Raw genomic sequence first — 120,943 nt, forward strand, 5'->3', positions numbered from 1 at the left:
ATGTAAATTAATGTAAATTTGATAGGTCAAAATTGGAAAAATACAGCTGGCATTTGGAATTTTGGATCTTACTCTAATTAAGATGAAAACCGATATCTGAGGATCCGAGCGGCCCTTCATTATGATTCTGAAGTCATATTTGGTAAAAGATCTCGATCAGAGCCAAAATGCAGATATCCAAGATGGCGGGCGTTTATAAGTGCGTTTGACGTCATATTCATTATAAAAAGGTCCTCTCGGATCCTCAGATATCGATTTTCATCTTAATCAGAGCAACCATGCAGAAATTCGTATTGAACACGTCGTCATAGCTATGAACAGTTTGTATGGGAATAGTACATTACTATAGAGGACGGGAAACGAAAGGTTTCAGGCCAAGTAGATATAGACGGCCGAGCGTAGCGGGCGTAGACGATTCGTATTTACTATAACAAATTTAAATTATTAAAATAACAACCTGATCAAAATAAAAATGAAAGTTTCTTTATATCAATGGTTGTTTAATATGCATAACATCATCCCCATATAAAGCCTGTTGTGATCAAGAGAAATCAAAATAATATGATCCTAGCTAAACTATACGTGAAAAGTAATCCCATATTTTTTCCAGTGTTTTTTGGAACGACTAGCACATCATTTATCCGCACAATAAGGCATATTTCTTTCGTTAAAGATATAATTTGAATACTTCTTACTATGACTGTCACAACGGGCCGCCATTTGCGAACTAAATAGCTCCGCGGCACAAAATTGACGCCCCGCCCGCTTCTTCTTCACATGTATCCTTAAAACGTGTCTTGGACCAAGCCATGTAAAACAAATTAGAAATTTCATGATTAAAGTCTTCTTCACTAACAAGAAAGATGCCAACAACTTTCTTCTAAATACCCAGATGTTAGAGTCACATAATTGGCAAGCCAAAATCCCTTATGATCACCTGGAATGCTTAGGGATAGTTAAAGTGCCTATTGAAATTACGGAAGAACTTTTGAAGGACCTGAAGTCTACTGGTGAGATCATTGGAGTTAAGCGATTTACAAGAAAAAATGCAGCTGATACCTCAACTTTACCAACACCTACTGTTTTGGTTAGATTTTTAGGCTCGTTACGACCTGATCATATCACTTATGACTACATCTGGTTTGATGTTAAAGAATATGTGAAGCCAATTCGTCAATGCTATGTATGTTATAAGCAGAGATCGGACAAATTTGCGTCATTGCTCGCAATAATGTGGACATGACTCCAAAATTAATCAAATATGTAATCATTTAATTAATTTCTTAATTGACTTAAATTTTAATTCCTAGTCTATAAATACAAAACTTTGTTAAAGTATAGATTTATTAAAGAAAATAATCAGTATTTTTTCCAAATTTTCTGCAGTCAGTCTATTTCTTTTAACATCAAAAATATACTTAAGTGCTGAAAAACTCCGCTCGCACTCCACTGATGTTAATGGGGCAAACTTAAGTAGTTTTATTTATTGAGATACTTTGTCTATATATACCTCCCCCTCCTAATGGTAGATTTAATTCGGATATGTTACTCAATTCCTTTTCTAAAATTACCAGTAGGAACTACTTGCTCATAGGCGATTTTAATGCTCATAATTCAGCATGGGGATGCCGTCGTAATAACAGTAACAGGCAATGTTATTAGTTCTTTGGTAGACAAATATAACCTAGGTTTTTCGCCCCGTTTGGCCAACAAGGTAATATTCTTGATTTAGTGTTTGCTTCGCCGGCAGTTCTAGCTGTTCGTTTTCTGTCCACGATGATCTTTTAAGTTGTAACCATTTCCGAATTCTAATTAAAGTTTTTTTTATGATGTAGACCGCTCTTCTTCACAACATCTGGATTTCGATTCTTCTACCGTTACTCCTCCTTCCGTATCAAATGTAAACTTCAATAAAATAAACTGGAAAACCTTTTCTAAACTTTGCACCGAACAATTTGTGTCTTTTGTTCTAGCACCTAATCCGTTGGATAGTTTTTTTTTGTTAGAATGGCTTTTGCTGCCAGGGCACTTTGCCAACGTCAAGTTTATTAGGGACAAACTTAGGAGTGCACCTATGATTTAGCCCAGAATTTTGAATTTAGAGAATTATATACATAACATGAAAGATTAAACAATATAACATTTATTTTTATCAAGGAACTACGCCAACAGTTTTAATACATTGGGTTCAGAACTAGCTAGAAGAGACTTTACATTACAGGGGAGAGATACTTTGAATTTGAGCAAGAGATCGTAGAAGAAAAGACGGTTCAACGGACATTCGAAAAATATATGGTCAATTGTACCTACGCCATAACCACATTGGCATTCCGGGCTACCTTTTACCTTTATCCTGAATAGAAATTCCGGAGAACACACATGACCCAGCCTTAGGCGAATCATGTTGGAGTTTACAACAATGATGATAGCATGTGCTTTTGTATGTAAAGTACAAGCATGGAGTTTGTTTATGTACCAGTATAAACTCTGGTTGTATAGAATTTTAATATGGTATTTTATTGAGTAGCCCACGGATTTCCATCATGGTAGCAGATCGTAGAGTAAATTTGCTACTCTGATTACCATTTTCCAAAAGTGTGCGCGTGTGTTTCGTCAAATTATTTTCAAATTTATTCGCAAGGGAACAAAAGATGGCAACTGCCAAACAGAATGTTTTTATTGAAAAATTATCCGGAATTCAGAATTATTCTTCTTGGAAATTCATGATGCGAATGGTGCTCATCCACGACGATCTTTGGGATTGTGTGGGCACAACTGATAATAAAAATGAAGACGCGAAGAAGCAGGAGAAGGCGCTCGCGAAAATCGCCTTGAACGTGCAGCCTTGTGTATTTCCACAAATTAGAAATGCCAAGACGGCTCGCGAAGCGTGGAACAACCTGCAGAAGGCATACGAGGACCGAGGCTTGTCACGACGACTCGGATTGCTTCGCACATTGTTCGCCACCAAATTAAGCGAATGTGCGAGTATGGAGGCATACGTGAATAAGAATGGATACATCGCAACAACTGAGCGACATCGGAGCGGCTTTGGAAGATGACTTCGTGGCCGTGATTTTACTCAGCGGTTTGACCAGCGAGTACGACCCGTTAATTATGGCTCTAGAAAATTCGAACACGTCACTGTCAAGCGAAAATGTCAAAGCGAAGTTGCTTCTAGAAAACTCGAGACGCAACGAGAAAAGCGAAGATGTTACGGCTTTAGCAGCTCGAAAAGCATGTAAACCAATTAAGTGCTTCAGATGCAAAAAGAGTGGGCATATCAAGGCGGATTGTCTTGAGAACTCTGACGGCAAGAAGAGTGGCCGGAAAAGCCAGGCGCATCTCACAGCGTTGGCCGCAGGAGTCAAGCGTGACGTTTGGTACGTCGACAGCTGTGCGGCGCAACACTTTTGCAATGATCGGAGTTTTTTATCAGATTTTACAACTGAAAAACCAAAGAAGGTCTATATTGCCAATGGTGAAGCATTACCGACAGCTGGGAAAGGAACTGCTCAAACTGTGTTAAAGGACAATAGTGTGAGATCTATAAGTAATGTGTACTTAGTTCCTAAATTGTCTGTTAATTTGTTATCTGTTAGTGCTATGGATAGAAAAGGTTACGAAATTGTGTTTCGTTCTGGCGTGTGTACAGTCTTTGACAATGGGGAGGTTTTGGCTACAGGCACACTAAGGGATGGTATTTATGAACTTGATGCCATTGAAACTGTTTCTGCCTTGTGTAGCGAGCCATCCTCGCAGGCCATGTCTTTGTCTGTAGGTACAGGTGACAGTGAAGCGATGCCGGCACGTCAACTGAAGGATGACAGTCGTCCTGTTGCCGGGAACGTCAAGCAAGCGCCCCAGTCCCCTGCAACTGGAAGCCAGCCAACTCTAGACCAGTCAAGCTATATTAAGAAGGTGCTAGAACGATTTCACATGTCAGATTGAAAACCTGCGCGACCACCTATGGAAACAGGTCTGAAGCTCGTGAAATCGAGTAAAAAGGATTGTACGCACGACTACAGAGGCCTGATAGGATGTCTGATGTACATAGCGGTATGTACGCGACCGGATATTGCGCACGCTGTCAGCTCACTCAGCCAGTTTAACGACGCGTACGACGAGACTCACTGGAAGGCGGCGAAACGCGTTCTTCGCTATCTGAAAGGTACGCTTAATAATTATTTAACTTTTCAGACGTCAGGGTTGGATATCGTCGCATATGCTGACGCCGATTTTGCGTCAAATGAGGTCGATCGCCGATCTTATACCGGTTATGTCTTTAAGATTGGAAATTCTACCATCTCTTGGGAGAGTAGAAAACAAAAGACAGTCGCTCTTTCAAGCACAGAGGCCGAATATATGTGTCTGTCAGATGCTTGTAAAGAGGCTCTTTTTCTACGCAAGTTTCTGTTCGAAATTTACGGGGTACAGTATAGGATTACTTTGTTTAATGACAATCAGTCTGCGCTGAAGTTGTGCACCAATTCTATGTACCACGCCATAACGAAACACATTGACGTAAGACATCATTTCATCAGGGATATTGTTGAGGACGGTACAGTATTTTTAAAATACTTGTCTACTGAAGAAATGGTGGCCGATGTTTTAACGAAACCATTGGCAAAGGAAAAACATGATAAGTTTGTATGTCGTTTATTTTTATCTTTGAATAAATGACATGATGGTTCTAAGCAGTAGGTATACTTGCGGAAGTATAGTTTGTTTTAGATCCGTTACATATATGTTTTGATTATATACAGTTTATATGCGACGGATACTTTGATAAATTTATACTTTTGCTATGTTTTTGCTGTTGTAATGTTTTATTGTTTTTAGACAGCAGATGTGTCTTGCTTAGATTATTTATTTATTGTGTTTAATGTGTGTAATGTGATTTACATGAGTTTATATTGGTTCAAGGGCCAGTGTTGGAGTTTACAACAATGATGATGGCATGTGCTTTTGTATATAAAGTACAAGCATGGAGTTTGTTTATGTACCAGTATAAACTCTAGTTGTATAGAATTTAAGTTTTCTAGACAGATGTCACATTTGTAAATAAGTCACTCTCTCGTAATCGTTTGCCTGTGCGGATGCACAATACATTTTGGAATCTTTAATATGGTATTTTATTGAGTAGCCCACGGATTTCCATCAAATTAGACTACTCGTTAATTTTATTTAAAACTTAAATTTGAAAAACCAAGGCTTAGAATAAATTTTTTGTTGAATTTGAAAGAACTGTAATTTATTATTGGTAACCCAAAGATCTGACCAATCAGAATGTAGCTTTTCCGAGGAAACTACATCCAAGTCCTTACTGAAACATCGAAAGAAGGACCTATTACCGTTTGTAGCCGCCCCTTTTGCAGCTTCATCCGCTTTTTCATTGCCATGAATGCCTTTGTGGCTTGGAATCCTTGATAATTGAACTAAATTTAGCAAATGGCAAGCGAAAAGAGCTTCTTTAATTAGGCAAATTATGGGGGATTTTGAGCAATTTTTAATAGAGCTACAGGTAATGGCCTGAATCGAGCTGAGACTATCAGAGAAAATTACCGATTTAGGCAATTTGTGTTCTATTATATATTTAACAGCTTTCAAAATGGCTACGTATTCTCCGGTGAAAATAGAGCAGACCGAGGGAAGTTGGAATTTGTGGGTTGACTTCAAATTGTCATGAATGAAAGCACATCCAACTAGACTATTATTTGATTTTGAAGCATCAAAGAAGAGTAAATCCCATCCCTGCCATTTAGCTCTTACTGTAGACAAGAATCTGTCATTGACGTCAGTCGAACTACGGTTGACTCCAATGTTCACTGATTTTTGCTGGAACATAAGGGCCTCGAAAGGCACTGTATAAATGGGAATCTTAGGGAATTGGGTTAATCTAACTAGACTAGTAACAAGTTTTGGTTTTGGTCTTCTAAGCCATAACCGATTCACAAGAACATGAGATTGTAATAGTTGACGCTTTGGGAAGATCGGGTGATTTTCTAATTGAGCAACACGGAATAAATATCTATCAGCTAAATACTGGCGACGAATCTTTAAGGGGGGATCAGCGCATTCTAATCCTATCTAGTTTTTAAGATCTTTTTTACGGCATGGATCAATTATAATGGAACCAAAATCAAGAATAGACCTAACTAAAGCGTTATATAATAATTTCTGAGAATATGGGTGGGCTCCCCACCATGAGCCTGATAGGGCTCGAATGATATTCAAATTTTTTTCACACTTTCCAATTTTACTATTAATATGTTCAATCCATAATAGTTTGGAATCAAAGGTCACACCTAGAAATTTTACATTCCTATGGACCGGGATGGCTTAAGAACGAAATGACACGTTAATAAGAGGACAATTTCTGCCTCTGAAAAAGACTAGAGCAGAGCTCTTAGAAGGTGACAAGTCTAAACCATGGGCATCTAGCCAAAGACCCAGAGAAGCAAGAGAATTGTTTATGTGATGGGTCGCATCAACGACGTTCCCATGGGCCGAATATATTGCAATGTCATCCGCATACTGGAGGACATTGTAATGCTGGTTGATGGACTGATCTAAGTCAGAAGTATATATACTGTACAGTAATGGACTTAAAACCGAGCCCTGTGGTAGACCTTCCCAAACAATTTTTGGATTATCATGCATATTAAGCACTCTTAATGTAATTTTGTGCCCGATAACAGATTATTAATGAAAAGCACAACCTTCTCCGGAATTCTTATGGAGCGCAATTTCCTGCAGAGAACTGGGAGGAGAACATTGTCATAGGCAGCTGATATGTCTAGGAAAGCTGCAACAACAGATTGTTTTTGTGAAAAGGCTATTCTGATATCTGTCGATAATAGAGCATGGCTATCAGTAACACTTCTTCCTTTTCTGAAGCCAAATTGGCACTCTGAGAGAAATCCCGATTTCTCAACATACCATTCCAATCTGTTTTTAAGCATATGCTCAACTATCTTGCATAGTACCGAAGAGAGAGCAATGGGGCGATAAGAGTTGAAATGCTCGGGATCTTTTCGCGGTTTCAGAATAGGAAGAATGATTATGGTACTTCCACGATTCAGGGATATCACCCGACGCAAAAGTTTTATTAATTAGATCTAAAAAGAAATCATGGCATGTTGGGCCAGCTTTTTTCAAAAAGGAGTACACAATACCATCAGACCCTGGGGATGAGTCAGTTACTGCAGCAAGAGCCGTTTTGAGTTCATCTAAACTAAAATACTTATCCACTAGATTGTCCGATCTGTTAAAAGAGTAAGTAACTGGAATATCAAACTCATTAGGAGCAATAGGAGGGGCTAGTTTATTTAAAAAATCATTAGTCCAGTTGAAAGACGATCCAGAGGCTGACACAGGAACAATGCCTCTACGAAATCTCCGTATATTCCTCCATACTAGCGTAGAGGGAGTCGAGGGGGAAATAGATTCACAAAAAGAGTTCCAACCGTCAGATTTCTTCATTGAGAGAATTTTACGACATTTCGCTCTTATTTTTTTGAACTTGAAGGATTATTGGGAGGTCCTTGGAGATCTACTAAAATGATGAGAAGGAACTTTTAAGTGGGTGATAGACGGGCGAGTAAGTTTGCGAACTTATGGCTTGACGACTTTTTTTGCTTGTAAAGTACACGTACTTAGGCTGACACACGAGCGAAAAAGGTCGTCGAGCCGTAAGTTCGCGAACTTACTCGAACGTCTATCCGGGACTTTAGAATATCACAACATTCTTTTATTGTTTACTTGACACCGTTACATAATATTTACATGACTTCCATTAGACAGTTGGACGAAGAGTGAATGCTCAGATTTTGAATTCATAGATATTCAAAATCTTTCCATATTTAAAATTAAAAGTCAAGCTCGAGTCGATTGCCAATCAAACCTCTTTACACTAACACACCCCCTCAATCGACTCTGCTTGAAGCATCAATTTACATCAGAATTCTTTTCAGTCAAAATAATATTTCCAAAACATAAAATCATTCCTCACATAGCCAAAGACATAATCTAGTCAGATAAACTCCACTCTACAAGATAGGTACTCAAATATTTCTCCTTCATTACTAAAATACAAATAAATGCAGCTTTCCCCTTTATTCTCCCACTCGACTCATCAACTCTAATCATATAAAATAAACTACTTACTATCCCCTTTATTCTCCCACTCGACACATCAACTCTAATTATATATATATTAAAAATAACTATCCACTTTATATTATAAATTATAAAAAATATTTAAATACAGACTTAGAAATAAAAACTCAAGGATATATTCAACTTGCATCCGTGCCGCCCGCCACCCGTTGCCCGCCATGCTCCACGCGTCACAGTCGTCGCACGCGCTTTATGTCCATTGATTTTAAACTTGTACTCTCTTGCGGGTTTTGTCTCGGCGCTAATTTTAAACTACCGGCGGCGGCGGCGGCGCGCTGACTCCTTATGGCGGCGGCGCGCACGTCTAAATTCCCAATTGGAGAGGGGCCCTAGGTTTCCTGGTGATAGCAATGGTTTTTTTGTAAGATGATTCAGCAACTTCGGCGTAGGATCGTTTTGATGAGGGGAAGAGATGGGAGGCTTGAGGCTTCACTAAATGATATAGCCTCCTCCGACATAGCAGCTTTAAATTTTAAGTTGCCGATTGTATTCCGGGCATTTCTTGCAATCGGCTGGATGAGCACCAGAGCAGAAAAGGCATACTAAATCATTAAATGAAGTACACTGCGTGGGACTGGCTGCATTTTGAGCAGCGAGGCTGTGATCGGCAGTGTGCCATAACATGGCCGTACCTGCAGCATTGCCGGCATTGAATTACCGGCAAATTGTACTTATCAGTTAGAAAAGAGTTGTGAAATAGGAACACTCTCTGGGGTATTTTTTGCCCATCGATAGTTAAAGGCACTGTCTCCGTGGGAATCCATTCATGACCTTCACCTACCTTCTTTTTTGCATTGAGGCGTCTCGCCTTAATAATCTTACCAAATCCTTCAGGCGTTACCGTACCCGCTGCTACTTCTTCATTGGACAGATCCTTGGGAAGATTTCGAATAATAAACATTCTTGCCACGTTGAAAGTCGGGATAAACGCAAGGTAACGAGAGTTCTCTTTATTGACTGTTTCTAGGAACCTGTTAGCAGAAAGACCGTTAGCAAAGTCAAGGCTTAACCGATTCCTGCCTATCTTACGGACTCCCTCCTCGAGCAGACCTTTAACATTATTAGAGCAAAAATATTGCCCAAATTTCACGGGGTGTAGTGTAACGTCATATGCATTATCAGGAGATGAATCTGACTTCATCTGCATGTGAATCACATATGGACCAACGTCCGATTGGGTGTAGCACTGCCTACCAATGGGGGGCGATGCTGACGCTTGAGTTTTCATCGACTGACTTATTTTTGTTTTTTTTTGGAATGTCAGTCGAGGTCTCCTTTAAATTAATCGCGGGTCTTTTAAGGGATGACGATTTAGCCAAAACGTACTAGTCTTCCATATCAGGAGAGATTGATGCTTGGCGTTCTACCGCCGGAGGACTTAAAGGGGAGTTTGACTCCATCGTAAGATTATCGGCCGGCCTGGGTGATGGGCTAGAAGAACCCATCACTCTGCCGGCCATATGTAAACGAACTGAACCCAACAAAATGAAATATATATACAATAATTGAACAAATAAATAAATAAAATAATATTTGCATAAAATTCGCCCCTAGATTGAATAAAATAAAAATTGAGCCGAGAAGATTATAAACGTCACAACCCGTCCCGCACTCCGATCCAAGCAATTATCTTTTTATCGTTGGATAGTAATAGTAATTTCATCCAATGTCTGTGTGACGTTTTGCTGACATTTCCCATTTTTTTTAATTCTTGACCATGGATACAAGTCCTTCAGTCGTATCCATAAACATTACATAACAACCATCAAAATACACAATATTGTTAGAGCAAAGAGGATTGGACATTTGTTGACAGATTGGCTGGTTTGAATCTTGAGGGATGTTTGAATGGAATGTGACGGTTCTCTGTCGAGCAAAAATTATAATTGTCAGCGGAGGCTGATTTCTGTATTGAGGTTTATTTATTGTGTTATGTAATAATAATTAAAGTGTTTAACTATATATAGTGTTTTCCTGAGATTAGTCTACAGGTGAGCGAAGTTCTCACAGGTTATGGGAAGTACGATTTCCAAAAATCTGATCGACCTAATCATGAACGAGGTACAACACTAGTGTCAGAACCGGTTTATTTTTTAATCCCAAAATAGCCCCTTAGCCCAATATTTTTAATTAATTTATACTCTTTACGTAGGACTGGATCATGTGTTTAGGCAACAACTTCGCATTATTAGATAGTCCCATTAAAAATGAAATAATAAACCAAAGAACGAAAAAGAACGTAAACCGTAAACCGGTTCCGAGCCTTGACTACTAGTGTAAAACACAGAGAATTAATATTTTATATTGGATCTAGAGGAGCACGGCGGTAATAACTACCAAACATCCTACTAGCTCGAGTAACATAACACAATGAGTACCACCATGTCAAATGCGGGACCGGGACTCCCGAGGTCCCTAGCATAGAGAAATTGCAAGGTAACAATAACTGGAATACCTGGAAGTTTGACATGGAGTGCGTATTGATGCACGATGATTTGTGGCAGTATATAGAGAAAGTTGCTGACACAACAGATGCTACTAGGACATAATAAGGCATTAAAAATATAGTACATTTCAAAAAATATAGTACTTTTAGATAAAATGCTTAACATAAGTGTAATATACGTTTAATCATACTTACTAGCACTCTATTAAGATTAGTTATGGTACCGATTTTAGAGCAAAAATGTAAAATTGATTGATTTAGTCGTTGAAGTTGTACTCCTTTTGTTACGTAATATCTAAATAACAAGTATTGGTTTCTATTAGCACGTCTTCTCATCTTGCCTTTTAATAATGAGGTCCCAAGCATGCGTCACCGGTAATATGTGACGAGAAGGGACAGTTTTTAAAAATTCATCAAAAAACTATGGTAGTAAATTATACAAAATGATGTATAAGAACAGTTTTAGCAAATGTTGTAGATTGTTTAAGTATCAAAATTACGTTGAAATTAAGTCGATTTTCAGAGAAATTGTCACTTGTATTGAAGTTAGTTCTGGAGAAAATTGATTACGTCTAACTTTCATTCAAATAACTAAATTCAAATTTATAATAACAAAAATGTAGTTTATTAAAGTTGAAGTACAGGATATGTGTAATAAAAAATTACCATTTTTAGCAGTCCAAACTTTACGAAATTTACAAATAAGATCAACAAAATCAGTGCTTTACGCGCGTTTACCTAAACGTCCATCAGAAAAACAATCATCACTAATTAAATGAGTCTATTTAAAAAAAATGAAAGATAACAAGACGCGCTAATAGAAACGAGTACTTGTTATTTCTAATAGTTAACAGAAGTTGTACAATTTCATCGACTAAATCTATGAATTTGACATTTACCTCTTAACTATACCTTTTGTGTAGACCACTCTCTGTTGTCAATATCATCCTATTCCTAGACTCCTGGGGGCCTACCGCGAAATCCGAAATTCGCGAATTGCGGGGATCTTTCTCTTTTACTCTCACTAAAACGTAATTAGAGTGACATATCATGCCATCAGTTATAGACCTAACATCCTGTATACTATCTTTTATTTGGGAGTTTTCAGAAAATAGTGTACAGTCAGCGTCAAATACTTCGTAGCAGTCAAAGTGGCCAAATAGTTCGGTACACCATACTAAATATATGGTGTACCGAACTATTTGGCTACTTTGGATGCTACAAAGTATTTGACGCTGACTGTACCTACCCAATAAGCGCGAGTGGATAAGAAAAGATAATCTCTGTCCCTTTTGTGACGACAGTTAAGCATTAAATCTTTATGAGAATACATTTTTTACATTGTAATATCGCTTATAGTTTATGAAATTAACACCAAAACCAAGTTTTTATTGAAAAATATATAAATAAAACACATTTCTTATAGATTGTATTTATTTTATTTTATTAAATGACTTCACCCGTTCGTGAAAGAAATAATATGATTGGATGTCTGTTACCTGGTACTGGTAAAGCGAAGTAAGAGGAAATGTCTAAACATATATTAATTTATTTGTCTTCTTCTTTATCCTTGGATTCTTTCGATTTAGGCTTGAGACTTCTTTCTCTGTCCCGGGACCTGTCTCTGTCCCGCGACCGGTCTCGTTCGCGGTCGCGTGAGCGCTCGCACTCGCGCTCGCGTTCGCGCGATCGCTCTCGCAGCCGCGGCGAGCGGGAGCGTGACTTGTGCCGTCGGGATCGTGACCGTGACCGTTCGCGTCTATACGATCTGGAGAAAAAAAAGCAAGGTAAATATTTTTTCACCACACCAACTGGTAAAGGCCCTCTTGATTGTTCAAATACGAATGAGAAGTTGCATTTTATCCACATGCGGGGCAAAGTAATCAGATGCAAATTTTGAGTCGTTTCCTTATGTTAGCTGGTAGAATTGACTTTCAAATGATGATTTTGGATGATCAATATTTAATTACGTCCATTTGGATTTGATTTGTTTGTTTTTTTGCTATTTCATAGTTATTATTTTCCTCGCGTTGGTGTGGTGAAAAATGTTGTGTTTCACTCGGAGGCCAAGTTTGTTTAACCCTCGTGCCTTGAAACCCTCGCAACGATCAAGATTCCACTTCTCGAACCACTCGCTACGCTCGTGGTTCAATTTTGGAATCTTTCGCTTGCTCGGGTATCAATATTAGCACGAGCGGTTAAACAACAACTTTGCCCCCTTGTAAAACAAATAACTATTTTCTACTTCTCTACTGTTATCTGTCAGCGATTTCGTGATGCCAGGGAGATAAGTCCGAATCTCTTCGACACCAGTTGGGTCAATAACTATGTATAACCAAAATAATTATTATCGTTCACGAAGAACGGGTATAAACGAACCGATTGTCTAGACATTCTTTTTAATATTATTCCTTGCGTATCCAGCAGCACTTACCACGCTTTGGTGATTCCAGCAGTCAGGATTTCGCGTTCAGTTTTATTAAATGTCCTAGAATTGTACAGTCAGCGTCAAATACTTTGTAGCAGTCAAAGTGGCCAAATAGTTCGGTACACCATACTAAATATATGGTGTACCGAACTATTTGGCTACTTTGGTTGCTACAAAGTATTTGACGCTGACTGTACCTCTGGCAACATTAATATGGAAGCTCTCGGAAGGAAGGTTAGTCTTCCGCCATTTCGACTCGTAAGGACGGGCCGGGCGCGTCCTGGGCCCTCTGACACATTTGTTCATACGAAAACCCCAGCAAGATGATTTTCCTCCGATAGCCCGTACCAGTCGACCTGTACACCTGGCACCGTCCGAGGCGGACCTCCGGCCAGGCGGTTGAGAGAGTCGTCGACTGCCGCTACTGAGAGCCTTTAACCTTTAACCCTTTTCCAGGCATAGTACGATTTATCGACCACATACACGCCATTAGAATTTCAACTTTAGCATTCCGATTTAAGGTTAAAATTAGATTACACTTTCAGGAAATGTTACTTGTCTTCAAATGAATCATCAAAGCTGGATTAATTGGAATATATTTGGATTTTTTGGGAAAACCTTGTAGATTGGTGAGGCCTGGAAAAGGGTTATCTAAACAAACCTTTTAGTTTTTACCTCTTATTGAATAAATTTACCATAGCGCAATCGAAGAAGTGTCACCAAAATTTGAATAGCTATTGAGGATAGTTTAATTTTAATCATCCCGACCAATAAATTGTCTATCCACTATTTGTTTGTTTCGTTTCCTTCAAATACCTATAGTTAAAAAAAATAGTATGTCACAATCTAACAGAATCAATATTAATACAGTTTCAAACTAAGTATATTGCCGTCATCTTACAAAATATTCATTAGGTTTTATAGCAGAAACAATTGCTTCATAAGTCAGAAACGCTCATGTGACACCCCTATTATAGCAACATCCATAGACTAAGAAGAATGCTTAGCGTGTTAGTCTCCATAGGCTACTGTGACTAAAATAGAGAAAAAAAATGTCCAAAAAATGAATTTAGCAAGGAGAAAGTACCACGGCCCATGAGTTACGGAGGAGGTGAAATGAGAAGGTGTCGCTACCCAGCCGGGCCGGGCGGCTCGTTTCTTAGCTGTATACTTCTGGTTTGTTTACCTGTATGATTCTACTAGTTTAATAGACTCTCGGACAAATAATACGGGTCAGGGACAAAAACCCTTATAATTTGCAAATGAATAGCGGTGTGTGCAGGAAACTGTGTATTATAGATAAATTAATATCGAATTGAATTGAACATTCAATGTTCTACAAGAAATCTGGAAAAAGTTTTATTTAGAAAAAAAAAGTCGAATTTGGTACTAAATGCAAATTGAGCTTATTTCACTTTTGCTTATTTTCTCACTTTTGTTTTCAATCTGTCAAAGCAAAATGATAAAAGGCAGTTATTGTTGTCTTTGAAGGTTATTATTGAATTACTATCATGTCGCTAACACAAGATGAATGTACACGTATCATCAATGTTACCAAAAGGCAGAAGTCAGAGATATACAGCAAGAAGAACAGGCGTGTCACTATCTACGGTGCAGAGTCCTCCAACGTTTCCTAGAAACTGACAGGAACCTTCGAAGACCAGGAACAGGCAGGGCGAGATGTACTACGGCTAGAGAAGATCGATTTATTGTTACAAGCATGCTTAGAAATCGGCATCTCACTGCAGTTGAAGTCAAAAACCAACTTCGGGAGACCCGAAGAGATGACATCAGCGAGTGGACTGTTAGGCGGCGGCTTCGTGGAGCTAATTTCACCCCACATAGACCGGCAAATGGCCCAAAACTTGACAGAGGACATCAGGAGAACACAGGCGATGGGGTGACGAAGAATGGGCAAGAATTATGTTTTCTGACGAATTCAGATTTATGCTCTATATACATGACGGGCGGCGAAGAGGTTACAGATGGCCAGGTGAACGTTTTATTCCAGCACGTTTTGAAGAGCGTTCGGCGGTGGGTCTGTTTTGGTTTGGAGTGGAATCTCTTCAGAGAGTCGCACGGAATTAGTTTTGATAGAAAATGGAACGTTAACTAGTGCCAGATATGTGGACGAGATTCTTAATGAGCATGTCGGCCTATATTTAATTAATATGGGTGAAAACTCCATGTTCATGCATGACAACGCCAGGCCGCACACAGCTCAGATTGTAGAAGATTATTTTGAGGAGGTTGGCATCAACACTATGAACTAGCCCTCGAGAAGCCCGGACCTAAATCCGATTGAGCACGTATGAGACGAGCTCGGGAGGCGTGTAAGAAATCGAAACCCCGCCCCAGCTACACTTAAGAGACCTGAAACAGGCGTTAGTAGAATAATGGGCTAATATCCCGCAAGAACGCATAAGAAACTTAATAAACACTATGCCCAATTGTTTAGAAGCTGTAAGAAGAGCCCGAAGAGGCAACACGAAGTATTAATGTTTTTTTTTGTTTTGTGTGTGAGGTTGAGAGTGTTGATATCGTGTTTACTATGTAATTTAAATAAACAAGTAAATATAATTTCTAACTTTTGATGATGTTTTATTAACTATGAATTTATCTATAACATACAATTTAATAGGGTTGTTTCCAATTTTTTGAAACGCTTGTATTACGTTCTATATTAACTAAAAGTTGCCCTAAAATTCAACTTTTATACTAAAAACGGCTTTAAATATGTTAAATTAACAAAATATATTTTGAAATAATATTTCGCGCCCAAAACGCTCTTTGAAAATTGTGTGACGTCACAGTTTACGGTTAACTACATATACACGTAGAAGATACAAACTGTCAACTGACATTTGTCATTTGTTGTTTATTGCCTAACTGTCAACAGTGTCAATCTGAGAGTTGTGACGTCATCAGAATTTTCAATGACGTTTCGAGTTTGGTCACGAGACGTGTGCCAAAAGATATTTTAAATTCAATATTTACAAAAATATGGTCATTACAGGTCCCCTAAAAGTAGTTTAACATGTTCTTATAATCCAAAAGAATTTATTGGGATACAATTCTGCCCTATTTGTAGATGGAAACAACCCTATTCATGCTCCTAGCTTTATTATTTTAAGAGATATTCTAGTTTTTCATACTGACCCGTATTATTTGCCCGCGAGTGTAGTATTTTATCTCAACACATATCACAAACCCTCTATGATGCCTTCAAAATCCGCAAATAATGGCCAACATTACGATAAACTGTTTTGTTATAACAAATTTCTTATGTGTGATAATGTTGTAATAGGGAGTATTACGGCAATGTTCTGCCGCCAGAGTAAAGCACTAGCACCTTAGTAGACCATAGAGTAACGTATACATACTGTGCCTTAAACTGTCTTATGACAAAATTCACAGATAATAAAACATGACATTGATGCATCAAAGCAGTTTGTATACAAAGGGCCTATCGGGAAACACGAAAACCTAAATTTAGTTATCTGCGTCTTTTTTGCTCGAAGATTTTGATGGATTGTGGTAGTGGCGCCCCCTACGCAGAGGTTGGCGTAATATTCCTTATTGCTTCATAACTACAGCAATATCGATATGGTAGATTCAAATTGCACATATACATGCATGCATGGTATGGTGTACATTCAAATTTGGAACAACGCTGAAAAAAAGCAATTCGATTTGACCTCTATTCTTATATCAGTCGAGATACCGTTTTGTTCGAAATGAAATGTCAATTGCATATAATTATGAAAAATCTAGCATGTTAGTTTGTATCGAATGATACGGATATAGGCCACCGACTCTAGTTTGTCTCTGAATCGAATGCGTGAAAAAAGTTTTCATTTACCGCCATTTGACGTACAGTTTATCTTTTAATTTGTTTTAAGTATAAAATGGATTTGTTTTGTTGTTTTTAAAGTAACTATATCATTTATTGCATAATTATAGGTGTACAGATTATAATAGATATTTTGGTAGTATCGCTATTGTTATGTATGTATATTGGTGGTGGGTAGGGTTAAGTCTACCCGCGCGCCCTCTGGCGCCGGCATTTTTGTAACCGTCCCTTAGTCCGGTAATAAACCTATGTACTAACGCACGGTCTCCTAATTTACGCCTCCTAGAACCCTCCCTATCAGCCCTTAGGGCTTATATATAGCAATTGGCGACGGGATTCTTCGAACTTCACGCGAGCAGTGTTGGCAGTGGCTCGGGAACGCGTTAGTTTTCGCAGTAGTGAAGATAAAAATAATAGTGAGTGAGTAACAGCAAGATGGCGGTGGGCAAGGTGGAGCCGTTTGATATTCACAAAGGCAGCTGGGAAGCGTACAAGGACCGAGTGGAACAATATTTTGTGGTGAACGATGTCAAGGAAGACAGGAAAGTTCCAATGTTGATCACGCTAATGGGGGCCGAAGCGTACGAGATGCTAGTGACTTTGTGTACACCGGCGAAACCGTCGACATTAAAATACGACCAAATTCAGCAACTGTTAGCAGATCATTTACAGCCTACGCCCAGTGTTTTGGCCGAAAGGTACAAGTTTCGCCAGCGTAAACAAACAAAAAGTGAATCAGTAGCAGATTACTTAGCAGATTTGAAGAAATTAAGTAGATTTTGTGACTTCGGAACTTGGTTGGACGAAAGTGTAAGAGACCAGTTTGTGTGCGGTTTACATAGTGAGAGCATTCGTTTAAGGTTATTCACGGAAAAGGACCTTAAATTAAAAACGGCTACGGACTTAGCGGTTGCAATGGAGGCGGCAGAATTTAATGCAGCGGAGGTAGCTCGTAAAAATAATCCGGGTGGCGAGCGTGAGACCGCAGGTTGCTATGCTATTAGCGAAGCAACGGGTGCGAGCGATATGTTATGGGCTAGAGCGAGAGGCAACACACGGGCAGCGGCAAGCCGCGCCGAAGGCACGCGAGGCGGCGCGACGACAAGCGGGAGCGGGCGAGCATGGCCGAGCGGCCCGAACGGACAGCGTAGATATGGCGGCGCTGGAGTGACATTGACAGCTGCTCCTCGATCAAAAGTAGGTCACGGTCAACTTTGTTCCGTGTGTGGCCGGGATCATTCCAGTGAAACGTGCAAATTCAAATTGTATTCATGTCGTGTGTGCAATCAGGAGGGACACTTAAAGAAAATGTGCCCGCGATTGTCGCGTTCCGTGGGACACCATTATGTTATTACGGAAACGGGAAACCATGGAAACCAATCGATCCCCGAAGATGATTTAGAGGTAAATCTTTCTTTTGTTAGACAAAACAAGTGTGATTCTAAATATCCGCCGTATAAAATGATGATAAATGTAAACAACAGGGACCTATTCATGGAAATTGATACTGGCAGCAGAATTTCATGTATTAGTACGCAATTTTATAAAACTCATTTTAGTGATTGTGTGTTAGATGCCAGCAATTTGGGGTTATGTTATCTTACAGGAGAAAGTGTGCCTACATTAGGAATAATAAAATCTGTTGTACGTTTGGGCAAATTGAGCAAAGTTTTGGACTTGTACGTAGTAGATAATGGCAAAGAGAATTTGTTAGGAAGAGAGTGGTTAATTGAGTTGGGTATTATTAAGAGGGTTGAGCAACAGTTAGAGTTAATGCACTTTGTAAAAACGAATGAAGTTTTTGATTTGACGGAATTTAGTTCCAGATTTAAAGACGTATTCTCGGAGGGGCTGGGTCGGTACAATGGCGGGCTGGTCACGCTGCGGGTGAGAGACGGCGCCAGGCCGGTATACCTGCGCGCGCGGCCGCTGGCGTACGCCCTTCGTGAACCGGTGGAGCGGGAGCTCGAGCGACTGCAGCGTGAAGGTGTCATCACACCAGTAGAAACAGCGGACTGGGCAACTCCGATTGTTCCCGTGGTCAAGTCAGATGGATCTCTCCGGATTTGTGGCGATTACAAGATAAGTTTGAACAAGTATTTAGAAGTAGATCGTTTCCCCTTGCCAAGAGTGGAGGATTTGTTTGCCAAATTACATGGTGGTAAAAAGTTTAGTAAGATTTGACCTGTCACAGGCATATGCACAGCTAGTTCTGGATGATACCTCCAAGTATACCGTCATAAACACACACAAGGGGCTGTTTAAATATAATCGTCTTATATATGGCCTATCCTCAAGCCCGGGAATTTTTCAGAGGATTTTGGAGCAAATGTTTGTAGACATACCTCGAGTTGGTGTGTTTTTAGATGATGTGGTAATTACAGGATTAGACGATCAAGAACATTTAAAGAATTTAACTGCCGTTTTTGAACGACTACAAAAATATGGTTTAAAAATTAAAAAAGAAAAATGCTCTTTCATGTCGGAATCTATTACATACTTAGGTTATGTGGTAAATAGTGAAGGTATTCATACTTGCCCTAAGAAGGAATATTGAATGCAACTACGCCAAGCAGTGTAGCTGAGCTGAGATCTTTTATAGGCATGACAATGTACTATGCTAAATTTGTACAAAATATTAGTACAATAACTCAAGGGAACGAATGATAACTACCATCTCCGTAGCAATGCGCATAAAAACAGACTGATCGCTGATCCGCACAGACTCGCTAAGTCCCAGCGATCTGTATACTGCGCTGGACCATCTGTTTACAACCGCTTACCCGATAGTATCAGAAACACAGCTACCGCCGCGGTCTTTAAGTGTAAATTAAAAATGTGGCTCATGAGCGAAGTGTTCTACGATTACGCAGAATACTTTAACCTACCTATTATAATTTAAAGTAAATAATATTATTGTTTCTGATTATATAAATAATATTGTTGTTACTATTATAATTTGAACTTTTATACATTGATTTTATAATGAATAATTAATTAATTCAACACTGTGTTTTCATAATCGTAATTACAAGGTATAAAGTACAGAATGTACTCACTATCAAGAAATGACTTGTAACTTTTTGTTATTAATAAATATTTGTATTTGTATTTTGTATTTGGCCCCATTATATGCACTATTAAGGAAGGAAATTAAGTTTAATTGGACAGCTGAGTGTGATAAGGCCTTTAATAAAATAAAGCAATTATTGTCTTCCAGCAAGGTGTTGGTGCACTATTCGCCAGAGCTGCCGCTGATTCTGACTACTGATGCCAGCAGCCATGGAGTGGCCGGCGTAATATCCCACACTATGCCTGATGGTACAGAGCGAGCTATAGCATATGCTTCACGAGTTTTGAATAAAGCAGAGCGAGCATACTCACAGATTGACAAAGAAGCGTTGGGAATCATATACTCTGTAAAAAAAAAACCATCAATACCTGTATGGTCGTCGGTTTATTTTAAGAACAGATCACAAACCATTAGTGACTATTTTTGGGGACAAAGCCGGTATTCCAGTAATGGGTGCTAGGCGCTTGCAAAGATGGGCAGTGATCCTAGGTGGCTATCAATATGACATTGAATAAAGCATAGTTCATATAGAATTGGTACGCACTAGAAGATTGTTATTTTTTTAAGTTAATTAAATAAGAAAGTTATGAATGGTGAATTTTAAATAGTAATGTATTTAGCTTTCAAATATGTATAAATTAAAAAAAAAATCTCTGTTATGTTAATAATTACGAACTGTTTTCATAATGGACCCCCGTCATTTTCTGCACAACACTTTTGTCGACATTTTTGGCGTGTTGATTTCTTGTAGATCGCAATGAATTGATACCCTGGACAATTTGACTAGTCTTATTTAATTTTATTTCATGATTGCCCAATAGTATTTGATAGATTGAAATTGGGGACAATTCGAAGGATTCATCTCGCGGGGTATGTATTTGGCCTGATTATTAGCATACCATGCCAAAACTTTTTTTGAGTAGTGGCAGCTGGCTAAATCTGGCCAACATTTCACAGGACCGTTATGGGATCTAATAAATGCCAATACTCATTTCTCTAAGCACTTTTTAATATAAAGGTCCGACTTCATTGTTGACTATGTTATAAAGCTTTTCGTCTTACAGCCGCAATTATAAATTCCTTGCCATATCATATGTTTTTTTGCGAACTTGTCAAGTTTCACGAACTTATATTTTTCGGGTAAATGACCTCTATTATTGGCCATATAAAACTTCGAACCGAGTAGTTGATTAAAATCGAGTTTTACATACGTCTTGTCGTCCAACTACAAGCAACCTTCGAATTCTGTCAATACTGGGTCGTACAATAGTCGAGCTAGTGTTTTAGCTTGTCGGATCTGTTTAACAGTCCGATTTGGCTGTTTTATTGCTCGATAGCTCTTATAGCCACCTCTGAGGTGAATCATCTTTATCTTTCTAGAAGTTTCTTTGATTTTTTGGGATAAATCGTAATTAGACCGTTCTGAATTTTGTTTGAGTGACCTTAGGTCTTTTTTCCCAAAATCTTGTTATTTGTCCCAGACCTCCGATTAGTTTGTGTTTTCCTGTCAGCTGATAGAGTCTCCTTGTAACGTTTTATGACTCCACAAATACTAGCTTTTAACATCTTAAGCGACTTAGCTGTCTTTGTCGATCTGGGATCGATAAGAATTTTCGAAGTATTTGTGCACAATCAATCTCCTGTTCTCAATTTTCATGGTCGAAAACTTTAAAATGCAAAAAGCTAGGAAAAAAATATTTTGACAATTAATACTTTGAAGGTTGGTGATTGAACTGTAATTGTCAATTTTTTTCCCGCCATGGAATTATTATTTTTTAAACATTGCTAATTATGTGCCAATTCTATATGAACTATGCTTTACATTCCTACAGCTAAGAATGCAGCGGATGCATTATCAAGATTACCATCAACTAGTCAGGATGTCAAGGACTATACAGAGGTAACATATATAAACTTTGTGCAAGATTTCCTGCCTATAACGAGCCAAAAGGTGAGGAAGGAGACAGAAAAAGATGAAACATTAAGGAAAGTAAACCAATTTTTAAGCAGGGGTTGGCCAAGTCATTGTTCAGAAGAAGAAATTAAACCATATTTTGCACGAAGACAAGAACTATATACTGATTCAGGCTGCGTTATGTGGGGGTACCGGATGGTGATACCCGCAGCACTGCGTCCTAGTATTATGAAGGAATTACATAGCAGCCACCAGGGTATGGTGAAGATGAAGGGCATAGCCCGCAGTTTCGTTTGGTGGCCGGGTATTGATAAGGAAATTGAACAAATTTGCAAGCTTTGTGCAATCTGTGCGGCAGACGCAGCAGCACCTACGAAGTCAGCACCTCAACCCTGGCCATATCATGAGCAAGCATGGAGTAGACTGCACATGGACTTTTTAGGTCCCTTTGAAGGAAGAACGTTCTTTGTCATTGTAGATTCAACAACAAAATGGATTGAAGCTTTTGTGATGCAGAGGACTACAGGGACCGCTGTGATTAAGGTTTTAATGGAGATATTTGCTCGCTTCGGGTTACCAAAGGAAGTGGTTTCAGACAATGGGCCACCCTTTACGAGTCAGGAAGTGGATCAATTCATGACCCGGAATGGAATTAAACACACTTACAGTGCACCATATCATCCAGCTTCTAATGGAGCCGCGGAAGGTGCTGTCAAGCTATGCAAACGGGCTCTGCGGAAAGCCACCAAGGTAGACTTGGATGTGGCATTACAAACATTTTTATTCAACTATAGGAATTGTCCACACAGTACAACAGGTGAGTCCCCAGCCACGATGTTACAGAAACGAGCTCTTCGCTGAAGTTCGCTGTAGGCTAGACTTACTTCAACCAAGTGCCACAGTGGATCAACGAGTCAGGCAAGCCCAAAACAAGCAGGTGGAAAGGATCACTAACCAACCAGCACATCAAATGGAGCAAGGAGATCCAGTATGGTTGCAGGAATACAGCGGTCTTGATAAATGGGTGGCGGGAACAATATCAGAGGTAAAAGGGAACCGCAACTACGTTGTGACAAGGGAAAACGGTACCACCAGTCATAGGCACACGGATCAACTAAAGAAAAGATTCAAATATTGTGTACCGCCCGGAACCCAATTTGGAAACGTGGAGGGTATAGGTAAAGAGGTAACACAGCCGGTCGAGCTTCCGATCCAAACCGCTCAGGACGCGCACACGGCGTCCGCGCAGCCCGGCACCAGTACCGACCCGCCCGCTCAGGTCAGAACTTATGAGAGTAAAAGATTTAGGCGCCCACCCGTCAGATTTGGCTTTGAGATAGATTAAGTTATGTTAAACTTATGTTTTCGTCAATTGTTTTTATAATTAAGGCAAATGTCCTAGTGCCTGACAGACGTTTTTTATAATTCTGGTGCATCATGGATCACCTTGGTTAACTTAAAAAGATAACCTAATGTCACGAGGTCAAGCCCTGGAACACTTGAGATAATTTAGATGTTAATCCGTACTGTTTAAGAAAAGGGGTGTTATGTATGTATATTGGTGGTGGGTAGGGTTAAGTCTACCCGCGCGCCCTCTGGCGCCGGCATTTTTGTAACCGTCCCTTAGTCCGGTAATAAACCTATGTACTAACGCACGGTGTCCTAATTTACGCCTCCTAGAACCCTTAGGGCTTATATATAGCAGCTATAATTTGCCTGTCAGGCGTACAATATAATATTACTTAATTCTAGATGAACTGTTAACAATGTTTGTATTTGCCATATTTTTTTCTTTTCAGCTATGTTTTACATAACAAGAAAACTTAAGGCAAGTGCTTAACATATTACTAAGCTGTAGAGAAATAAATACACGAAAACTACGAAATATCACAACGAATAACTTATTTACTACAAAATTAAAAACGCTATTAATTCAGAAAGCCTACTGTTCTGTTGCAGCGTTCCTGGAGGATAAGTACCTATAATGGAAGAATTGTTATTACCCCATTGCATTTGTTTTAAGAACTAGCTTTAAGAATTATTTTTAAGAATATACTTGCTATACCCTGTCAGGGTCCATGTGATACTTTAATCTTTGTAACAACATATGTACCATGGTTTGCATAAAGGAAATATGAGAAATCTATATTGAAAAAAGTCATTTTATATTGTAAGGCATTTTTCAGAACTTGTATTATAGTATTTTATGCAACAGTTGTATAAGAAGGGTCAAAAAAGGCGAGTGGCGTGAGTTACAATGTGAGCCGGAGCCGAAGGCGTAGGCGAACATTGTAAAGGAATACGCCACGAGAATTTTTTGACCTACTTATACAACGTTGCATACAATATTTTTCCTACGAGTCAACAAAAATAAATCTTAATTTAGGTAAACAAATTACAGCAAAAGTATATAGCCAAGACGCGCGAGCATACCTTGTTACGCGCCCGACCCACCCCGGGCCGCGGCCGGCCGGTCGGCGACACCTCCTCGTAACTCATGAGGCCCTGGTACTTGCTACTTGCTAAATTAATTTTTTGGACAGTTTTTTCTCAATTTTGGCCACCGTAGCCTACGGAGACTAACAAGCAACGCTAAGCGGTCTTCGTAGTCTATGGGTGTTGTTATATTACGGGTGTCACATGCGTGTTTCTGACTTATGAAGTAATTATTTTTACTATGCAACCAAATGAATATTTTGTAAGTTGGCATCAATGCACTTAGTTTAAAACTGTATTCGTTTTGGTTTTGTTAGGTTGGTATAGCCATTAATCGCAGTAACATTATAGCTTATAAAAGCACAAGAGCTTTTATGAGGAATAGACAATATAGACTTTTCTTGAAATCTTTTATGTATGTTCTTATATTCGTGTTAATGAATGCATAAATGACAGATAACAGTAGAGGAGTAGGAAAAAGATTTTTTAAACGCCTTTACATCCTGATCTTTAATTGATTTTCTTACTTAACTCATTTGACTACCTATAAGGTTGTCTGAATCTGCAGATTTTTTTGGTAACTTGTCATTATTGAGCACACAGCTGCGATTTTAGATTGGGAAGTCGCTGTTGAAAGTCTTCCTTCTGGATGATCATCCGCAAGATAACACGAAAACAACTAAATTTATAAAATCTACCGCAGACAATCGCATAAGAACTGGGCTTCATTATAAGATAATATTCGAAGGCTGGTATAAAGTTGTTGTCGACTCAGGGCACATTGAAAGTCGCAAACAATTCTGGCACGAAAAAATTATCGAGATTAAATTATAAAAACGCTCAAAAATATTGCGTTGTTTATCAAAACAAAAATGTCATAAAAAGAAGTGAAATCCCACCAAAATATTTTCATGTAAAATGTTGCCAAGACGAGGCCATATGGTTCGCACTGTCAAAAAGTTAACAGATCTTATTTAGAGCCAAGTTTCTAACTCTACAAGCCCTAACTTCACCTCTACACCGTAGTAAAAATATGCGGCTTGGCAGTTTCGTTACTACAAAAGTATTATTATATATTTGTAGTGACCATAGCGCCATATTTCTCATAAACATACATATATGAACCATCTTTTTGAAAAGTGGACATTCTGACATGAGACATTGTGACCTGACTATTCTAGCAGTCGGGCATTACACCAGTTTGACTTACTCACAAAATTACTCTATGACTGCCATGTAGACTTTCTGGGATTAGGACAATAATTTGGACTTATTGCCAGTAGGACATTGTAACTCTGGACATTCTGGCACTCGGGCATATATGCCCCTAAAAGGCAAAAAGTTCATAATGGTAACCGGACCAGCACCGGTATCATGGTCGCATTTTTATCACCTGTCAAGTCCTGCCATCTTAACCATCATCAAAAAAAAGCATCTTAAGTAGGGCTAAGATGGTCGGCTCTTTATCATTTGTCACCATGCCTGTCACGTTCTAACAAGTATGTAAGTGCGAAAATGACGGGCATAGTGACAAGTGATAAAACTGGAACCATACTGCCAACGCTGAGCTATGTTCCCACAAAGGAACAGGCTTAATATAACTATCCATATACTTACTTTTCTCGTATCCTGTCCGGTTTTATAGAACGCGACCGCTCACGTTCCCGTTCCCTATCCTCCTAAAAACAACAATAAAAACATATTAATAGTAATCTTCATTACTTATTATCAAATCGTGATTACAGTACCCGGCGACAAATAATGCACATTGATCATTGAAAAGAAACACAGCTAAATTAGCCGGCTTCGTAGAGCGTTGTCATATAATACCTATATGACGTTGTCTTAAGATGTCATTGTTAAAGTTCAAATGTCATCGCTTTGACGTAAACTAATAAAGTACATTATTTATTTAACATGTAACGTCACTTATAAAATTAGAGTTGGTATGAACTGAAGTCTTGTAAATCTCGAGTCGAGTCCTTTACTGAGTTTTTTAAGTGGAACTTAAAAGGGCGTTACGAGTCTTCGAATAAATTCTTGGTCAAAATGTTTTTCATCTCTCCTGTTCGGAAAGTGTGATTTTCATAAGCAGATAGCCGGGTGGAAAATAGCTTTTCCCACCCTAGGGTGGAAAGTAAATTTTATTTTTAAGTTATGCTGAGCAAGCTTATGCTATATAAAATAGACCCAGTGTCTGTACCTCCATTCATTTAAGGCGGTACAGAGTGTACAGACACCTATTGCTATCTCTTGAAAAAAGCTATTCAAATCATTCTACTATTCCACTCATTCATGGTGGTACAGACACCTATTGCTTTATCTTTCTGGCTCTTAAAAATAGGTATTAAAATGTCTGAAACCATAGACAATCTAGCAATTGAATGAATGAAATTATTGAATAATGGGTTTAATAGACTGAATTCGTACCCCATTTATCGGGATTGTATCAAAAATCGTTTGCGATTTGTTGCATGTGTTTTGTTTGTTGTCTATAGAGTAGAGCCCATTACAATGAAACTTTAACGGATAAAACAATACAATTGTTCAGTTCTGAATAGAAATGGATTTATCGTGCGATTCCAGCGACGAAGAAATTAATTCAACTCCCGAATCGATAAAAGTAGAGGCGAAAACGACGATCGATAGTTTGTTACCGGAATGTTCTACGGAGAGATACATGAAGGCATACGACCACTTTATAAACTGGGGAAGCGCTAAGAAAGTAAAGTCGCTGTCGGAAACCGCAGCGGCGTAGCGTATGTGTTTGCCGCCCGGGGCCGATCAGAAATTTTCCGCCCCAATTTACGACCAACATCACTTAGACAAGTCATAAGTTCAGTCACAAAGATTTTTACTGATAAAAAAGTTATAGGTACAGTTTTTACAGATTATTATATTTAATTTTCGAAGAAAATGGTATTAAATTTATTATTTTACTTTATTAGGTACACTAAACAGATATCGTACAATATCATGAAAAACATACAATTGCATATGATGGCTTAAAAATTAGCACGAGATTCAAAACAAGTGTACACAGCATGCTTTACAAGTAAGCGCAAATGTATAAAAAATCATGAAAAAAATACGCGGCCTCTTTAAGGTGATTTTGATCCCTATTTATTTATTTTTTCTGTTTTACATGGTTGAATCGTACATAAAACAAATGTTGGGTCTTTTATCTTTCATTAGATACTTAAATCATGTGTATTGGACTGGCAAAATTGCAACAGTACATGTTTTACCAAACCTACTCGTTGAATGGCAGTCAAAAATAAGCATGTTACTGAAAAGTACCCTAAGTATGAAGGTATTAGCTGAAGTATAAACTTGTCGAAGAACTAAATGCTGGTGATAAAATAGCGTTATAATAAAGTAGGTTCATATAAATAAACAATTGTACCTATTTTATTTATGTGACACTGATTTTTACTCCCTTTTGTGAATTATATTTTTTCACAATCCAGCCGCGTATTCGCGTCTAACGACAATCCCAAAGTAAACAAGTAGTAAATAAAGTCGCGATCTAAATTTTAAAACAATTATAATACGTTTTGATTATATAAAACAAGCTTTCAAATCATGGCTAACTTTTTTTATCAAAAACTTTGTATTACATATTATCAGTCAAAACCTTTGTGACATAACTTATGACCTGACTAGACAAAGTTGGGTATAAGTGGTAAAATACAAAAATATGTTCAAAAACCAAAACTCGACTACTGAAAATCTGGCTCATAAAAGCATGAAAAAAGAAAAAAATCTCATCTGAAGTAATCACGGAGAAAATATTGCATATTTACATCTTTTAAATAAAGAAATACAATATCTGCGCCCAGATTGCGCGCAGAGGGCACCGTGTTCAACTACGCCTCTGCATCACACGAATTGATCAGTAAAATGGAACACAAGAAGTAACGGAAAGAAATAATCCATGCTGAATAAAATTCATCATTACTTGGTTATGTAATCATACACCAATAAAACCTATATATTTGGAAAGCTAAAAAATGTTTTTTATTATGGGAACTCAATTACCGACATGGCTAAATTAGCTCAGGATGATCTTAACATTCTGTACAAGTGGTTTCAATACAATCTGCTTACAATCAACACTTCTAAAACCTCATACATCATATTCAAATCTAAAAATAAAACAATACCTAGTCACACTCCTTTATCAATCAACAATGTCACAATCAACCAATCATCACAGGCAAAGTACCTCGGCTTGATATTGGATAGTGGTCTGACGTGGAAGGCACACATAGATAAAATAAAATCAAAATTGTCTAGCATCATGGGTTCAATAAAAAACATAGTTAAATTCATTCCGCCTACTGTTAAATTTAATATATGCAACTCACTAGTTAAATCGCATCTAAATTACCTGATTGAAATATGGGGCAGTGCCGCGAAAACAAATCTTACGTATCTCCAAATTGCTCAAAATAAAATAATAAAACTATTGTTTAATTACGACTACCTAACACCGACTAATACAGTTTATTCTAAATCTAAACTAATGATCCTAAAACAACTATATACTTATAATACAATAATACTTATTAAAAAAATCCTCAATAAAACCATGCACTGTCAAACCACATTCAGAACAAATAAGGAAAGCGGCAAGAGAAACCTTCGTAGTGCAAATAAGTTATCCCTACCTTTTATACGAACAAAAAATTTTGGCACAAATAATATAACATATCAGGGTGCGCGAATGTACAATAATTTACCAGCAAATATTAAGAATGCACCAACCTTCAACATTTTCAAATACAAACTAAAAACATATGTTTTAGATAATATTTCAGCCACCTAAATCCGGCCCTGGCAAACGGCAACACGTTATCGCCTCGAACCTTGGTAACAAAGGAAACTATGCTTACCCGCCACATGTTTTAGAATCGCGCACTTTGGAATAAAAACATCGCAAGAAATTATTACCTGTTAAGTAGTTTATGTCAGCGGTGATATTGTATTCATTTTGTTATTACTATTCCCTACTAGAAATAAAAACAATATGTAATTTACATCACTATTAACGCTCCCTATATATATTTTTTGTATGTATCAACTTATCTCATTAAGTGAAATGTAATATTTCTTTTGAGATAAATAAAATATCTTTAACCCGAACCCGATTTAGACCCGTCCCCTCCTCCATTAACTAAAACCGGTCAATTTGTATTCAGGAGATAACGAGGATCCATACCAGTTACTTGTGGTTATTTTGACCATAGTATATAAATGCGATGTAGGTTAGTTTTAATGTTTGATAACATTGTATTATGTGTTGTTTAATTTTTCAATTAATTTTATTGGATTAAATGTCTTGATCTCATTTTCCGACAATGTGGTATCCTAAGACTTAGTCAAACTTTAACTAAAATTATTAGTTAGTAACTGATGAAGAGAATCGTTTCTTCTATCCAATTTGATAGTTTTTAGAGACATAATAATATTTATAGTAGATATAATGTCGCTTTTCTTACAAAAAAAACTGTTCAAAGCATTAAACTTCGAAGATACTTTTTTAATACAACAATGCATTACAGTCCAAGATCCAAGATCATATTTTCTCATGAATAAAATGTATCGGATAATATAGTGTTAGTATGTGCTTTTTCATCACACTTGTTCGAAAAAGATCTTATTTCAAGCAGGTGTACTGAAGGACAAAGACCTGTATTGTTCCCGCGGGAGTTATGGATTGTAAAAAAAAAGCTTCAACTACTTAGGGAATTTTAAAACAAAATATGTCACGAATTCATAGAAACCACGTAGTGTAAATGAGTTTTTCTCAAACTTGTAATGAAATGTTGACATGACTTCAAATTAGGTCCGGAAATACTACATATCAGGTGCGATGAGTGAAGATGATATGTAAAGGAATTTCATACAGCCTTATACACCTAGGCCTGTAAGGCAACCTTCTTTTGTTTTTAAACGTCAAATTATGGCACGTCTAGGCATTCAACCATAAAAAACATATAAGCAAAATTCTGCCATTGTGTTTTTTTTTTCTTTTTTTGTCCTTTTTTTTCTTTTTGTGTTTGTTGGGTTAAATAATGTGATTGCAAAAACAGATTTTAGGTCTTAAATATGGTTCAAATAATAGTGACAGTCATCAAATTTCACACCTACAATTTCTGGGATCCCGGTATGCGTGTCTTAAAATTTGAGTTTCGGGGACCATGGGGATAAGACAGTATAGAAAAAAGTATGCGACTTGTTTTTTCTTTTTTTGCAATCACATTATTTAGCCCTAAAAAGTTTTCCTCCGCTAATTTTAGTAACTTTGTATTGCATAGCACTCGTGTACTAATTATGGATCTACTGATGTCTATTTCATTGAAATCCGCTAAACAGTTTAGGCGCTAGAAGAAAAAATATGATTTAATATTCCGAGCCCTCTCAAGGCGGTTGGTTTAATTTTTCTGTAATAAAACAAGTGTAAACAAGTTGTGAAGGGTAAGTGGAATCTACCGATACGTCATTTTAAAAAATCCGTCCAGTATCCCAAGCTACAGTATGTACTGAATCATCAGTACTTAAACCCATAACCCTACTTTCTGGTTAAGTCGTAGTCCAGTAAAATGTTAATATTGGGTAGATCACGTACAAATGTATAGTTAAAAGTGGAATTCATATTCCTCCGAGTTTTCTATTAAGAGAATGTCCCCTGGAAGTGTATAAGCGCTTAATCTGGGTTCAACAACTGATTTTTAAAGCAAGATTTATTTTTTTCGCAATAAGGTCTAGGACTATTTTGTGTAGAATTTAATAAGCTTGAATGTTGCCTCACTCCCCATTTTCGTGAGAAACGTAGATGTTGAGTAAAACGCTAATTTCTCCTGGATGGTACACATTTTCCAAGATGGCTGCGATTCCTCGAGATTCCTAAATGTCAAATGGTGTGGGCATGAAAAAGGGCCTTTAATTTATCCTTTAAGGATCCTTTAATTTAATTTATCGTATGTGCATCCAGAAGTATTGCAAGGGAAAAAATATAGTACAGGCTAGACAAGACGTCTTAATTGGCAGAGATTGGCTGAGGGGTTTTATGAATCGGCACAAGAGAATCCGTAAAAGAAAAACCCAAAACTTGAATCCAGCTAGAGCTCAAAAACTTAACAAAGCTGTGGTTTCAGACTATTTTACGAAATTGATAAAGCTGCTGGAAGATAACGAGCTGGTGCATAGACCAGAAAGAATTTATAACATAGATGAGAAGGGTTGTTACTAGATGTTTTTGTTCGGAATTGATTTTATTGTTCCTTTATTTGATTAAACAAGTTGTTGCAATATATTCATTTTATTTATAGCACTAAATTCCATTACAAATAGAAATGACCTCCGTGTCCAGTTCATACCGTTAATACGGCCATCATCTGGCCATATTCACATACACTGTCGGTAATATGGCCATTCGGTTTAAAGAATCTTTATTGTCTAAGAATTGCCATTTTCCCAACTTAAAAAAAAAGCGGCCAAGTGAGAGTCGGACTCGCCCATGAAGGGTTCCGTACCATTTATGACGTATTAAAAAAAAACTACTTACTAGATCTGGTTCAAACCAATTTTCGGTGGAAGTTTGCATGGTAATGTATATCATATATTTTTTTTAGATTTTTCATTCTGTTATTTTAGAAGTTACAGGGGGGGGGGGGGGGGGGGTTGGCACACATTTTTTCACTTTGGAAGTGTCTCTCGCGCAAACTATTCAGTTTAGAAAAAAAATGATATTAGAAACCTAAATATCATTTTTGAAGACCTATCCCTAGAAGTCCTAGAACCCCACACGTTTGATGAAAAAAATTTTTTTTTTAAATTTTTATGACGTATTAAAAAAAACTACTTACTAGATCTCGTTCAAACCAATTTTCGGTATAAGTTTGCATGGGAATGTATATCATATATTTTTTTTAGATTTTTCATTCTGTTATTTTAGAAGTTACGGGGAGGACACACATTTTTTCACTTTGGAAGTGTCTCTCGCGCAAAGTATTCTGTGTAGAAAAAAATGATATTAGAAACCTCAATATCATTTTTAAAGACCTATCCATAGATACCCCACACGTATGGGTTTGATGAAAAAAGATTTTTTGAGTTTCAGTTCTAAGTATGGGGAACCCCCAAAATTTATTGTTTTTTTTTTCTATTTTTGTGTAAACATCATAATGCGGTTCATAGAATACATCTACTTACCAACTTTGAACAGTATAGTTTTTATAGTTTCGGAAAAAAGTGGCTGTGACAGAATCGGACAGACAGACGGACATGAAGAATCCATAAGGGTTCCGTTTTTTGCCATTTGGCTACGGAACCCTAAAAATGACTGCATCGATTCTTCTATTCCATTTATTATGCACCTCCCTGAAAGTAATCCTGGTGGCGCCCATGGCCCTGAATCTCAAGCCTACCCGGCCACGGCAGTACCCGTCCGAATTTCTTGAGAGGTCACTTCGTTCATTTCATAAACCCAATCTCGTATTTTACGCCTTTCACTATGTAGCAGTCGCATAAACTAGTATCAAAGAGAATTTGAAATAGAGGCGGATTGTCAAAAAAAACTTTGTAGCCACAGTAAATTTACTGCCATCTTTCGACACATGATTAAAACTTTTAGAACGCCATTTGACTTTGATACTTATTCTTTCACTGATATGTGGTAAATTTGTTAAATATCAAAAAGTGGCGCCATCTAATAGATCAAAGGTCAAAGGTATGGTGGCGTCGTTTCGAGCGATAGCGCCGCAACCTTTAGCCGATGCCCAATAAGAAGTTTGTAAGTTCTAAAAGTTTTATTCATGTGTCGAAAGATGGCAGTAAATTTACTGTGGCTACAATATTTTCTTTTACAATCCACCTCTACTTCAAATTATCTTTGCTAGTATTTATTATGTTTATTGCGAGCATAATCATTCATTACAATAATAGACCCAATGAATATTGAGAACAGATAAGTAGGTGACCTATTTATACGCATACAATGTTGTCGTCTTAGATAAGGGAGACGAAGACAGCAATTACTCTTAATGAAAGTAATGGAACCCTATCAAAGGTCACAAACAGTACTGTGACCAAGTGACAAGGACTTTTAGGTAGCCCTACGTCTAGTCTAAAACCAGTGCTTTATAGTAATGTTGTTATAATAGGTACTTAATAAGGTTTTCTCTTTTCATGCTCGCAAAATTTGCGTTTAAGTCGCGTGTAAGCGGCATAAAATTGCTTATTATGTTCTAGAGCATAAAGTAAATCATCTATTACGACCCTTATTAACTTTTTTTTAATACTACGTCGGTGGCAAACAAGCATACGGCCTGCCTGATGGTAAGCAGTCTCCGTAGCCTATGTACACCTGCAACTCCAGAGGAGTTACATGCGCGTTGCCGACCCTAACCCCACCCTTCGTCCTTAAACTACGTCCAAAAGAGAGGTATGGGCAATGTGAATGTCATCTCGCCTTGTGTGGTAGGGCACAGCACAGCAGATGTCATTCCAGATCTAGAGCAGAGCCCAACTGGGGAAGTACCTCCACCTTACAGAAAACCGCAGCCAAATAACACTTGACCCTACTCATAGTGTTGTGTTCCTGCCGGTGAGTAAGGTTGCCTTATTAACTTAAATATAAAGTCCAAAATCTGCCATACCCCCGCGCGCGCGCCCCCGACCGGCGCGCTCAAGACAGGCGCGCCCCGACCGACCTGAGTACGATTTTCTTTAGTCTTGAAAAAATATGGCAAAATAACCTGGATATTTTTGTATAATTTCCTCGCTATCGAAGTGAAAAGCAGAGTGTATATATAACTCAGTCATAAATGTATATTTTTATCCGAGGCAATTTATTGGTCCGAGCGTTATGCCCTTGTTGTACGATTTACTATTTAATTTAAAAACTCATTTGTATTAGTGCAATTTTTTTTCCAGAGAGCGAAGAAAAAAGTTTATATTCAATGACCCCGTCGAATAATGTAATCACTGGCAGACTACACAGAAACCACATTGTAAAAAGCGGCCAAGTGCGAGTCGGACTCGCCCATGAAGTGTTCCGTTATGACGTATTAGAAAAACTACTTACTAGATCTGGTTCAAACCAATTTTCGTTGGAAGTTTGCATGGTAATGTATATCATATATTTTTTTTAGATTTTTCATTCCGTTATTTTAGAAGTTACAGGGGGGGGGGGACACTTTTTTTCACTTTGGAAGTATCTCTCGCGCAAACTATTCAGTTTAGAAAAAAATGATATTAGAAACCTAAATATCATTTTTGAAGACCTATCCCTAGATACCCCACACGTATGGGTCTGATGAAAAAAAAAAAATTTTTTTTAATTTTATGACGTATTAAAAAAAACTACTTACGATCTCATTCAAACCAATTTTCGGTGGAAGTTTGCATGGCAATGTATATCATATATTTTTTTTAGATTTTTCATTCTGTTATTTTAGAAGTTACGGGGGGAGGGACACACATTTTTCCATTTTGGAAGTGTCTCTCGCGCAAACTATTCAGTTTAGAAAAAAATGATATTAGAAACCTCCATCCTATCCATAGATACCCTAAAAATTAACACCAATTCAAATTTATCCGTGCCTAGGTTTTTTCGTGCCTGCGATAAATTACGTAAATAAATATACGTTCAAATATATCAGGACATGTAACTCCTACTGTTATACAGTGCGATAAACACGGTGAGCCTTAATAACCCGAAAGATTTAAACCACGTATTTTTGACGACAGTAAGAGTAAATAATGTTATATCAACATGGGTCCAATTATGTGTCATAATTAAACTACTATTTCAGTACAATTTAAATCATATTAATTGATAGTTTCTTTGTAAACAAACCTTTACTTCAGAGAGTGAGCGAGTTTAATTAATCTCAATTGAGAAACAAGGAGCGAGCATGACACTTCACGAATCACTCCGATATCATACGATGCACGTCGAATGCAGTGACTTGTGTTCCATGACAAGAAGTGTCACGTCTAGCATGATGTTTACGTTGATAGTACTTATTTAAATTTATTGGCACCACAAATAAACACAAATTGTATATATAGGTTTTCAAAGTGTGAACCACCGTTTTCAGCACAAATTCTTATTAATAATTCTTCTCCAGTGTTCACGGGTGTTGCGTTGCGTACACCTTATCTTTCAGAGTTCTCCATAGAAAGAAATCCAACGGGGTTAAGTCGGGTGACCGGGTAGGCCAGGTTGGACGTTGCTTCAACGACCAATCCACCTGTCAGGGTATTGTTCGTTTAGCCAATTACGAACTGCTAGGCTAAAGTGGGCTGAAGTCTTTCCAAGCCCTTTTTCCCGAAACTGCCTGTGGATATCCGCAAAAGTCGAATGGTGAGGTATACGACGTTCTAGGTATCTTCTTTGGTATTCGGCGAGTGACTGGAGCGAGTTGCCATTGTAAAATCCGTACACAAAGTGAATATCCGCTAAATGAGCCGGTGAATAATGCGGCATGGTGAATATTATTTATTAAAGTAAATTAAATTTCCAACGTGATTTTATCTTGCGTGACAATCAGTAATGACGTATGTCATGTAACATACATTTCAAACTATCAGCCAGATATCATAAAAAGGTAAATAGTTTGCACTCTCGCGATTGAGAAGAGAACAGTACCCCTAGTGTAAATATTTTCGACAGCGAAACGTGACGTACGCGTTTGCGTTAAGTGTCATTTTGTATGAGATTTTTGACTTTCCAAAACGTCCCGCTTGGCGCGCTGTTCAAAAACCCATACAAAATGAGACTAAACGCAAACGCGTACGTCACGTTTCAAAATCGAATTTAGTTACACTAGGGGTACAGTACTAAAGCCTAGTCTTACCGATAAGAGAAACGAGGAAAGCTACTTGTGACTAAAGTGTGTAAGAAAAAGATAATTATCATAATTATTTAAAGCACTACGCTGTTTTAGTTGCAAGTCACATCCTTTTATCTCGAACCAAAATTTCCGGTAGTGAAACCTTTTTACGTAGGATAGATACCAAACTTAATTAAGTAATACCAGGGGGGTGTCACTACGCAGTTTAGGTATATTTGGCCGGCGCGCCTCCCGGGCAGGCGTATAGCAGCGGGCTGCCGCTCGGCTCGCACGATCACGATAGTCGTGTCACGTGGCGCTCGCGCAAATTTGAAAATACACAATGGATTCGAAACCTCAATCTCGATCTAATCCGTATAAAAGATATTGTTCTGTTAACTGATGTCTGAATAAACAAGGAAACAGATATAACATTTTTTTAAATTCTGGACGATATTGAAAGTTAAGTCATTTTGATGAATTTAAACTTTAAACCATAACATCTCATTAATCAAATAACGATAACATTTTGATTCGTTTTGTTTGCATAAAACTAAAGCGCTTTAGACTAAATTAAAATGAATTATGCATTCCTAAGCTTAGACTAGGTAAATACCTACTTCTAAGAATTTTTCAATAGCCTGGGTAAGGTCTATTAAGCACCTACTAAACAGCGAACGAAAAAAACATAGAAGACTAATCACAAACAAAATATCAGCGTAAAAGTGGCCCCACTATTAAAACACGCAGTACTCATAACGGACCAATTGCAACTCGTCGATGTTGAGGTCTTGTTTTCTTCGACGAAACTGCCTTTGACCGTGATTAGTCAATTTAAACCACCCAAACTACGATTGGTGTATTATAAAATAAGGCGTTGTGATTGGCTGTAGCAATTGACACTTGAAAATACATGTCAATGGAAACCAACTTCACGTAGACGGTTTCATGCGATATAGAACGTTTTAAATGCTATATTTTTGTATGATAATTTGTTATTTTATTTTAAAGAGTAATAATATATAGGCTTATTATTTGTTCGTTTGTCGCACGTGTTTAAAGGCAATTAAGCCTCCGAACCAATTAATACATTGTATCGTTCATGCAGAAATTCGTATTGAACACGTCGTCGTAGGAACAGTTTGTATGGGAATGGGAAAATATCATTATTGTTATTACTATTTTCTTTGTGTGGCGTACTCCACATCAAAGTACACAAACAAAACAGAGTCACAAAACCTTTTTCGTGTGGACCCACTCACGACAGCCGACAACATGACGGCGCGCGGGCTGGCAACCGTTGCTAGACCGCCGCTCGCGCCGGTAACGCGTGCGCCGCGCCGCCCGCATCTGTCATCAGTGTTACCTACGTCACGGGATCGATCGCTCGCGCATCGTCAGCGCCAGTTAAATCCTATCCGCGTACTTGACTAGTAGCTTATCTTGATACTAACCTATGGATTCTGGATGGACTAATATAAATGGTATGGTGCATGAACCTAACTAGTGTTTCGGTGAACTGTGTGTGCCAGTGCTAACCGCTTGTGTTTAATACTAACTTAACTGTATTTCGAACTAGTGATGGGTAGGACATCAATTTAAAATGAGTACCTCATTCATTCTCTAAAATGAGGTGTTACAATGTCTTACTTCAAATGAGGAGAGGTACTAGCAGTTTTGCAGCATCGACTATTCCATCAACTCCAACAGCAGCAAACCATGTTTAATGTAAATAAATATTTAGGCATTGCTAAACTTCCTTTTAAATATTTAATTGGAGTGCAATTCTGGAGGTTTACAGAACTTTAACAACAGAAGACATACATTTAAGAATCAAACTAAGGAGTTAAAGTACATACATCCTATTGCAACTTAATTTGATGCTTTTATGAAACTTGTTCTAATTTAGCAGTTTATTATTTTTATTGTTAGATTGTTCAGTATCAATCCTTGCTACTTGATAGGTATCATTTTAAGTTTACCATTCATATATTGAAATAAATACTAACCATAAACTACCAAACAAACAATTAACAAACTAAGGAGAACAAATCCAATATTTTTTGTACCATTATTATATAGAAATTACTAACTTACCACTTCATAATTTATCAGTAATAATATCATTGTAATATGATAACAAACGAAAGCCTCAATAACGTTCGCGCGGTAATGCCACCGGCGTGTAATATACACTTGATTTTTGTATGCAAAAGACACAAAGAAAGACCCACAGGTATATTTTATCGCGAAAACAATGTTAATTTATTGTTATTTTGGCATAATTATAAGAATGGTCACTGATCACTATTTATAAAACACAACTAAAGATTACGAACAACTTTTTCGAGTTTCTCGTACTATAAATATGTCAAAATCATAAATGATCGAAATACTATACGAAACACGTTAACAAAAAGTATTCCAAATTCAAATCGTTGTACATGTTTATTTCACCTATACAAATTATATTTACTTTTTTATTAATAAACTAATGTAAAATATCATATTTTGTGTACGCCACTATATTATATTTCAATAATTTAAATAATATTTTGGTCTCTTAAACGATACCTAATATTCTAAGCAAGCTTCGTAAATGCCCAGTGAGACTTGGTTGGCATTAGGGAATGCTAACCGGTTAACCGGTTACCCGGTAATTTGACCAATATTACAGTCGGTAAAATACCGGTAATTTCCAGCCGTAACCGGGAATTTACCGAACGTTGTATAGGCAAATAAAAATGTAAAAACCTGTTGAATTAGCCCATCTATGTCTTCGTACTTACAAAAAAAACAATTACAGTAGAATCCGTTTATTATGACTCCGCCTATATTGACCAACCGGTTATTATGACGTAATTACACCACGAAGTTTGGTTTTCATATAAAATTCTTTATAAAAAAGTCGGATATAATGACTTCCCTTACAGTGACATGTCGCTTATTATGACCCATTTTTAATAAATTATGTCCGGTTATAATGACCGACATGATTCTTTACACCTCCGGTAATGTTCGTTGATTCCCGACGACGTTCGGCACGTGGCTCGTTTTTGTTTTGAATCTCAGTGAGTAATTGACGCTTGAAGGTTTAATGAAAAATTACAGATTTCTTACAGTAAAAAATACACTTGTATGTGTTATAATGTGCTGATTATGTACAATTTTGATTTTGATTTAATATGTATGTAGACATATGTATTTACTGTGTTTCTGTATTAAAATACTTAAGTACATACATATTTACATAAAAAAGGTTTTTCATTTCACAAAACGTTTTGTATGACGTCCGCTTATTATGACGTGTTTGTCAATTCCTTTCGATGTCATAATAAACGGATTCTACTGTACTACGGTTTAAGATTACGAAGAGACACTTAAAATACTTACTTTTCTGCATCTTATGATCTCGTCGGAGTAGGAACTATTTAGGAAGCAATGTTTTGTGACAAATGAGTGGTCGCTAATCCCTCGCCCTTTCCCTTCTCGCCACCCCTACCCGACCCGCCTTACTATGTTCAGTCTCCTTTGTTTTAGTCTGTAGTGTCCGACAAGTGTAGAATGCGAAAGAACATTTTCTACCGCTGGTTACTTGTGTTCAAGATATCGTTCACGAATGTCTAAGCAACGTTCTAATTAATCGCCTAGATCAGGGGTTCCCAAAGTGTGCGCCGCGGCGCCCTGGTGCGCCGTAGAAAGTAAAGAGGGGCGCCGTGAGTTCTATCATTATCCGAAACCACAAATATTCGCGGGTACCTATTTGAGCGCTCGCATCGGTAAATAATATAGCGCCGTGTCACTCTTTTTCGACCGTGATTTTAAATTTACAAGGGCGCCGTTGCAAAATACTAAACTTGTAACTGCGCCGCATGTTGAAAAAGATTGGGAACCCCTGGCCTAGATATTTAACAAACGCAATTATTTTATATATAATTAACAGAATGATCTGATGATGACATGTTCCTGATTCTAACTCCTATCTTAAGAGCCCGGTTACGATTTTAGAGCAAAAAATTTAAATTGATAGATTTAGTCGTTGGAATTGTACACCTTTTGTTACGTAATATCTAAATAACAAGTATTGGTTTCTATTAGCACGTTTTTTCATCTTGCCTTTTAATAATGAGGTCGCAAGCGTGCGTCCCCGGTAATAGGTGACGAGAAGGGATAGTTTTTAAAAATTCATATAAATTATGGTAGTAAATTATACAAAATGATGTATAAGAACAGTTTCAGCAAATGTTGTAGATTGTTTAAGTATCAAAATTACGTTGAAATTAAGTCAATTTTCAGAGAAATTGTCACTTGTTTTGAAGTAATTTCTGGAGAAAATTGATTTCGTCTAACTTTCATTTACACTACTTCAAATTTATAGTAACAAAAATGTAGTTTATTAAAGTTGAAGTACAGGATATGTGTAATACAAAATTACCATTTTTAAGCAGTCCAAACTTAACGAAATTTACAAATAAGATCGACAAATTCACTGCTTTTCGCGCGTTTACCTAAACGTTCATCAGAAAAAAAACATTACTAATTAAAAAAAATATATTTATTATAATGAAAGATAACAAGACGTGCTAAAAGAAACCAGTACTTGTCATTTTTAATAGTTAACAAAAGGTGTACAATTTCATGCGCTTAATCTATCAATTTGACATTTTTGTGACTAAAATCGATAACGGCCTCTTAAAGTGCAATTTTAAAGTAACTAGTGTTAAAATGATATGAAACTAATCTGGCTGTTAAATTTTTTTTTCTTATATTTACTAGATTTTAATGAATGTTGATTACGGCTTTAGTTACTTTAATAACAATATTATATTGATAGATGTGTAAATGCAAACTTGTATGACATTTAAATGACGACTGTCACTCTTTAGTTATAATTTTTGTTACCCTTTGATTACTGCGATTTTTAAAGAATTAAAAAAGTTTGATGTTGCTTATTTAATGTACAAGTTCATTTCGCTTTGAAATGATACATCTTTGATTTTTTATTTAATATGATTAGTAAATATATCTTGTTTAATGTTTATGGTTTATTTTCATTATTTTGTTTTCTCGATGTTTCTATAACGTGCTGTTGATTACTTTTAAAGGTTACTGACGAAAATAATGCAAAATCAATGTTTTTTATTTCATAAACGTATAACCGGTAAGGTCACTGTGGGCAAGACCGTCTACAAGGCAAGTCCGTCAACACATTATAACTCTTGAATTAGAAAGCGTTTGCCGCTTTGGCGTCGAGTTTATAAGTCAGTTTTTCGCGCTAGTTCCCTCACTCTAAAACAGATGGCGCTGTGACAACGAACTTCAGAGCAATCCGCGTAAACAAGTCATTACGTGTATGGAACTCGAAGTGATAGTGCGACAGTCTTTGCAAATAAAATTGTTAAAAATAGTTTGTGACAAGATTTTGCACCAGAACTCGACTACGTAAGTAATATAAGACCCGGCAATCTTTATTATGTGTTTAAATTATAAGATATTGGCTTAGTTTTATAATTATACGTTCCATCATTCATCACATTAAAATTTTGCTAAGTTGGAAAGTCCGTCTACTATGCACAAGGCAAGTCCGTCATATGCCGGACTTTCCTTGAATCAGAGGTTACCAACTGTTAAATGGCTTCAATATTATTTATTACGATTTTATAAGGTTACTACAGATACGCATCTTTACGACATTGCGCATGATGTTTGTGTTTTGTATTTATTAACAATTTTAATCTCGAAACTAGTAAAGAAATGTGTTCTTTATCCTCAGCACTATGTAACCGAAAATACAAATAAGAAAATACCTATTAAGTAAATAAATGAATAAATATTGGCCGCAAGCTAATCATAGCTTAGCTTTTACTATTGATGCTAGGCGACGACATATAGAAACTCATATAGATAAATATATAAAAAACAAACATGACTGAAGGAACAAATATCTGTGTAGGTTATACAAGCAAATGCCCCTACCGGTATTCGAACCCATGACCATCGCCTTCATATGTTATATTATTATACCTATGACACATATTATTACCCTTTTTACTCCTCTTGAATTTTAGAATACGGTTGTACAGTCATATTTTCTTGATAGTTTTGAAGATTAAAATCACTGCAGCCATACGAGTCCATACGTATTTTTTATTTCGGAACATTTATTGTATTTATCGTGATTTAGGCGATTTGCCTACACCGTGATACAAGGTTACGCGCCACGCCAACGCTGTACCGCGTGTGCCACGCCGCTATGTGACGTGGGTTCTTCGCCTTACTTATCCTGAAAATTTACGTATATAGGGTACCTACTTGTGTTATGGATTTGATTTGCCAATCACTATTTGATTTAAACTCGCTACTACTATGAGCTTATTTATGTAACCCTCTTTGATCTCCGTAAATTTAAAACAACGAGTAAATTTAAAATGACTATTGGTATTTTATTTGAGAAGAAAAAAAAAAGTACGTATAATTATTTTCCAAAAAATGTTTACCACCCCATTTACGTAGTATATGGGGTGGTATATGGGGCTACCTCCCATACATTTTGTATGGGAGGTAGCCGGACTTACCTTTTAATAAGAAAAATTGTGTTTATTTCGAATCTAAACCCTATATTAACAAGTTTAGAGTACACTTTTCATTGTCTGGTTTCATTCTTTGTAAGGATTCTAATACGAACACATAAGCACCCATAGTATGGCTGATAACGTTACTAGACGGACTTACCTTCAACTACACGGGAAGTCCGTCTACTCGCCGAATTTTTAAAAATACTATTGTTTTTGCTTAATTAATGATTAAAATGATCTGTCACTATAGCTTAATTATTAAATATGAAATTCTTCATCGTATGTGATTACAAGCGGTCACGTAAGTGAATAATTAACGGAGCTAGAATACTCCAATGTAAAAAATAAATAAAGTATGCCGGTCTTGCCCACAGTCACCTTAATTTACCGGTTAACCGGTTAGTGGGACCTCGCGTCGGTAAATTACCGGTAATGAAAAACGCCCGGTTATTGCATTCCCTAGTTGGCATTTCAATTGCTTATCAAGTAACCATTTCAGTGTCCAGTCTAATTGATTCAGATTATACATGACACCAGCAATATGAGTCTTGAGGTCAGGTTATACTGGTATGCGCGTTAGTACAATAATAGCTAACAAATATGGAGGCCTACCGCGAACCACGAAGTTTTGCTTTGCTGTCGCACTTACGTATGAAATTACAAGTGCGACAGAGAGAAAAAACTTTCTTCGGTAGGTTCTTTGATGACTTAGATTTTTCGCTTTTGACAAGTAACTTAGCAATGCTAGGATCAAAATGGCGTAATATGTATGTAAGCTTGCGGACGCTTACGCTTGTTTTCTTTCGTGTTTCATTTTTAACGTATTTTCGATGAGGTGTTATTGAAGCACGGCGCGTGTCTGTCTCACTCCCTCTTTCGGTAAATCTAATTCATTGTTTCATTTTGAAAGGATTTTTGAGGGGATGTCACAGTGAGGCGAGTGAATGGTACAAACACAACGCATTTCTCGGTGGACCTTTTGTCCTTGCAATAAGGTTTGTAGTTGGGCAGTTGATAGTGTGAGCGATGAATACGATGACGTCAATGACTCATTTCTTCATTTGAATGTCGGCGAGCACCGAGCGCCTCGCGACTCTCTTGCGAGTTGTGAGGAACGCGAGTGACTTTGAAAGGCTGAGAGTTTTTTTAAATTTGAAGTGTTTGAATGGTTTGAGTGGTAAGAGCTGTGTGTGATGCGCGCGAGTAAATGAGTAAAATTAATTGAGGAGTGATGTATGACATTTATGCGGTGTGAAGTTCTGCGACAAGTTAACAAAATGAGTGGTTCAAATGAGGTGCCTCACGAGTGAGCAACTCAACACTATTTCGAACATTACATATTGTTTATTAAGTGCGTGCATTATTATTTATGATCCACGTAGGTTTAACACCCACACTTGCATTCTTTCCATATTTTTTCACCGTTCAAACCGTCCCTGGATCTAGAAATATTGCAATACCAAAATTAGCCAAATCAGTCCAGCCATCCGCGAATTTAACGAAAAGTTATAAATAGCAGCGAGATCTTTACTTAGTAAAAATGTACCTACACATAAAAAAGCGCCACCTACAACGACGATTCGTATTTACTATCACGAATTTAAATTATCAAAATAACAACCTGAACAAATTTAAAATGAAAGTTTCTTGATATTAACGATTGTTTAAAATGCATAACATCATCCCCATATGAAACCTGTTTTGATCAAGAGAAATCAAAATAATATGATCCTAGCTAAACTATACGTGAAAAGTAATCCCATATTGTTTCCAGTGTTTGTTGGAACGACTAGCACATCGTTTATCCGCACAAGAAGGCATATTTCTTTTATTAAAGATATAATTTTAATACTTCTTACTACGACTGTGACAACGGGCCGCCATTTGCGAACTAAATAGCTCCGCGGCACAAAGTTGACGCCCCGCCCGCTTCGGCACAATATGTGTGGGGTTATTTTGCAGAGCTAGTTCGTCATCTATGTTTATTATCAATCGCTGCTACTAAATTATTCCTTATGAATAACTAATAGGTACACACATATATCAACAACAATGTATCACAAAATGTTAAACAAGAAGGTACCTATAATTATCAAGTAGGTTGATGATTGATATAGTCTAAGAGCTAGTGACCTTTTCTCGAATCGTATTTTCTTTTCAACAATTTCCACATTCACACAACAAAACATATTTTTTACCACACCCGCTCGTAAAGGCTGATTTTACCCTTTAAAAACAGTGAGTAAAGTTGCATTTTATCCTCTAGAGAGTTAAAGTAATAGTTTGATTTGTTGTTCACGCGTTAATTAGCTTGTTGGATAGACTAATAATACTTAAACGATTATTTTGAATTATAAATATTACATATAATTAATATTTATTACATGTAATAAGAATTGTTGCAATGAAAACAGATTGTAGTTTTCTCGCATAGGTGTGGTTAAACAGTTATTTATTATACAAGAGGACAAAGTTGTTGTTTTACTTCTTGTGATTATATTGAGACCCAAGGCAGCGAAAGATTTCAAAATTGATCCACGAGCGTAGCGAGTGGTTCAAATAGTGGAATTTTGCCGCCGAGTGCCTTCTCAGGAAATAAATGAGTACTTTAAAAAATTAGGGATTGCATTTACACACAATTTTAAGCACTATTTACACGGAAATCCTCGAAGTGGAATATTTCAATTACTGCAAGAGATTCATTTACGTAGGTAATTGCCATGTTCGTGTTACCCTGCGGACTATTTATTAAAATTGTATATTTTCGACTCTGAGATTTAATAATCGAACTTTTAAATTGGGGATAAATCAATTAAATAATACTTAAAAGTAAAACAATTAAAAGATAATTTTGTAATAAACACATTTCATTTTTGTACCTATTTGTATTTTATTTCGTTACAAATACCCAGTTAAACGCCCATCGGTCCAATAAACTAACTTAACAATTAACATAATTAAGTTGCCAGCTCTTAGACTATGATTATGGCGCGTCGTCTTGGAAGCAAGCGTAAAGGCGGCGGCGCCCGATCGGTTCGCATTTCTTTAATTTCATTACACATATACTTCCGTGAGAATCAGATATACTATCTCCGGATAAAACTTTTATGTTTACAGAATCAACGTTTGTAATTCCTAGGTACATAATTATTTACCTTAAAAATAATCAGTAGGTATAGGTACAAAAACTTGTCAAGTGACAACCCTGTGCCGGCACTCACAGCTGGGTCATAAAACTGCGGCGCGCAAAGAAGATTCACGGTTCGTGCGCGGTTATAAGTTTCAATTTTGCTTGCAGGCGGCGAGTATAGGTATAATTTTATACCTAAATCTGACTTTTGTGAAGGAGTGAATTTTCTGTACGGTAGTACTATTAGTTATTCTGTGGTAATACAGCTGAACAACCATGCGGTTAGTGCGTCTGCGTGTAAAAGTAGTAGGTGGCTCCGTCACGCCCTTAGGGTGTGTTACGATTGAGATTTTCTTACTTGTGGTTTGTTTTAAATAATTAATATCTCTTAAATTTTTGGGTTTTTGGACTATACGTTATATAACTTTATATACTCTAATTAGGCTCTAAAATCGTTGGTTTAAATCTTTCGGGTTATTAAAGATCACGTGTATACAGGGCGTCCCACGGCTTTGCCACATGGAGGGGAAGTACCTTAAATACTGCAGATAGGAAAGTTTACTGAAAGAAGACTTCATTTTTATATTTAAAATAATACGAACTGCATTCAAAGAATTTTATAAAAATTGCCTGTCTGAACCGGGAATCGAACCCGCTAAACGTGGGAACAAAAAACCATAATTTTTCTGTACTGATCGAAACCCTCAATCGTAGGAATTTATGTCTTCTAAATAACATAGCATCTTAAATTAAAAAAAGACTAGAAATTTTCACAATTAACTTAAAAAAATCCTACGAATAATGAACAATGCATTTTCTCTAACTATGTCGTGCTTCTACAACAACTTTATAATTTAAAAGTATAACTAAACAATGCACAGTTGAGAAATTTTAATTTCTCTATCATAAGTGTATGATAAATTAATAATGATAGAAATTAAATTGTAGTACCTATCCATTAATAACTTTGTGTGTACTTGCAAAAATTACAATGCGGCTGGCTGATAATAAAAAAAGTGTTCCATTTTGAACTGTCGCTTCTTTTGTTTTCGTAACTCTTTTTTGGTTTCTTGCAGTTGTTGTGTAAATTTACTTACCATAGCGATGGCTCATCAAAATAATATTGACTAAATGGAAGCATACTTTCTAAATCACAAAAACATAGCATTATCTTTGCAGTGGTACCACGAAAAATATCCAGATAGAGTAGCACTATCTCGATTTGTTTTAAAGAGATTGGTTAACAATTTGATAAATTTAGGACGTTTCGATCGTAACTTACCTAAACCGCAGCGTCAATTCATTGGCATTGATGATGATGAACTAGACATTTTGATTTATTTTGAGGCGAATTCAAAAAGCTCAGTGAGGGAAGCTGAAAAAGACATTGGATTTTCAAAAAGCACTACAAAACAAAAAAAAAAATTTTTTGTATTAAAAATACAAATTCAAGACTTATGTTGAAGGGCGTTTAGTCCAAAAACTTCGCACGGGTGATGCCGATAGAATACTTATTTTCTGCCTCGAAATAGAGAGGTTAATCGAAGAGGATGAAAATTTTCTGGGTAGAATTATTTGGTCAGATGAATAAAATTTCAGTAACAACGGTATGTACAACCGGAATAATAATCGTTTTTGGTACAGAAAGAATCCCTTACGAATCAGTGAGACTAACGATCAAGTGTGTTTATCATTTAGCTGTTGATGTGGAATATTGAAAAATCGGGTTCTCGTGGTACATTTTTACCAAGGGCATCTGAACACAGAAAGATACTTAGAAATACTGGAGATTATAAAAAACGAGACTACTACTCCCGATGCAGAGCGACGAAATCTCATTTTTCAACAAGACGGGGCTCCGGCCCATAATAGTCGAATCACAAGGGAATTTCTTGATGCAAATTTTCCTTTCTGGATCGGTACTCATGGACAAATCAGATGGCCTCCAAGATCGCCAGATCTAACCCCGTTAGATTTTTTTATTATTATTTTGTATTGTTTTATATGTTAGTTTCAATTTTAATTTTTATATATTTTATTGTGAATAATGATAATTTTAATTAAGAGCAATTTTAAATGATTATTTTTATATATTTTTGTACAATATTTTACAGAAATTTATACGATTTAGAATTAAGACATGTTAAAATAGAATATGACATCATAGGTTTATCAGAAATACGACGCCTCGGTAACGAAATTTCAGAATACGATCACTTCATTCTGTGTCACACGGGTCAAACGCCAGGAAAATATGGAGCCGGTTTTTTAATAAATAAACACCAAAAAAATATATATCGAGAGTTATGTTGAAATCTCTGAACGAGTCGCACTTTTTAACATCAAAATTTCAAATAAACCGTTCACCATAATACAGGTCTACGCACCCACAGTTGATATTTTCTACGAAGAAATCTACGAAGCTATAAGTATGGCATATGAAATAATAGGTATTTTACACGTGAAATTAATTCTGTCTGTCTCTTACCTTTCTCGTACCTTTTCACGGCTAAACATCTGAATTGATTTAGGTGAAATTTGACATGAGTCGGTCTTTGAATTGTTTTATATTTTGAACTGAAGTTCTCTGGATTAAGGGACTGAACAATACATGTCAACAATAATCAGCTTTATTTCTACACACATTACAACTGTAGTAATAGGTAACTGTGACCTGTCTAAAGCGTTCGACGTAGCGGACCATGACGTTTTGGAAGACAAACTGCGCCACTATGGCTTTGCTAATCGAGCTCTCGAGCTCATGATGGACATGCTGCGCGACAGGTCTCAGGTGGTGGTGGCAGACAGCGGCCGCGTGCAGTCGGACGCGGTGCATACCAGCATGGGCGTAGCGCAGGGATCAGTTTCTAATATCTTGTTCTCCCTTTTGCTTAACGACCTACCCGACGCTATATATACCGGCGAGATTTTCATGTATGCGGATGACGTTGCGGTGGTTGTGTGCGCACCGACCTGTGATGCCCTAGATGCGCAACTAAATGTGACTGCCGCATGCCTATCAGATTGGTTCCGAAGTAACGGTCTCATTTTGAATATAAAAAAAACTCACTTCATTCACTTCGATCTCTCGGGTAGGCAGATGGAGTCACTGTCAGTAAACGCGAACGGAATTAATATAGATCAAGTCACAAATACGACCTTCTTGGGCTTTGAATTGGATAGAGGACTGACTTGGGCGGCCCATATCGATAAGGTGTGTGGTAAACTCTCAGCGTCCTGTTTCGCCCTAAAAAGGCTGGCTCGGATCCTCCCCCGCGACATGGTGCGAAATTGTTATTTCGCATCAGTGCACGCACATCTGCAATACGGAGTAGATCTGTGGGCTAGTGCTGCAGATTGGGAAAGGGTGTTTCGTCTCCAAAAACGTGCCGTACGAGCCATAGTTCGCATCTCACAAACGGAGTCTACGAAGCCTCACTTTAAGTCTCTGGGCATATTAACACTGCCATCGCTGCTGATACTCCAAGCAGCAGTGCACGCGCGAGAACAGTTGGAAAATACAGTTTTGAGCAAAAGTAACGAAACGTCTCGCCGTTATGCGGTACGTGCTAGCCGTGTCGCACAAGCTGGCCAAGTCAGCCAAACTCGTGCACGTTATGGGTCCGAAGGTATATAATCATCTACCCAATGAAATAGTTAACACACACAGCAACACAATCTTCAAAACAAAACTGAAGAGTTGGCTAATCGAGCAGGCTTTCTATGACCATAAAGAATTCTACAGCCGTGATCTTACAAAATCAAATATGTAAATAATATAACGTACTCTGCATGTATTAGTACAGTTATCAGCCATAATCTTATGTGTTAATTTAATGTTTTATATTTTCCTATAGATATAGGCAATTACTGTGACCTGTAATTTTTATTACTAATAAATTGATTATGATTATGATATCTCCTTGGATTTCACGGGCCTATAAATCCCGGTCTTTTGATAGGCTTGCGTGGGGATATAGATCCAACACGTAGAGGCCTCTTGGAGAGCTTTAATGTCATGTAGAACGCCTGCTGGAACCCGTTCACGGGCGCAACAATAGACACCCATGAACCGGTCGCAACAGGCATTGGGACTATTGTAGTAAAGTGAACAGTATAACGGTCTATGGATTGAAGTTTGGGAGGACAATGAGACTGGGTTATTGCAAAAACGTCCGGACACCTGCCATAACAATAAAAATAAATAAAAATAAAATATGTCAGTCTCAATTCCCCACTTGCGTGCTATGGACAGTTCGAAAATTAGTAAATATAGGTCTTTACAAATTACGACGGTAAATAAACCGACAAACATGGGATGGACTGCACTAAGAAGGTTCGACCGTGTGTTCTTAGGAAACTTACCTACCAAGTATGCAAACATTAAAAGTACATACTAATAACACTACATTATCCCATACATTTCATGAGAAAATAAGTAAGGTCTGGCGGCTCTGGGATATTACTCTATTATTTTGTATTGTTTTTACCACTTATAGGTTAATTGTATGCATAAACTAACGTATAATGCTTGCTGACAACTAATCAGTAATCACCATGATTTTATGTAAGATTTATAAGAATGATGTTGTTTTTTTTAAGTTTCCTTTACATTATAGCTTTTTCATGATTTTTATAATCATCCATACATTACACATAGTGTCTCTACTCTCTGGGCATTGACCGAGATCCCGAGTAGAGTTCCTTCTCTGGAATGACCTACATTCGTTTTCCCTCCATAAAACATTATATGGTGGGTATTTTTAAAAACAAGTTGTCACAAAAATTAAGTCATCGGTATATGCTCATCGTCTACAATTTACTACATAATAGATATCTGTTTTTGTCTACGAGTAAATCATATTTCCGTTTTTGAGAAAAATGTTGCCTCGTTTGATGGTACTGTATACGACAGACAATACAAAACATTTTTTTTTACTGATCATCACAAACATTTTTCCATAACTTAAAATTAACGATACGGTGAATAGCCCAAAGGAATGTATACATACGTCGTCTCGCCTGTCACGGTCTCGACGGTCGCGATCATCGCGCTCGCGGTCCCGGTCCCGTTCGCGATCGCGGTCGCGCGCTCGCTCCAGCACGTGCGGCGGGTGCTGTCGGTACGGCGACACGTACGGCGCGGCCATGAGGTGCGGCAGCGGGGCGCCCACGCCCGGCGGGCCTATGCCGGGCGGCGGGCCCATGGCCGGCGGACCCATCGGACCCGGTGTCAGCTCCTTAATGTCACTTGGCGCCCACCCGCTCTGTTCCGGGTGGCCTGAAATGACACACAACTTTATATTTTGATAACAATTATCCCCCTAAATGTATCGTATGAGCCCAAATTCTGTACGATTGCGTTTTATCAGACTACACTATCCACTTTTCGACTGTACCTAATAGCAGAGAACAAAAAAATATTTACATTGGGTGATTTTAATGTCAATATTCTCGACAAAACAAACAACATTGAGCTTTTACTCAACCAGTTTCGATCTTATATGTTACATCCAACAGCAACAGAACCTACTAAAACAGAACATTTCCAAACATGCATAATAGACAATATTTTTACGAATGCATAGCAGATTAAGGTACAAGTATTAGACCTCAGTATATCTGATTAAGTGATCATACTTATCAAAATATTTCCACCTCATCTCACTTAGGTTTCAAAGAACAATATTGATATGTGTACGTTTCACGTTTCATCTGGTCAGTTCAAATAACTCAGAAAATCATATATAATGTCTTAAAAGGGGCCAGACGCCATGTCAAAGAATTCCTTCTAAAAATACCATGTATGTTCGTTTTTCATTGATTATTGGCATAGATTTATAATTAGCATAGATGCCTAGTCTGTACATCCCTTGTGAAGCCATTTCGAGTACGACATTATGTCGCACTCGTGTCATCGTATCCGAACGGCCCTCGCAGTACTCAAGGTCGAGTTGGTTTGTGTACACCTCCCGGTTATAAATTCAAAAATACAAGAAAGATGAATGTTTGTGCGGTGAAAGGGTGTGACAACACATAAGTGAATAAAAACAAACCGCGTGATATAACATTTCACGCGTAAGTATCGTGTTTAATGTGATATTTTTACGTAATTGTAAATACAAAAATCCAAATTTTCGTCGGCTGCCATTACTTATAAATGTTGCCAGGTGATATGAATCTTTTTTCCTTCAAATGAGGCATGACGATTACATTGATAAAATTAATATGCTTAGTTTAAGTTCCTTGTATGACTATAGAAAATTATATACTTTTTAGTTTTTCATTCTTTTATTACTAATTATGTTTTGTCTTTTATAAAATTACAGTTTCAATTCATATTTTTATTTTATGTAATATACGTTTCAGATTTCCGACTTATCCGCTTCTATCTGCGAGATGGACGGAAAGTTTCAGCTACAGTTTCAGGGCTATTGATATGTTGCTAACAGAATTTTAACGTCACTCTTTGTAAATAGGCTCAGAATATTATAGCTTCGAGTAGACCAATGCCTCGTAAGAAAAGTATATGGGATGTTAGAGATTTATGTACTTATTTGGAGACTAACGAACCTTTACAAACCAATTTATTTGAGGTGTCTAAGAGATGTGCGAATTTGTTATTGCTTTGTTCAGGGCGCGCTGAATACTGTGTTTGTTTACATAATAAAACGTCGCCAACTGTCTACCTACAGTGGCTATTTTGCCACCTGTCTATCTACAGTGGCCCTACCGTCCATCGTCATATTAGACTGTAGGTCAAGATAATCAAATTGAGAGTCCAATGGTCTGAGCATTGGCGCGCAGCCTGCCAGCTGGATTCGAAAAAACCCGTTATAAAAGCCGGTATTGCGCCTGACGTCGTTGGAACTGTGGTGTTGCCAGTATGAAACGAATGTCGCCATCTCAATTTGAAGGCTTAGAACAAGGTAATTATACTTCCTATCCAAATCCAAGACAACAAATATAATTTACTATACACGTTATCGTGCCGTCCAAGTCACACATTTTAGAGATATAATATTTAAAAAACAAGTTCGCGCTGTCCCTCTCACTCGCTACGCTGCGTTCCTGCTCCAACATCGCTCCTCCAGTACCCGTCATTACATGTTTTTGTGTTAGTCCGAATCACACGTATTTTCGCCAAAATAGTTTTCCTCTAAATATCTGTACTAGCGAACGAAAAAAACATAGAAGACTAACGTCAAACTAAATATCAGCGTAAAAGTGGCCCCACTATTAAAACACGCAATAATAATAACGGACCAATTGCAACTCGTCAAAGTTCTTGTTTTCTTCGACGAAACTTCATTTGACCATGATTAGCCAATTTAAACCACTCGAACTACGATTGGTCTATTATAAAATGAGGCGCTGTGATTGGCTGTAGCGCAGCTCTAGGTAGACGGTTTCATGCAATATATGTAGACTAGTTTTAAATGCAATATTTTTGTATGATAATTTATTATTTTATTTTAAAGGCTTATTATTTGTTCGTTTATTGCACGTGTTTAAAGGCAATTAAGTCTTCGAACCAATTAATACATTGTGTCGTTCATCTTATAGGGCACCTGCGACGTTTAGTTAGGTGGCACAGAAATATGTCAGATGTAAATGAATGTAATTTGGAATTTTGGATTTTACTCTGATCAAGATGAAAACCCCGTTTCTCGCCGAGATTTGTAGTGCATTTCTCAAACTTGCAATGAAATAATTAAAAAAAATAGGATGATGATGATGATTGTTATTATTACTTTCGGGTTATTTCAAGGGGATCGAAAATTTGATTATTTTTACGCTACGACGCACGGTTTAGGAGATACAGCCCTATTTAGGGTTTAGGAGATTTCTGCATGACTGGAAAAAAAACTTTATGGGGCTGTATCTCCTAAACCGTACGTTGTAGCGCAAAAATAATGAAATTTTTATTCCCCTTTGAATTTCCGAAACAATATTTAACAAACACAAAAAAGAAAAAAAAAACACGAAAAAGAAAAAAAAACTGAATGGCAGAATTTTGCTTATAGGTTTTTTTTGGTTGAATGCCATAATTTGACGTTTAAAAACAAAAGAAGGTTGCCTTACAGGCCTAGGTGTGTAAGGCTGTATGAAATTCCTTTACATATCATCTTCACTCATCGCACCTGATTTCCGGACCTAATTTGAAGTAAGCCATGTCAACATTTCATTAAAAGTTTGAGAAAAATAGCATTATTGTTTTTACTATTTTCCTCGTATGCTTTCCATAATTTTTCACCGTTCAAACCTTCCTTGGACCTAGAAATATTCCAATACCAAAATTAGCCAAATCGGTCCAGCCGTCCGCGAACTTAACGAAAAGTTATAAATAGCAGCCAGATACCGGGGCTTAGTAAAAAAGTACACATAAAAAACCTCCACCTACAACGGCGACTCGTATTTACAATCACAATTTTATAGTATTTTATGCAACAGTTGTATAAGAAGGGTCAAAAAAGGCGAGTGGCGTGAGTTACAATGTGAGCCGGAGCCGAAGGCGTAGGCGAACATTGTAAAGGAATACGCCACGAGCATTTTTTGACCTACTTATACAACGTTGTATACAATATTTTTCCTACGAGTCAACAAAAATAAATCTTAATTTAGGTAAACAAATTACAGCAAAAGTACATAGTCAAGACGCGCGAGCATACCTTGTTACGCGCCCAGCCCGCCCCGGGCCGCGGCCGGCCGGTCAGCGACACCTCGTAACTCATGAGGCCCTGGTACTTGCTACTTGCACAATTAAATTTTTGGACAGTTTTTTCTCAATTTTGGCCACCGTAGCCTACGGAGACTAACAAGCAACGCTAAGCGGTCTTCGTAGTCTATGGGTGTTGGAAAATAATTTTTCCTACTCCTCTACTGTTATCTGCCATTTATGCATTCATTAACACGAATATAAGAACATACATAAAAGGTTTCAAGAAAAGTCTATATTGTCTATTCCTCATAAAAGCTCTTGTGCTTTTAATCGCTATAACGTTACTGCGATTAATGGCTACCAACCTAACAAAACCAAAACAAATACAGTTTTAAACTAAGTGCATTGCTGCCAACTTACAAAATATTCATTTGGTTGCATAGTAAAAATCATTACTTCATAAGTCAGAAACACGCATGTGACACCCGTAATATAGCAACACCCATAGACTACGAAGACCGCTTTGCGTTGCTTGTTAGTCTCCGTAGGTACGGTGGCAAAAATTGAGAAAAAACTGTCCAAAAAATTAATTTAGCAAGTAGCAAGTACCAGGGCCTCATGAGTTACGAGGAGGTGTCGCCGACCGGCCGGCCGCGGCCCGGGGCGGGCCGGGCGCGTAACAAGGTATGCTCGCGCGTCTTGGCTATATACTTTTGCTGTAATTTGTTTACCTAAATTAAGATTTATATTTGTTGACTCGTAGGAAAAATATTGTATGCAACGTTGTATAAGTAGGTCAAAAAATTCTCGTGGCGTATTCCTTTACAATGTTCGCCTACGCCTTCGCCTACGCCTTCGGCTCCGGCTCACATTGTAAGTCACGCCACTCGCCTTTTTTGACCCTTCTTATACAACTGTTTCATAAAATACTATAAAATTGTGATTGTAAATACGAGTCGCCGTTGTAGGTGGAGGTTTTTTATGTGTACTTTTTTACTAAGCCCCGGTATCTGGCTGCTATTTATAACTTTTCGTTAAGTTCGCGGACGGCTGGACCGATTTGGCTAATTTTGGTATTGGAATATTTCTAGGTCTAGGTAACAACCTCAACAAATTAAAAATGAAAGCTTCTTAATATCAATGGTTGTTTAAAATGCATAACATCATCCCCATATAAAGCCTGTTGTGATCAAGAGAAATCAAATTAATATGATCCTAGCTCAACTATACGTGAGAAGTAATCCCATATTTTTCCACTGTTTGTTGGAACGACTAGCACATCATTAAATTTAACCGCACAATAAGGCATAATTCTTTCGTTAAAGATATAATTTGAATACTTTTTACTATGACTGTCACAACGGGCCGCCATTTGCAAACTAAATAGCTCCGCGGCACAAAATTGACGCCCCGCCCGCTTCGGCACAATGTGTGTGGGGTCATTTTTCTGAGCTAGTTCGACATCTATGTTTATTATCAATCGCTGATCTGTACCTATGTGTGTTTCGATTAATGTTTATTGTGCGCTGAATAAGAAGTATAGAATCAAAACATTATTTGAACCGCCGTACCCTCGAACGAAAAATTGATGTTTATTCAGCACGGCAAGTCTAGTCTCGTTTGCCATACAAAGTACACACAAAATTACATAATATGTACCCTGCAAGGGCGCAGCGGTCTTATAACTAAATAACAATCAAGTACAAAGATTTAGAGACAATTATTTGAGATCACAGGCAGTACTTAAGAGCTAAGTTACCTACTCATAGCATAGGTATTAATTTAACGTTCCATTGCTTTATTGAATAATTTTGAATTTTCTATTTCTTTTATTGACTGCGGAAGTTTAGTAAAGATTTTTATGCACATCATGTGTGGTCCGGAGTGAAATATTTTTAAGGTAGAAGTGGGCAAGGAAAGGAAGTTATTTTGGCGGAGATTTAATGGTTTTGCATGACGGTCTTTTGCTTGTAGGAAGAAAGAGCTGTGTAATTTGACAAAAGTGCAAACTTCAAAAATATATAAGGAGGTAAGTGTTAATATTTTCAGGTTTTTAAAATGTGGCCGACAACTTTCCCTTGGTTTTATGTTCGCTAAAATTCGGATGCATTTTTTTTTGTAGAATAAATAAGTTATTGGCATTCGTACTATTACCCCAGAGGAGTATGCCATAGCGGAGTATGGAATGGGCGTAGGCATAATAGGCGGAAGTGGCAGTTTTTAAGTCTGTTGTTTTTTTTTTTAATTCTAATAAGGCATATGAAAATCTGGATAGTTTATTGCTTACTTTCTGTATGTGGTCTTTCCAATTAATGTTTGTGTCGATGGTTAATCCTAACAAGGGAAATGTATCGGTTTGTTCCAGTTTAATGTTGTTGTATGAGAAATCTATATTTAACGGTTGTCTTTGGTGTGGTCTGAATTGCATTAATTTTAATTTACTGAAATTCAATTGTGGGTTATGTTCGGTTAGCCAAGAATCTATTTCAGTCAGGATATGGGTGAGGCTAGAATTAAGATTATTATTATTTATGCACGGAAATACTACTGAGATATCATCTGCAAATAAAATACTAGGTGTATTGATGGAGTAGGGCAAATCGTTGATGTATATAAGGAACAGTAAGCAACCTAATACACTACCTTGTGGAATGGACTGAGTAACATTTACTCTATTTGAATGTATGCGTGAAATTATTCCTGTGTGGTTGTTATGGTGCTCTATTTCTACAAATTGCACTCGATTTTTGAGGTAAGAGTCAAACCATTTATGTACAAACCCTCTTACCCCAATACCGTACAATTTCTTCAACAGAACATCATATGATACCCTATCGTAGGCCTTACTCATATCACTAACATGGTAGTTAAACTTTCTATTTGAAATTGTAGGTATATTCATTTAGCGTAATAAACTTATTACCTAAGAAATCAAGTAAGTAATTTTTACGTTCATACGAAATCACTTATTATTACAACTACCTTCTTTTTTGAATAAATGAATTACGGAAAAAATAAGTATGGGGCTACAAATAGATTACAATTTGAACTTTAAATAATTGTAATACGTATAGTAGTATTTACTAATATAATATTATTTAGATTTCATTTTATGATTGCATAAAATGCAATGCTCGCTCACTATTTTTTTTTACGAGATGCTTTCGCGTACACATTTAAATATACAAACCATCTCTGAATAAAGTTAATATATACTAGGTAATCGTTTCACGAAAGCGGCTTTTACCATGTCCGATCTACCCTACCATATAATCAAATAGATAACAATGTTAATCCTTGCCGATTGGTAATAAGTGCCTATGAATGATAACAAAACGCGTCTTTATGCAAATGTACATACACAGTACCAACAAATTTAATGAGCGTCTTATGAGGATACCTATAGGTATAAATGTACAGGAGTAATTTCTTTCAATACACAATCTATAAGACATTGGAAGACTATTTAGTCTGACTTGTTTAATGCCATTAACCGACGTATACAAACGGGACGTGCTATGCGTGCGTGAATCTATCGTATGGATCATGACGGATTAGGTAGTAGGCTTTAATCGGACATCGCGGTATCGTCGAGTCTTGGGTCCAATCGATGTGGTCGCCTCCCAAATTTGATCATCAGTTAGTTACCCGCTTTGTTATTATAAGACAGCTTTGATTAACATAATACAATATAATTTTAAAATGAAATATATAATGGAAAGATATACTTGATTTGTGTAATATTGTGGACTCCGTCTAATAATAATACTCCTTTCCGTGAGTACTTAGAAGCTTAGGTTTACTGTGCAACAAGATATTCATCAAACAGAAAATCGGTATTAACCGTGTTGATTAAGGTTTCAAAATTAAAGCCAATACTGAAGGGAAATTTTATAATGCACATTAATTAATAGGTCAAAATTAAAACACATATCAAATAAATATTTTCTTATAAATGAGATGTTGACATTGTACTATATTCACAGCGTCGAGGCTATATTTGCCCCATTTTAATAGTGAAGAGGCTATCATTACTCCAAATCATTGTGTCGAGGGCTCCGCTTTCACAGCGTCGAAGCTATATTTGCCCCACTTTAATAGTGAAGAGGCTGTCATTACTCCACAATATTGTGTCGAGGGCTCCGCTTTCACGGCGTCAAAGCTATATTTGCCCCACTTTAATAGTGAAGAGGCTATCATTACTCCACAATATTGTGTCGAGGGCTCCGCTTTCACAGCGTCGAAGTATATTTGCCCCACTTTAATAGTGAAGAGGCTATCATTACTCCACAATCATTGCGTCGAGGGCTCCGCTTTCACAGCGTCGAAGCTTTATTTGCCCCACTTTAATAGTGAAGAGGCTATCATTACTCCACAATATTGTGTCGAGGGCTCCGCTTTCACAGCGTCGAGGTATATTTGCCCCACTTTAATAGTGATGAGGCTATCATTACTCTACAATCGTTGTGTTGAGGGCTCCGCTTTCACAGCGTCGAAGCTATATTTGCCCCACTTTAAAAGTGAAGAGGCTATCACTAATCCACAATCATTGTGTCGAGGGCTCCGCTTTCACAGCGTCGAAGCTATTATTGCCCCACTTTAATAGTGATGAGGCTATCATTACTCCACAATCATTGTGTCGAGGGCTCCGCTTTCACAGCGTCGAAGCTATATTTGCCCCACTTTAATAGTGAAGAGGCTATCATTATCTCACAGTCATTGTGTCGAGGGCTCCGCTTTCACAGCGTGGAAGCTATATTTGCCCCACTTTAATAGTGAAAAGGCTATCATTACTCCACAATATTGTGTCGAGGGCTCCGCTTTCACAGCGTCGAGGCTATATGTAACCCACTTAAATAGTGAGGAGGCTATCATTACTCCACAATAATTGTGTCGAGGGCTCTGCTGTCGCAGTGTTCAGGCTAAATTTGCCCCACGTCATAGTGAGGATGCTATCATTACTTCACAATAATTGTGTCAAGGGGTCCGCTGTCGCAGTGACGAAGATATATGCTGCACTTGCCAATGTAATGATTGAAGACTTTAATAGTGTTGGAAGTAGCTTTACGTATGTAAATAGGTTGAGCTAAAGTTTACAGGACTTGTAAAAATAATGAAATATAAAGGAGATTCTTGTGAGGTAATTTAATTGATGTTAATGCGGCCTAAAATACCTTAAACAAAATGTACGCAATGTCATTGGCCTTACAGGCAAAGAAATGCTGTATGTAAACAACATATAGGAAAAAATATATCTATAAACCCTTTAACCCAAATTTATGATTCGTACTCATATCACGCTGTTATACAGTGTGTCGCTGATCTTGGGGCTTTAAATGTAAGGCTAGATTCTACTCACCAAACTAAGCCACTTTTGTTTTACAATTTCTTAAAAAAATGCTATTTGTTAATTTAATTATTTTCATACAAAGTAAATGTGATTTTCAATGTACGTAATCCGATGTTAACTTGACATCGTAACTAATACATGTTTATCTTTAAGAGACGTCAAATGTCAAATGAATGTCATGTCAAGTTCATTAGAATCTAACAATTAAATGATTATCTAATTTACTCTTATTATTGTTTTGAAGGCAATTTTTAGGAAAAGAAAAGTAAAAGCAATATTTTTGGGAGTGACTTAATTTATTGTTAGAAGTAAGTACAATAAAAATCTAACACTAAAACGAACAGCTCCTATTTATCAGGTAAACGCTGAGACTCACTCTTGGTTTCTTCTTGAAATTTCAACATGCCTGCCCTCTCGTCGCATGCAAGTTGCATATCGTCTTAAGATTGTTCTGTGAACAGATCGTAAACTAGCCAAACGAATCTTACGAAAACTGGCAATGATCTTTTCTTGTACTTGAGAGAGGATGGTCAGTAAAATAATTTAAAACTGTCGTGGAATCGTAATGGCAAAGGGTTGTTGCCCACTGCTTCCAGCGTATTTCCGGTAATCGGTAGGCCATCTCTTATTCGTTGAACAGCATTCACTATTACACGAGAGTTATGTGGATGCCTACGATTGGGAAACTGTTCTCGATAAAATCTGAGAGCTCCGGCTCCATTTCCTCGTGTTTCCCCGTACAACAACACCATATCAGTTAATTTTGCCGCAGTAAACGGTTGATTCGGCACTTTGTATTTATTGAATAAAATAATTTGACAGAAATACGTCAACGGTATTTTTTATTGCCAATGTCAACTTTCTGTTTTTAACAGGTTTTTAAGCAAGTTGTAAGGCTACAAGAAGGCCAAACACAACGATAGTCCTCTTTATTCCATGTTAGAAAGAAAAGTTTGTAAGCGGAATTGAAAATTATCAATGAAAGGCCCCCGTACCAAGGTATTAAGGTAATCTCACCCTCGTACAACGAAATGACGATATTATCGCAAAATCCAATACACTGACTTAACCATTAAACTTTGAGGACTAATAAAGTATCTAATTTTCATTTATTTTTAAATGCCCCAAAACAAAATTAGATCGATTTGACGAGTAGAATCTAGCCTTACATTTAAAGCCCCAAGATCGGCGACACACTGTATATTCCTAATAACTTCAAACGTCAGCTTTGATATGCTGTCAAGAATATACCATCTCAACGAGCCTAATGTAATAAATGCAGTACAATTTACTTACGGATTCTCAGCTCTAAACTTCAGAGGATCATCGCCGCAACAAACAAGAGCTGAACCGCCGTTGATGCACTATCCCGCGACGCGAAATAAGTGCTGGAAATTGTGCAACCATGCAACCAGAGTTATGCTGCCACGTGTTGCATGAGTCGCTTGCGCTAACTAGCTAGATTAATAATCGCAATAAAGGGTTGAAATCCTTTAACAATAACATTATTATTGTCTGAAATGTAAATGCTCGGGTTGTGATATTGTCTTGCTGTAAAAGAAAGCTTAAATAGTTATCATTTTTCGTCGCAATGCACTCTGTACAGTTTTATTGTAGGTAACGTTATAAAATGTTACTCCTTAACATGAAGTACAAGTTACAAGTCATGCCAGATATTTTGTTCATAAATATATCATAACTCAACACATAATCTACCTAAGTTCCTTGCCACTTGTTAGCGTAGTAGCCATCATCGTTCAGATACGCATAAGCAGATGAGATTAGCTATTTAGTTATAAATAATATCATATTACTATTTCTTGATCTGTGGTAATAACTGGGTAATAACTAAAATTAGTCCGTCTATAATTTCAAAGTGATAAGTTTCAAATAATACCTACAGGATACTCTACTAGTTATTGTCCAGACTTAGTTTTAAAGTACTAGTAGTAGATATTTATGGTAGTTTTACAATGAAGAAAATTCTCCTTTACCTACCTCACTCAAAGGCTATTTACCGAGGAAAGTATTGATTGCTGTATTCAAAATTAACTTTAAAGTGTCGTTACATAAAATTAGATTATATTTTAGGGTCAGTAACGCGCATGTAATACCTCTGCAGTTGCAGGCATTCATAGGCTACGGTGATTGCTTACCATCAGGCGGGCCGTATGCTTGCTTGCCATCGTCGTAATTACATCCAGAGAATGGTTGGTAAATTCTAAATTATACAAAATGGTTTGTTTATATCGTTACAGACAGAAAATGCCCATCTAAAACTTATTGAGAGCCAACTAAAGCTTGAAAACACATTGACACTTAATGGCGTCCTAGCTTATAAATTACATAAAAACAGTTGTACCTTGTGAATATTAAGATATATATAACTTTATCAATGTACTACAGCGATATCAAAGAAAGTTTTATACTTTTTTTTAATATTAATTAACGAAATAAAATACTAAGAACAATTTCACTCCTTAATGCATGACGCTTATCATTATAATATTTTATTATGCTATACATACATTTTACATTTATACTATGTAGATACATAAATAATTATTTAAATTGGATATAAATTAATAACTTCTAGGTGGTACGTTGTTCTCTTTAGTCAAAATCAATAATATCAGTATGTTCGTAACATACTGATTTGATATCGATATTTTATTTTATTTTCGCATTCAGGATTTGAATTTAAATACAAAGCTCTGAACATCTGCTAGTAAATTATATTTGTTGTCTTGGATTTGGATAGGAAGTGTAATTAATAATCAAACGAACTTACCTGTGAAGTTTGATTACAATTATACGAGTATCCAAATCCAAGACAACAAATATAATTTACTAACAGTAGTACACCGGTAAAATTTGTCTAATTTGGAAAACATATTTTAGCCAGCCATTCAGTCAGTCTAATTTTGAAGCTTTGGACGGATGTTGGATTTCTTACTGTGCCTGGCAACAGATTGTATACGGACGGTCCCAGGTGGTATACGGATCTGTCTGTGTTAGCAAGAATAGTGCTGTAATCCAGTGTATTCCCACCTGTCCCCGCCCCAAGTAACATGGGCGGGCATAGAGGGCTCATCTAGTAGATAAATAAGGCGGCGTACAACAGCAAAAGTACTAACCCCAGGGTTCATCATAGGGCTGATGCGCGTGCGGCGGCGCGAAATAGTGGTCGGGCGGAGGCGCGAAGTAGTCCGGCAGTGGCGCGTCGCGATGCGCGCGCCCGTACTCGCGCCGCTCCGCCGTCATCACCTGCCGACAACACTACCTCACTCAACACGCCGCGCCGGGGACGTTAGAGCCCGGGCAGACAGAGCGCACTATGGAGTTCCACGTTCAGTAAGACTTCTGCGTTTTTAGAATTCCATACCAAAAAGGTACAAAAGGAACCCTTATAGTGCGACTCTGTCCGTCCGTCCGTCTGTCTGTCTGTCCCGTCGTTAAAAATCTAGAGAATCACTTTAGCTATCAATTTGAAATTTGGAATAGTTATGAACAACGCTAACCCAGATCCATTGAAAGTACTATATTTTTTTTTATTAAGAGGGAGCTATTCTAGCTTTGAGATCCAAGCGAAATAACGGTACTTTTTCTATGAAATTCCATTTCGGGAGAAAACGTTTACCACTAACTAAATCTTAATAAATTACTTTGATTTTGATGTCCATCTCTTCAGCATAATATATTCTAGGTTTCACTTTAATTTTCTTTTTTTGAGAATGGAAAATATTTAGAAGAGTGTTTTCTCTTTTTGTATGGGCGATCACGTGGAAAATGCCCAATTTGAAGAGGGGGCAAAATTTCTGAGTATATGACTAGGTTAAGTAAGGTATCATTTGAAAGAGCTCAAATTGTACATTTCAAAACATTTATTTCTGTAGTATATGTAAGTAGGTTATATACGGAATCTCTATTATTACTGGCCACCTATGTTGTATGTAGAACTAAATAATAAATGATAATCAGTCAGCTGTCAACCGGCCTTTGATTCACTGCAATTTCTTTGTTTTTCATAGTAAAAAAAAAATATTTATGAAGAATAATGTGAAAAAAAGATAACATTAGAGACACCTTTTTTTTAAATAAAAGAACAATTTTTGAAATCGTTTCACATGATAGAAAATTATCCTCGAAAAACCAACATATCTGCTTTACATCGCGCAAATTAGTTAGAAAATTTGCCGATAGATGGCGCTGTACACTATGCTGGTACTACTGATGCAAAGAGAATTTGTGTCGAAAAATGGCAGTAAATTTACTTTGACAATCCACCTCTATTTCAAATTCTCTTTGTTCTGATCCAAAGTCTTTCGCCTTTATTATTATTTCCTTTATTTATTCATTATTATTATTTGTATGTCTTTCCATATCTCGGGACCATGGGGTCCCGGACCTTTGGGAGGCATACATGGGGCCAATAGCGCAGAGGCCCTTTTAGACAAATTTGATGTTACGAGGGCTGCTATTTATATATCCGGAAACCGGGATTACAATCTTCTTAAATAGTATATTTGACCTCCATGGTAAAATTTGAATTTTTTTAAGTACTGGCCGGTATATTTTTTTCTTTCTTATTAACGCTAGTGTTTTGTTTTTGACGGGTTTTAAATGTCATCTCGCTGCAAGAATGGAACTCACTCGTGAAAATATTCGTGCTATGATTTATTATGATTTTCGGCGTGGTTAAACGCAACAACAGTTTATAGATCAACTAACTTCAACTTTTGGTGATGAAGCTCATCTAAAACTACTGTGTATCACTGGTTTAGTGAGTTCAATCGTGGACGTAGTATGCTTACGGACGAAGTTAAGGCAGGTCGCCCGAAATCGGTCGTTGTACCACAAAATATTGAGGCTTTGCGAAAACTTATAATGGACGACCGACATGTTACGTACCGCGAGATAGAGGCGACTCTGGGTATTTCTATGACTAGCATTAATAGCATATTACATGATCATTTAGCTGTAAAAAAATTTTGTTCGTGTTGGATACTGCACAACTTAACTAAGGAGCAAAAAGATGCTCGCGTCGAATGGTGCAATAAAATGTTAAAAAAATATAACCGTGGTGACTCAAAGACCGTTTATAACATCTATACAGGTGACGAATCCTGGATCTATGCATACGATCCCGAAACGAAGCAACAATCAACGGTATGGGTGTTTCAAAATGAGCCGAACCCTACGAAAGTTACTCGTGCACAAAGTACATTGAAACAAATTTATTTTTGCCTTATGTGCAGGAGCTGATTCCTGTTGAAAGACCCATGGCTGGTTTTGAAATAGGGTGTGGCTTAAGTGCTTCACTATTGGTTCGAGAACGGTTTCCTGGTAAACTTTGGCCCCAGTTTTCACACCTTTTTCACAGAAATGAACCTGTGTTAGCCCTGAGTATGACACACCCAGCAAAATCATCACATAAGAGGGATGATGGCCTCGTTGCACTCTCGGAACAGCCGCAATCGTCTCTTGACTGTTTTTTTGCATACACTCTGTCATTCTGGCGGTTACAACATTCTTCAATGGTAAAATTATTTTCATCTGTAAATAGTATTTTTCGGTGGCCATTTTGTGCATACCGCTTCAATAGCACGCGACTTCTCTCTAGCCTCATAGTTTTTAATCGTCCATTAAGCAAATGACCTTTTTGTCTGTGATAAGGATGTAGTCCAAGGTCTTCATTGATAACTTTTTTTAGGGAGCTTCGCTTCACAGACATCTGTATTGCCAACAACTTTTGCTTCCGGACGGGGTTTCTTGCAATTCTCGCCTTCACTGCCTTTATTAGAGCTGGGGTCCTAACGGTGCGTGGTCTTCCAGACCTCTTGCGGTCATTGAAGCTCTGAGTACTGTTGTATCTGTTAATTGTGCGATAAAAAATTGTTTGTTGATTTTTAGGTTTTCAAGCGACTTCAAAATCATGTTCGTCGGGTGCCCACATTTGTGCAACGCAATTACTGCGATACGATTTTCTTTTAGGCCCCAATTCATTATAGATACGACGAGATAAGCGTTATGTGTGGTATGTAATTATAGCTCACAAATCCACCACATTATGTCATTTTTTATTTTTTCGGTAGCATTTGTTTTAACGGAAATAAAGAGATCGCAAATCGAGCAACAGAACTTAGTAAGCAACTAGGTAGAGTAGTCTACAATAACAGACACGTATTTTTTTTTAGCTGCCCCAACTCAACCTATTGGGAGAAATTGTCCTCCAAAGTACTAAAAAATTACTAAATCTTCTAACGTCTATAGAAAGTGATGCTCAAGCAACTTGCTAGTTAATGGCTGGTTTGAGTATATGTTTAAGAGCAGGAAAAAATAATGGTGGGTATGGTGGGCGTTTTATTTTAATTTTTTACCTAAGATTCCTTATAAAGATCCTCTTGGATCCTCAGATATCGATTTTCACCTTGATCAGAGGAAAAATGCAGAAATCCATGAAATCGGGTGTTTTTTTTTTTTTTTTTAATATTTTACCTAATATTCGTTATAAAGGTCTTCTCGGATTCTCAGATATCGATTTTCATCTTGATCGGCTGACAAAATTCAGAAATTCAATCCTGCGGCTTATTTATTATTTTGATTAAGTCGTATGATATGAAGGTCGGTATATCGGCGAACAAAACCAAAAGCGGCATAGCGGCGGATGCCGCTTTTGGTTTTGGTCGCCGATATACCGACCTTCATATCATACGACATGTTACTAACTGACGATGACAGCGTATATATAGATATGTATGCTTGAACTGCAAACCGCTAAAGAATCTATTTCCTCGATTGTACCGATTATGTTATGTGACTATTATTATTATTATTCTATATATATATATATATATATATATATATATATTTCTGGGTGAGTATTATACCTGTATAGTATTTTCCCGCAATTGGTAGTTGCCGCCCATCGGCAACTGGATACTCTCGTCGTTTCTCGGTGGGCCTGTAACGTCCGATATTCACAGTAAATAACCTGTCGTTTCACGAAAGCTGGGACGAATGGAATGAACGAACCTTTCATTGTATGAGTGACACATGTATCGGTATACTACGGTATATACGGTCACTCAATCGTTCCATTCGTGCCAGCTCTTGTGAATGTACTGACTTATGATTATGACCTGTATATTTAGCAGCAGAAACAGCTAACTGACAATTAGGTAGCGACTCTTACTATAGGACCAACCCCGACTGGCTGTTTCATACATTTCGGCTGATCAGAGGATTTTTATGGGAGAGCCAAACATTATTTCACGATTTCGGATTGTCTGTGAAGTTGTCAATATGTCAAATTTGTTAAATATTGTTTCATTAAGTACAAAGATAATGAATTAAAGAGGATACAAGGGTAATAATGTAAAGGATGTAATGGTTTTATTTTCAATTTTCTACTTGTAACTCTTGTATGTTTATTATTTATTTAATTAAAACAATGAGCAAAAGTTATTTCAGCATGAAAAAATAAGTTTTTTATTTTTTATTAAATAAGTGCATACGGTAGAAAAGTTTATAAGTTATGTCAAAATATCCTTAATAATTGGTACTTATATCATCTGCAAGGATATTACGTTATACCTTTACTTTAAAAAAAAATCCGTTTTACTCGTACGCTTCATACATTTGATTAGAACAAAAATTCACTACGCGTAGGTTATTGATTCGATCAAACTCAAATTAATTTTTTGTACTCAAAATAATAAAAATAATAAAATCACTTTAATTCAGACAAAAGTCCATAATAATAGAATAAGGTAAAAATAAGAACTAAAATACAATAAAATTAAAACTAACGAATAATCAAAGTAACGAGTATAACCGTATTACAATAAAAAAATATATATTTATATCGATTTTTTTTAAAAGTGCACCCCGTAGGAAAATTCTAATTATGTGGAAAAATCAAGAATAATTGGTTTTAAAATCATCTGTCAGGATATTACGGTTAACTTTTTATTTTCGGAGAAAACTCGATTTTTCTGATACGCGCCATACAAAGATTTATAAAAAAAAAATATAATTAATTATTTTTCCAACCAAATTAGCTAAGATTAATTTTGGGACATATGAAAACCCAACAAAAGCTATTCCAATAAAAAAAGTTCAAATTTAAGACTTCGGTTTCTATTTCTATGAAGGCCAATTTTCAGCCCACCGTGCGGCAGTGCCCCCGCCAAGACGAGCAAAACGAAGAAGCGCAAGGGCACTACCTACCTTTCCTCGAACCGCTTTGTTGTTTTTTTTTTTACCCTCAAAACTTGGGTTTGGATTATACGGGATAAACAAAATTCTCGGAATATAATGTCAATAGTGGAGTTATTAAGCAAAAAAAAATTGCATAGCTCTTTTACTATGGATTTTATAGTTGTCTAAAAAAACCGATTCGTCACTGACTCACTCACACTCACTCACTGATGATCATCAAAACCCTTAGGGTACTTCCTGAAGTCCTAGGAAGCTGAAATTTGGTATGTAGTATTAGTACACAAGCAACAACAAAATTCAAAAACTTTAATTTTTTATCCTCTAACAGGGTGAAATAGGGAGTGGAATTTTGTATGGGAAATCTATAACCGCTGAACAGATTTAATTGAAATTTGGTATGCAAATAGTTTTTATTGTGGGGAAGGATATAGATTAGTTTTCAACCCTAAAAATCACCCAGTAAGGGTGAAACGGGAGAGGAAAAGGGCGTTATGGGAGAAAAGGGGTTGATGTTTGTATGGGGAATCAGTAGATTGTATAAAAGATGTCCCCAGATACGTATTTTTATAGTAAATCACCTCCAACCCTTTGAATTAGGGGATAGAAAATTGTCATTAACAATTTACAAAAACAAGTGAAATCCCATCAAAAACATTTTCATGTAAAAAGTTGCCAAAACGAAACCATAAGTTATCAGATCTGGAGTGTTCTAGGTCCAACACTATTTATCCTTTATATAAATGATATCTTCTCTGTCACGCCTGCTTAATGTGACCTCATATGCTATGCGGATAACATAGTAGCTATTTTCTACGGAAAATCCTAGATCGATACTCTGCAAAAAGCTGAAGTGGGTATGTCTGATGTGATGTGAAACGCTGCTTAGACAACAACCTTCTCTCTCTGAGCCTAAACAGAACCAAATATATTTGTTTCCATAAAACCAAAGCTTCTGAGCCAAGGCAAGTCACTGCACTTTACAACAAGTGTGCTGCTAGTTTGTCATCAAATAACCCCTGTAATTCGGTCAGTCGAACGGACTGTATTCGGTATTTGGGTGTTGACGTTGATTAGCACTTCTCATTTAAGCAACACATAGGCTCATTTTCGCAACAAGTAAGAAAAATTATTAATGTTATGCGCCTACTTCGTAATTTCGCTGATAACAGAATCCTGTGTCAAGTCTACGTTGCCTTATGTCAGTCTATAGTGGGCTATTGTATATCAGTGTGGGTTCAGCTGGTACCACCACGATGCTTGGGTTAGAAAAGGCACAAAGAGCTGTTCTCGAGGTTATATACAAGAAGCCCTACCAATATCCTACAGACCAACTTTTCATCGATACTTTATTACTTTCGGTTCGTCAATTATTTGTCAGCAGGGTCGCCATGATGATGCATAAGCTCACTCTTAACTCTACCACATACGCAGCTTTACAACGCAAACGGGCTTATCGGGTCCCACAAACTGCCAAAAACATCTTATTCGCGACGCTTCCCACAGTTTCTACATCCATACATTTACATCCGCTCTCTCTGACACACACGCACGCGCGCACGCACGCACGCACGCACGCACGCACGCACGTACCGGCTAAACCTGCGAGCTATCATATTGGCCCTGACGGCCAAGGCCCTCCGCTCCCTCTCAATATCAGCGTCATCACGGAAATCGTCGGTTACCAAGTGCCCAAGGTATTTAAACGAGGAAACCCTTTTTAGTTGCATGCCATTCAAATGAATCAAAGCTACAGGGTGTACAGAATCATCAGTACTTAAACCCATAACCCTTCTTTCTGGTTAAGTAGCAGTCGAGTAAAATGTTAATATTAAAGTAGATCACGTACAAATGTATAGTGAAAAGTTGAATTCATATTCCCCCGAGTTTCCTATTAAGAGAATGTGCCTGGAAGTGATGGATGGAAGTGGTGGATGTAACAAGATGTATTTTTTCCGCAAAGATATCAATTTAATGTTGCCTTACACCATATTTTCATAAAGAACGTAGATTTTGAGTAAAACGCGAATTTCTCCTGGATGGTACACATTTTCCAAGATGGGTGCGATTCCTCGAGGTCAGCGATTGATAATAAACATAGATGACGAAATAGCTCTGCAAAATGACCCCACACACATTGTGCCGAAGCGGGCGGGGCGTCAACTTTGTGCCGCGGAGCTATTTAGTTCGCAAATGGCGGCCCGTTGTCACAGTCATAGTAAGAAGTATTCAAATTATATCTTTAACAAAAGAAATATGCCTTATTGTGCGGATAAATGATGTGCTAGTCGTTCCAACAAACACTGGAAAATATATGGGATTACTTTTCACGTATAGTTTAGCTAGGATCATATTATTTTGATTTATCTTGATCACAACAGGCTTTATATGGGGATGATGTTATGCATTTTAAATAACCATTGATATTAAGAAACTCATTTTGAATTTATTCAGGTTGTTGTTTTAATAATTTAAATTTGTGATAGTAAATTCGGTGTTTCATTCAAGATAGAGGGCGCTTTTGCCAAATATGAGTTCAGAATCATAATGAAAAATTCTAAAAATCAATCCGCGTCATTTTTTTTTAATTTCGATCTCAAATTCATAATAAAAGGCCTCTCGGATCCTCAGATATCGGTTTTCATAAGAAATGAGATATTTACCATGTTTGTTTATATTATTGATTTCCCGATATTTTGACACAACTAGAAGTTTCACACAATGCCTAGAGATAGAAAATTATTTATTTATTTTATTTATTGTCAATTTCATTCAACGGATCACATCATATCCAATTTATGTGTTTATGTATTGCATTGTTTTCTACCTAGTTGGTTATTAAATTCTGTTACTGCAATAATCTTTATCTAAATAAAATATACCAACGAAAGTTTAATAAAGTATATATTAAAATGAAGAACACAAAATCAGGAATTACATATGACAATATCATTCAAAATGGCCTCCTCTGGCCTTGACACAGGCCCTCAAACGACGAGGCCAGTCATCAATAGCGGCACGCACGATTGTCATGTCTAATTCCGTCACTGTCTTAACTATGGCCCGCTTGAGGGAGTTAAGATTTGTGTGGGGTTTAGCACAGGCTTTCTCCTCAATAACCTGCTATATGGCATAATCCAGGGGGTTAAGGTCCGGGCTGGAGGACGGCCAGTCTTCGTGGGCAATAAAGTCAATTTTGTTCCTTCGAAACCAGGCTTGAGTTGTTTTTGCCTTATGTGCAGGAGCTGAGTCCTGTTCAAAGATCCATGGCTGGTTTTGAAATAGGGTGTGGCTTAAGGGCTTCACTATTGGTTCGAGAACGGTTTTCAGTTTCCGGTTTTCACACCTTTTTCACAGAAATGAATCTGTGTTAGCCCTGAGTATGACACACCCAAAATTATGTTTGGCGGGTGCCCAAATTTGTGCAACGCAATAGGGTTGCTTCCATTTACAAATCTTAGGGCATAATTGTATCCCAATAAATTCTTTTGGATTATAAGAACATGTTAAACTACTTTTAGGGGACCTGTAATGACCATATTTTTGTACTTTTGGCACACGTCACGTGACCAAACTCGAAACGTCATTGAAGATTCTGATGACGTCACAACTCTCGGATTGACACTGTTGACAGTTAGGCGATTAACAACAAATGACAAATATCAGTTGACAGTTCGTATCTTCTACGTGTGTATGTAGTTATGTGTCAAACCATAAACTGTGACGTCACACAATTTTCAAAGAGCGTTTTGGGCGCGAAAGCATCTGTCAAAATATATTTTGTTAATTTAACATATTTAAAGCCGTTTTTAGTATAAAAGCTGAATTTTAAGGCAACTTTTAGTTAATATAGAAAGTAATACAAGCGTTTCAAAAAATTGGAATACGATTCTCTTTTAGGCCCCAATTCATTATAGATACGACGAGATAAGCATTATGTGTGGTATATAATTATAGCTCACAAATCCACTACAATATGTCATTTTTTATTTTTTCGGTAGCATTTGTTTTAACGGAAATAAAGAGGTTGCAAATCGAGTAACAGAACTTCAGAACAGATATCATTTGATATTTACCAGTCGCTTTTCGGTGAAGGAAAACATCGTGAGGAAACTGGACTAATCCCAACAAGGCTTAGTTTTACCCTCTGGGTTGGAAGGTCAGATGGCAGTGGCTTTCGTAAAAACTAGTGCCTACGCCAAATCTTGGGATTAGTTGTCAAAGCGGACCCCAGGCTCCATTGAGCCGTGGCAATATTCTGGGACAACGCTAGGAAGAAAGAAAGAAATCGAGTAACAGAACTTAGTAACCAACTAGGTATAATAGTTATGATGTAAATGTCCATATCATGTTGGAGTCATATATTAGCCAACTAATTATTCAAGATCATTCAATACACTTAGCTCCCTTAGGTTCGCCTAAGTACAATCTCGGGCAAAATTGAGTTTTATAAAAGTGAACTAGTTTCTAGGTCATACTTTCTATGAATTGGTCATTTTTGTAGACCCCAATTACAGTTACACTTTTCCTGGTTTTTCGCGGACCAGAATATCGATGATTTTTGTAACTTGATTTAGACGTTGCTATCATTTTCAATCCAAAAACCCATAAAATCACAATTCAGAACATGCGGCAGCGTTGTTTTCTATCATCAAGTACCTCAAGCACCAGGGCGGCTACCGGGAAAATCGAAATTCGTCAATTTCGGGCATTTTTCTCTGTCACTCTAATTACGTCTTAGTGAGAGTAAAAGACAAAGATCCCCGCAATTTGCGAATTTCGGTATTCGCGGTAGGCCCCCAGGTCCTGTCAAGTTTCAGCAGTGTTACCAGGTGAGCGGAAGAGAATTATCGTACTTGAGTGTCAATATTATTGTACCGTTGAAAAAAATATCGTACGCCAATCAAAAAGGCAGCCCCTAAAAATGTCTAGCAAAATAAGCTTAAATTTCCAATTAATAATAAAAAAAAGACAATTTTCGTCTAAATTGCGCAAAAAATCTGTTTATGTTTGTGTATTTTTGGGATAGACTCAAACGGTATACAGGCAATTGAGACATTTTAAACTTTAAACTTACCGCCGCCTGAGCCGAACACCCAAAAGATACTAATTTTAGCCTATTTCTGAGAGAAAGTGTCATATTTTGCTTCAAATTACTAGACTTTTAAGGTGGCATCATACAAGGGCTGAAATTATAGTACTTTAGTGTACGATAATGCTCTATGGAAAATTACGTCATACCGGGGCCCAAATTATCGTACATGTACTACAATTATCGTACGCCTGGTCACACTGAGTGTCAGTGTCGACAGAGTCAGCTAAAAACGCGTCAAACATCGCAACGTCGCGCCGATGGCCGTCCGAGGCATAGAGTGGCAACGCCGCAATGTATTTGTACACGACATTTGTCACACACACATGAGTAAAATTTATAAAAATATAACGTTGATTATTGCATGATTTCTGTATGAAACAAAGTTTTTCTATTAATTTAGCGCAAATGAATATTCGAAAGTAGATAGATGCGCAACTATTTATGTAATAATATTGTGTAATTAATTAATAAATAGCGATTGTTTTTTGTATGAAAATCGAACCACCTTAATTTACATGTGACATATTTCTGTGCCACTTAACTAAACGTCGCAGGATAATAATATATAAGATGAACGACACAATGTATTAATTGGTTCGAAGGCTTAATTGCCTTTAAACACGTGCGATAAACGAACAAATAATAAGCCTTTTCTCAAACTTGTAATATGTTGAAATGACTTACTTTAAATTAGGTCCGGAAATACTACATATCAGAAGGTCTAGTGTAACATGAAAGCAAAATATTCGTTAACTATTCGATGACGTTAGGTGAGAAAACTACGCGGAAACTAAAAACCTATACTTTTTAGTTAACATGCGAGTGTGACATGCAACCTCAAACTCGTCCTTTACGAAAGATAGCTCATTTTGACAGTAATTTACCTTTTTCGTATGTTGGTAGAACTGGGTGTTATAGGTGGCCAAATTACGAAGTACAGCCCATGTGGGATCTTCGAGCGTATTAAGATCACCACTTAATTGGTTCGCGTTATATTTCCGTTGAATAAATGCAGTGGTCGGCAACTTTTAAGCAGCCAATGCACTTTGTTTATAATTTGCAACTTTATCACTATATCTGATAATTTATTATCATGCAAAGAGCACTCGAGAATGTCAACGACGACTGACGACGACAACAATTGTCAACAAATACCTATTTTAAAGGATACAAAAAAAGTTCCCGACAGCGGCAGTACTCTCAAGTTCAAATGCCGCACGGGCTTGCGCTTGCCTTACTTACTTGATAGTAATACTTTTCGATAATGAAAATCTACAATCAAGCTGTTTAAAAATATGCACCCTTTCTTCGTGGTTCGCGATACTTATATAGTAAATCTGAATAGACCATAGATTAAGTACAGATACAATTATAATATGTTAACGGCACCAATCATGGAACATTTAAGAGAAAATTTGGAGTATTTTTGTAATTTCACCGACACCTGTAAAATTTCTACCGCTTTACGCTTTAAAAGTTGAATGTCCAATTCGTCCTTTATGTTTTCTATTTATTTATTGAAAGCTACTGCAATTGGTTTCAATATTATTAACCAATAAAAACTGTGGTTTTTTGTGGCGCCATTAATTTTCAAAATAACAAGTATCAATGAAAAATTAAACTTAAGCAGCTCTTTGGCTCTTGTTTATGGTAAAATGTTGCCAGCGATTAAAAACTGATGGTAAATACTTGTTTTACAGGATTTGTCTATATTATCCATTACTAGTGCCTGTTCCATTATAGGGGTGTTTACTATATGTAGTACTACGAACAAAATCGATGTTTGTAAGCGCGAGGCCACGAATCATGTTGTCCCTGTCATGTCATGTTATGTCATGATCATTTGCGTTCCGAACGCGCCGACTTGAGAGACGTAGACCTGATATAAATTTTATATACAAAATAACCAGGAAGAGTCGCTGGCCGCCTGTTGCCGACCCCTGAACAAGAATATTATGTATCCGTTTTCAAACGCGCTGACTGCGGGCGAGTGTAAATTCAAATATGACATTCGTAAACGTTTCGAAACCTAAACTCAATAGTTAAATTAGTCACTCGAGAGTTGTCGAGTGAAATGTTGCGTTTGGAGTTTCGCCCTCAGGTGGCAATTCCATTTTTTACATTTTCTAACATTTATGAAATATTTACTATTAAATTGTCTCTAGTTTTGTTCTGAAATTTGGCTTAAAGTGTTTTAAAGTACAATAAAATCAAGAATCTGACACTATTCGTTAGGACTGACAAAACCTATGCTGGCGCCATCTGTAAAATACTTCGACCGGTCAACCCCATTTAACGTGCAGTAAGAAAAAGTTCAGACGTACGAGGCCACGGCATGTCGCATTTGCTGCTGTCAGAGAGGAGTGCTGCTGTATCTCGGTTTTAACCAATTTTTGAGGAGAGCAAGAAAACGTAATTTGTAGGTATTTCGTCTAAGATATATCATCTGTTTATGCCATTGTACTAAGGGCGATAATATTCAGTTTAAGCAGAGCTTACTTTTTGATATTTTTAAATATGAAACTTTGTACAGGCAAAAATAGTTTTCTGTGTAGATTACTGCCCGAAAATCTCAGAAGCATTCTACACAAATTCAAGTATCTCTTGTTTAGCTTTGAAATAGCAAGCACTTTATCTTCTTAAATACTTCACATATTTGGTTCTTCACTCAATAACTTTTCCAATTTTCATGCCACTCTGAAGAAAATGGTATCAAATGAAAGCTAACCGTAAAATATATTTTTATTTTTCTTATTAGACACTGTTTGACAAAAATCATTTGAAAAAAATAGGTATAGTATCCTTTAAATTCAAAATTCCTTGTCTTTTAAAAAACTGCCATCCTCTGACCTTCTGACGCATGTGAATTGGTACCTATTTCATTGAATTTATTACATTCTAGAAATTATTATGTGACATGATGACACATTCCTTCAGCAAACCCGTTTTAAGAGGAATTCCTAGTTGCGATTTTTCCATACAAACGCTCTCGACTGATTCCTCCCTGGATTTTTAACCTAGAGCAGTGATTTTTTCAAATAAGATCAATATCATCAATATCTGTGCCGCTATGTTTTGCTTTTTTGGATTATTTTATTTTGAAGAAAGATACAGCGCCTCGAAAATCGCAAAAACGGCTAAATTGAATTGGCTGTAAAAAAAGGCACAGTATACAAATATGACAAAAAATATCCAAAAAATCAAAACATAGCGGCATAGATTATTTCTTCCTCTTGCAATTTCCAAAATTTCATAATGATCAGTTGCGTTTTGGAGGAGGAAACAGTCGAGAGCGAAACCTCGATTTTTGAGTTTTTTACGAGTGAATTTCGGTCCGAGCTGCAGTTGTCCTTATCGCACGAATTGGAGGCGGAGACAGTTTCTAAATATACGTACACAGAAGGAATAGTGATGGGCATAACATCCTTATTAGGGATTGCAGAACCGGTACTGTTTTAAAGAACCGGGATTTCCCGGTACTTTCGGAACTGGTCTAATTATTTCATTATTTTAAATAAAACGACAGCATTTTGCGATTTGACCACCTTTCGTATTATAATTTAATAATCACATTTTCTTTTATTACGTAGTAGGCAATTTTTTTTAGAAATATAGTATTTTACATTGCTCACACTTGTGCGTCACAAGTAAAAGATAACTACTTTGATGTTTGCCACTAGATAGCAAATTTAATGAAATTACATTGACGAGGGGATTTATATATAAGTATCGCAGTCGTATTGTATAATCCGCCGTATTACATTACGGCTAGCCGATATCAAAATAAGGGCCATTTTGAAATGCGGCGGTTCAACGATTAAGGTATGTTGGGTAAATACCGGATGCGGGTGAAGAACGTAGGACATTCATTTCCCCCTAATTTGGCTTTATTTTTTAATGTTGGCAACATTGTGTATGACGCCATTTCATTGCGCCTCGACTGTTAGTGTCCCCGCGTCGCTCAGGGAGTCGGGCTTGTGCTATGTGCAATCACAGAGAGCAAGGTAAATTTCGCGAATTCTTCCTTCTATCCGATCTTCGCTCTGTAATTTATTTTGCGTATTGTGATGAAACTGTGTTTGTTTTTGTAATTGTGTTAACAGACCTAGCACTGCTGTAGACCGATATCCGATCTTGACCCTTCCAGGTAAAGATCGGACCAGAAACAATCAGATCTTTACCTATTTAAAAAACAGCAGTGATTATCAAACTTTAAATTTTCTTCAATTTACCTACTGACCTTAATTATCACATTTATTGTTTTCTTGATCACACTTTCGTACCATTATTTTTATCCAGTACCACTACCAGCGCGACGGTTACTGACAATGTATTTTTTTTAATTTCCGCAACCCAAAGGTTGCCTTTCAGCGATAAGACCGCATGTTGTTTACCTGTGCTTATGTCTATGTTTTCTTTTGTATTGTTTTCTGTTATTGAGGTGTGCAAGAAAGAGTATTTATATTGTATAGGGATGATGATACATGTTGAAATTTATAACAATATCGTGTTAAATATCGCAATAAAGTACGTACACATACGGATGCATATGTAGATGTGCACGCATACATACATTGCTAGTTTCGGATACAAAATAGAGATAGGGCTTCGAAATTAGTTTCCTTAAAACGCTTCAATTGCAAAATTAAACCAACAAAATCGCAATTTTAATTATTTTCCATACTTCAAAATGGGCTCTCAGTGACCTTGACCTTTTTAAAGAACTACTTAGTCTTTTTGATTTTAAGTTTGATTCTTATTTTTTGGCGACCATCATTAAAAATGACTGGGCACGATTATTTTTTATTTTGATTTTTGTCCCTCCTACTTAAGTACTTAATATCTTCCAGTACATTCCATTCAATAAACAATACATTTACACTTTCCCTAAACCTGTACAGTTCACGAAATCTTAAATTGTCAAAACTTCGCAACGTATCTATTATTTTAGTTTTTTTTTATTACTTCGGGTAAACTTACAATAAGAGGTTTCTTAGCACATTGTTTACTTATCAAATTGCCTTATGACATAGGTATCAAAGTTTGAGAGCCACAATTTTACCAATTTTTGTATCAGGGTTAAGATCGGATACAAAAGGGTAGACACCGGACCTATTTCTTTGTGATACCTTATTCTCTTTCCATTAGAAGCAACTTTTTTTCACCATCCAATGTTCTCCCTTGATGGCAAAACACTCGTTACCCTAAAAAAAAGTATGTCTCATCTTTACACAGGTACAAAACTAAAACCGTTCTATATTGAAGATTACCAAAATTCAGGCCGAATCTACGGTTATTGTTTAACGATTTGCTACGTACTTCAAGAATCTGTCACGTGTTGAGATCTCGAAAAAACATTTTTTCACGAGTTCTCTCAATTGGTCCCAAAATTGTCCGGCATTATCCCAACATACTTTACCCAGATTGTCATTGCGATACGTTCTTCAATAAGGCGGCCCAAGTTTAGCCCCATCGTACTACAAGTTAAATAGATTGTAGGTTAACCATAGGTATATTTTATACCTACTTACAAAATTTCATAACACACCATGATCACTCCCAACTTACTGATACGGATAGGTACAGTCAAGTGTAAAAATGTGGGTGTACACATCTTAGCATAGCATCTTATTCCAGTGTAATAAGAGCGTAGTACCATATTTATGAGACGATTCTTTCGATACATATTTTTACACTTGACTGTACGACGACAACCGAAGCTGAGACATCATTCTTTTTTGCAGTTTTACCTATATGGTAATTAATATCAATCAATCAATCAATCATTTACTATTTCGTCATCATAGGTGTAAAATACATTTAGTTCAGGTGATAGGGTGTTTGGTATTAGGGTGTAATAGATACAGTAGGTATAATATATTACGTGGTAACAACAAAAACAACTTGCGTCGGGCAGCGCATAATAAATTCCGTCTGGCTCGCGGGCGATGTCGACGGAACGGCGCGCAATGAGCGAGCGCACGAGTCTCGCGTCTGTGTGCGCGCACTCACACTTAGATAGCTCCGGCTCCCGCCCACCGCAGCGCGACAGAAACATAGCTCCAAAAATTCGAGATTTGAAAAGTTGCTCAGCTAGGAATTGCTCTTAAGTCCTCGTGGATGGGTGGTGCAGGATCATGCTTACGAACTTTACTGTTCTTATAGTCCCATTTGACAGACGTGTTCGATAGGAATGAGGCTGGTACGTGGTGAGAGCTCGTGAGTCCATAAAAATCTCACACAGGTCGACCTAGTCCCAAATTCAGAAAAAACTTGTGCTTGGGGTATTAGGCGACGATACACAGACTTGTATAGATAAATTCATACTTAGGTGCATAGATAACATCCATAACTCGGGAACAAATATTCGTGATGAACACACAAATAATTGCCCATACCGGGACTTCAACCTGGGACCTCTTGCTTTGTAAGCAGGGTCAATACCGTCTAGGCTAGGAGACAGTTGAATTAGACTTTAATTGACCGGTTTTATATTATTTTTATGGAGCTCCCGATATTATTAAAACAATATAAAAGGTAATCATAGTTTATATCCCGGTCAATTTAAGTCTAGTGAAACTAACCGTGACCGTTAAATTACTTATATCGGAAGTTTCGTAGTAACAATATAATTAGATCTCTCCATTCCGTATTACCTACTTTTTATATAGCCGTATCGATCTAAAACTTTGCTTAGGTATATATTGTTTACCTTTACCATCGATGAAAATACAATAGAAATAGAGGTATACCTAATAAATGTAATCGGTGGATCTATTCGATTGCTATTTTTTTTTTCACAATCCATAACTCCCGCGGGAACAATATAGGCCTTTGTCCTTCAGTACGCCAGCATGAAATAACATGGGCGCCGGCAGCAGGGTGCAAGGGGGTGCATTTGCACCTCCCTGGCAGGAAAGAAAATAAGTAAAATAATTACATGTTTTTTACACGTCTGCACCAGCATTAGAGTTGGACCAATATAAGTCTGCAACGATTTAGATAGCATAACTCGGGACTATATAACACAAGAAAAAATGACTACATCGATTCCTCTATTACATTTATTATGCACCTCCCTGAAAGTAATCCTGGCGGCGCCCATGTGAAATAAGATCTTTTTCGAGCAAGTGTGATGAAAATGAAAATTATACATAATGTATGTGATGTGTACCTATGTGAAACACCATGGATTACCGTGTTGCAAATTGCCTCCAGCATGGAACTTTTCATCAAAGTAATTGTTTACTTACCTGTCTTGATCTACCCAAAACGCTTAAATACAAGTGGATCAGGAGGACGAAGATTTACTTCCCAGCATTCAGCGGAGAGAAGTAGGCTACGGACCGAAGAACGGTGGATAGGCTTGACTTATTCGGTCAATTTTTATCCCTAGGTACCTAATAAGACATTGTTTGTAGATTTACATACCTAATTATTATTATGTTAATTATTAAAAAGTTGAAATAAAATATACGCCTTTTATAATTGATCGTTCGCTACATTACAATATTTTTTCAGGTCTTGGAAGTAGGTATCCAATATAAACAATACATGTTGTTATTTTGTTTTGTAATATAAGTATAGTTTATCTATGTGTACAAAAATTATGTGCACTCAAAAACAACTCGGCAAGATGTATCCTGTAGAATACTTTACTTGCCTCTGTGCCGCCGCTTCTTGAAGCTCATTATGATATGTTACGCTCTTCATGCTTGCTTTGCACTGGCCACGTAAAGTGGTAAGTAGATATGCAACGAGCGATCTAAGATGATGGGATTACATCTTAGCCGAGATGACAATAGTTTGCTACGATAACGAAACGCTTTCCGTTCTCTTTCTCTTCCATATTAGTGAGATAGAGATACATAGCTACGTCAGCACAAACGATTGTCATCTTGGGTAGGCCCCCAGTTCAGTTTTTGATGCGTGCTGAAACTGTTGAAAAAATATCGGACTTCAGGTAGGCATCGGGTAATATTAGTAGGTACTTAGCTATATGACCATTATTAAGGGTTTTGCTGTACATACTGGTATGGCATCCACGTTAATGTAAAGTTTATTGCTTGTTCGACACTCTAAAGCTTCTCTTTTACTCATTGGCCTCGTACCTATAGCTTGAACAAATAAAGTAGCGGTCTTTATACGCCGGAAGATCCCACATGGACTGTACTTCGTAATTTGATGATTACCACCCAGGTCTGCCAACATGCGAAAAGAATTTAACTATGAAAGTAGTGAGCTAACTTTCAGAATTGTCAAGTGTCACGTTGCGCAATACACTCGAATATTAACGTAAAACGTATCGTCAGTAGTTTGCTCGATTAACTTTTTACATGACATGTGTCAAACTGAATGTCATCCGAGTCTGGTTACTTTGGAATAATCGTATCTCACCCAATTGTGACATTTTTTTCTTCATAATCAACGTTCTTAAAGAGGTTTTATCTTCATCGTCTTTGGTGATGTTTTGATTCGATGTTCAATTGAATATCATCCTTAATACTTTATCAGTTAGGTCAATATTAATTTGTGTTGTATTTCTACCATTTTTAATGCGAGGGCTTGTAAACATTTTAACATTTTTTAGGTACTACTGCTTACTGCTGATGATGGCTCCACAACGAGTAGTAGATAGGAAAAATCAATGATATCATTATAAAATAGAAAATGAAACAGTCATTCTATTATGCAGATTGATTAGTTAAATACTTGAACGGCACTTATAAAATTAGAATAAATAAATGTCACTTATAAATTTAATTTCATGAATTTCTTGAATGTATAAGTTTACTTCTGCTCGATATTGTCTGGACCGTATAAGTCATATATCTAGCACAGATGAAATCAACAATCAGCTACTAAAAGTTTGAGCTCACTCAATACCATATTTAACAAATTTACATGCCTACATTTTTTAATCATTTCGCTTCGGTATAATTTGTAAAACACGTTTATTAGTTTTTTAAAAAGACCATAATAAAATTAACGTTAAATAAAAATATTTTATTATTTATGTCCAATCTTTTCAGAAATTTATAAGTAGGTATATTTAAACATGACATATCTAAGTTTTATCATTTGTGACCGGTTTATTGATTGAACATGAACTAAAAAACTTAGTTCTCTCTCCTTATCGTTAAGAAGGTGGCAGAAAAAATCATAGACCTCTACGAAGATGGGAAGACGATTTCAAAGCTCTTGCTGGTGCCACTTGGCGCAGGAAAGCCCATGATCGGGAACTTTGGAGAAACTTGGGGGAGGCCTATGCTGGAAAGCAAGACAATCTCGACTCCGATGTCTGAAACTGAGCATTGATATATAATAATAGTTTTTAAACTAAGGATAAGTGAAACTAGGAAATAAGATGTTTATTATATTTTGTAAACTAGTTAATAAGATTGTTAAATAAAGGCTTATTGAATTGAATTGAATTGAATCGTTAAGAAGAGATTATCGTCAGTGTACTCGTACTAATATTAGTTTAGTACCTATTTTACCTCAATCCGAGGACAATGCCACTTAAATATGTTCATAAATCTTAGTGGGAATTGTCTCAGGATGTAGGTTGCACTTATAATTTAAAAACCAATAAGTATCCTCTTTTTTGTAACATCTGCCTGTCTGTTTTTTTTTTTCAAAAATAAGAGGAAACGAGCTTTTGTGGTTCGCCGGAACGATATACCTAATATTTGTTACTCTCGACTTTCGGAGACACTCGGTTAAACTCGTTTGCATGTATGTTAAAAAGATAGCAATATTTGCCGTTGTATCTTGTAGATATATTCAATTTAACCGGTTAATTTCTTTCCACAAACACAAAGTAAAACTAATTTGCCATAAACTGGTACCTCATTAGAATAGTTCTTTAACCGGTAACCGCAAGCGGAAACGAAAACCTTTTCGTTCCCGAGTAATTGTACAAAAACGATTTAAAAAATAAAACGGTTTGCGATCCCTTATAAATACGATACGAAACGTAAACGTGAGCGACAATTTGAGTAAACGTACTTATAATTTACACTCGCTCTTTGAGTTTCCAAAACGTCCCGCTTGGCGCGCTGTTCAAAATCCCATACAAAATGAGACTTAACCTAAACGCGAAAGTTACGTTACGCTATCGAATGGAAGTTACACTAGAGGTACAGGTGCGATGAGTGAAGATGATATATAAGGGAATTTCATACAGCCTTACATACCTAGGCCTGTAAGGCAACCTTGTTTTGTTTTTCAACGTCAAATTATGTCTTGGCATTCAACCATAAAAAACCTATAAGAAAATTCTGCCGTTATGCTTTTTTTCTTTCTTTTTTTGTCTTTTTTGTTTTTTGTCTTTTTTCTTTTTTGTGTTTATTATATATTATTTCGGGAAAGGGGAACAAAAATTTGATTATTTTTGCGCTACGACGCACGGTTTGGGAGATACAGCCGCATAAAGTTTTTTTTTTAGTCATGCAGAAATCTTTACAGGGCTGTATCTCCTAAACCATGCGTCGTAGTGTAAAAATAATCAAATTTTCGTTACCTCTCCAATAACCCCAAAGTAGTAATTAAAAAATAAACACTAAAAAACAAAAAAAAAACAAAAAAGAAATCGTAGCGCCAAAATAATTACATTTTTGTTCCCCATCAATACTCCACGCACTGAATAACCTATCATTTTAGGACATGAAACAATCATCATCATCCTATATTTTTTTTTTAATTATTTTATTGCAAGTTTGAGAAAAGCACTATACAAATCTCGGCGACAAACGGGGTTGCCGGCCGCGTATTTTTGCATTTAAAACTAGTCTATATTGCATGAAACCGTCTACCATTGACATGTATTTTCAAGTGACAACGCTACAGCCAATCACAGCGCCTCATTTTATAATAGACCAATCGTAGTTCGGGTCAGGCTGACGCAACTAGGAACAAAATAAGTTTTGTATGGAACTTGTTTCGCAAATCTATGCCAACGAAGAAAAATAAAACGTCAGTGCTATTTATTCTGTCAAGTTTACATCAAGTCAACTGTCAGCCTAATTGTTTTGTTTGTTATGAAGGCTTCAATGTTTTGTTCGGGTATTTCGTGCAATTTCTTTATTATTTAGTGAAAATATCGAAAATAGTGAACCGTGATCAGAGTAAAGAACGAGTTTGTTACAATGCCACCGAGAAAACGGTTTACTAAGTGTGAAATATGTGGCAAGCGAGCCACTCGAGAAAATCACGAAAAAAGGGATTTTATGGCGAAGTTTCCCTTGGATAAATACCGGTACGTATTGCTTTAGATACTTTTGACCTTATTTTGGTGCAGCAGGCTTTAAACACATCGAAAATTTGATATTTTATTTTATTTTTAGTTGTGAACTAGGGATGTACTAAAACTATCGATAATTGTATGTTTATTTGTATATCAGTGCAAGTAATTAAATAAAATATGTGAAATTTCCTGAGAACGTGCATGCAATATGACACAAAATTAATTCGTCGAAGATTTTCAGTGGAAAATTATCTATCATCTATGCATTAATGGTCATTATTTAACATATTTTTTTTAATCTAGTAATTATTTAATATATTACACAAATTGACTTAATCCCATAGAAAGCTCAATAAGACATGTGTTGTGGGTACTTAGACAACGATATATACATATAAATACATAGAAAACACACATGACTCAGGAACAACTATGCATGGTCATCACATAAATAAATGCCCGTACCAGGATTTGAACCTGGGACCATCGGCTTCATAGGCAGGATTACTGCCCAGTAGGCCAGACCGGTTCTCATGATTAACAGACATATAAATACATAAAAAGTTAGAGCATTGATAAAGGGTTGTTGATAATTGGATTCCAAAAAAACATGATTTCATAGATGCATATTAGTGCTAAATAATCAGTTGATCATCTCATTAGCAAACACTTGGAATATAAACTGTACATAACCAAGGCTGTATGATTTCAGATGCAGGCAGTGGGTTTAATTTGTTGGGAACGAAGACCTGATACATCTTCCCATAGAAAAGTTACATTTATTGAAACATGTACCTGCAGATCATTTTGAAAATAGTGCTTTTAATAAAATAAAAAATAAGAAAAAAAATAGTGAAGGATATTATAATTACATTCTGAGTGTAACGAGGTATTCTAAAATAGAATCCTAGCGTAGTGAGGGATTCAAGTGTTAACGCCTATGTGTGGTATTCCACCTATGCAATTTCTTTCTGTCTCACATTTTGATTAATGACAGAGTGAGACGCAATGACATTGGACCAAGAAATTGGATAAGTGGAATATACCACCCTAAGGTAGGTATTTGATATTTACCACTATCTTTTCGGTGAAGGAAAACATCGTGAGGAAACCTGCATACATCTGCGAGGAAATTCAAAGGTGTATGTGAAGTCCCCAATCCGCATTGGGCTAGCGTGGGGACTATAGCCCGAGCCCTCTCGCACATGTGAGGAGGCCTGTGCCCAGCAGTGGGACGTATATAGGCTGAATTATTATTATTAAGGTGGAAATATTTTTGCTACCACGTGATAAATTTACATACTGCTTTTCACATCACCTATGAGGAAATTATTATATAATTATTATTATTTAATGGTAATTAAATTAAATAATTTAACCTAAGAAGTATTCAAAAAGAGGAAAAAAAGTGAACCCTCCTCGAAGGGAAAAAAGTGCTACTTTGATCCTACCTAGTGGTAAAAAACAAGGTGTTCTAAAAAAAATCCAGTCTACATTAAGCTCGACCACGTATTAGTCCACTCATAGAACTATCCACTATATAACATACAACTTAAATGTGGACTCGATCCTAACTTGATTTCGAGTACAAAATTTGTAGACAAGAGTCTATATTTCAACCCTCCCCATTTTATCGACATCGATAAGAAACGCAAGCGTGTAGCGTACTACACTATTTAAATTGCTTATGTTGGTACTATGGTTCTTTGACAGTTCTTTGTCGTACATTTTGGTAATGATTTGCGAAACAAAGGGATTCCACTCGCTAGTATGGAAGTCCCGTCTCTTAAAACGTAGTGATTATATGCTCTTTGGTTCGGGTGGTTTAAATTGACTAATTATGGTCAAATGAAGTTTCGTCGAAGAAAACAAGACCTGAACTTTGACGAGTTGCAATTGGTCCGTTATTAGTATTGCGTGTTTGAATAGTGGGGCCACTTTTACGCTGATATTTTGTTTGGCGTTAGTCTTCTATGTATTTTTCGTTCGCTGCTCGAGGTCCCCAAATGTCAAATGGTGTGTGCATGAAAAAGGGGCTTTTAATTTATATACATACCAAATTTCAAGACTGTTCCAGAGATTTCGAGGTTGGTCCTAATCCGATTGTGCTATTAAGGCAAGCCCGCTAAGCATTTAAGCTTGTATTGTATCGGAGTATTGCCGTTGTCACGTTGTTCATAATTTATTTACTTTTTGTGTCGTTTTCAGCCGAAATGTAATGCAGTTGTACCTTTTGTCTGATAAAATTACAAACTTCTGGCACACTTAGTTTGTCAGTAGAAAAGGCGGCAAATTTAAATAATGTAGACGCGAAGGGTTGACCGCCCATAAAACAATTAATTTTGCGCCTTTTTCTACGGGCAAAATGGTTGTGTCTGTGTATATTAACAAATTGCGGCCCGCTATATTAGAATATTTCGGCACAAAAAAATATTTGTTTCAACCTAAGACATTCAAAAATATAAAACTAATTAAAAACTAAACCTAAATATATCAGAACTTTAAAAAAAAAAAAACAAATAAAATACAAAAAATACCACTTGTTTGGGTTCTATTAATACATACGTTCTATTAATTCGTTCGACTAGATTAATACGTTTTTAGGTATTTTTCTACAAAATCATTTTTTTAAATATAACACCAAATTTCGTCTAAAACAAAAATTGAACATTTTTAGTTTAAATACATCATTTACCACCTTAAAGCTTTGCATTATATTTAGTTTAGTTCATTATAATTAGTTCAGTTTGTCTAGTAGTAATGAAATTATGTACCTAGCGGTCGGGCGCGGTGCACGTCGGGCATCGGCGCGCGCGGCGGTGCGCCCTGCAACAGTGACACGCCCGCCTCGTTAACGCGCAAGCGCCGCTGCCGCTCGCAGTACGCGCTCCACGTCACCTCGTTGAACCCGTAGTTAAAGTAATCTGTGCACAACACAAATAACACTTACACAATCCCTTCACTGACGAACTACTATTATCTATTCAATGACAATGCAATCTTTATAATTATATTACAAGGGTTGTTTAATATATAAATAATAATATGATTCAGTAGAAGAAAAAAAATTGACTATTTTTTAATTATATATCTCTACATAATCTATATAGTGCCATATCTAGAGAATGTGGTGGCAGTAAATATTTGACGACGCTATTCTACTAATTTGGCTGTTGCTACTGCCGAGGAGTGGGAAGTGGCATTGTCGTGATCTATTTTTTTTTCTGCGTTAAGTTTTTGCAACAATATACATCATAATTAAAGCCACTGTTTTATCTTTCTGTATATAATCATCATAAATAACCCTTTGGCTATACCAAAAGACAGTGGCCATCACATTTCCTACCTATAAAATCATTGGAATTATGGTTTGGTTGGTGGTATGGTTGAATTTGGCTGAGCATAGCTCGAAAGTTGTGGCGCTATATAAGTTTTCAAAGGATGTGAGTGAACGCGGCAGCCATCTTGCCAAAAGCATTTTCATACTTTAAATATTCAGCAAGATATGAAAAACTCGTTCTGATGGGGTGTTTACAGTCTCAACTATCTCATGTATCTTCACTCGACGGTTATGCAAAACAAAATCGTGGACTTTATTCACGATATCTTCATTAGTCCCTTAAATCGACCTTTGAGAGCGTTCTTTGTCATTGGTGGTCATACGTCCATACCGAAATTCTGTAATCCATATCTGCGTATTAAGTATACTACTAAATTATATTTTGACATTTAACACTTACAAATAAAGTTTCGCATTTATTCATTATGCAAACGTCAACAGTTATTTATTCGTCATGTGCGAACAGGTAATTCGCAACTCGTGTCGATTAAAACACTCCCTTCGGTCGTGTTTTAATTTATCGCCACTCGTTTCGAACTTCCTATTAGTCTATAGTCATATTAACCACAAGTGAAGGAGACTTCACGATTTTCGTAGACATCTCTTCTAAATACCTAAAACTGGTATGGATGTATTCCTCATTATCTCCAGAATACGAATTGACCGGTTTTAGTTTATGGAGGGGGCGACGGGTTGAAATAATGGGGGGGACAGATGGCGACCCATCTTTGATATTTGTTCACATTTTGAGTGCTATGGGACTGATCGGTTCGTGTGAGGTGTCGTTTGAAAGATAATTAAACGTACTATTATTGTTTATTATTAACCGTAGTCATAACTGTAATCGTTTACAAAATATTTAAAAATATATGCTTTTTTACCATGCATGGATGGCATAAGTACTGAAAAAACATGCTTCTAACTCATTAAATTATAAGTTTACAGCAATTAATGTTATTACAAAATATACGATAAATTTCATTAGCTTTCCAAATATATAATTTTTATTGGTGTATGATATTACATCACCAAGTAATGATGAATTTTATTTAGCATGGGTCGCTATGCACCGTGTCATAAATGGCGGCCGACCGTCGATTCTCGAACTCGTCGAGTCGAACTCGTGTCGATTTAAAACACTCCCTTCGGTCGTGTTTTAATGTATCGCCACTCGTTACGAATTTCCTATTTTTCGCACTTGTATCGTAAATACCTATTTTTAGAAAGAAAAATTGAATTGAAGAAAAATTACTCTTTGCAATTTTTCATAAAAATGGGTAAAAGTGATAAAAGCAATGAAAATTATAGTGTATGGAGAAAAAACTTCAAAATTTGTACACCCATGGAAAACTGTTTACCCATTGGTAGGTCATTGGAGGCCATTGCCTACCCAAAGGCTGTGTAGTGTGCGGTAGAGGACAGAGCTAACCTGAGATGTCAGCTCCGGGCTTGTTCCACGGCTTGTCCTCGATGGTGTCGATGTTGAACTCGAGCGCGGGGACACCATTGATGCTGCCGGGCGCCTCCAAGTCTTCGAGCGTCACCTTGCCCGGAGTCGGGCCGCGCGCCTTCTCCGCCCCGGCCGCGACCAAACCCACTCCACGCTGACATTACCACACCTCATTATTAGACAATTAGCAGTATTAGAACACCTAATTATTAAATTATTTTTGTAGTTTACTCTTTAAGAATCGATTTTCATATTATAAACCCGGGGTATATAAAATTACGGGGAGTAAAACCAAACGTTAGGTAACGTTATTTTTTCTGTGCAACTTATCTTGCGCATCCCATAGCAATGGCTGCAGGGAAACCGTTTATTTATTTAATGTCCACAAATAAAGCTTAGTTCATATAGAATTGGTACGCACTAGAAGATTATTATTTTTTTAAGTTAATAAAATAAGAAAGTTATAAATGGTGAATTTTAAATAGTAATGTATTTAGCTTTCAAATATGTATAAATTAAAAAAAATCTCAGTTATGTAAATAATTACGAACTGTTTTCATAATGGACCCCCGTCATTTTCTGCACAACACTTTTGTCGACATTTTTGGCGTGTTGATTTCTTGTAGATCGCAATGAATTGATACCCTGGACAATTTGACTAGTCTTATTTAAAAAAAAGTTTATGATTGCCCAGTAGTTTTTGATAGATTGAAATTGGGGACAATTCGAAAGATTCATCTCGTTGGGTATGTAATTGGCCTGATTATTAGCATACCATGCCAAAACTTTTTTTGAGTAGTGGCAGCTGGCTAAATCTGGCCAACATTTCACAGGAGAGTTATGGGTTCTAATAAATGCCAATCTCTAAGCACTCTTTAATATAAAGGTCCGACTTCATTGTTGACTATGTTATAAAACTTTTCGTCTTACAGCCGCAATTATAAATTCCTTGCCATATCATGTTTTTTTGCGAACTTGTCAAGTTTCACGAACTTATATTTTTCGGGTAAATTACCTCTATTATTGGCCATATAAAACTTCGAACCGAGTAGTTGATTAAAATCGAGCTTTACATACGTCTTGTCATCCAACAACAAGCAACCTTCGAATTTTGTCAATACTGGGTCGTACAATATTCGAGCTAGTGTTTTAGCTTGTCGGATCTATTTAACTGTCCGATTTGGCTGTTTTATTGCTCGATAGCTCTTATAGCCACCTCTGATGTGAATCATCTTTATCTTTCTAGAAGTTTCTTTGAATTTTTGGGATAAATTGTAATTAGACCGTCCTAAATTTAGTTTGGGTGACCTTGGGACTTTTTTCCCAAAATCATGTTATTTGTCCCAGACCTCCGATTAGTTTGTGTTTTCCTGTCGGTTGATAGAGTCTCCTTGTAACGTTTTATGACCCGACAAATACTAGCTTTTAGCATCTTAAGCGACTTAGCTGTCTTTGTCCGGGATCTATAAGAATTTTCGAAGTATTTGTGCACGATCAATCTCCTGTTCTCAATTTTCATGTTCGAAAACTTTAAAATGCATAAAGCTAGGAAAATAAAATTGTCACCATTAATACTTTGAAGGTTGGTGATTGAACTGTAATTGTCAATTTTTTTCCCGCCATGAATTTATTATTTTTTAAACATTGCTAATTATGTGCCAATTCTATATGAACTATGCTTTAACAACTATAAATTGAATTTAATTTTAATGTATTTCATAATCGTTCGTAAGGAGTAAACTCGCACACTTTTTTCGTATCAGAACCCAACATTTCGTTTTGACGCTTGCCATAAGTACGCATTGTCTGGTTATTCGTATAAAGATATAAGCAAATCTCGTCTTTGTGGCAAACGTGAAAGTGGGACGTTATGCCGGCCGCTGTCACAAATTGTTTTTGTTAATATATGAGATATTAAGAATCCGTAGCAAGCTCGGCTGAATTTCACCTTCCCATACAAACGAAATTTCGTTCTCATTTTAAAACTATGTGTTGAATTGTAATGAAACTTTGCACATACAATGACATGCGCATATCTAAGCCAGTAATTAGTTTATAAAATAGCTCCAGCTTATAAAACAAACGAAATAGAGCAAAAACAAGTTTTGTAAGAAAAACTTTAATTTGGTGTATGTTTTTAACTATGATATCTGAATCTACATAAACTAATTACAGGACAGGCAGGTGGGTGCGCAGCAGGGAGATCCACTTGGACCGCTTGCTTTCAGGCTTGCCATTCATGAAGCGGTGTCGTCTCTGAAATCTCCTCTTAATATCTGGTATTTGGATGACGGCACTTTGAGGGGGGGGGGGGGGATCCTGGAGTCGTAGAGCGAGAATTGGCTTTTCTTATCCCCCGCCTTAAGGATATGGGACTGGAGGTAAATGCGGAGAAGTGCGAGGGTTACTGCTGTGGACCTACCTCTTCTTCTTTCTCTTCTTTAAGGTCTTTGCTTCCTGGTCTCAGAGCTTTCCGTTGAAACGTTTACTCTTCTGGGTTCTCCTATTTTCCAGGAAGCCATTTCTAGCGCCATAGAGACCAGAAAGCGTCTACTTTTACTCGCCCAAGAACGCCAAAAATACATTAATGCCCATGTAGCCCTGACTCTATTGCGCATGTGTTTCGAAGTTCCCAAGATTACGTACCTGTTGAGAACCACTCCAAGGGAAACGGCAGAGACTATCTTCAATGTATCTTTTTCAAATGAACAGTGGACTCAAGCGTCTCTGCCGATACGTCACGGTGGTCTCGGTTTGAGGTGTGTGGGGGATGTGGGCTTGCCAGCCTTTCTAGCGTCGGCACATGGAGTTGGTGACCTAGTCTTTAAAATGTTACATATGCCATCCACACTAGTGCGTAAATTCCGCACATTAAAAATGTTACATTGTCATGGAGACAGGGTTACCATTCCGTTTGTCGACGATGCACTGGCAAAGTGGACAGCTACCCAACGGCGTCGCTGCCCGAGGCTCCACAAATACAGCGACTTTGGGACGATGTGGGGGCCAAGGACTCTCTTGCACGGCTTCTGGGAGTAGCCTCGGGGGTGAATTTGGCCAGATTGAAGTCGTTGTCAAGAGTCGAAGCGGGAGCGTGGTTGCAGGATTTGCCTGCTCCTCATCTGGGAACACTCCTGGACAACGACTCATTGCGGATGGCAGTAGCTCTCCGCCTGGCCTGCGATGTTTGTGTGCCTCATAAATGCATCAGCGGTTCCATGGTGGAGGCGCATGGCCATCACGCATTGAGTTGTTGTCGTTGTTCGGGAAGGTTTCCGCGTCACCACGCTCTCAATGACATCTCTAGTATCCGCCAACATCCCCTGTGTCTTGGAGCCTCCGGGTCTCTGCCGCGCCGATGGTAAAAGGCCGGATGGCTTGACTTTGGTGCCGTGGCAGAGGGGAACGTGCCTCCTGTGGGACGCCACGTGCGTGAGTACGTTCGCGGCCTCACACCTCGGCCGAACTGTGCGGACAGCTGGTGCCGCTGCAGATTTTGTCGCGGTCAAGAAGCGGAATGAATATGCGGCCCTGGGCGGTAACTATTATTTTGTACCCCTTGCGTTCGAGACGACTGGGTGCTGGGGATCGGAGGCTATTGCCTTCGTTAGGGAAGTGGGACGTCGAATGAGGGAAAGGGGGTCTGACGCCCGCGCGGGTTCGTACCTGGTGCAAAGGTTATCCATCGTGGCAATGCGGCTAGCGTTATGGGTATCTTTGCGCCGGGGACAACTCGGGGGGGTGTTTTTGACTAGACTTAAGATAGTCTTAAGTTTTGTATTTAAGTATTTTTTTTGTGTTTATTATAAATATTAATGGGGATTACAGAACTAGATATAACTTATTGTAAGTAAAAAGTTTTATAGCAGTCTAGCTAGTCGTTTTAAAATGAAAGCATAACTACGTTTGTATGGAGAACCGAGCTTACTGCTGACTCTTAAATATAATCTGTTCTTTAATGTGCAATAATATATGTATTTTTCCATCCATTTCCATAAATATAATTGGTACTAAGTATTTATCATAACATTGTAATACGTACATGAAACCAACAAGCAACAAGTCGCTGAAATCCTTAGTATACGAGTATGAGACCCTCTAACTGCTGTAGTACTGTAACAAAGCTCAAGACCCTTGCACACTGCTTACACTTTGCTGTTACGATTGGCTAGAATCCTGTCCTACTTGCTCAGATGGCACATTCAATATTAATGGCGGTTTTCACATACGCGTTACAGGCCTCAATTATATGATTTAGACTTAAGCATTTGTCTTAAACAAAAATGACTAAGAAAGGGATAAACCGTAAATTAACTAATTGAGGTTGTAATTTTTTATGAATAATAAGTCAGTTCTAGCTCACTTACTTTTATGTTCAAGCTTGCGTAAGCTTGTGGTCCTGACTTAATATCTCCAATGGTGACTTTAACATCATCACTGTCATCAGAGTCGGAGTCAGCATGGCCTGGACTAGCAGCATCTCCGTTAGCTTTGTCTTGTTCTTCTCGTCCCACATCGGCAAAATGTTCATCATTGAAATGAGAGTCATCGTTTTCATCTGGTTCATTTTCATTATCCTCCTGTTCTTTTTCTTTATCTTCCTGTTTAAAATTAACATTTATTTTATGATTAAAAGATAATTCAACTTGAAATTTGCTATGTACTATGTATAAAAATCATGGAATTGAGCTTGACTATGAGAGCTGGACAAGAAACAGTTAATTCGTTAAACCCGATTGGTGCCGTTAATAAAATACGAGAAATTTTTAAAATAATCAAAACGTGTACCTATACAGGGTGACCTTAGCCATTGGACAAACCCTGAAATCCCACGTAGGGTTACTTCTTAATATTTAATTAGAACAAAAGAAAAAAATAAATTTTCGAACAAAAGTTATTTGCAATAATCGACAACAAAAAGAAACACACTGTGTTAATCTTTGGCAGTGTTTTTGACAATTTGTTCGAAATATTTGATAATGATGACATTTTTCAAAAGTCAGAAGCTTGTAAGTGTCATAAATAAAAAAGATAATCAAAAAGATTGAAGAAGGTTCCATACTATTCTTTGAGGATATTACCTTAGGAACTACTTACGCATACAGGCTGCTCCAAAGTAAAAATTGGTAATTTGTTAATTTTTTCGTAACCGCTACACCGGCTGTTATGATACTTTGTACACTGGTTCTAAATACCCTAATGCATATGTACCTTTCGGCTTTGTCCAATGGCTAGGGACACACTGTATACATATTAGTTATTTTGCTATGCCCATGTTTTTATTAGCAGTAGTAAAATTAAAGAATATTATTCAGGTTTTGCAGTTTTATTATAAAACTATGGATTTTATGTCAAACCTGACTTTGTAATGTTGAAAGTATATTACATTTGGAACGATTTAAGCCTATTTACAGCGCCTTGTGTCAAATAGTTCTTGAGATATGAGGCTTTGAAAAAGGGTTATTTTTTCTTTCTAATGAAATCTTTCGTTTTGCCTACATTTTAATACAAATATCGGCACAACCACTCATGCTATAAGATATATCCACTCACATGCTTTTGGCATCTGTTGTGTCACCCTTATTTTATTATACAAGGTGCCCGTGAGCATTACGAGAAATTTTAACGGTGCATTCCTGATGGCAACAGAAACAAATTTTTTTGTTTTTTTTTTTTTCCTTTTTTTGAGCACTTCTGTACATAAAACGTAATTTTTATAGATAAACACATAACCTAAAATTAACTAAAGAGTTTTTTTTATTTGGGGGTAGCCTCTCGAATACATTTTTTAAATTTTTCGATGTCAATCAATAGGTATTCAGACTAGACCTCAAAGTGGCAATAACGCAGTCAAAAATGTGTTTTGTACCGACTTATGGCGAAAGAATGATTTCGAAAAACATTTAACTATCTCTGCAACTAGGCCTAATCCAGAAAATTTTATATGACATTTTAGTTTCTAAATATTTCCAGGAATGCTTAGTTAAAATATCTCGCAATGCTCACGGGCACCTTGTAATAATAGAATTCACAAAAAAATATCAAATAAAGATATACAATACAAAATCAAGCACGTGAGTGGATATTGCAATTAATAAAGTTATAGCAAATTTAATTACTTTTCATTTAAGTGCAAGAAAGGGTCAGTAAGTCCTATAGTTCTCTTTTTATCGTAAAAAAATGAAATTGCTATATGGGGAAGACAACTAATGTAAGTAAATATTCTTAATTGTGCTTCATATAGTTATAAATACACAGAAAATGAACTGCAGTTGTAACTAGTAGCTAGGTCAGAACAGGCGGTCTTATCGTTAAGAAGTGATCTCTTTCAGGCAACCTTTGGGTAGCAGGAAACTAAGAACTTACAACATTGAATGGGTAGTGCTGGTATACATATAATTCAATAAACTGAATACGCAAACAATTATATAAATACTTGAATATGAAACATATCTACATACTATTATAATAAATATGTACATACATACATATATATCATACAATAATAAATAAAGGCAAATTAAGGCAGCAAAAGGTAATGAGCAGGCTTCGGAGTATTTTTAGCATGGTAAGACTAAAGTGAGCTATGGAGTCGTTATTAACTTTAAAATTAAAGTCTTACTCATACTCATCCTCATTAATTTAATTCATAAATTAAATAATAACTATAAAAAACTGAATAGAATCAGGCGTTACTTTGCGGAAATCCAGTTGTAAAATGTGTAAATAATTGACACTTTTCTCATGTATTGTGGAGTGGAACATGTTCTATGTTGATTAAAAATCCAATTAGTTGGCTAAAAAGATCTTTCTACATCAACTGAACTTAAAGTAGCATGTTTTAGAACTTCCTCAAATTGTTGTGAGCTTGCTATCATTCGTATTTCATTAATATCCAGGTTCCTTTTAAGAACTTTTTCTAATTTATCTTTAATTGTGTCAGGGCCAAAACGTGTAAAAAAATTGTGTAATGTCGTCGTATAAGCAGTCAGAATATTTAAAAAAGAATCCGGACGAACTTGATGAGGATGAGTATGACTTTAATTATAAAATTAACAACAACTCCATAACTCGTTTCAGTCTTTCTGTGCTAAAAATACTCCAAAGCCTGGTATTGAGTTTTCAAAAGATTTTTGAAAATGGGAAGGGATGTAGTACATCTAATGTCTTATGTTTCTAATAGCAAAGCATTCCACAAACGAACAGCACAAAAAGTAAAAGAGTTGTTATGAAATTTTGATGAAGAAGACACAACTTACAAGCCCTTTTGCACTTAAATAAAAGGTAATTATATTTGTTACAACTTTATTTATTACAATATATCTCATAACATGAGCGGTTGTGCCGATATTTGTCTTTAAATATAGACTAAACGAAAAATTTCATTAAAAAGAATAAATAAAGCCTTATATCTCAAGAACTATTTCACATATGGCGCTGTAAATGGGCTCAAATTGTTCCAAATTTAATCTACTTTCAACATTCCACAGCAAGTTTTGACCAAAGTTCCATAGTTTTATAATAAAACTGCAAAACCTAAAAAATGTCCGGAATTTTTGCAGTTTTTCGCAAATTACGCAGGAAGCACAACTTTTTTGGCTTACAGAACTTAGTGTCTCATTCCTCCAAGGACTTCTAATAACACACAAAAAATACAGCTTTACATCAAGCATTGTTTTTTTATTGTAAGATTTGACCGATGTATATTATCAAAGTGGCCCTACCCTGGAACTGGAACATGCTAAGCCAAAGGAATTGTAGTCTCCCTATATGCATTCATTTATTGGTCTTAAGAGGGAAGCATACCACATGATCTTCCATACAAAAAGAGAAAAAAAGGTTTTTCCACTTCTAAATATTTTCCATTTTCCATAATTTTTTAGTATGTTATTGACACAATCAAGAAGTAGGTTTATAGGTTTTCCTTTTTTTTTCAAAATTTGCAAAACAAAAAAATAATAAAAAGTAAAAAGCATAACCTACAAACCTACAATATATTGTGCTGATGCAATCTACATCAAAATCAAAGTGATTTGTTGAGATTTAGTTAGTGGAAAATGTTTTCTCCTAAAATGGAATTTCATATAAAGGTACCATTACTTCACTAGGATTGCAAAGCTACTCTTCCCTCTTAAACAATACAATCAGTGTAAGTCAACATGCAGAAATTGCACTAAGGCCATTCCAACAGTCATCATCAAACATATCTAGACATGAAATTAAATTTAAATTTAGAAATCTTGTCTCCATGAATGTATTAGGGCCAGTTTACACATTGATTAGTGTTAAATATGAATTCATACATTTATTACTTGTTTTTAGCAGCAAATGTATGAACTCGCACTTAACACTAATTAATATACCTTAGGGCATGCATGTTTACTTGCTACTTGAATTTAGTAGCAAATGTACATACACTTAACACTAATCAATGTAAAAACAGGCCATTAAATGTAAACACCTTCAACACAACACCTTACTTGTATGATAAAATTTTCTTATTCATCATGTTTAGGCAGGTCCACACAGAGTGAGCATATTATGCGCGAGGCAATTACCTCACGCACCATCAACCAGCCAGTGTAAACAGCACAAACCAGCCAGTAGTGTAAACATGCCTCGGCTGAGCCGGCAAGCTCAGGCGAGGAAAAAAGCGCGCACCTTTTCATTTGTGTCTCTCTACATTTCTAAATTAGTTAAATGCAAAAGTTACATGCAAATAACGAGTTCCAATTTGTGTAGAAATGGCATAGTCATTAATCCTCATCTTAACATACTATGTGAAGCATTCAGTGGCATGCAGCTCACAATATCATAAAATTAAGTTATATTACATTATGAGAGCATGTAACTGGTTGTTGTGGTAACAATCATAGAAGACTTTATTAGATAACATCCTTCAGCAAATAATATTTGGTAATGACTGAAGATATCACAGAATTATACACCTAATTACAATGGATCCAAACTAAAGTAAAAAAATAGAAGCCAGAAACTAGGTACATTTTCATGTTTAGATGATGGCCAATTAGTTCAATTACTGATCACATCTAATACAATTCATAACAAAAGGAGATATAGAATACGATTCTTAACATTAAATACCAAACCACCAGAGATTGTTTTTTGGACGTAAGAAACTTGAAAGGTTATTTAAACACTCACGTCAGGCAAATCTGGGTTGCGACCAGTCACCGCCGGAACCTTCTCATTGAGAGTGGGAGGAGTGCCCTCTCTTAACTCCCCTGGACCATCCCCATATAACCAGCTATCATCATTGTCTTCGCCTGGCGCGCTTTCAACCACATCGTCTGCCATTTCGTCTGAAATGAGAGGCCACAAGCAATACCTTATACATAAGTAAAACCAAATGAAAACGAGAAGGTAATTGAGCTCAGGCGTTAATAATTCAGTAAAATTACATTTAGTTGTCCACAGTAGATAAAAAGATTGATATTAAAAACCGCAAATACCACGCGATCCAGATAGCATTATTCACAGACTAATAAGCAGTGTTGTCACATCCAATTTTGCCGAAGTGGTAGAACAGGGTGCAAAAATAGGTAGAAAATAGAAATGGGTGGTTTTAAAATGAAAAACAGGTAGATGTACCACTCAATAGCAAGTACATTTTTATGATTAAAAGTGTGTATAAATTTTTTCAAATTATTTATTAGTGTTTAATATTGTTATGTTAGTACACGTGTATATTAAAGAAATCGAAACAAAAATGAGTATATCCATTGTTTGTAGGTAATTAATCTGCTTGTATAATCTGTTTCTTTGGAAAGTTTTCATTACATCGAATCTAAATTCGGTAGAAATTAAGTAATGTTCCGTCACATGTATTCACGTCACGTCAATTGTACCATTTTGAAAAATAGGTAGATTTCAAGCCGAGGGAGTTAGATAGGTAGAACGCAGGCAAAATAGGTATAGTTGGTCAAGCAAATCTTGTCAGTAGAAAAACGCGGCAAATTTGAAAAATCGCGGGTTAGCAACACTGTGTTTGAATAATTCCAAAATCGCGTGTAATCTGTGTTTTATCTGTGGAATGTGGATCGTCCATCTTGTTTGTTTACATTCCGAATCGGTGTGAAAGAGAAATTTATGCTCCCTGCATTAAAATAAATATCAATATATTAAATAATATTGTGCATGAACATAAGCAAAGTCAAGATGCCTACAATGTAAGTACAATCATGCTCGTTGATCTTAACCATTAGAAATTTTTGAGGTTATGATAATTACTGGAAGATCCCTGAGAATTTTTAAGATAATGTGCAGTTTTTTCTGTTTCAGGGTTAAAAGGCTTAAATAAAGATAAAACGTATGCTTAAATATATCCAATAAGACGACGAATTGTGTCCTCGAAACCGCAACTAATTCGATTGTTCCCAATATCAACAGACGAAGTCTTCAAATATTTTCAAAGGTAACTTTTTTAAACAATCTTAAGACGTATAAGAACCTTGATTATATCTCCTTTCTTTCGCAACATCTACCTAATCCTTACGTATGTTTGTTGCAGGATTAAAACTCGCCCAATATAAGGCGTTCGTAAAAGTTTCTCTTCATACAAAACTTACCTACGGCGGTTTACGTTCATACGTGTACAACGCAAGCGAGACAAAAAATAAACTTGTTACTTAAAAAAACTAAAAAAATTGGGACAATAGTTTAGATTATTATTGTAAAAGTTGTCCGTTTGTTAATCATCAAGAAAATATATTATTTAGGCTGATTTGTTTCATGCACTCCGCTATTGCACATGTATACCTATGGAAAATCCTAGTTTATACTTTCTGAAGTCGGTATGTACCTATTTAAGAGAAGTTTTAAGTTGCTTTACCTGTTTCTTCAATAAATTAAAATAATTTATTCAGTGTGCATAATTTTATAAAAATATTTACACATTTAAATCATACCTTCTTTTATCCAGAATCAATATAAGTCTATATTACTCACTTGAGTGGAAGTTGGTAAGCTTCCATTGTCAAGGTATCTTTTATTAATATTTTGAGTACCTGAAATTGTGTCAGTTCCTGACAAGTCTTGAATAAACTAATGTGCAAGTTAATAAAATTTCTTAACAACATTCTCCTGATATCTAAATGACTTTTTTAAATACCTACCTACATATAAAATATGATTTAGCCGATACATGTAAATATCTAACATTTTTAGCCTGTATAAAAACAGTAGTGTGAGCAAAACCTTACCAAGCTACCATGTAAGAGTGGTCTCAGAGATATTGGAATATCTCTGTACTATAAATTAGGCAAATTGCTTTAGACTAAGTTTTATGTGTAACTACTACTAATAAGAATACTTTAAACTTGAAATTACAATTTTTCAAAGTATTATATGATTAGGTATGGGAATGGCAACACCGCGCTGTTGTCGTTAACATCGGCTTCTCGTTAATTAAATTCGTAAAATTGTACAAGTTGTTAGAATAAGTGCAATTCCTACAAAACTCACAATATTTAAACTTTATTCAACCATTGATATTAGTGTGTTACATATTCATAAATAATTTGAAGAATAATTAAGTGTAAAAGTTTGTTCGGACAAGGTTTATAATAAAGTGCAGTGTGAGGTAGATTTTATTGTGCGCCCCCGTACCACGAAAGCGCCGAGAGCAACTGTGCGTTGTAGCTCGTCGTAGTCGCCGTACTATTTCGACTGGTTATCGCTGCGCGACTGATCTCTTGGTACAGGGTGTTAAGAACAAATAACAACAATTATGTCGCATTTAATAAACAATAAAGGACTGTTATGTGCAGCAGGATGCAAAGACATTATAACGGACATGAAAGATGTGTTACAGTGTACATCCGAGACGTGCCAGAAAATATTTCACAGGCTATGTATCACTTCAAAGAATCTGTCAACAACAGAAAAAACAAGCTGGACCTGCCCTGGTTGTAAAGCGGCATCGAAGAAAGGCGGTGATAACTCCGCTACCCCAGTTCGTAACCAACTTGTTGATAACGTTACGGTGCGAAAAAAGACCATACAACAGCCTCAAAAATCCATAGAACCCCCGGGAGCACAGTCCCCTGCGACTTTGGAGACCAAAATTCAATCGTGTTCTGTGATGGGCGAAAGTGAAAGCAGTCTTGTTCGTGAATTGCAGCTGTTTCGACTAGAACTAGCGGGGATGCGCCAGGAACTTAGTTCAATGAACATTAACTTAGAAAAACTCTCAAACACAGTCAGTGGATTGGACGATCGACTAACCAGCCTCGAACAGAGGGTACAGGTATTGGAAGATCAGCCCGCGCAACCAGATGATGTGCACAACGATATCAAGGGTTTGATGGACACCGTAGACCGCCTCAAGCTAGAACTCGACGATCGGGACCAGGAGCTTCTTGCTACTGAAGTGGAGATTACGGGTATTGTGGAAACAAGTAACGAAAGTCCGGTACATCTAGCAGTTCTGGTGGCGCAGAAATTGGGTGTGGAAATGGAGTCGAAAGATGTGGTTAGTGCGGAGCGCGTGGGGATGAAACGTGGCCCGAACGACGCCGACAGCAGTGAGGGCAGCGACGGCTCAGCCGGAAGGCCGCGAGCGCTGGTGGTGCGGCTGGCGCATCGGGTCCACCGGGACAACCTATTGCGCGCGGCCCGCCGTGCCCGTGGCGCGGACACCTCTGGCTTCGACTTGCCCGGGCCACCCCGTAGATTCTATGTGAATGAGCGATTGACGCGCACCAACCGGCAGCTTTTCTACAAAGCGCGCCACGAGGGCTCGCGCCTTAACTGGAGATACATCTGGACGCGAGACGGTCGAATATACGCCAGGCGCCAGCCTAACACTCAATCTCACATAGTGCGCTCGGAAGATGACCTAATAAAAATTTTTGGTGTTCAGTCTGTTTGCTTGTAACGTTTGACATTCATTGTTTAATAGGTACGTTGTATGTTAACTATCATTGCATTATTTCTCTACATAGTAATTTTTGCGACATAAAATGTACTATTGCGATAACTCTGTTTACTCGTACTATCTTGCATGTAACTCACTCAAGTTTTGGAGTAACTATTATTTTCAACTTTCTCTAAATTATTTAAGTATTATGTTTGAGCGATTTTGTCAGGGTCTCGATTTAGTTATACTCAAACTACACATATTCTACTATACCACATTTGTAATGCATATAATCTTTCATAGTATATTATATGATTGTAATCATACGTTACTATATTATTTTACAGACAATATTATGACATATGTATATATATCTTGTTTTAGACAGCGAATGTATCTAAGTAACAATAAATCGGTTCCTTTGAGAGTACTTGCTATTTTCCTTTCTGCATTTTATCAATTTCATAATGATCATTTCTTAGCGTGGCAAGGGCGCAGGTAAGCGAAAAAAATTATAAATTATGATTTCTGAATGCAGGTTCTCTCGGAACTAGTCACGATGAATTTATAATTGCTGTTGAACAACGTAACATTGACATAATAGCTATCAATGAATCCTGGCTTCATGAGGGGGAGGAGGGGAAGGCGCCGGTGGTACCTAACTATCGCCTGCGTCACATCCCACGGCCGCGGTCCGTGCGCTCGCGCGGTGGCGGCGTCGGTTTCTATGTGAGGAACGGCGTTACTGCTCGGCGTTGTCCCCACCCCCCTGACTTGGGCATAGAACAAATGTGGCTTAAGTTACCAATTAACGGTTTGATTTTGTTGATAGGCACAGCGTACCGGCCGCCTTGGTTAAGTATTGATATTTTTATAGATGCAATGACCGACACTATTTCTTCATTTTCTAATTACGATGATATTTTGTTAATGGGAGACTTTAATATAAATTTATTAAATAACGACAGGAACTCCTCCAAACTCATACAATTTTTAACCTATTTTAATTTGAAACAACATGTTGACGCGCCCACGCATTTTACTAACAATAGTGGTACTTTAATAGACATTATATGTAGTAACATCCCTGTTTTAAATACTGTAGTGGATTATATTCCTACCCTGAGTCATCACGCGCTCTTATCTTGCGAATTAAATGTTAAAAAAAGTAAACCTGTGCCGCAGAAGATAACTTGATCTAGTTTTATTCAATCGATCAGCCGAGACTATCAAATGGGAAAATATATCCTCCTTATTAACCATCAACGATATGGTCAATGCCTTAAATTGTATAGTTTTAAATTTATTGGACGCGTATGCGCCTCAAAAAGAGATCGTTATTAGTGAGAAAAGCTATCCCTGGATAACTCATACGATTAAAGAAATGATGCGTTTACGCGACGAAGCACATAGTAAATATAAAGCTTCGGGTCTAGACGAACATAAAAAGTATTATCTTGACCTGAAGGGCTGCGTCAATAAAGCCTTATTTAATGAAACCCGGGCATATTTTAATCAAAATATTAATCGCAATGTCAGCAACTCTCGGGCTCTCTGGAACAACCTTAAACGTACTGTCAGGATAACCGATAACTCGCATAAATCAGAAATACCTGCCAATTTGTGTGATCCTGATTCAAATAATGCACATTTTCTAGAAGTTGGAGGCACCACAGTAGCATCACAAGCATATCTCGCTAAATTTGAAACTGATCGTTTCCATGCCTCGTCATTTAGATTAGAGCCAGTGGGAGAAAACCTTATACTTAAAATAATAAAGTCATTAAAGTCTGCTGCTCTGGGACATGACGGTATCTCTTTGGACATGTTGCTACTTACCCTTCCCCATTCTCTAGGTGCCATAACCACCATAATAAATAAATCTATTTCATCCTCGGTTTTCCCTGATGCTTGGAAGATGGCATTGGTCACGCCACTTCCTAAAAAAAGTAATGTTACTAACCTTAAAGATTTGAGGCCTATAAGTATTCTTCCGTGTTTATCCAAAATACTAGAACGGCAACGGTATCATGGTCGCATTTTTATCACCTGTCACTATGCCCGTCACTTTCGCACTTACATACTTGTTAGAACGTGACAGGCATGGTGACAAATGATAAAGAGCCGACCATCTTAGCCCTACGGGTGGTATATATGCAACTGTCAGCTTTTCTTGAAAAGAGCAAAATACTTCCTGTCCAGCAATCAGGTTTCCGTAAGTCCCGCAGCACCACAACAGCACTTTTGGATGTGATTGACAACATCTTATCTGCACAAAATATGGGTCAAGGCACGATAATGACTCTCCTTGACTTTTCTCGTGCTTTTGATGCTATTAACACTCAATTGTTATTGTCCAAAATGAAATACTACGGTTTCGAGTCACAGACACTTGCATGGTTTGCCACTTATCTTAGCGGTCGGTCTCAGATCGTTAAACTTCAAAATGATACAGGGTCATGTGTAAAGTCAAAGCCATCTACTGTCTCCAGAGGAGTACCACAGGGCTCCATCTTGGGTACACTGCTTTTTATTCTCTACACCGCAGATGTCCGTAACTCCATTAAGCATTGTAATATCCACCTTTACGCTGATGACATTCAAATCTACATCTCATTTAATCCAAATAATACAGGACACGCTGTTGCCAAACTAAATGAAGATCTAGAAACTATTACAGCCTGGTCAGAGTCCAACTGCTTGGTGTTAAATCCAAGTAAATCTAAAGTTATGGTATTTGGCTCTAAACATCAAATTAAGAGGATCGAACGCCATAAACCAGCAGTTATTATCGCGGGAAATGAAGTCGAACGTGTATCGGAGGCACGCAATCTGGAATTACTAATGGATCAGTCATTGCGTTTCGAGGGGTATATTGCGGAAATTACAAGAAATGCATTTTATAGACTCAAAATACTTTATCGAATCCGGAATTTTCTCAGAGTCGATCTGCGAATCAAACTTTGTAATTCTTTGGTACTTTCTAAATTCGATTATACAGACATAGTCTATGGTCCACGTCTACTAGCCCGCACTGACCGTGTAGTACAGAGAGTGCAGAATGCATGTGCTCGTTATTGTTTCGGAATTCCACCGCGAGAGCATGTGACACCTTATTTAAACTCAGCGGGTATTCTCAAAATGGCACTTCGTAGAGAACTACACCTGTCATCTTTATTGTTTGGAGTTTTTAAAACCTCCGAGCCAGAGTATCTGTATGATAAGTTCACATGGCGCGCTAGCAGGTCGAGCTTGTATGGCATCAAATCTGTTTGTAGCGAATTGGTATTACCACGTCAACATACTGCTGCATTTCGAGGTAGCTTCAAATATACAGCAACGAAATGCTGGAATAATATACCTCCACCCCTCAAAAACTTAAATACTGTAAGTAGTTTTAAATTGCGAATTAAGCAACATCTTATAGCAATACAAATCACGCTACCTCCTGGTACTAGAGCCACGCCGTCATATTTATAATGATAATATTTATGCACCTTATGTCTTTATTTATTTATTTTTACCTTTTTAAGTATATTTGCACGCATGTATATCTTACATTATGTTATCTTTCTCGTATCAATCTTATAAGTTAATATACTTTACTTTTCATTTTAGCTCACACCATATTAGCACTTGTTTTGTCCAAATTATAATACATATACTGTACACTCAAACATAATAACATAACTCTAAGCCATTTAGTTTCCGACTAACAGCGAGTAAGGGATAATATATCAAGGGTCTGCCTGAAAACCAGCGTTGTAGTAAATACACTGCAACACTATGCTGAGGCAAGCTCCTTTTTAACACTCATGAATATTTCTCCCTCATATATACAACTCAATTTCTTAGTTTTTAAGTCTGAATTTAAGGCTTATTTGTATTAAATGTCACTGTCTGTTAACTCTGCCATTTCATGTGATGTTGAATAAAAAATTTCTATGTCTATGTCTAGGTACAAAGTATTCTAATGCTTGGTTGGAGTGGACCAGTAACATTAGTAACTTAATTATATTTTTTCAATGAATGGCCTGAATTAAGTGTAAGCTAAAGTGACCCATATCTTAATTGCCTTGAAATTAAATGAACACCAAAATATCTGCAGTTGTGTTTTTATTTATTTTTAATCTGTATATCTATATAAGTAATTGTAAAACCATTTCAAAATTACACTGGTATGTGAATGTGACATTGTTCAAGAGAAAGTCACTAATTTACAATTAACAAGTGGCATAATTATTCTCTTTGGGCTCCTTCAGTTTCTGAACTGATGTTAAAAACAGCTTGCTACCAATTCACTAATTTACAATTAACAAGTGGCATAATTATTCTCTTTGTGCTCCTTCAGTTTCTGAACTGATGTTAAAAACAGCTTGCTACCGTGGTGCTCATGTTCTCTTTGCTCCCTATTTGTCTTCTAAGTTTGCTAAAACAGATTAAAACCATATCAAAATGATGTAAATAGTCCAGATATTTGATATTTAATAAGCCCTACAATTGTGACAAGAATAGTTACAGTGATACCCTACCAGGGCTACCGCTGCCAGTGATGGCTCAGGGGTTACTATGCAAGTACCTATATTTACCTAAATAAAACAATGCATTGTTTTATTCTAGTTAAATTCAGTAGTATAGGTACCTACTAACAGCTCGTTTGGTAAAAAGTACTCAAGTGCAAATGGCTTAACCTTTCGTATGCGCCTGTCAAAAAATTTACATTTAATTAGCTATGACATCTTCATGTTTAAGTTGAATTTGGTTGAATATATATTTAGCAGCAGGGATCGGAAACCGGTATTTTTTGTATGGGAACGGAAACGGTATTTTTTCGTTCTTTGTTAATTATCTCATTCCTAATCGGGCAATCTAATAATACGAAGTCGTTATCTAAAAACACAACTGAGTCCTACATTTTGAGTAGGTATAAAATAAACCGAAATATATGGTTATTTCGATGTTTTTGCAAAAAACCGGTTCCGATCCCTGTTTAGCAGATCTGCTCCTAAGCATACCAAAGGTTAAGAATGCAAGCGCTCGCCTTTCGCGTCCACCTTTTACTAAGCATACAAACCTTTATTTTAATTCAATCTATTGATATATTTTTCGATTGTACCTACCTAAATATGTCTATTTAGCTTTTGAAGGTTGCATAAAGGAGCATTTGTATTGCATTTTATTGTGATATATCTTTAATATTGAATTCCAACCGAGAAATCTGATAATATATTAAAATCCAGCTACCTGCAGAAGCAATGATTTGATTCAAACATTATTTTCTCCAGCATAGTCCGTTTGCAAATGGGTATTTTTTGATCTCGTTTATCATATTGATTGACATCGTTTTTACTCCAGTTTAAATTGTCCCTCTCATAACAATAACAATTTCCAAATGCTTCAATAAACCGCGAGCGGGCAATTTTAGTTGACGTACGAAGAGCGCGCTCAACGGAAAAATCTGTTTCGGTTCGATGTACATTGCTGCTTTTCTTAGCGCAATACTGCTCTGTGAGTGTTGCCATACTTCAGTTTGCTTTACATTGCTACTGACAGACTATAGATCTACCCAAAAGTTGGTAGATGTGACAACACTGCTAATAAGAGATACTACGTAATGTTGCCAGAGCGCTTACAGCTTAATGTACGTTCGTACGTCAAAAAAGGTACGATTTGGGTAAAAAAAGTATGGTTTTTTTTATTGTATAAATTCCTTAAAGAAACAATATTTACATTGAACACATCTTTGTAACTGTCACAAATTAGTGTATTGACGTCATATTTAACCAATTTTGTTTCACATTAAGAAAATCACTCTCAAATCGAATCATTGACTCAGTAGCAAACCATGAAGTAACTTCTGTAATTTTTTTATTAAATCCTGTACCGTTATTCAAAACCTTACATTATAATAATGAGAGCAGCGCTCGTTTTTCGTGCTGGAGGCGGTCATCCCTATTATTATTTCCTTTAAAACGTCAACTTTTTATCTACTGGCAGCACCAGGCAGCTAATTTCAAGTCTTTATAAAACTAGTTTGAAATCTAGTTCCCTCATTGAAAATATAGAAATATCCGCCGATAATGCCCTTGATTTAAATGCGAGTGGGGAACTGTTTTCCGAGGAGGCATCCAGTTTACCTTTACCTGGTGATCAGGTATTAGATAATAAAAAAGAGCCTACAGTCCCTGAACAACCTTTTTCAATGATCTTAGAAACCGTCACTAAAGATTTGCTAAAGATCCATCCGTTCCAAAATCAGCCCCAAACCATTTGGCGTCTTTAAAACAGTTTTAAAGATTTGAATCTTCAGATTGGGCAGAGATTCGTTATTCCGAGGTTCAAAAGAATTATGTGTCTACCCCCGGTTTCATAGAGTTAGAGACAAACGAAGAAATAAAACCCTACGATAATTTTAACAATCTTAGCCATACAGAAAGGGGTTTCGCGGCTATCTCCTCAGGATTGTTAAAGCAATGCGATGCGATGGAACAAGAAATTCGCACCTTTATGTCGTGGATAACCTTAACTGAGGTTGTAGATGTCGTGACAATTCAAAATAAGATAAACGAGATTTTCTTGGAAGGAGATTACAAGAAAATCTCGTCAGACTTATTACAGATGGCTTGCGGCCATCGTGCCGATTTAGTGCAGCAAAGAAGAGACAGCATTTTATAAATTTACTAAAGAAACCTTTCGAAAAATACCACCAACATGTGACAGTCTTTTTCATGTTGACACGCTCTCAGCTACGTTAGAAAAGAAAGGTGGCACAAGTAAAGTGTTTTGGCCTCTTAAGAACGAAACTCGCCTTAATAAGAAAGCCGCGCAGGCTGATTCTACCCCAAATGCAAAACAAAGACACCTATTGCCCGCGCAGGGTAATCAACAAAGTTTTCACACTGCCGCACCACCGGCTATGAATAATTTATTATTATCCACAGACGGCAACCGCGCAGGTTCCTTATTATCCATACCCGCCAGTACCTGCTGCGCAAGCTGGTTTCGTTGGTATGTACGATCAATCCTTGCCAAGACTGCCCGCGCAGGGTAACCGCAATTTTCGCTCACGAGCCTCTAGGGGTAAGTCAGGACTTTCTAATAACAAAGCATCTGGACAATCTTACAATGACTCACGAAAAGAGTCTCGAGGAAGGAAAAAGTTCTGACTCGATGTTTCAGGCAGGTCAATTATCCCAATATGCAAATATATGGGAATCCTACGGCGCAAGTCTAATGTTATTAAAAATAATACAGGGATATCGCATCCCTTTTTGACACTTCAACTGCCATGCTTATCCAACCACCCTCAATTAACATTACCGTCAGACGAAATGGACTTGGCAATCAATCGGCTAATAAAAATGGAAGTCATAGAGCCAGTACAAATGGCCCCCAGTTTTGTTTCTCGATTTTTTTTGGTCAAGAAACCAGACGGCACACACCGTCCAATATTCAACCTAAAAAGCCTAAATCAATTCATATACATAGGCAAATTCAAGCTGATAAACATACAAAGAATCCCGAGTTTCATTCAGGCTTCAGATTGGATGGCCAAAATAGATTTGTCAAACGCTTACTTCCACCTTCCGATAGCACATGCCCACAGGTGCTTTCTAAGGCTAATTTACAAGGAAACCTTATGGCAAATGATCTGCCTGCCATTCGGCCTCTCATCAGCGCCCAAAGTATTTGCCATGCTCAGCAATTGGATAGCCCAAATATTACGCGAACAAAACGTCAGAGTCATCGTTTACTTAGACGATTATCTTCTAGTGTCTCAAAACAGGGAGGAACTAGAATCCCATGTGAGCCTGGCCTTAAACCTATTAAAATCTCTCGGATGGCACATAAACATGGCAAAATCGATTCTAATACCACAAAGAAGCTTACAATTCTTGGGTGTAATGTGGAGCCCCCTCACAAATTTAAAGTGGTTACCATCAGACAAATGCATTGCCCTTCGAAAGAAGCTAGACTATTTATTAACAAAAAAGATGGCAAACCTAAAACAAATGCAAAGTCTAGTAGGGACATTGAACTTCGCAAGTTTTTGCGTCATGAACGGACGATTAAATCACCGAGCCCTACAGCGTTTTTGTCACCATCTCCTAAAAACCGATCATCACAACGAAGTCCGGATACCGTCCGAGGCCCAAAAAGAGCTCCTTTGGTGGTTGCAAAATCATATGAATGCATCCGTCATTCATCAATACCCGGTAACACATCACCTGACGACAGACGCATCTGGTCAAGGCTGGGGCGCTCAACTAAACAACCTATCGATACAAGGACTTTGGTCTCCCCAGGAAATATATCTGCATTCCAACGTAAAAGAGATGCTTGCTATATACAAGGTTCTTGTAATGCAAACAAATCTTTCCCAGACTACAGTGGCCATACAGTCGGACAATCGAACTGTATTAGCATATCTCAAGATTCAAGGCAACTTTCGGATCTGAAAGCCAAACTTTACAAAATATTAATGGCAAGGGACATATTTCTGTCTTTACATCACCTGCCAGGCCTCTACAATGTAGAAGCATATCACCTATCACGTCAAAAGAAAATGCCCGTGTGCCATTTACTCCCTCACTTCACTCAGATGTTTTTCAAGAAGTTTGGAACCCCTGTGATCGATCTCTTTGCCTCTCACCTGGCTTACGTTGTTCCACGTTACGTCAGTCTCAATGTGAAAGACCAGAACGCAGAATTTCACGATGCGCTAAGTCAAACATGGACCTACTCTCTAGCATGGGTATTCCCGCCCCCATTCTTGATACCACGGATATTAAATCATCTCACTCAAGCAATAGGTCGTTACCTCCTAGTGGTACCAAAATGGGAAAAAGCTTTTCAGCGTCCAGACCTCAAACAACGGGCCACGGCGCCTCCGTTCACCATTCGAAATCTAAACCAAGTTCTGATCGACACAGCGACAGGCACTCCCCGGCCCAAAGTACAAAATATGACCATGGAGATATGGAAATGTGGGGGTGGGATTCGGCGTTAAAAAATTGGACCCCAGAAAAAAAGAAGTTCCTAAAATCCAGCTGGCGCGAATTTACGATAGAGACATATAAACCCGCTTGGCGACGTTGGTGCGAGTGGGCACAACATAACAGCGTTAATTTCAAAAACCCGAACAGCGCAGATCTAGATTTTTGACAGCTATTTTTATGAAAAATTAGAATGTAGTGACTATATGCTCTTTGTGAAAAATAATTTCTCCTACAGTACTATTGCGCTACACAAATCCGTCGTTTCTACCTTATGTGACCCAGACAAAACTAAAAATCTAAATTCTCATCCACTAGTTCGTCATGTCATGAAGTCTGTTTCAATAAGAAAACCAAAACATGAAAAGGCACCAATTAGGGACATGGATACATTGTCAAATTGGTTAAACAATGTCACACTAGAAATTAGTCTTTACGAGTGCTCAAGAAGAACAGCTTGCCTTCTCCTTCTATCTTCGGGAAGAAGGGTTTACGATTTGACTCTACTTTCTATAGAAAAAGATAAATGTATTATAAAAGATGATTCAATAATTTTTTGGCCGGACTATGGGTCAAAAACAGATGGGCCCGACTACAGACAACAAGGATGGTGTTTGCTTCAAAATAAAGATTCTCAAGCCTTAGATCCAGTGTATTGGGTGAAACTATTGTTAGAATTATCAAGTGAAAGAAGAAAAGAAAATATAAGAAAATTATTCATTAGCATTTGTGGGACACCTAAACCAGCTTCAAAAACTATGATTGGAAATTGGATAAAATCTGTCCTTAAAGAAGCTGAAATCAAAGCTACGCCGGGAAGCATAAGAGCAGCGGTTGCATCAAAAAACTGGATAGAAAACTGCCCCCTCGACGAGATCCTGCAAAGAGGAAATTGGCGGTCGCAAAACACGTTCATGAATCACTATCAAAAGGTAGTTAAAGGAAGTAATTATAACACATCAAGTACTGTGACTAGATTGTTTAATGTGATCAATTAGAATAAAAATGTGTATTCTTATGGTGTATACATATAAATATATTTTCCTTTAATGATTTGGAAAGAAAAATAAACAATGTATTGTGTTAAATAATTTCTTTTAAATAATAATAATAATAATTCAGCCTATATACGTCCCACTGCTGGGCACAGGCCTCCTCTCATGCGCGAGAGGGCTCGGGCTATAGTCCCCACGCTAGCCCAATGCGGATTGGGGACTTGTATGTACACCTTTGAATTTCTTCGCAGATGTATGCAGGTTTCCTCACAATATTTTCCTTCACCGAAAAGCTAGTGGTAAATATCAAATGACATTTCGTACATAAGTTCCGAAAAACTCATTGGTACGAGCCAGGATTTGAACCCGTGACCTCCGGATTAAAAGTCGGACGTCATATCCACTCGGCTACCACCGCTTTAATTTCTTTTATTAATGAAAAATACCAGTATATCCTAATTGCTTCGATAATAAGTCACTTATATCTAATTACAGCATATAATCTACTAGAAAGTATATTATCACTTTCATTGCCAAGAACTCCCTAAGTGTTTGGCATTAAAGGTGACTAATATATCACTTCACTTCCTGAAATCACATTGGCATCTTATCACACCAGGCGATAACAAACAGGTCTCATTATAATGTAAGGTTTTGAATAACGGTACAGGATTTAATGACAGCGTTTTACCTAACAATAAAACGCTTATTAAATACTTACCTTATTCAAAACCTTACATACAAGCTCTGCCTGGTTATAGTTTTTTTTTTTCATAAAACTTCATAGCTTATGAGACACAATGAGGGAACTAGATTTCAAACTAGTTTTATAACAAGGGCCTGACACTCTTTGATAGAGAAAGATAGTCTTATTGCGATTCCTATAAGAGGAAAGAGAAAATAGTGCAATGCTTTGTCTTTATCACCGACCGGGTTTTTTTTCATGGTCGGGTTATGGCAGCTTAGGAAGGAGGCTGATGGCGATATACAAAAATTTATAAGAGTGAAAGAGACAAAATCCCACAAGTGCCATACATTAAACTGTCAATCATATTGTCAAGAGTGCTAGTAAACAAAGTGGTTTTCTTATTGTAGAGGTTTTATAAAGTGAATGATTGTGTTTATTAAGTATTTAATGGAGGTGTAAGAAGTTTTTACGTACAATTAACATGGTGGGGTGTTCAGTGGTTGCCTACAAAAGCAATAGCTTGCGAAAATAAGCGGGTGTAACATTTTATGCGTAAGTACAAGTTTTTCGTATTTTGATCATGTATTTCTTTCTCAAATCTCACAGGAACCAAGTTACTGAGTTACATCATTAGTTGGATTATGAAAAACTTGATAAAATAGGAGATATCAGTAAATTATTGCTAAAAATAAAACAGAAAGTTTGGTTATGTAAACCAGTCAAATTCAGTAGTATTTTATTTAGGGTTGCAAACAAATAGAAAAAAAAGTCCCCTGCAATTACCCTATATTTCGGGAGTTTTAAGCTATTTGATATTTCCAGCTTTCCGACGGAGGATGAAATTGTTAAAGAATGGATTGCGGGAACTAGAAAATCAAATTGGATGCCTCACAAATACTCGCGTATTTGTTCCAAACATTTTGAACAACATTGTGTCCGCAAACTGGGCAAACGAACTTTCATCGAAAAGTTTTCTTTTCCAACCTTGTTCATACACGTAAGTTGGCTGTTATTAAATAAGTAATAGTAACTAGTGGGAATAACCCGTTACACTATAAGAGACCACAGACTTACACTATTAGAGTTGGTACATCTTAACATAGGTCTCACAGTGTTTTGAAGTATTTATTTGTGTTCTTGGTACACGGGTCGTCTACGGGTTTTAATAGTATTAAACTCTAACAAATTATTGGGGGTAATTACTGGGAATTAAAAATCCTACCTATTACCAGTGGGAATTTTATTTCCCAGTAGTTACCTGTGGTAAAAGGTGGACAAAAGTTCCTAGTAGTTACCACTAGTAACAACTTGGTGGTAACTAGTAGAAATAACCCGTTGTACTATTAAGACCGCAGACTTAAATTTTTAAATTACTTCTTTGGAGGCTTGGTACATGGGATTACGGATTATATGAGTATTAAACTCTAAAATAATGTATTTATTAAAATTGATTAATACTACCCCGCAGGAGAGGAGAGAGAAAATTCTTTTCTTCATCATGTCATGGAAATCGTCCATTCGTGCACGTCGTCGTCGTGGCAGTCTCAACAGCATTCTGAAGCTATTATTGAACTTCATATAATTGATCCACAGGTTACAAGTGTATGTGTAAATAAAGTTTTCTTGACCCCCACAGTATGTACAACGCGCAAAATGTAAGATTTTTTATTTAAACAAATATTCGGTTTTAAGTAACAGTTTTAATGTAAATGACCATGTTAGCTTAAAATCATATACTGCGAATCAATATTATAGCTATAAATGTCAGTGCGCTATGTTCCTTTTCAATATCCGCATCGTCCTTTAGAATTTTAGTAATTATGTCCTAGGTATTAAAAAATGAACACTCTGCTCAAGGCAAAACCACCGAGTGTCACCGGTTCAACTATCGGTAGGATTACCTGCTCGGAAAATGAGTATCATACTTTTTTAGTAATATTGATGATATGTACGTGTCATAAACCTTTATTAATTTTTTCATTCCACTGATCGACAGCTAAAGAGCACCATGTCGTCGGCGTTACTTATGTTTGTAATTTTTACCACCGGTTGAACAGCCAATCATGGTGCTGCTGAGCTCGACAATCAGCGGATTAACATCAATGATAAACAGTCGTAGAGTAGTCCTCCACACTGAGCTCTTTAACCGTTCGAGACTACCTAACGAAGCTAATATAACAAAATTTTTCTAACGGTGTGTTTCAGAACCAAAATAGCACTCTCAGTAGAGCATTATCACGAGAAGAAATCTAATCAACTTATTTCTAAAATATATAAATTTAATGTTTTTCTACTCATAATCACGAGCTCCTTCGATCCTACTAGAAGAAAAAAAGCGTCCCAAATTTTACGTTTAGTGTTTGAAATATGGTACCTATAACGGATTGGTTACCATATTTCAAACACTTTGTACGGCGGTTTCACAATCGAGAGTAGGTAAAATCACTGAAAATTTTGGGACATTTCCTTTCTCCTACCTTTTTTCTCTAAAGAGCTCGTTATTCTGAGTAGGAAAAATATAAAATTTACCTACGTTAGAAAAAAAAAAACGATTTCTTCTCGCGAAAATGCCCAGTAATCACACCAGCTCAAAAACCAAATTATGTATCACCAAAAACTGCGTATCTACTGAGGTGTCGCTCAAGCACACCGTCAAGAACCTTCGCTGCAATAGGGTTGTTTCCATTTTGAAATGCTTGTATTATATAATTATTTACCAAATTATGGCCTAAAATTCAACTTATTTGTGTTGTTCTCAAGTAAAAGGTACCGCATTGTCGCTTATCATAAGGACGCTCTTACAGGTTATTCGTATAGAGAGCAAGCAAATTGTATCCTTATGGTAAGCGACTATGTGGTACCTTTTTCTTGAGAACGACACATTTAATTATTATTTCTAGTAAGTACAGTTATAATAATATAAGTTTTGAATAAAGAAATTACCTCTTTTGATAGTTTATCCTTTTTTTTTATTCCAACAATCACCTAATCTTATATCAACTCAAAACTTCATATAGGTAAGTAAGGCTTACTTACAAATTACTACAAAAACAAATAATCCGTTATGTTCGCGATTTCTCTTGCGATACTTCGCAAGTTAGGGAGTCAAAATTGCGACTCACTCATTACGTAATTTAAGTACTTGTTGCATCGTTTTCCTATTACATTTTAGGGTAATTTTTCGCGACCATGGTATCCCCATATTATGATGTCATGATGACGTCATATATGTCTTTCTCTTACCCCTGGTCGCTCGGCTTCTTGTCTAGTTATATTGTATGTCTATGTTTTATAAAGACTTGAAATTAGCTGCCTGGTGCTGCCAGTAGATAAAAAGTTGACGTTTTAAAGGTAATAATAATAGGGATGACCGCCTCCAGCACGAAAAACGAGCGCTGCTCTCATTATTATAATGTAAGGTTTTGAATAAGGTAAGTATTTCATAAGCGTTTTATTGTTAGGTAAAACCCTGTCATTTTTATTTTAATTACAATACCTACTTGATTGTGAAAATTAACGGTTTCAAATTTTTCCGACGATTTTATCTAAGATGTTAACGTGAACGCGTAGATATTTACTTCAAATGTGTTCGCCCAAGTGTGTAGTACGCCAGCTGTCACTGTCAGCTTGATTTGACATTGACATTGAGTAGCTCTTGTGTCGATGTAAAATTAGTGCTTACTGGGTATTTACCACAGACTACAAAGAGATGTGTACAGTGTAATTATCATCGCGCGAGCGCGGGCGGACCGGGCTGTCGCAAGGACCAGCGTAACTTGACCGAGACATTAATAGAGAGAGCGCGCCAGCAGAGATACGCGTTTATTCTGGTTGGTCTGAGCGGTCAACACGTGCGGCTAGCTCCCCCAGCAGTTGGAAATAACAGTCCTACAACATGTATGGGGTTATATTACGTGTTAAGTGCCCTTATTCCTTGGAGCGTTCTCCGATTTCACGAAATAACGCTCGATAGATGGCGTTGGCGCTCGGTACGCGAGCGCCGGCAACGCGACGCGCGTTTCAAATTTTCAATGCAGACAAGAATAATCTTGATAGTTTTCAATATTCAGAAATCAGAAATGATATCATATGGGCACTCTTTATTTTATTTTATATGCACAGTAGTTTTTTTATGTACACTACTAACTGTACAGAGTGTACTATAACCCTTGCTCTTTATTCTATCTCTTTCACACCAATGGAAAATTAAAAAGATAGTAAATGACTGCAGGTATAAATAAAGTATATTAGTGCGATAGAGAGACAGTGTTTCGTTGTCGTGGCCTAAAAGATTGCCATGATGGCTATGCACCCATGGCGCCTAGCCAACATGACAATCGTTTGCGCATGTTAGTGCGATAGAAAGACAGGTAGTGTTTCGTTGTCGTATCCTAAACGATTGGCATGTTGGCCACACACTTGCTTGGTGCCTAGCCAAAATACCAATCGTTTGCGTATATTAGTGCGATAGAGAGACAGTAGTGTTGTCAAGCGGACCCCAGGCTCCCATGGGCCGTGGCAAAAATGCCGGGACAACGCGAGGAAGAAGAAGAGAGACAGTAGTGTTTCGTTGTCGTATCGTAAACGATTGGCATGTTGGCTACGCACCCATGATGCCTAGCCAAGAAGCCAATCGATTGCGCATATTAGTGCGATAGAGAGACAGATAGTGTTTCCTTGTCGTATCGTAAACGTTTGGCATGTTGGCTACGCGCCCATGCTGCCCAGCCAAGATGTTCAGTTTTGGTTACTTAGTGTGGTAACAGTGTGCACACAATGTGACCAGAATCGTTTCAGTAACTAAGTGTGGTCGCTGTGTACACTTTTCGGTAACAAGGTGTCGAAACATTTTATACACTTTGCGTTCAGTTTGTGACCAAATCTGTACACAATGTGTCGTAACGGTTACCGAACTGTTTCGAAACATTGTGACTGCAAATGACAATGTTAAATGGGTGGATTTCAAATTCCGGCGAAAAGTTACGTTTCGGTGTTTATAAAAAAAACTAGTAGGTTTTACGTATTGCAACTTTTTTATTTGTTTTTAAGTGGTCTCATCTTAAAGTTCCTTCAATTAAAAACTCCGATAAATGAACAGTTTTTTTTAAATAAAATGATTCATGTGTCTAAAATCATCACCGTCTACCAAAAAAATCTGAACCTCTTTGTTTGTGGTAAAAATTGTCGAATACCTAACGTACGATTGCGATTTATTTTTCATTTTTAGATCATCGAAGGTGTTGTTTTACATATAAAAAATATAAAATTATTCCGTCACCGAGTACGTACTTTAAAAATTTAATAAAGTTTTGTCACGAGTATTCGTCAACACCGTCAGCGTATTGTCAAAGTCGAGGTAGTTATGTATTTATACAGCAAAATATAGCGGGGCGTACCGCCGCCCGCTTCCTCAGCTCGGCTTAAGCAACGAAAGCGAGTACACGTTTCCTTATGCGCGCGCTAAGCAGAAAAATATAGAAATCTGTTCCTCAAAAAGGGATTTGTCACGCTGTTGCTTCATAACCATCCAGGAGAAGTTTACAGTATGTACTTGTCTGATATTAAAATCAATTACCTACGATAATGTGACTCTAAGGGAACATACTGGTGTCATGACCCTGTCGTTATGAATGTTAGTGTTCAAAAACAATCTACAATAAATGCGTAAAATCGTCAACACCATAACCGTCATTACCGGCTCTCAAGCAATGGACGGTTGTGATTCCATATGTACGATGATGACGTTTTTTCTAAATTTGTTCAATAAAAGCCTCCAATGAAGTTCAATCCCTTCATTTCGTTGGTAGCCGTAAAGAACTATGTCTTCACACTGCTGTCATTCATGCATTTGATTTCCAAATAAGTGATATAAAAGCAACTTCAGTCTACACAGTCAGCGAATGTTTAAAGCCAACGCTCCAGCCGTATGGGCACACCTCATACCACTTATCAATAAAGCAATGGAAAATAATCCATTTATAAACATATTACATTTTCAGTCTGACTCACCTATATCTCAATACCGAAATAAATATATGTTTCATATAATGGTCCAATGATTTTCCACAAATTACCGAAATAACATGGAACTACACCTAATCTGGGCACGGTAAAGGCACTGCTGATGGGGTTCGTTCAATAGGTAAAAGAACGGCTGATTTTGCAGTTAACCATAGCACGGATAGGTATAACATCTATTGAAAAAATTATAACTATCGTACAACCACGCACCAATATCACAATGATTCTTGTTGATAAAACTGAAGTAGAGAACAGAGTAAAGATGATTGCTGATAAACTTCAAACATTCAATGGCAGTCTGAAAGTTCATCAGGTTTTATGGCAGCGCAACTGTAACAGATTGACTCTAAGAACTTCAAGTTGTTTCAAATGCACTTATGGACAGGTGTGCAGTCATGGAAAACATTTACGCTTTATAGCAATTACAAGTTCCTGTGGCAAACCCAAGAGTTAAGCTAAAAATAAAAGTCAGGTCACAACGCTAAAAAATGACCAAGCAATTAACTCTTTCGGATGTCACGAATTTACCATCTTACTTCTCATGTTCGGAACAAAATTGTAGCTAAACCATCAAATATAAAAATATTGTCAAACAAGTTAGTCACTCTCTATACGAAATCCATAAATAAGTAGTTCTATTAAATACGGAGAGAATATTATTCTGTGAATCAATGATACGAAATAGATAATATAAAGTAAAAAAAAACATTTAATCAAGTAGTATTCTATGATGATTAAATACACTATTTAAAATGTAAAACTTGACTGATACTGATAAGTAAAAATGGAAAGCTACAAAATCAAGCTATAGACAAAGAATAAAAAAAACAAATATATAAAAGATATCTATATAATAGTAATATTAGTTTAAGTTTGACAGATAACAGGATAAATAAGTGATAAAGAGTACAATGCTAAAAATAAATAAAAAACTAGAACTAAGTACTTAGAAGATTACTTTATCATGACAAGGGTGTCTAAGGCATCACAAGAGTAATCATTAAATAGAAAAAAAAAGATTCTAAAAGTGTGAAAAGTTTTCAAAACAGATATTATATACTAATCAGTACGAAAAAAGTATACTGTGATTATAACTAAGTAGATAATTATTATTTCGTATTATGGGTGCCTAAAGACTCACAATACTAATCATTAAACGGAAAAAGGCAGAGATTAAAGGTGAGAAAAGTTATCGAAACAGAAATTATAATAATCGTTACGAAAAAATACTATGTTTAAGAATAGAAGACTGAATATAACTAAGTAGATGATTATTTATTTTTATAATGTTATGGATGCCTAAGGCATCACAACTCTAATCATTAAACGGAAAAAGGAAGAGATTAAAAGGTGAGAAAAGCTATCGAAACAGAAATTATAATAAGCGGTACGAAAAAAATAATATGTCAAGAATAGAAAACTGATTATAACTATGTAGATGATTATTAGTTTATATTATGGGTGCCGAAAGCATCACAACACTAATCCTTAAACGGAAAAGGAAGAGATTAAAAGTGAGAAAAGCTATCAAAACAGGAATTATAATCATCGGTACAAAGAAATACAATGTTAAGAATAGAAAACTGATTATAACTAAGTAGATGATTATTTTATCATATTATGGATGCCTTAGGCATCACAATTCGAATTATTAAACGGAAAAAGGAAGTGATTAAGGATGAGAGAAGTTTACGAAACCGAAATTATAATAATCGGCACTAAAAACTACAATGTTAAGAATAGAAGATTGGTTAAAACCATATAGTTGATTATTTAATCATGTTGCTGATGTTTTTGTTCTTACGTGCCTATAAAGCTAATATAGAACAATAAAAATGGTAAATTTATTATTTGACAATTCAAATAAATACCCATGTTTGTTGATATGCTTAAAAAAATTATTTTATTTACACCTTTTTTTAATAAAACATCATTACCATACACATGATGTCATCCCCGTATTTAATAAAATCATTACCATACCACCGTGGTCATCACCATCTCGTGTTATTATTTTTCAAAGGTCATAATTTCGAAAATATGCCATCATTTCGCATACAAATCTAACATAATTACTCAGTAAATATCACACAACAAATTAGAGTAGATATTCTC

General features: G+C 36.9%; 3 protein-coding genes and 1 long non-coding RNA gene across 6 annotated transcripts; 3 read left to right on the top strand and 1 right to left on the bottom strand.

Moving 5' to 3' along the window:
• Positions 1 to 12,043: 12,043 nt before the first annotated feature.
• Positions 12,044 to 99,054, bottom strand: LOC133528292 (pre-mRNA 3'-end-processing factor FIP1). Its single transcript, XM_061865625.1, has 10 exons — positions 98,671 to 99,054; positions 98,414 to 98,571; positions 93,616 to 93,849; positions 89,228 to 89,402; positions 87,233 to 87,382; positions 66,786 to 66,859; positions 63,033 to 63,162; positions 50,896 to 51,164; positions 25,950 to 26,011; positions 12,044 to 12,395 (listed from the first exon to the last, which is right to left on the bottom strand). The coding sequence occupies exons 2-10, from the start codon at positions 98,564 to 98,566 to the stop codon at positions 12,176 to 12,178; spliced, it is 1,467 nt and encodes a 488-aa protein (XP_061721609.1). The 5' UTR covers positions 98,567 to 98,571; positions 98,671 to 99,054; the 3' UTR covers positions 12,044 to 12,175.
• LOC133528341 (uncharacterized) lies at positions 17,008 to 19,351 on the top strand. Of its 2 annotated transcripts, none has more exons than XM_061865710.1 (2): positions 17,008 to 18,312; positions 18,735 to 19,351. In XM_061865710.1, the coding sequence occupies exons 1-2, from the start codon at positions 17,344 to 17,346 to the stop codon at positions 18,738 to 18,740; spliced, it is 975 nt and encodes a 324-aa protein (XP_061721694.1). In that variant the 5' UTR covers positions 17,008 to 17,343; the 3' UTR covers positions 18,741 to 19,351. The 2 variants fall into 2 exon arrangements, with proteins under 2 accessions (XP_061721694.1, XP_061721685.1); XM_061865701.1 differs by having other exon boundaries at positions 17,033 to 18,312; positions 18,729 to 19,351.
• An 83-nt stretch (positions 99,055 to 99,137) lies between the features above and the next one.
• On the top strand, positions 99,138 to 106,231 carry LOC133528300 (uncharacterized). 2 transcript variants are annotated; one of them, XR_009800981.1, is made up of 4 exons: positions 99,138 to 99,438; positions 99,551 to 99,683; positions 99,780 to 100,623; positions 106,087 to 106,231. XR_009800981.1 is itself a non-coding variant. In XM_061865637.1 (3 exons), exon 3 carries the CDS (start codon positions 100,998 to 101,000, stop codon positions 102,144 to 102,146), a length of 1,149 nt encoding a protein of 382 aa, XP_061721621.1. In that variant the 5' UTR covers positions 99,165 to 99,438; positions 99,551 to 99,683; positions 99,780 to 100,997; the 3' UTR covers positions 102,147 to 102,558. The 2 variants fall into 2 exon arrangements, 1 of the variants encoding a protein (XP_061721621.1); XM_061865637.1 differs by lacking the exon at positions 106,087 to 106,231 and having other exon boundaries at positions 99,165 to 99,438; positions 99,780 to 102,558.
• A 6,939-nt stretch (positions 106,232 to 113,170) lies between these two features.
• LOC133528467 (uncharacterized) lies at positions 113,171 to 114,407 on the top strand. Its single transcript, XR_009800999.1, has 3 exons — positions 113,171 to 113,359; positions 113,630 to 113,804; positions 114,276 to 114,407. It is a non-coding gene; the product is annotated as an uncharacterized LOC133528467 (long non-coding RNA).
• The last annotated feature ends 6,536 nt before the right edge of the window (positions 114,408 to 120,943 follow it).

The sequence above is a fragment of the Cydia pomonella genome, chromosome 1 (assembly GCF_033807575.1).
Source record: "Cydia pomonella isolate Wapato2018A chromosome 1, ilCydPomo1, whole genome shotgun sequence".
NCBI lineage: Eukaryota > Metazoa > Arthropoda > Insecta > Lepidoptera > Tortricidae > Cydia > Cydia pomonella.

What these genes read in the sequence shown, in the direction of transcription:
- LOC133528300 (XM_061865637.1), top strand. Translation starts at nt 100,998, where the DNA reads ATGTCGCATTTAATAAACAATAAAGGACTGTTATGTGCAGCAGGATGC.
- LOC133528292 (XM_061865625.1), bottom strand. Translation starts at nt 98,566, where the DNA reads ATGGCAGACGATGTGGTTGAAAGCGCGCCAGGCGAAGACAATGATGAT. An exon ending in GCAACCCAGATTTGCCTGAC is followed by an intron (nt 93,850 to 98,413) that starts GTGAGTGTTTAA and finishes AATTTTAAACAG; the next exon opens with GAAGATAAAGAAAAAGAACA. An exon ending in CCGGACAGGATACGAGAAAA is followed by an intron (nt 12,396 to 25,949) that starts GTAAGTATATGG and finishes TTTTTTCTCCAG; the next exon opens with ATCGTATAGACGCGAACGGT.
- LOC133528341 (XM_061865701.1), top strand. Translation starts at nt 17,344, where the DNA reads ATGGCGGTGGGCAAGGTGGAGCCGTTTGATATTCACAAAGGCAGCTGG.